The sequence below is a fragment of the Pseudorca crassidens genome, chromosome 1 (genome assembly GCF_039906515.1).
Source record: "Pseudorca crassidens isolate mPseCra1 chromosome 1, mPseCra1.hap1, whole genome shotgun sequence".
Classification (NCBI taxonomy): Eukaryota; Metazoa; Chordata; class Mammalia; order Artiodactyla; family Delphinidae; genus Pseudorca; species Pseudorca crassidens.
Genome location: NC_090296.1, coordinates 1,630,451 through 1,765,160, shown reverse-complemented (window position 1 = coordinate 1,765,160; position 134,710 = coordinate 1,630,451). Strand labels below are relative to the sequence as shown.

Genomic DNA, 134,710 nt, shown 5'->3' with positions numbered 1-134,710 from the left:
ATAAAAATAAAATAAATTAAAAACAAAAAAGATGTTAGCACTAAGCAACTTTTTTCCCATGAGTAGGTATACAGGAACAAAAATTTTGTTACAGCAATTCCAAAAATTACCTAGAGATACATTATCAAAAGTGACTTTCACGGTCAGCTGCTTGCAGAGTCATCTGCCGCCCGGCGCTGGTGTCACTCACGTGGACCAACCCGGACTTGGAGACCACCCCCCGCCGCCTCCCCCCATTTGGAAACTCCTTTCAGCGAAGACAAGAAATGTGACGCTCGTCTTGCCACCAGAGGGCGCGCCGGGCCCCAAACGGACCAGGACGGGTAGCAGAGGGCTCGAGTATGCCTGCATGGGGAGGGGTCTGGTGGCAGCTTTGGGTGGTCCTTGCAGTTGCCTGGGGTGAGGGAGGGGCGAGGCTTCAGCAGCAGGGAGCGCCATGTACCTGCCCTCCGTGTGCCTGCCCCGGGTGGAGTGGGCTGGAAGCCCTGAGCGCCGGTCCTGGCTCGGCCCCAGGCGCCCTGGTCTTCCCGTCTCCTGGCTGAGGGCTTGGCTGGAGCCCTGGCCAGCCCCCTCCTCTCACTGGCCGCACCCTGGGGCAGAGCAGCTGGGTCCAGTGGGACTGGTGACGTCACAGTGCCCTGGAGCTGTGGCTGGGTGTGGGGGTCCCCCGAGCAGGGTGGATCACCTCCCCCAGAAAGACCCCCAGGACCTCCTGCTGGAACAGGGACCATCTGAGGTGCTGGGAGGGGCAGGGGGCACGCAGCCCTCTCTGCAAAGCACCTGCCCCTGAGCTCCAGGGAGCGGGTCCTGTGCCGCTTCAGGGAATGACAGGGCTTCCCGGAGTGGGGGAGGGGGGCAGTCGCCTGGACGGAGCCCTGGCGTGGTCAGCTAGGAGCCGGGTGACCCCCCCCACGGTCGTGGCCTAGCCCCTGACCCGCCGTCTCAGGTCTGCATGTGGTAACAGCGGCTCAGTGTAGGGCGGAGTGCGCCCCCAGGCCTCCGCCGGGGCGTGTCCCCTCTGCCCCGCCCACCCGAGGCTGGCAGACGAGGCCTCCGCCAGGAAGCCCCGAAAGCGGAGGCCCGGCTAGGATCCTGAACCCCACGGGCCCCTCAGTTCAGGGCAGGGCGCCCCCGCCCCGAGGGCCCAAGGACCGGCCTGGCCCACGGACCGGCCTGGCCCACGGCCCTCACCCCCCCACCTTCTCCATCACAACCCAGCGCTGCCTGGGCCACGTCACCTCCCAGGCCTCAGTTTCCCCCTCTGCAGAGCAGGGGGTCGATGGCTTCTGCCTGGGGGGCAAACAGGTCGTGCGCTGAAGCGCCCTCTGCCGCCAGCATGTAGCAGGTGCTCGGGACATGGCTTTTCTCCTGCCTCCCCTCTTCCGGCCTGGGCCCAGCCAGGGGGGCGGTCAGCCCTGGGAGCACGGGGCCTCGCTTGGGGGCCTGGGGGGGGGGGCTCACCCTGGGACTTCCCCCAGGCCCTGAGCCTTTCTGTGCAAAGTGGGCGCAGGGTCCCTCCTTCCTGGCCGGTCGGGGGACTGGCCGGTTGAGAAGGGCTTCTGTCAGGGCTGCAGCCACTCCTTAGAAGGGAACCGGGTGGAAACCGGGCCTGACAGCTGACATGGGGTCAGGGGGTCTCTGGGCATTCCCAGGTGGGCAGGGCTGGTGTTAGCCTGAGGCCCAGGGACCAACCTGGGGCCTGGGATGGGTGACGAGGGCAGAGGTCACTCGGCCAGGAGGGATACGGACAGCATGCGGTCAGGAGAGATGAGCTCCCGCTCTGGGCATGTGGCAGAGCTGGGCAGACAGAGGGGCCACAGAGGGACGCTGCTGGGAGGGTCCTGCCCAGAGCCCCCAAGACCCGTTCCAGCCAGAGAGAAGCCTCCTTGCCCCAGCAGTTCCCAGGGCCCTGACTGTCGGCGTCCCTTGGGACTGGCGTCCAGTGGGGCCCTTGAGCACGCGTCCCTCCCGGGAGTCCCGGGGCCTGTCTGGGAGGTGGGTCCCCGCAGCCCCACGCCCGCCCTGCCCAGTGCGCTGGAAGCAGCTGGGGAACTCGGGACCCTGGAAGGGGCCAGCCCAGGCCTCGGGACTGGCAGGGGCTAGGGTCCCCCTCCCCGCTTCAGCGAGGAAAGTCCCAGAGGCCCGAGGGGAAGGGCCCGGCCGGCCAGGGCCAGGTCTGGGGGAGCAGATGATCGCCGCGCGGGCGGGTCCTCACTGAGTCCCCTCGGGTGAGCAGGGGCCCCCGTGGGCAGCCGAAGCCTGGCTTCCCGGCCGCCCCCTCCCAGCCTTGTCCTCCTGTCGGAAGACGGAGAAGAACGCAGGCTCGCAGGCTCGGGGAAGCTGGAGGCCGGCCTTACAGCGTCAGAGGTTCCAACACACTGACCCGCGTCACGTGTGGCTTCACACACATACACACGCCCCCACGTGTCCCCATGTTCTACCCACACGTCCGAGCGGGCTCGGGGCCCTGGTGAACGGTTTAGCCTCCCTGAAGTGGTGGAAGCCGCTGCTCGGCCCTGGAGCATGGAGAACGGGGCGGGGAGGGGGGCGGGGGGCGCGGGGGGGGTGGATACCGTGGTCCTGGGAGCTGAGCTCACAAGGGTGTCCATGCAGGCCTGGGGCAGCCAGGCTCCGCCGGGTCCCTCCTCTCAGGCCGCCTTGCTAGACGGCTCACCCTCCACTCCACATCCTGGGCCCCCATGGAGTGGCTCACCCTTGAGGGGGTCTGACCCCATGGGGCTGGCTCAGGTGACCTGGGGACCCAGGAGGAGGAGGGGCTGCCGGAAGCTCTCCACCTCCCCCGACAGAGGAGACCAGGGTGCTGGCCCGTCCTGTGTTGTGTTGTGTTGTCCTGTGTTGCCCTGTGTTGCGTTGCCCTGTGCTGTCCTGTCCCGTGTTGTGCCGTGTTGCCCCGTGTTGCCCTGTGTTGCGTTGCCCTGTGCTGTCCTGTCCCGTATTGTGCCGTGTTGCCCCGTGTTGCCCTGTGCTGTCCCGTGTTGCCCTGTGCTGTCCCGTGTTGCCCTGTGCTGTCCTGTCCCGTGTTGTGCCGTGTTGCCCCGTGTTGCCCCGTGTTGCCCTGTGTTGCGTTGCCCTGTGCTGTCCTGTCCCGTGTTGTGCCGTGTTGCCCCGTGTTGCTCCATGTTGCGTTGCCCTGTGCTGTCCTGTCCCGTGTTGTGCCGTGTTGCCCCGTGTTGCGTTGCCCTGTGCTGTCCTGTCCCGTGTTGTGCCGTGTTGCCCCGTGTTGCCCTGTGCTGTCCTGTCCCGTGTTGTGCCGTGTTGCCCCGCGTTGCCCTGTGCTGTCCTGTCCCGTGTTGTGCCGTGTTGCCCCGTGTTGCCCTGTGTTGCGTTGCCCTGTGCTGTCCTGTCCCGTGTTGTGCCGTGTTGCCCCGTGTTGCCCTGTGTTGCGTTGCCCTGTGCTGTCCTGTCCCGTGTTGTGCCGTGTTGCCCTGTGTTGCCCTGTGTTGTGTTGCCCTGCGCTGTCCTGTCCCGTGCCCATGTTGTCTCACGGTGCGCACAGGCGTCTGCGAAGGCCTCTGGTCTGTCCTCACAGCCCGTGGCTCTGCGGGTCCCTGCAGCTGAGGCAGGGCCTCTGCCCACACAGACCGCGGCTCCTTCGCCCGGATGGGCGTTTTCCAGGATTTCCTTAGTTCCTTAGATATTTTAAGGCCTTAGAGCCCCAGATCCTCCAAGTGGAAACTACCACATGGGCGATTTGCAGACACATGTGTCCTACAGACAGGAGACCCTGACAGCCCAGGGTCCTGGCACAGGCGTGGGCGTCCCATGACCTCAGACTGGGGCGCCCCTGGCAGGACATTCTGGCCTTTCACTGGGGGAGGGTGACCTGGAGGTGGACAGAGAGAGGGACAGTCAGTGCCCGGCCAGCTGAGACCGCAGAGCCGTCAGGGACAGCGGCTTGGGAGCCAGAGTCGGGGAGGGGAGCCGGGGACAAAGGACAGACGCCCAGGGGCTCGTGGCCTCTCGTCTGGTGCCCCCACCCCAGGTCCTGCTGATTGAGCTCAATTATCCTGGGAATATATAAAGGTCGCAGGCCCCAAACGTGTGGCTGGCGTGCGAGAAGGAGGTGGGCGGGGCACAGGGGCCCCGCCCCTCACGCCGGGCAGGGCCAGGGCGGCAGCTGCGTGGCCGCCTCTCTGCGGTGCGGCTGCACCTTGCAAGCATCTGTTGCTCGTATTTTCGGGTCTGGAGTCGGCCCTTCCTTCCTCCAAGAGGCCCTGGCTGCTCCAGTGGGAAAGGGTCTTTTAGGGCCACAGTCTGGGCACAGGGCTGCTCGCAGCCTCAGGTCAGCACTTCTCGGCCTGTGGACATCTGACAGCAAGAGAAGTAACTCTTCCCCACACGCGCAGAAGACTTCCGTCCCCGGAGGGCCGCCCAGCCACCTTGATATTCCTGATCCTCTTATAAACGTGTCTGTTCTGTCTGTCCTTCCACCTGGCATCTGCCTGCTACTTCATTAGGAGCTAAGGGCGCGCTTCACCGGGTGCCGGGTTGTTTGTTGCTAAAGGCTGCTGAGGCGCCCCTGATACCTTTGCAAAACTCCTGCGCTACGTGGCGCAAACAATTCGAGGGGTTCGGAGCAAGTGCTCACCTTGACATCTGCGTGAGGCTCGCAACCTTCCTCGTCTTTGGAAATCATCACTGATCACGTATAACGTATTTCTCGTCACTACTCCAGGCTCAGTCCCACCGGTAAACAGCTATCTGTGTCCGTTGTTGTTGTCTGACGTGTCTCTCAGTGGATTCTAACGAAGAGGCGGTGGGGACAGTATCCCTAAACTCTAGTGTGCTGATGGCAGTCTCTCAGCAGCCACTGTATGTGCAAGTTATTCGGCCAGACGCGAAAGCCCAGCTCCCTTGTGCCCCCTTTAGTGCATTGCTTTTGAAAAGTCGCAGACAATCTGATTTTCTTCCCCTGACAGACGACAGGCATTTTGTCTGGCTGTCCACAGGATTTTTTTCTTTAATATCCAATAATTTTACAAAAATGTGTCTCAGGGTTGGTCATTCTGGGTCAATCTCCCTCAGTATGGAATGTGTCCTTTCAATATATAAGTTTCAGATTTTTTCTTTTCTTTTCTTTTTTTTTTTGCGGCACGCGGGCCTCTCACTGCTGTGGCCTCTCCCGTTGCGGAGCACAGGCTCCGGACGTGCAGGCTCAGCAGCCATGGCTCACGGGCCCAGCCGCTCCGCGGCACGTGGGATCTTCCCGGACCGGGGCACGAACCCGCGTCCCCTGCATCGGCAGGCGGACTCCCAACCACTGCGCCACCAGGGAAGCCCAGTTTCAGATCTTTTTATGCTAGATGAATCATGCTTGATTTTAATTTTTAGTATCTGCTCTCTTCCAATGCTTTTGATTTTTGGTTTTGTTTTTCCAGGAATTCCTTGTACATGTACGCTGGCTCCTGTTCTTTCTTTTCTAAACACCTTGACTGAGATATAATTTACGTCATGAAATCCACCCATTTAAAATGTACAGTTCAGTGGTTTTTAGTCCATTTGCAAAGTTGTGCAACCAAACCATCACCATCATCTAATCTTAGGACATTTTTATCACCCAAAAAAGAAACGACATGCCTCGCAGCAGTCCCAGCCTCTGGAAAAATACTTTCTGTGTCTGTAGATCTCCCTTTGCTGACATTTTGTATAAACGAAATTATACAACCTGTGGCCTTCCGTGACTGGCCTCTTTCGTGCAGAATGGTTTTTAAGGTTCATCACGTTGTAGCAGCTGTCAGTACGTCATTCCTTCTTACAGCATGATAATATTCCTTTATATAAATGTACCATATTTCGTTTATCAATTGATGAGCATTTGGGCTGTTTCCACTTTGGGGCTACTATGAATAATGCTACTATGAACATTCACATACCAGTTTTTGTGTGGACATAGATTCCAGTCCTCTTTGGTGGATATCGAAGAGTAGAAACGCCGATCATAGGGAAACGCTAACATTCCAAGGACCCGCTGAGCTGTTTGCCCCGGGGGCTGCCCCCTTTCACATCCACACCAGCGACGGTGCGCGAGGGCTCCACCTTCCCCACATCCTCGCCGACACTTGCTGCTGCCTTTCTTGTCATCTTAACCGTCCTATTGGGTATGACGCAGTACCTCACTGCAGTTTTGACTTGCATTTCGCTATTGTTGAGCATGTTTTCATGTGCTTGATGGGGAAATTCATACAGTCTTTGTTGGAGAAATTTCTATTGGACCTTCTTTGCCTGTTTTCTGTATTTTCCATTTTCTTATGAATGCTTTTCATGGCTTTCTTCATTTCTTTTTACCTTTCTCAAAGTGTTTTCTTTTACGTTTGTCCACTCTTTTGTTCCCGCTGGTGTAATCTTAGTTTCCCAGAATAGTTTTCTTTTTATTGCTTATTCTTTTCTAAGTTTTTCTAATACTGATTTCTACTTTTTTCATATATTGTATCATTTTCTTACCATCTTTAAGTTTGTTTTGCAGTATTAGGTTTTTTCGTCCAAGATGGCTCGTTAATCCTCGGATCCCAGCATCCTTGCTCAGTGGAGTCCCTGCCCACGTTAAAATGAGGTGGACTCGTGTGATCAGTAACACCGGCGGACGTTACAGTGTTGACTCCTGGTCACAGGTACAAAGGGACTGCAGCCTCCCCCCGCTTGGTTTCTTGGTGCGCTCGTCCTGGGGGAGGCCAGCCGCCTTGCTGTGAGGACACTCGACCATGATGTGGAGGGGTCCGCGCAGTGAACCTGACTTGCCCCCAGTGAGCCAGTTGCCTTGGAAGGAGGTCTCGAGCCCCAGTCCAGCCTTCAGATGATGGCGACCCAGGCAAACATTGACCACACGGGGGACCCCAAGCCTGAGCTTCCCAAATGAGCCCCTAAGGGCCAGCCCACAGCAAGCATGACAGACGGTGGCTGGGTGTGTTGTCATGACCACCGTGTGGTGGGTGGTTCCTGTTGCAGCAAAGGAAACCCATGCAGTCGGCTGCGCGGGCGTCCTTCTCGTGTCTGTCCTTGTCTGCGGGGCTGCTGTGCTACGCCTGGCCCTCTCTGTTCCTGGAGTGTCTCTGTGCAGGTTTCTCGTGTCTGTTCTTGTCTGCGGGGCTGCTGTGCTACGCCTGGCCCTCTCTTTTCCTGGAGTGTCTCTGTGCAGGGTCGGGAGCTGACGACACGCCATTTCTGTTGCTCACTTTTATGTTAACCGGGTTCCCTGTGCTTTGGAGCGGGATGTGGTTCAGACGTATTTCCAGCTCACGACCCTCGAGCTCCCCCTGGTGCTGATGTTGGGAAGTGCTCCACCCGCGGCGGCAGCTCCGACGTTCCTGCCCTTCCTCGGCCTGGACTTCTTCCTACTTCCCTGTGCTTCCCAGTTTGGGTCTATTCCCAGCACTCTCTCCTCTGAGAGCTCATGGGCCGGCCCGACTCTGCTGGTCCCCTAACGAACGCACCCCACTGCTGTGTCAACCCCTCCCGGCATTCGGTGCTGCTTCCACGGTGGCTCCTGAGCATTTGAGGAAGTTCTCGCTGGGACTTTGGCTTCTCAGGCCCGCCGCATGCCCAGCTGCTTCCCCCGGCTTCCTCCTGCTCCAAGGCCACAGGTCTCCACTCTGCTGGCAGGGGTTTCCTGCCACCAACAGAGGGATGCCCTGACACCTGGCTTTTTGCAGATGGTGTCCGAGCACTTTGGTTTTGCTGTCCTGGTGGATTTGTGGGTTTGTGGGGTTTGGGGAGAGCTAAATCCTACGCCACTTCTAACACATCCTTCCCCAAGTCCAGGACGTTAGAATGTTTCAATGCCTTAGAGCAACAAGCATCACCTATGAGCCAGGAATCCAGGCTATAGTGGTAATGGACTGTTGTCTTGGAAAAAAAAAAAAATTAAGGAAATAAAATGCTTGTAAACCACATTGACGTCTTCTTTTTTTGGCTGCATTGGGTCCGTTGCTCCACGTGGGCTTTCCCTAGTTGCGGCGAGCGGGGGCTACTCTTCGTTGCGGTGTGTGGGATTCCCATTGCGGTGGCTTCTCTTGTTGCATGGGCTCTAGGCACGCGGGCTTCAGTAGTTGTGGCACGCGGGCTCAGTTGTGGTTCACGGTAGGCTCAGTAGTTGTGGCGCATGGGCTTAGTTGCTCCGCGGCACATGGGATCTTCCCGGAACAGGGCTCAAACCCGTGTCCCCTGCATTGGCAGGCGGATTCTTAACCACTGCACCACCAGAGAAATCCTTGACTTCTTATACTATGTGTATGTATAAAGTTGGTAGAAGTTAGAACTTTAAAAAAACAGCTGACTCTTGGATCTATGTAGGTGTGTAAATTTGATAAAAATGAAAACTTTAAAAAAATTAAAGAGAACTGCAAACATAAGCAAGGTACACGAGACTACCAAAAATTATCAGACAGATAATTCTCCCGGACCGGGGCACGAACCCGCGTCCCCTGCATCGGCAGGCGGACTCCCAACCACTGCGCCACCAGGGAAGCCCCGGGAAGCCCCTAGACAGGTTTTTTAAAAGACTCTTATAGACTTTCAACTTAGGCATCGCCACTGAAATCTGAAACTTGGTTGATCGGTTTAACAGCAGGTCTGATGTAGATGCAGAAGGAATGGTGAACCGGTGGGCAGTCCGAGAGGCCCCCAGGATCCAGCAGAGAGAGGAGGGGTCACAGAAGGGAGAACGCGAAGGCGCGGCGCTTCTGACTGCTTCTCCGAAAGGCAAACACATGCATGATGGGGAGAAGCAACAGGCAAGGGGCCGTGGCTGGGGACTTTCCAGAGCTGATGAACTATTGGAACCCAATAATCCTGAGCAGGATGAAGGTGCACTAACTCGATCCCTCATGACGAACCTGCAGGAGCCCCATTAGAAGGAGGGGCCGCGGACCAGGGTGGTGGCGGGAGCCGTGGTTGCGACGGAGATCTAGGGAGCAGACAAGCCCCTCCGCGTGTGAGGGTCAGGAGCGAGGCCTGGTTTGGAGCTCCCCCAAAGTGTTGGGGTGATTTATTGGGATGGAAAAGCCTGCAGGGGGAAGGGGACGGGGCGGAGAGAGGGTCACGGGCTCTCTTCTGGCCTCGGCAAGCTGTGCTTCCCCTCGGGCTTATACGGGGAGAGCGGAGGGAGGGTGGAGGCCTGGCAGAGCTCAGGAGAGGGACCCAGGGTGGAGGGACCCCTGGGGTCAGCAGCAGGCAGGCAGTCTTCACAGACGGGCAGGATGCAGCCACCCACATGTAAAGGGACAGAGAAAAGAGAAGCGGCCCAGGACCACGGCCCGGGCACTCGGGTCTTTGGAGGCGGGACAGGGACTGAGATGCTGCAGCCAGGGAATAAGAGGATGTTCTGGATGGAACTGTGTCCCCCCAAATCCACATGTTGGAGCCCTAGCCTCTAGTGTGACTCTATTTGGAGACAGTGTCTTTGGGAGGCCATAAAGGTTAAATGAGGTCGCGGGAGTTGGGCCCTAATCCAACAGGACAGTGACCTCACAAGAAGGGGAAGACACCAGGGGCACAGGTGCAGAGGCAAGACCTTGTGAGGACACTGAGGGAAGCAGAGGGGAGAAACCAAGCTGCCGGCACCTTGACCTTGGGCTTCCGGGCCTGCAAGGCGTTCATTTCTGCTGTGTGAGCCCCAGCCTCCGGGCCTGCAAGGCGTTCATTTCTGCTGTGTGAGCCCCAGCCTCCCGGCCTGTAAGGCGTTCATTTCTGCTGTGTGAACCCCAGCCTCCGGTATTCTGTTGTGGCCGCCCGAGCTGGGGACAGAGGGGAACCATGACCGTGTGGGCCAGCATCCACAAAGGCGGAAGAGGAACCGGTCTACAGCCTGCAGAAAACCCCCGAACGACTCCTCAAGGAATGGCCGGGGCAGGGAGGTGCAGCCTCAAATCCATATTTAGGAAAGAAGCATCTTCCTGGCTCACTCAGGAGCTGCTGAGAGGCGGACGTGCCGGGACAGCCTCCATCCCCACGGGGCAGGCTGCGTTCCCCAAAAGTGGCCGCACAGTGTCTCCCGCCCCATATGTCCTCCTAGCACCTGGTCCGGAAGGAGAGTCCCCTCCCCTTGAATCTGGGCAGGCCTTGGCAACAGCAGAAGTGATGCTGCGTGACGTGGAAGCCCCTCCCCGTGCTCCGCAGGGAAGGCCGCTCTTGGACCGGCAGACCCTTGCTCACGTGTGAGTGGACCACCAGAAGTGGATCCTCTAGCTGCCAGTAGAGCCACCCTGGCCGTTGCCATGTGGACAGAGATGAGGCGACCCTGCTCACTGCAGATCTGTGAATCAGAGAAGCGGTCACCGTTGTTTAAGTTTGAGGACAGTTTGTTCCGCAGTAACAGATGCACTTTGCCTGTGGGCGGGCAGCCCGCGGCAGGACTGGTTACTCTGCAGAGACCCAGGCACCCCTGGGTCCTGGTGCTGGCATCGGGATGCCCCGTTTCTCTGTCAACAGTATCCTGGTTCGGGGCTTCCCTGGTGGCGCACTGGTTGGGAGCCTGTCTGCCGATGCAGGGGACACGGGTTCGTGCCCCGATCCGGGAAGATCCCACATGCCGCGGAGCGGCTGGGCCCGTGAGCCATGGCCGCTGAGCCTGCGCGTCCGGAGCCTGTGCTCCGCAACGGGAGAGGCCACAACAGTGAGAGGCCCGCGTACCGCAAAAACAAACAAACAAAAAAAGTCTCTCAGCAAATTAGGAATAGAGGCAAAGGAAACATTCTCAACTTGGTAAGTTCACTGAAAACCCAGCACAGGGCATGTCTTAGGGCCTATTCTGTGCAGCACTGAATGGTGGATACAGGGCACTATGATTTGCACCATCCATAGAACTTTCCAGCAGGAGAGCAAACCTTAGTGTATGCAAATTTAAAGTCATTTAAGAGGTCTGGTGCCCTGGGATGGGATGCAGACAGTGACAAGAGAATTTAACCATTATTACAAATGTATGAAACAACCTCTTGGAAGCCCATGGAAGAGAAAGATGCTAACCTAAGTAACTTGGGGAATGAGCGGAAACCGGAAAACTAAAGCCTGTGAAACTTAAAGAAGTACATGAGCCGGTTGTTTCCCACGGGGGTACAATTCTGAAACCACTCGCCACGGACACTGGAGTGTAATGATGAAGTAAGTGGGAGGTGGGTGGGGCCAGTGTCTCACTGGTGGGTGGGAACTTTCAGGAGAGCAAGGGGAGGAGTTCAGAGCGACGGTGGATTTGAGGTGGAGACGCCTGTAGGAACTCACGTGTAGCTCAATAGGGATGCAGGTGGGCGCACATGGACACACGTGCAGACATGCGTTTATGTACACGGGTTAGTACACACACGTATTCCCTGGCTCTGTCAGCCGAGAGGGCCAAGCAGCAGCAACACCCCAGGAGCAACCAGCATGCCCAGGGCCCAGACCTTGCTTTCTAACAGGATTCTCCAGTAAGAGGAACCAGGGCTCCCTGGAGCAATGGCTGATCCTAGGGCTGGGCCAGAGAAAATTCCAGAGAACCTGCAGCTTCTTGTCGTGCCAGAAAGTGAGAAAGTATCAACAAATAAGCATGTCAAAGACACAGGAGCCACACAAAGGGCTCAGTGGCCAAGACCGGAACAATTTGAACAATAAAATAAATAGCACTGGCTCTAGGAGCACGGGCTTCAGTAGTTGTGGCACACAGGCTCAGTAGCTGTGGCTCGCGGGCTCTAGAGCGCAGGCTCAGTAGTTGTGGCGCATGGGCTTAGTTGCTCCGCAGCATGTGGGATCTTCCTGGACCAGGGCTCAAACCCGTGTCCCCTGCACTGGCAGGAGGATTCTTAACCACTGAGCCACCAAGGAAGCCCCTCTGCCTGCTTCTTGTTTGTAGAAAAACTTTAGCCTCCTGGGCCTTCCCCAAGTTCCAAAGAACAAATTTAATCAAAGAAATGAGAAAATACAGAAAAAAAAAGGAAACAAGACAAAATAATAATAGTTTAGCCATTAAGCAAAGTCAAGGACCTTTAGTTCCTCCTCAAGGGCAATAGGTACTATTCTGAGCCACGTCCTGTGAGCTGTTTTGCAGATACTGAAACCCCCACCAGGTGGAAGAAGTTAACTGTATGCTGCCCAAAAGCACGTAGACCCCTGGAACCAGAAGGACCAGGGGACCAGAGATTTAAGGCTCGGATAACGTTCCAATCACAACTGAGATGTGACAGCTGCTTAAAGCCACATAATGGAGACAAGCATCTCTAAAAATAGAAGATCACCCCCTCCCCAGCACGTAGCCCCTTCCTCTTTTCCCTGTATAATCTCCAAGCAAAACCCGGGGGCGGGGGGACTTGGTTCTTTGGGACGTGAGTCGACCTTCTCCCCAGGATTGCCAGCTTCCTCAGTAAATCTGCCTTTCCTTTTACCCAACACTTGTCTCTCAGTTTTGGATTCCTGAGCGACGAGCCGCTGACCCTGAGTTGGCTAACACCTGCAGAAGAATTCCAAATAGTTTATGCAGATGCTCAGGGAAGTGGAGGGTAACTCCCCAGCCCTCAGGTGTGGGCTGCAGGGTGACCTCCTTCCAGAGGACAGTGTGCTAAGTGGGGAAAGAGTCACTCAGCAGAGGAGACACCTGGCAAGCACACCTCAGCCAGGTGGTCAGGATCAATGTCCAGCATGACACGTCACGGTAACACCGAGTCCTCTTGGAAAGAAGTGATGGAAACAGCACATCCCCTCTGTGCTCTTCTTCCCCCAACCTGTGACGCCAGTGTAACCACGAGGAGAACATCAGACAAACCCCAGTCGAGGGACGTTCTACAGATACCTGCCCAGTTCTCCTCGAAACCACCCACAGCAAGGGCAAGTGTAAGAACCGTCTCCACGCAAAGAACCCTAAGACCACACGATGACCAGTGGAACGTGGGGTCTGCACGGGGTCCTGGATGGAAGAACACATTCGTATAAACTAAGGAAATCTGAATAAAGCAGACTTTAGTTGACAGTAACCCGTCGAGGACTTCCCTGGTGGCGCAGTGCTTAAGAATCCGCCTGCCAATGCAGGGGACACAGGATCGAGCCCTGGTCGGGGAAGATCCCACACGCCACGGAGCAACTAAGCCCGTGCGCCACAACTAGTGAGCCTGCGCTCTAGAGCCCGCGACCCACAACTGCTGAGCCCACGTGCCACAACTACTGAAGCCCGTGCGCCTAGAGCCTGTGCTCTGCAACAGGAGAAGCCGCCGCAATGAGAAGACCGCGCGCTGCAATGAAGAGGAGCCCCCGCTCACCACAACTAGAGAAAGTCCGCGTGCAGCAATGAAGACCCAGTCAATGCAGACAAAAATTAATTAATTAATTAATTAATTTTTTAAAAGTAACTCATGGATATTGGTTCAGTGGTCGTGACAAAGGTCTCCCTAACGTGAGGTGTGAACATTAGCGGCATTCGTACAGGGTAGAGAGGAATCCTGTACAATTTTTGCATGTTCTCTGTAAATCTAAAACTCTTCTAAAGTAAACAGGCTTTTTTTTTCCTTTTTTGGCCTTGCAGCGCAGCTTGTGGGACCTTAGTTCCCCGACCAGGGATCAAACCCATGCCCCCATCAGTGGAACTGCAGAGTCTTAACCACTGACCACCAGGGAAGTCCCAAACAGGCTATTTTTAAAGTACATTTAGTACAGAATCTTTTAGACCCATTCCCTCCAAAAGCCAGAACAAGAAACAAAGAAGGAAGTGGGGAGCCGGGCCCTTCCCCGCTGCCCTCAACCCCCATCTCCAACCAGGGCTCCCCCCTGGCTGAGCTGGTGAGAAGTTGGAGGGTCCTCAGTCCACAGACAGTCTTTCCAGCCAGGCTCCCAGGCCAAGGCCAAGGCCAGAGGCTGGAGTGGGCAGGACGAGGGCAGCCAGCCGCCCAGCCCTACTCAGCTAGTAGGTTATGCAGGACTTTCAGCTTAAGTTCGGAGGAGATGGACAGATTCTCTCTTCATACATTTACCTGGTTTTAGAGTCAAGGTTGATTCTAGCCTCATGACACAAGCTGGGCCACCTTGCTTGTGGTTCTTTTGTCTTCTCTTTTCTGAAACAATTTGTCCAGGAAAGGAATTAACTGACCCTTTAAAGTTCGGTAGAAACCCCTGTACAACCGCCTGGGCCCAGGTGTGTGTTTTGGCGGGGGCAGGGGGTGGGAGTCTGACTACGTTTCCATTTCCTTAGTACTTATTAGTATTTAAGCTCTCTATCTCCTCTCGTGCCAACTTTAGTGTTCCACATTTTTCAAGGAGTTTACCCACTTCCATCTAGGTTTTCAGATCTATCATCGGAGATGACGGTACTGCGCACAGCCTTCCTCTAATTTAGAACCTATTGTTTTTATAAGCTTCTTTCTGAGGACTGCACAGCTGGGCCTTGCAAATCTTGGCACTTGGTGCAAACATTATTTAATCCTAAGAATGTCCAATTTCCTGTTGGACCCAGCGGTCCTGAAGCAGCCGTAAGTGTGGTCGCGTGTGAGACATGGGATGTGCCATGACTCACCTATCCTCCCAGCAACTCTGTAAAGTTGGACCTTTATCGCCCCTGTTTTACAGATGGGGAAACTGAGGCATAGAGCAGTGCCGTGCCTTGCCAAGGCTGTGCAAGTGCATTAGCCGACCCCCGGTGGTGGGGGCGGGTGCTAGCCTTTTCCACAGCCCCTCTGGGGAAGCCTGCAGATTCCCTTCCCAGAACTCGATTTGTAAATACATAAAATAAAACACACAGAGTTGCAGAGGAAATCACTTACACGGAAATACGGTTGCCAAAATAACACAAAATGTAATTTCTTACACGGTAAGGAAGGAGCCTTCCCACTAAGGTATTAGGGGAGACCCAGAGGCCAGTCTCATGACCATCAGTGCTGAAACATCACCCTAAGTGCCGCTGAGCCCCTGCGGCGGCTGGACCGTGACAGGGCATTCGGTGCTTCCTCCGTCTTCACAGGCAGGCACGGCTTACGTGAGGGGTCCGTGAAAGTAAGGGTGGGACGCTTCCCGTCGGAGTTCACGGACGTCCCGAAGTCCGTCCCCAATGCATTCCAGCTCAGGCATTCGGTGTAGTTTACACCCGAGTGCTGTGAATACAGGGCTCCTTTTCCCTTAGTCCTGAATGTTCTCGGAGGACCTTAATCTGAACCGAGGCGCGGGATAATCCTCCTTCCCACATGCCTTGTGGGGGAGGAGGGACGTCCTCCCGGATTCCTTTCACTCCCCGCTGAGTACTTCCTCCAAAGAGGTTTTCCCTGCGGGCCTCTGTGGAGCAAACTTCCTGCGTCTTTGTGGCCTGAGAACATTTTCTTTCCCCCTCGAGTCTGGGTGTGGTTTGACTACAGGCTCGGGTCCAACTCTGCCAACACTGTTCCACTTCTCGCACCCAGAATTGCTGTTGAGACCCTGGGTAGCAGCCTGACTTGTGCTGTTTGGTGGGGAATCTTCTTCTCCTTTTTTTGGAAACATCTAGAATTTTCTTTTTGTCTCCAATATTTGGAAACAAAAACATGCCAGATGCCCTTACCTCTCCCGTCCACATCTGAGCCCGTGAATTCTCCCAGCACAGATTCTGAAAAGGTCTCCTCCTTATGTTTTCAAATGCTCCCTCCCACCTCCCACCCCAGCACTCCTGTGTCCCAGGACTGGCATCTCCACTTTGTCCCCTGCGTCCCTCAGCTTTTCTCGCATATTTTCAATCTCCTCTCGCCATGGTTTCCTGCTGCCCTCGGAGGCTGTCTTGGCCCTACAGCCCGCTCGTGGGTTCAGCTGTATCCATCCCGCTATTTGTCTTACCTGTCGTGCGACGTATTTCGACAATCGCGGTTGTCAAACCCAATATTTCCACTAAGTTCTTTCTTTCTCAATTCGCTGCTCGTTTCTTATCATTGCTCTCCTCCTTTATCCACGTAAGTAGATCTATCCCATCTGCTCCACTTTAATCTCATGCTTAAGTCACATTCCTGGTCCACCTGTTCCGATCATAGCGCCTGACACTGTGGGTGTTGTTGGGTAGCTGGCGTCCCTTCTGGGGTCGTGTTCCTGGTGAGAACTCACGTTCTGGTTCTGGTTCTGCAGGGCTGCACCTGCTGCTTTAGTCCCCAGAGCCCAAAGGAGGACGAGTGATGTGCCGCCCTGTGATGTTGTGATTTACAATGGAAATATATACATATTTAATCTTAATCCCCGTTTCTGGCATTTTTAGAGCTCCTAAAACCCTCGGCATTTCCTAAGTGAACAGGGTGGTCAAGGTGTCGTCTGTTGTATGGAGGTGGCTTTGGAAGCGCCTGAGGGTGGGCACTGGTTGCCAGGAGAACCAATCACGTGATGACAGGGGTGGAACTGTCAGTCCCCACCCACCCCACCCCCCATCCCTGATCTCCGGGGAGGGGAGAGGGGCTGGAGGTGGAATCAACCATCAGTGGCCAATGTTTTAATCAATGGCACCCATGCCCGAAGCCCCCACGAGACAAAAGGACAAGGTTCGGAGGGCTTCCTGGCTGGTGAACCTGTGGAGAATCGGGGAGAGTGGCTCATTCGGAGGGAGCCTGGAAGCTCCTTGCATTTCCCCACACCTCGCCCCAGGTGTCTCAGCACCTGGCTGTTCCTGAGTTATGTCCTTTTATAACAAACTGGTGATCTAGTGAGTAAACTGTTTCCCTGAGTTCTGTGAGCAGCTCTAGCAAATTAATGGAACCCAAGGAGGGGGTCGTGGGAACCTCTGGTGTAGCCACGCGGTCACAACCTGGACTCGAGACTGGGGTCTGAGGTGGAGGGAGGCGGCAGTCCTGTGGGGCTGAGCCTTTAACCTGTAGGATCCGACACTGTTTCCAGGTCCAGAATCGAGTTGAATTGTAGGACAACTGGGTGGTGTGGAGAAGTTGTTTGGTGTGGGGAAGAAACTCACATGGGAATTGATGTCAGAATCATACTCCCCCCGCACCTGTTCTTCCAGGAAGCCCTCCGTCGGCACCTGGCCTTCCCCCCCCACCCAAGTGCTCCCTCCCACCAGCATGTGTAGGTGCACCTGCCACGCGCACCCTGCAGCCTGGCCGTGGCTGCCCCCTACCGCGTCCACCCCATTGAAGACGACCTCGATCCCAGGGGTTTCCCTGGAGTCTTGCTGGGTTTTTACGGTTCCCTAGATCCATCATTGCCTGCCCTCTGTGGTTTCCCGGGGTGGACGGGGGAGGAGCCCATACTAACCATGAATCCAGACAGGATGGGGAAGACAGGCCCCTGGGGGGACCTGCATGGGGAAGACTGTGGACCCCCAAATCCACGAACCCCCTCCTGTGCTGTCTGAAGCTTCGCCAGGTAACGATGTCTTAGCCTCTGCAGAGCAGGCACCTGTGGCTGGTTAAAGGGAGACCTGCCCGGAAAGGATAGCGTGGATGAGGTCATCCCCCCCACCGTGGGGCAGGGCATGGGGAGAGAGAAAGGGGTCCGCTGAGGGGGTCTAATGCCCAGGGGGGCTGGGGCCACCCCGTCCCAACACACACGTGTGCACGGACACACACACACACACACACACACACACACTCACAACCTTCACACCGTCCTCGTGCTCCCGTCGCTGGGGGGCATTTTCCACAGTGTGATTAGCGGGGAGATCTGCGGGGGAATCCAGGGCAGGGAGGGGCCAAGGTACTCATTAGGCTCAATAAACAAATAGGAACCCAAGCGCTTAACAGAGGGCGCGTTCACTTCTCGGTGCGCCCAGAGCAGTAATCCTGCCGCGGGCAGGTGCGTTCGCTCTCAGGCCCGGTTCCGGGCTCCCCCCAGAATCAGGCCCCGCCTCCGAGGCCAGCACGGCTTGGGGGCTGTGCAGAAGAGCAGCCTGGGCTTGGAAGGACTGAGCCGGCAGAACTGCGGGGGTCGCGCCTGGCGACACCTGGGGGGGGAGGTGAGGAGCCCAGGACTCCGCCTGCAGGAACCACCCCCAGCAGGGCAGCGGAGCACGGCCACCCGCCCCGCGGGCCCTGGCCCGGTGCCCGAGTGTTGTGCCCCCCAACTTCACTGGTGAAGCTCCACGCCCAGTGTGACTGTATTTGGAGACGGGGTCTATGAGGTCGGAAGGGTGGGTCCCGATTCCACAGGGCTGGCGTCCTCCCTCATAAGAAGAGGAACAGACACCAAGCTCGAAATCTCTCCCCCGTGTGCACGGTGAGAAGGCAGCCGCCTGCCACCCAAGGAAGGAGGTCTTCCCAGAGAAATAAACGGCTGTGGACTAAGCCACGCAGTCTGTGAGGTTTTGGCAGACACGTCCCCGAGGCCAGCTGCAGCCCCCGGAACCCGGCACTGCGCTCCGCCCCCAGACTAAGCTCCTCTCCCCAGAGTCGGCCCACCCTGCCTGCCACAGGGCGTGCGGCAGGTTAGAGGCGCCGCCCGCCCGAAGCCGTGCAGCCCCGGCTGGGTCCAGGGAGCAGCTGACACTTGGCCGGCAGCTCAGAAGGAAGTGCCCCGCCCCCCCCACCCCAGGAATGCAGCGTTGCTCCTCTCCCGCCTCCACTGCAGGGCGGAAGACGCCTCTGGTACAAAGGTCTTCTGTCCCTCTGGCCAGGTGACCCCAAGCTGACACGGGAGCCGGGGGATGGGGGGGTAGCCTCGGGCCGGGCGGGCCCCTCCCGCTGCAGAGCCCCCCCCCCCCACCCGCTCCCCAGGCCAGGCCTCTTTCCCGCAGCCGCCCGCCCGGCCGCAGGGCCCGGAGGTGGGGAGGATGTGGACACGCCTCCCTGAGGACCGGCTGCAAACACAGCTCCTCTGATCCGTGTTTACCCACACAGTTCGTCTTAGGCCAGAAAGAAGCCCCGGGGTTTCAGAGGAGGTGGAAACATGCCTTGTTCCGGGTGAGGGTTACACGGGCTATTTATTTCTCAAAACTCATCAAACTGCACACTTTGGTCTACACATTCTACTGTGTGTAACTCACGCTTCAAAAACACAGAATCAAAAAATAGTCATTATTTAAAAACTCAGAAAACACAGACAACCAGAAGATACTAAACAACTGCGCCCTGAGTCCACGGCTGTGCGAGCAGGTGCGCGGGCCCCTCCCCCAACCCCGCGGCGACGTGCCCACGAAGGCTTCAGACCACACGCGGACTCGGACCCTGCACGCTTCTATCAACAGTAAAGCCCGAGCGTGTTTCCACTACATCTGCCACCATACTTTTAACGACTACACGACTTCACACTCTGCATAACCCAACATTTGTTTTCAACAAGTTACCAATTGTTCTACAGTTTTTCTTTCAACATTCGAAGTAGTACTGACGTAAACACCCTGGCTGCTTGATATCTGAGCACATTCGAAAGTCTTGCCTTGAGATGAAGTCCCAGGATTGGTATGCTGGGACAAAAGACACTCGCATTTTTTTTATATATTTATTTTATTGGGACTTCCCTGATGAAGCAATAGTTAAGAGTCCGCCTACCAATGCAGGGGACACGGGTTCAAGCCCTGGTCTGGAAAGATCCCACATGTCGTGGAGCAACTAAGCCAGTGCGCCACAACTACTGAGCCTGAGCTCTAGAGCCTGCGAACCACAACTACTGAGCCCGTGTGCTACAACTACTGAAGCTCGCACACCTAGAGCCCATGCTCCGCAACAGGAGAAGCCACCGCACTAAGTAGCCTGTGCACCTCAACGAAGAGTAGCCCCCGCTCGCAGCAACTAGAGAAAGCCCGTGCGCAGCAACGAAGACCCAATGCAGCCAAAAATAAATAAATAAAATCTATTAAAAATGTTTGTATTTATTTAGTTGCGCTGGGTCTTAGTTGAGGCAGGCGAGCTCCTCAGTTGCGGCATGCATGTGGGATCTAGTTCCCTGACCAGGGATCGAACCCGGGCCCCCGGCGCTGGGAGAACCACTGCGCCACCAGGGAAGCCCCGGCACCTGCATTTCAAAGGTTTCTTTTTTTGTTAAACACCAGCCGGGAAGCAGAGGCTTGGACAGGGTTTTTTGTGTTTTGTTGTGGTGGTTGTTGTTTCTGATCTCTCATTAGATCTTTACAATCCGAAGGAGGCTGAGCCTAGAGGGAGCATCGGGAACAATCCACTTTGGATTTGAGGCGAAATGACAGACAGGAAGCAGACCAGAACGGAGATAACAAGTGCAAAAATAATTACTGGACATCCACTTCTGAGGAGGAAAGGGTGGATCCCACACGGAAGGCAGTCCTGAAGACAGCCACTGAGAGCGGCCGGACACATTACAAAAATCCTGCTGCGGAGGTCAGAGAGCTGTGGCGCCCTGACGACTTAAGGAGCCGAAACTCTGGGGACGGGAGAGCTGTCCAGATGCGCAGATGGCTCACAGCCGTCTTGTCCCCTGGGGACACTTATCGGTCTGGGCGCCGGGCCGAGGACTGGGCCTGGCCCCAGAAGCTGCAGAGAAGAGGAATCAGCAAAAGTTTTGCACAGTCCCAGGAGCAAAAGTGTCCAAAGTAGAGAATTCAGGGGCCTTAAACACACCGCTGGCCTCCCACCCCCACTACAAAACGTTTGTAAGGTCGTGGTGCTGCATTCGGCAGGAGGCTGACCTGCAAGCTCTCAGGTGAATCTCTGAAGAGACCAGTCCCCAAACCAGACAAGCCCCTTCCTGCCCCAGGTCATTCTTGATCCGGCTGCGGGATCTGCCCTCCTCCAGCCCTGTAACTGCCTGAGGGTTTGCTCCCAGTAGCGGCCAGGTGGCTCCAACTGGACCAACTCTTGCACAGATAACAACTACAATTGCTGGACACAAAGACAACTGTCTGACAGCACCGGAGAGCAGCCAGGACCAGACAGAGGCTGTAGGGGATGGACACAGGGGAGAAGGGAACAGCTGGCGTTCCCGTGTTCCGAGGGCAGCCCCGTCTGGGCCGCACAGGGTAGCTAAAACCATGATGAAACATACGGTCTTACTGACGTGAAGAACCAGAGGACAGAGTTTGGGGTGACTAGAGCAGCTAGAAAGTGAGGGGAAATCCCAGAAAAGAGAGAGCCACAGGACTTCCCTGGTGGCGCAGTGGTTAAGAATCCGCCTGCCATTGCAGGGGACACGGGTTCGTGCCCTGGTCTGGGAAGATCCCACATGCCACGGAGCAATTAAGCCCGTGCGCCACAACTACTGAGCCTGTGCTCTAGAGCCCGCAAGCCACAACTACTGAAGCCCGTGTGCCTAGAGCCCGTGCTCCGCAGCAAGAGAAGCCACTGCAATGAGAAGCCCATGCACTGCAACAAAGAGTAGCCCCCACTCTCCCGCGCGCAGCAACGAAGACCCAACGCAGCCAAAAATAAATTAATTAATTTTTTTAAAAAAAGAGAGAGCGCCACAGACAGGAAGCCCCAAATACTCCACAATAAACTCATCTCAAACCTCTGGCTGGTCTGTGAGCTGTGCTCGCACAGGACGGATTCCAAACAGCTCTGCAAACAGAACAGAGACTTTACCCACCAACCACCACGGGGGCGACGGTGTGTATGGTTCGAGTTCAGTCGAGTTAACCACGGAATAAAACAAAGAAATTAATCTTAAAGAGAACACAGCAGAATCCAGAGTCCCTACAACAATGTGCAGGGGAGAAAACCATAAAACCAATGCGCATGCAAAGAAGCAGGACAGTGTGACTAGACTCAAGGAAAAGAACTGATGGAAGTCAGGAGACAAAGGAATATATCACTAAGGTGCTGAAAGGAAAGAAAACAGCCAACCTAAAATTCTGCACCCTTCAAAAATATCCTTCCAAGATGAAAATGAAATCAAGACTTCAGAGAAAGAGAGCTCCCTGGTGGCACAGTGGTTAAGACTCCGCGCTCCCAGTGCAGGGCTTCCGGGTCAATCCCTGGTCAGGGAACTAGATTCCACATGCTGCAACTAAGAGTCCACATGCTGCAACTAAGAGTTCACCTGCCACAACTAAGGAGCCCACGTGCCGCAACTAAGACCTGGCACAGCCAAATAAAAATAAATAAATAAATAAATATTTTTAAAAAAACAAACCTGAGAAAATTTAAAAAAATAAAAAGACCTCAGGGCTTCCCTGGTGGCGCAGTGGTTGAGAGTCTGCCTGTCGATGCAGGGGACACGAGTTCGTGCCCCGGTCCGGGAACATCCCACATGCCGCAGAGCGGCTGGGCCCGTGAGCCATGGCCGCTGAGCCTGCGCGTCCGGAGCCTGTGCTCCGCAACGGGAAAGGCCACAACAGTGAGAGGCCCGCGTACTGCAAAAGAAAAAAAAAAAAAAAAAAAAACTTCAGAGAAACAAAAACTAAAACTATTCATCTTTGCCAGATCTGCATTGAAAGGAATATTAAAGGAAATTTACTTAGGCAAAAGGAAAAGGATCCCAGAGGTAAACATGAAAATGTAGGAAAAAATAAACAATACCAAAAAGGATAAAATTTGTGGGTAAATTGAAATGAATATAGACTGCAAAACAATACTCATAATATCGTTTTCTTTTTTTTAATAAATTTGTTTATTTATTTATTTGGCTGTGTTGGGTTTTCATTGCTGCGTGCAGGCTTTTCTCCAGTTGCAGCAAGTGTCGTTGTGGTGCGCGGGCTTCTCATTGTGGTGGCTTCTCTTGTTGTGGAGCATGGGCTGTAGGCACGTGGGCTTCAGTAGTTGTGGCATGCGGTCTCAGTAGTTGTGGCTCATGGGCTCTAGAGTGCAGGCTTAGTAGTTGTGGGCCACGGGCTTAACTGCTCCGCGGCATGTGGGATCTTCCTGGACCAGGGCTCGAACCCACGTCCCCTGCATTGTCAGGCAGATTCTTAACCACTGTGCCACCAGGGAAGTCCCTCATAATATCTTATAGAATTTAAAAATATAAGTAAAGCTACATGCATAACAATAAAGGTGGGGGATATCTGCAATACACGTGCAGCAAACCACCAAAGACTTAATGTCCAGAACATATACATATATAAAGAACATCTACAAAGCAACAAGTAAAGGACAGACAACTCCATAGAAAAATGGGTGAAAAGACCTGAACGGACACTTCACAGAAGAGGAAAGTCAAGAGATCAGTAAACATACAAAAAGTGACCCAATATCATTAACTGTCATGGAAATGCAAATTAAAATCACAATGGAATATCCCAAACCCACAGAGTGGTCAAGGTGATATAGATGAAAACTTCCAATTACAGTAAGTCCCCTACATACAAACAAGTTCCTTTCTGAGAGCACATTCATAAGTCCAATTTGTTCGTAAGTCCAACCAAGTTAGCCTGGGTACCCAACTAACACAATCGGCTACATAGCACTGTACTGCAATAGGTTTATAATACTTTTCACACAAATAATACCTAAAAAACAAACACAAAATAACAAAAACATTTTTAATCTTACAGTAGAGTACCTTGAAAAGTACAGTAGTACAGCACAACAGCGGGCATACTGGGGCACGTTCGCATCTTTTAAAGTTCTCAACTTGAAGGCTCGTACGTAGGGGACTTACTGTATGGGCAAGGATGTGGAGTAAGAACTCATGATCACTGGTGACAGGAAAAGCCGGTGTGACCACTTAGGAAAACTGCACCTACACAGACACACACCTAAGATTTACCCAACAGAAAGGTCCAGACCAAAGACAGGTGCCTGAGTGTTCAGAGCGACAAAAGAAGCCAAAGCTGGAACCCCTGCAGTGTCCATCAGCCTTAAAACGAGACGGCGGGGGGGGGGGGGGGGGGGTGACAAATCCGGGGCCATGCACCGGGGAAACAGCATTCGGCAAGGAGGCCAAGAGCGACACCCCCACACCTGGTTCTGAGTCCAGTAAAGGGAAAGCAACCGAATCTGAAACTCATGGTCCTCCCTGGGTGGGGTGCCGATGGGAGGAGGGGTGAGGGGCGCTCTGAGGGGGGCTGGGATGGTCCCCTTGATCTGCATGTGGTTACGGGTGTGTTCAGGGTGTGTGAAAATGCATGGGGCCCTGCTTACGTCGGAGCACTTTCCTGTGCACCTATTACACGCGGAAGCAGAGGGAGGCGTGTGTGTGGCCAGAAGCCCGGAGGTGCCTCCCCTCCTGCTCCTGGGGGCTCAGTACCTCTGGATCGCTGTCCATTCCGTGGCTACATAAACATAAGGACGCCCAGATTTTAAAGCATGACTATGGAAACATGCAGATCTTTCAGGAACCCGTCTCCTTTGTTGTCATAAAATATATTTGCAATTCAGCAACCCCTTCTATTTAAATGCAAATACAGTCTGACATTTTAGAGTAAAGCGCTATAGTATTAGCCCAAGCCGCTCTGCCGCTATTTCCAACCCTCTTCCCTCTGTGTAATTGTGAAGCAAGATGTCTGGGTTAGGGTGGGGCAACTGAACGATGGTTACCTCTTAGTGCTGGGATGTCAACTGACTTTTGCAGACTTCCTTTTCCGTCATTTTTTGCATTAATAGATATTTTAATAATCAGCATTTTTCAAGATGATGAAACTGCTCTTTTGTGCCCCTGGTTTAGCCACTCCTAGCTGGGCAACCTTGAGGAGGTTCCTTAACCTCTCTGAGCCTCTCTGTTTACAACTTTAAAATGTAGATAATAATATTACCGAGTTCATAGATTTTTGTAAGAATTATATTAGATCATTTTCCAAAGCACCCATAGAGTGGGAGAGGCCCCGTACGGCGCCGCAGCAGCTGCTGCTGTTGCCAGGCGCGAACAGGGGATAAAACAACAAACGGACTCAGCCTTTGCTGCAAGGAGATTCTAGACCAGCAGCGCGAGATGGGGGCAAACACCCACGCCCAGCCCAGTCAACCCCCTGCTGCCTTGGGGGTGGCCAGCGAGCAGCTGTGAGGGGCAGAGAAACGGGGCCAGGAGGGAATGGAGAGGTGGGCCAGGGCCGGGGGTGTGAGGGGCGGCAGGCCTCCTGAGGGGCCCGAGACCACACAGAGACAGCATCCCACCCCAGGGGCACGGGGCACTCAGTGCTGGGCAGGGCCCCAAGACCAGAAAGTCAGGAATACCTGCACCCAGATTCTCCCAGCCTGAGAGCGAGGTGGGGGTCCTGGACTTCTCTTTACTGTAGCTGCAACACTCCTCAACGGTGATGCTATGCTTCTGCTCACCTGGTATAACCAGCACTAACCCTGTGCCCAGCACATGGCAGCCTTTTAATAAATGTTCGGGGGCTTCCCTGGTGGCGCAGTGGTTGAGAGTCCGCCTGCCGATGCGGGGGACACGGGTTCGTGCCCTGGTCCAGGAAGATCCCACATGCCGCGGAGCGGCTGGGCCCGTGAGCCATGGCCGCTGAGCCTGCGCGTCCGGGAGCCTGTGCTCCGCAACGGGAGAGGCGACGGCAGTGAGAGGCCCGCGTACCGCAAAAAAAATAAATTAAATAAAAAAATAAATAGAAAAAATGTTCGGTAGATGGTTGGATGGTGGGTGGATGGATGGATGAATAGACAGAAGAATAGATGGATGGATGGGTGTTGGGTTCTGTACAGGTTTTAACACTAACCAGCCGTAGGTATCTCGTGACAGAGCGAGGACAGGAGCAGAGGAAGCGCTTGCTGGTGGGAAGACCCCTAGCTCTCACACATCTCACTCTCTCTGGCACCGTCCTTTTCAGCTTCTGTATGTGTAAACGGGAAGGCTCTGTCGTGCCCCAGACAAGAGGAAGCCAGTGTGCCAGGGCATAGGCTGCGTGCTCCTGACATGGGGAGGCGGGTAACGTGACTTGCCGGCAGCCTTCAAAGCCCCGCTGAGATCCCTGACTTCCCAGCCTCGACCTTCACACAAAGGCGACCAGGACCAAGGAGCTGCTCCCAGACGGCCGACCACGCCCGTGGCCATGGCCAAGCCCGCCAATGTCACCCTGCAGCCCTGCAGAGGCCTCGTCAGCCCTGGTGTCCGGGAGGACACACCTCTCCCGCCTCGGGGTCGGGAGCCACGGGACCGAGTCTTTCCACCTGTCGGGAAGGACCCGTGCCAGGTGCATCTTGCTACCAGCTACGCCTCCCTCTTTTGGAGAGCTGCCCCCCATAAACCAGGCATTGAAGAAAAGGTCCCCCATTCACAGCACCTTGCCTCCCCTCCCCCAGGCCACCCCAGACTGCCCAAGGGTGGGGTGGGACCCAGGCTGTCCTGAGAGTCCATCCCCAGGGTTCTTCCTCCGAGGGCCCCAGGCAAGGAATAGCGGGCGGCAGCTACAGGAGGACGTGGCACCAGCCTGACTGGGGCACCAGTCGGGTGGGGGAGGACGACGCTGACGGGGCAAAGCTGAGCCAGGGGATGGAGGGGTCCTCCCGACCCACGCACCCCTGCCCTTGTGACTCCCGTCCGTCAACTCCTCTTTCTCTCCTCCACCAGGTTGGGGTTCTGACCCTGGCAACCAAAAGGCTCTTGACTACTTCCGCATCCCTGGACAGGGACCACGAACGGTCCCCGGCGCTGCCCCTCCCCAGGACTGGGCCCAGCCCAGCAGCGCCTCTCCCGGCCTCTGGGGTCGCGGACACCATTCCCATCTGGTGGCTTCCTGCTGACTCTGACCCGCCTCAGGTGCAGCAAGGACCATGATGAACGTCCTCTGCCCCGCCAGTCCCGTTTCAGACGGGAAACCTGAAGCTCAGAAAGGTGAATACATCTAGGAAGGGGCGCCCCACCCACGTCTGCTCGAGGGGGCGCACAGCGCAGGGCAGGCTGAAGCTCGGCTCTCAGGCGTCAGCATCTATATCAGCTCTCACCGGACAGAGGTCTCGCTGCTGAAATACGCCGAACGCTCCACACCTTAGAACCCCCTGATCCAGCCCAGCTCCTGTTTTTGCAGCCGCGGAGAGACCTGCAGTGAGACCAGGGGTCCAGGAGCCCCTTCCCCTCTCAGGCCTCAGCTGCCCCGTCTGCACATACCATGGCAAGGGGAATCTGTCATCATTTCAGGAGCCTAAGGGGGTGCCCCAGTCAGAAAGAGCATCCCTTCCACCCACCCAGCCCCACGGGGAGGGGCTGCCACAGAGGCCAGAGGAGGGGCTGCAGAGTCACCCCACTCATACCCAGCCCCCACCTGCAGAGCGGCCAGGGCGGTGGTCTCAGGGACGTGTTGAATGGGAGGCTTGGGGCTGCTCAAAGGCTCTGAGTCAAGGCTTCCCAGCCCGGGGGAGGGGGGACATCGGGTCAGGGGTGGGGGCAGGGCAGTTGGCACCCTGCACCGGGCTGGGCTCAGGAGAGCCCTGCAGGCTCTGGGGTCCCTGGTGAGGGAGTCCCCAAAAAGACCCTTCACGGGAGCGCCTGGCGTGGCCTGGGTTTGCTATGCTGAGCATCAGACACCCGTCCCTGTTGACTTGCGGGGTCCCTCTGGGGGCTGAGGCTGAGCTGCTTTGGGGAAGAGCCTCCGGGGACAGACAGGGAAGAAAGGTCCGAGGTGCGGCCCCTCCCCCTGCCCCTGCCCCCTGCCCTCTCCTCTCCGGGCCCCCGCATCTCCTCCTCCTCCTCCTCTTCCCGAGGAGCCAGATGGTGGTGGAAGCGGCCTCTCATTTTCCGGAGCATGACGCAGATGCAGCTGCCTTCTCAGCCCCACACGCCAGCCTGCAGCTTGCCCTCCCCCACCCCAGGCCCGGGGGCGGGGAAGGGCTGCGTGTCCCCCCAACCTGCGCTGGCCCTGCGGAGGCCTCCCCCGCCCCCTCACCCTCTGGCGCCAGCACCCTACGCCCAGGCAGTAGGGAGACGGGCATGTTCTGGGCCCCCCTAGGTGTGTGAGGCAGGGGGAGAGGCTTGGGGAGCGGGGCAGTGGAGGGGCCTGGACTGGCCCAGGTGCCTGGGCTGAGCTCCGGTACTCAGGGACACTGCCCTGGCCCGGCGGAGGGCTGAGGGGAGGGCCGCGGGGAGCCCCAAGCCAGGACTAGAGAAGCTCCAGACGCAGGAAGTCTGACCTGCAGGGGTCCACGCGGAAGCAGGCAGGCTGGCCTCCTCCCGGGAGAATGTGGGTCAGAGGGGAGCAGGCGCCACCCAGGAATCCCCTCGGGTCATTACCTGCTCTGAACGCAGGACAGCGTCCCCTCCCCCCACCAAGTCCTCTCCCTGGAAGCCCCCAAAGACACTCTCGGGTGGGAACCCGGAAACCTCTGGGCCACCACTGAGACCTCCGGCAGCTCAGGGCCCTTCCAGGGCAGGGCTGGGCCTCGTCTCATTTGCCCACCTGGCTGCCCCCTGCACGCTCTGGGGCCCTGGGTACTGGCCCACATCCATCAATGAGCTGAACCACGAAGCCAGGCCACACTGAGCCACCCAGAGAAAGCCAGAGAAAAACCCAGCTCCCAGGGTCCCGGGCCTGGTATGTTTCTGTCGCTCTGATGGCTTTAAGTCCAGGACCTGCCAAGGGCTGGGGGAGAGCCGGCCACCCCTGCAGGGGTTTCTGGCCTTTCTCTAGGCGGTCACGGGGTGAGCGGGGACTGAGGCCCCAGGGGAAGGCGGCACCCTAGTCTCTCCCAAGTATCCCCATCCTTTGTAAATTGCCCGCTGTCCCCAGAGTCCTCAGCTTACTTCAGCCTCAGTGAATACCAAGGGCCTGGCAGCCTCCACCGCTGGGCACCTGCGTCTGTTCCTCAGCCCCCCCCCCCGCCGGAAAACTGACCTCTCAACAGGCTCCCACACGTGCACTCACGTCTAACCCCACCAGGCCTGCCAGCACGGCCCCTGCGTCACAGCCTCGCCTGGCCCCGCCCCCCACCGTCTGTCCCTACGCCAAGGGCTCTTTCACACCATAAGTCAGGGTGCCCCACGCCCACCCCTGCTTAAACCCCTTTGCCTCCTTCCCCGATCTCAGAGTAAAACCTACTCTCCTCGCCCTGCGCCTGCCTGATATTCACACTGGTTCTTGCCCCTCCCTCCCCCTGGTGTGTCCAAAGGAACTTTCCCTGCCCCCAACAAAGTGGCCCAGCACCCCCACCCCTGGACTTCGGCCAGGTCACTGAAGGGCTGCTGGCAGCTCAGCCCCATCTCCCACCCACACCTCAGGACACTCAGCTCCACGTGGCTCAGAGGACCCCATTCAAGCCTCCGTAGCCCCAGCCGGGGGACCCCCAGCTCCAAGCAGCAGAAACAGGATCTGGGCCCAGGCTGTCTGGCTACAGGGTTCCTGGGCTGGACCATTGGGCCACACTGCCCACTGCCCACAGGGGTGTACCTGGCCTCCAGCAGGGTCCTCCCTACACAGGCCACGACAGGCTCTGAGCTCTGGAATTTGGCCTGTGGGCGGCGCACAGGGCCCTGCTGGGCAGTGGCGAGGCTGCACACATCCCCCAGGGCCTCTGCACGCCCCCAACCTAGGCGGAGCCTGCCCCTCCCCCAACTCGCCCCTCCCCCCTCAGCTGCTGTTCCAGGGGATGCAGGCCTGAGGCAGCGGCTTCAGAAGGGCGTGGCCACTTCTTTGCCAACACGAGGTGGCGGGGTGGGCGGGCGGGGGCTGAAGCGCCCAGGCTCTGTTAGCTGGGATCAGCAGGGACCCCTGGCCACGACTGAACCAACCACACCGTTGCCCCTTCCCAGAGCCCTGGAGGCCTCTCCCGGGGAAAACGTACACACACACAAGGCCCACCCTGGGCGGGAGGTGGGGCCGGCCCAGCGACAGCCCAGCCCGTGGAAGAGGAACCGGGGACAGTGAGGTGGGGTCTCCCGGGGAGGAGCTCTCTGGGCTCATCAGCCACATGCCCCCCAACCCATACCCAGCTATCACCCAGCGCCCTCCGAGCCAGGCCCCGTGCTGGGCACAGGAGCAAATGAGGAAACGGAGCTGTGCCTTGGGAGGTGCGAGGTGGGAGGGCAGCACGTGGGGGTGGGGGGATCCACAGACGCATCGCGGGAAGAAATAGCGCTGGGGTTAGGGCCGCCCGAAAGCTACAGCAGGCAGGGGGCATCTTGCTGCCTCTCCTCCGCCCCTTACCGGCTGGTGACTCTGGCTCTTAAGAATGTATTCAGTGTTCAATTAGGAAACTGATCCAATTTAAAATGCGAAAAAGAAAATCCCTTGAGAGCCATCAAGAGAAAGCTTGTCCCTCGCCTTCGTGGCACCAGATGCGGTGCTAGTTGCGCCCCAGCTGGGCTCGCGTGGCCTGGGGAGGGTCGGGTAGGACTCATTGTAGAGGGGCCCCGGCTTAGCACCCGGCACCCCGCGCGCCCCGACGTGCGCGCCCGCGGAGCCTCCCACCCCAGGGCGCGCAGGGAACAACCCGCGTCCCTAACCGCCTTGGAGTTACCGCCTGCTCGAGGTAGTGCTCAGTCCCCGCGCCGCTCCTCAAATTAGAACTTGATTTCTAGTTAATTTCAAGAAAAAAAAAATATGGCCAAGGTAATTAAGGAACTGATGGATGAAAGGAAACGGTGACGCCGCCCGGGACGGCCACAGAGGGCCTCCCTGGGGAGGGGAGGGGCGGGGTGCCGAGCCGCGGGAGGCTGGAGGACGCGCAGGGCACGGAGAGCCTGGCGGGGGCCTGAGCTGCACCGCGGAGTGCGGCCAGTCCGGGGCCCATTCTGAGGCACCCCGCAGAGACAGAGTGGGGGGAGCTGGGGGTGAGGTAGGGGCTGGAGCTCACTCGCACCTCCCACACCCCCACACACCGGACACTCCAGGGCCGCCTGCACCCTGACTCTCAGCCACAGCCCGCCTGGAACTCACAGTCCAATCAGGGACACGGATGACGGACGCCCACACGGGCCTGTGCAAGGAGAGCAGAGGTCAAAGTTTCCTGGGAGAGAGGGGAACACAGTGATTCCTCCTGGGGCTGGAAGGGCGTGGAGAGGTGGAGCGTCCCCGTGGAGGGGGTCCTTGCGCAGGGCCAGCGGAAGTTCCCGGGGAGTGGGGGTGGGGGACGAGGGCAGTGGGCGGCAGCCCGTGCAGAGCCCACGGCCTGTGCAGAGCCCACGGCCTGTGCAGAAGGACTGGAAAGATCGCGAGGTCTTGGGCTAGGAATCGGCAAGCCAGGCCGGTGTACGCGGAAGAACCATATTCGGGTTTTGGTTTGGGGGTTATTTTTAACCCTTAAACCTCCCCACTGGGCTGGAGGAGAAAAGGAGAGTTGTGATGGGGTCAGGAAGATGCTGAGGAGGAGACAGCGAGGGGGTGGGGGCGGGAGGGGGTGGGGTAGAGCCCTGTCCTGGGCGCTGAGGGAGTGGAGCCCCCTCCTCCATCCCCGCCTGAAATCTGTGAACTCTTCCTCCCCGGGAAAGCTCAGATGCCAGCGGGTTCTTTTCCACACAGGAGAAGAGGCTGGGAGCCTAATTCAAGGATGGCTGGGAGCCGAATGGAACCGGTTATCCTGGGAGGAGCAGGGGACTGCCGCGAGGGGCGGCCTGGAGGCCGGAGCCCGGAGGGGTGGGACACAGCGAGGCAGGTGCGCCAGGACAAAACCTCCAAGACCTGGGAGGCCCAGGCTTGGCGCTGCGCCTCTGAGAGACACAGCCCAGTGGCCAAAACCAGCATCAAGGATTCTGGCCTTGATTTCCACCTCTCAGCAAACACCAGGGGGGACCCGGTTCTTCAGCCTAAATGCCCTGTCCCCTCCCTTCCCCCCAAGTCACCTCTGCCCCTCAGCCCTCTGCCCAGAGCCCTGCCTCTCTAGAGGGGAGAGGGAAGACCCACCTTCTGAGTTTGCAGCCTCAAGGCCAAGGGCAAGGTGAGTCGAAAACTGCTACGTGGACGGAGACACTGGGTTTGGGGCAGGGTGGGTCTCAGGCACCTCCCCACCGTCGAAGCCCTAAGGAGGCCCCTGGGATTCCAGCGGGTGTGCCTGCCGGCAGCCACCCCTGCCCCCTGCAGCGCTCCCAGAGCCAGGGCTGCACGGCCCTGGTTTCTTGCCTCTTTTCCTGCAGAACCTTTATCTTGAGCTAAAGATGCTTCCCCACGCCCCATATAAAGAAGTCAACACTGAGCTGCTGTGTGCCCCCGTCACACTGGGTTATCTCTGCAGAACCAAGGAGAAAACCACAGTCCCAACTAGACCTTCGCTGGGTAACTGAGGCAACGAAGGGAGTCCAGGAGGCGAGGGACAGTCCAAGTCTTGGTGGGTCAGCGGAGGCCCCAGGCCAGCCCCTCTCTGCTCTGCAGGCTGCATCTCTGGGCATGGCCCCAGCACTCCCCAGGGATGGCCACCCACTGCCCTAGGGGACTGCAGGACTACTGGCCCAGCTGCTCAGAGAGGCACCAGAGGGGAGGTGGCCATGGACACAGAGAGCAGGAGCCCAGAGGTCGGCCCGCTCTGCCGACACCCCCGCCCCTCTGCCTCGTGGCTTCCTTGGCTGGACGGGCCCGCAGATGCGGGGAGGTCCACGCGGGAGCCCATGGGCCTCTTGCTGCGACGCGGGAGCCACACAACATCTCAGCCAGCCCCAGGGCGCAGCGGTTCTGGTCTATAGAGTCGCCACAAACACTGAATATTGGAGAACTGAGCCATTGCCCAAGGGGGAGCCCAGGGTCAGGGTCCCACCAGCCTCGGACCACATTCTTTCAGCCAGTTGATACGTAAGCTGCTTCTACATGTTCTTGTGTTCTTGTTTAAAGACACTGTATTTGTTACGACTGTGTTGTTCATGAGTGTTGAACCCGCGGCGGCTGCCCTGTAGCTCACGTGGACAGGATGCCCCTCAGACACAGGTGTTTTCTCTGTGAGGCACGTCCAACCTCCCTGTGCTAAGAGCCACTGGACACACTTCAGGGCTATGCTGGGGGCCACTTTAAACGGGGAAATCTCCTCCCGAAAAAGCACAAAAATGTGGAAAACTGAACACTAAATTGGCCGTGTTTGCAGCATGCGATTAAACGAGAAGGCACAGAGCATCGCCTCGTCCGACCTCAGCTGGGGACTCACAGAGTTTTTGCCGGTCTACACATGTCAGCAAAAGACTGCAAAACAAGTAGTGATTTTTAGGGTCACAAACAGATTTTAGCGAGTAGGCAAGTTCCCAAATACAGATCTGCAAATGATGAGATCTCCTGAGTGTGTGACTGCTACTCAGAGGAAGAGGCTGGAGGTTACTGACCCACCCGAGCCTCTGACTGACCGGCCCACCCACTGTCCCTTCTGAGAATCTGGTCCCGGGTCCCACCTCCCCTCTCCAGACCAGGGATGGGCCCTGACTGACGTCACCTCTGGCCACGAGGGGGTGTTGAGGCTACAGTGGCCAAAGCTGCTGGGCTACAGAGGAAAGGCGCTGAAGGAGAGACAGGGATGCTGAGAAGAGCGGGGCCCAGGGCCGGAGCCTGCAGCTTGGGCCGTACTACAGCCCACCTTTCTGGAGGTGACCAGCGTGGTCAGGTTCCTGTCAACAAGAGCAGAAGCAGAACGGTTGCCCGAGGTGCCGTAGCTGCTCTGTAGCAGAGCTAGGTACCCCAGGTCTTACTCACCAGATAGACCTAGTCCTGCAGTGGATGAGTGGATGGATGGATGAGTGAGTGAGTGGGTGCGTGGGTGCGTGCGTGGAAGGAAGGATGGGAAGATGGATGGGTGGATGGTGGGTGAGTGGATGGGTGGGTGGGTAGGTGGATGGGTGGGTAGGTGGATGGATGGGTGGTAGATGGGTAGGTGGACGGGTGAATAGGTAGATGGGTGGTTAGGTAGGTAGGTGGGTGGGTGGGTGAATGGATGGGGGGCACAGTTCTGCTGACTTCATTCTGTAGCAGTATCAGGGGTCACATCAGGGCACCCCAACAGGATAAAAAAGGAAAAACATTTCAAAAGGCAAATACTGAAAAGCATCCTGGGAGCTGAACTGACACAGGAAACGAAACCCAAGGCCAGGTGGCTGCTTGGGGTCCCGGGTGGGCCCCAGGCTCCCCTCTTGGCCCACGAGTGCCCGCCCACTACACTCAGGTCTGTCCTGGCATCAAACATGGGGCTGGAAGGCCTCTGTCTCTGAGAAATTCCCGTGCCTGCGGGGCTGCTCCCAGCGCTCACGCGTCAGCGGCCGAAGCCTGCGCTGCTCCCTCCTCCGGATCTGTTTTCTGCATCCCAGCGGGAGGCAGTGACAGGCTCTCCGCAGGCTCACTGTGGCCCAAGCACGGTGCCGTGGGTGCGCGCTCTCTGCGGGTCAGTCTCAGGCCTGCGCGAGGGCCACCGTGGGTGTATGCTGGAGGGGGCCGGGTGCGGTGAACGGACCGGACCCTCGGGTAAGGCCACGCAGGACACCCGCCAGACCAGGACAGCCGGGACTGTGCCCACCTGCCCCAGGCTGGAGCACAAGGCAGAAAGCCCTGGGCAGGAGCCAGCTCTGGGGGCGAGAGAGCTTCCCTCTTTTCCATCAGGGGAGGGGTCCTCATGCCTGAGTGTGCCACAGAAGGGCTGACCCAGTGGCCAAGCCATAGATCCCTGGCCAAAGCCAGGCCTCCCGCTTCAGCGACTTGGGGAGGCCCAGGGTTCTGCCTGCTCCCCGCCCCCGATGGTAAGGGCTGGGGGCACAGGGCACCGGAGGCCCCGCTCGACACTGCTCTCCCAGCTGGGTCACCCTCCCCAGCCCAGCCTGAAGGCTGGAAAGTCACTCCCCACCTTCCCCCCCTGCACTTCTCCATCCGCTGGATCCACAGACACACCCACTGACCACAGCCGGCTGCAGCCAGGAGCCAGGTTGGGGAAGCAGTGAGTCAGCGACTGGTGTCACCCCCAGAGGTGCCCACTGCTGGGATCCAGGAGGGCATGGAGGGGCCTGAAATCCAGCTCGGGGAGGATGGGAAGGCTTCCAGGAGGAAGCCACACCTGCTCCACGGGAGGGTCGAGGAGAGGGGCCGGGAGCCAGTAGGGGCGCTGGCCAGCCCTCCAGGCAGAGGCAGGCCCGGCCCTTAGAGAAAGGACGGGCGCATTCCAAGAACAGCAGAGTCCCGGCAGCGTCCCGTCAGGGAGCGGCCTCCACATTCACACGTCCCCTGGCTGGAGGGTGTCCGGGAGCCAGCGCACCCTCCTTGGCGGCTCACCTGGGCGTGCCCAGCCCTCAGGGGCCCCCGTTCCACACCGGCCCGTTGCCAGAAGCTGCTCCCTCACTGGGGCCGAGCCAAGGAGACTTCAGGCGCTGTACACGCTGCTCTTATCCCCAGCCGACAGGGGCAGGCTGGGGGCCGAGGGGTATGGTTGGCCCCAGGGAGAAGCGGGAGCAAGGTTGTGGAGCCGCCTGGACCTGGCGCTGCGCCCTCTGCCCTGAACGGCCCATCATGAGCCCTCTCCACCCACACTACCCCCACCATGGTCCAGACACTGCAGGTCTCGGGGGAGATTTGGCAGGACAAAACCACAGTGGAGACACTTCACCACGTGTGCTCATCTCACCTGGTAACCTTTAGGCGTAATTGTCAGTCTGTTTTACAAATGGGGGAGCAGTGGAGCCCAGGGAGGGGGCGGACAGTGAGGGCTGAGGTGGGGAGACCACTTCCAGATGTGTCCCAGGACGCCCCCACCCCTTCCCCGCTCTGTGTGTCTCACTCCCCAGCGGCACCCCGGCCCACGAACAGCGAAACTGGCAGGGCCGGGAACCTGTCGAGCCGCGGCGGAGGCGGCCCGGGTATTTATAGCCGCGGGGAGATTCCCTCTGCGCCCCGGCCCAACTGGCAAGAGCGGGCGGGGCCTCTCCTGGCGCCCCCCCCCCTGCAGACTCCGCCCCGGCCAACGCCCGCTCCCCACGTGGCCGCCGGCGGGCGGGGCTGGGCGGTGCCTCTTCTTCCTCCCGCGCGCCCAGCGGAGCCGGAGCCCTAGCTGTGCGGAGCCCCGCAGTGGGCCGGCAGTCCGCGGCTCCTGACTCGACGCGGACCGAGCACTGGCCTAATATACCCGCTCTCCGCCGCCGTCCCCTCCCGGTAAGTCGGCTACCTCTGGGCCGGCCAGGAGCCGCGGGGAAACTGAGTCCGGGCCATGGGGGCGCTTGGGGTCGGGGAGTGGGGTTGGGGGAGCGGCGTGTGCGCCCGGGGTGGCGCCCAGCAGCCCCGCGCCCAGGGCGGCGGGATCCCGGCTCCCAGGCGGGGACCCTGCGGCGCCCCGGCCCCGACGGTTCGCGCCCCACCCCGGACTGCCGGCCCCGGTGCGGAGACGCCGCCCGAGCGCGCGCTGCCCTCGAGTGGTGGGGCCGAGGGTCGGCCGGGCCTCTGCCCTGTCCGGTGCCGGCAGAATTTACCCGCCTCGCGGCTGCTACATCCTGACCATGAATCAGCCACAGTTGGGGAAATAAACTTCAACTTCAAGTGGCACCACAAGGCATGCGGCGGCCTGCGGCCCCGCCTGGGCTGCTGGGTCTGTAGCCGCCTGGATGCAGGTGGGCGCACACGGGGCCCTGGCACCCCCATAGGAAGGCCTCGGGGGAGCGAGCCCCCGTCACTACTCCGGGTTCCTCCAGAATGGGGCTGGTAGTCTGGCCCCGTGCTGCTCCGGTCCCACTCCTGGGCCCCTTTCCTGGGGAGGAACCCCGGAGGGACCGTAGTCTCAGGAGGGAATCCGCGCTTCCACCAACACTGGCTGCTCCTGGGGAGGCACGTAGGGAGACTTGCCTGTCTGGCCTCCTGAGCCTCTGTGACCCAGGCCCCAGGCTGCATGGTGGCCGGCCTCAGTTGTGACCGCAGCTTTAGTGCCCCACCCCAGCTGGACACACACACCAGGAGTCAGAGCACCTAAGGTGGCCATGACCCCGCCCCAGCTGGGAATCAGGAACGAGGCCAGAGGTCAGGCACACCCACGAAGGAGCTGGAGTTGCGAAGTCCCCTCCCCACCAGCCCCGCCCCCTTCTCCCTCTGGCAGTGGGAACCGACCAGGACTCTGGCCTTCTCTGGGCCTCAGTCTCCCCACCTGCACCCTGAAGGGTGGGGACAGTTGCTCAGGCGTGAACCTCCTCTGTCGCCCAGCGGTGAAGGAGTTGGGGACCCAGAACAAAGCCCCAGACCCCGACATGGTGCTTCCCAGGGTGGCGGGCTCTGGGTAGGGCACGCTGCAGCCCTCTTGTAGCAGCCGTGGGTGGGCGTCTGGTTCCAGGTCTGGAGCCTGAGACTTCACACTGTCCCCACTCCTCTCCAGGCCGGCATCAACCTTCTGCTCAAAGGGCCAGGTTGGTGCGGTAGACCCGTCCCGACCGCTGCCCAGGCCCACCCTCCCGTCTCTTCCACAAGAGTTCCTGGCCCCCAGCTCGGGGCTGATAGGTCATCGGGGCGGGTGGGCAGGCGGAGGGGGCACTGCCGGGGGGGCGTGAACCCAGGTGACCAGGTGGGGCTGCCCCTCCCGTGACCCATCCAGGCCGCAAGTCCTTTGAGGCTCCGCTCATCGGCGGCAAAGAGTTAACCGTCAGGTGGGGGCCCCCGCTTTGTGGAGGTGCTGACAGGCTGTCGGAGCTAATTGCACACACCTCACATTTGGGACCTGGAAGCTGTACCCTGAATAGATTCCATTTGCCTTTCGTCAAAGTGCAGTTGTTTTCCAGGTTGGAAAAGTTAGTGGTTTGTGGAACCGCAGGAGGGATGGATGGTAACTGGTTGATGATGGGCCGCCGCCCTGGGTGCAGGTGTGACCAGCTGGCCTGGCCTGGACCCTGGCGGGGGGCTTTCCCTGAAGTGAGCTCGAGCCCCTGGCTTGTGAGGGCACCCAGAGGAGGAACCCCGAGGCGAGGTCCCCCCACGGTCTGAGGGTCTGTGGGCTGAATGAAGGAAGGAGAGGAGGGCCGAGTGAACCAGCCTGCCGCGTTCCCACCGTGATCTCTGACCCTCACGCCGTCCTGGGTAAGGGTGGGTCTTGGGATTCTTGTCTGTTTCACGGGGAAGAGGAGACTGAGACACGGGGTGGTTCGGGGACAGAACCAGTGCTGTGCTCCTGGCAAGAGATGTCCGTGAAGCCCCCGCTGTGTGTGTCAGGCTCATGCTCCCCTCGCCGCTGTGGTGGCCGGAGCATGGCATCCACCACGCTGGGCGTGCGGGACGTGCTGCCCCGGGGGCCGGGGGAGAACTGGCCGGCCCCCGGGGAGCACTTGGAGGCCAGGGCTGTCCCCCTGCCCCTTATCACCGCCGCAGTTCCCACAGGAAGAGCAAGCACATGGGTGCAGCAGCCTCTGGGTTCCAGGCCTGATGCCCTAGGAGTTAGGAGAGTTTTGTCCTGGCCAAGCAGCGCCCCCTGCCCCTGGCCCCCAATGCGGGGAGGGGGTGCCGGCCCACCCTCAGGGCACCCACCTGTGTGAGTGCAGAGCAGAGCAGCCAACGCGGATGGACAGCTGCCCTGGAGCCCGGGAGCCGCTGGCCCATCAGGGCGGTGGACCCTCCTGGCAGTGGCCGGGGGCGGGAGGGGCGGAAGCAGTCGCAGGTGGGTGACTGACGAAAAGGCCCCTCTCCCTGGGCTGTCCGAAGCAGAAGGGCAAGGGCCAAGGCCGCTTTTTTCTTCCGCCTGCCCGGGCTGCCCGCCCCATCGTTCTTCTTCTGCCTGCCCGGCCTGCCCACCCCATCGTTCTTCTTCTGCCTGCCCGGCCGGCCCCGTCACAGCCCTCTGCCCCAATGCAGCTTTCCCAGCGGCACCTCCCGGGTGCCCTGGGCAGCGGCCGCTGCTCACAGGCTGCCAGAGCGTCCTCAGCCCCCCCATCCTGTGAGCTGGACCCAGTGGGAAGGGAGGGGGAGGGCAGGCTGGAGGACCACCGGCTCCCAGGAGGTTGTGCCCGGGCCCACCCGCTCGGGAAGGTGGAGGCCTCCCTGGTAAGGGGTGCAAGGCCAGCGCTGCTGGAGGCCGGCTGGCCGGGGCCATGGAGCGAAGCCCCGCATGGGTGGGAGGCGCACGCCTGGGGAGGTGGAGGCTGTTTCTGCTTCCTGTTTTGCAGGTGGCGCCGCCGAGGCCTAGCATCGAAGGGGAGCGCTGCGGCTAGAGGGTGCAGTGGGCCGGCTAGAGGGTGCAGTGGGCCGGCTAGAGGGTGCAGTGGGCCGGGGGCGAGGGGCGGGGCCGCGTCACAGCCCTGGGCGTGGCTTCCCTGCGTTTCCTCTGAGACCCCGCTCGGCTGTGAGCAGAGGCCGGCCCCAGCCCCCGCTGTGCCACACAGTGCTGGTTCCCCCACTCCACGCGCGTCACGCCGTCCCCGCAGACCCAGCGGGTGGGGCAGGGGCTTCTCCATCCCTGAGCTTGACCTTGGTCCTCGCCAGGTGCTGGTGGATGTGGGCGTGAGTGCCAGCATGGGCCCTGCCCAGCTGGGTGAGAGGGCCTCAGTCTCCCCGTCCGGCCTGGTCCCGGTCCTCTGGGGCCCTGGGATGTGGCCTCGGTGTGCAGCCTGCCTCTCCCACCATCCATGTCCCCGAGCCCGTGTCCCCATTTTTGCTCCAAGTATGTACAGCTCGGCACTGCCGCCTGCGCGCCGCAGCCAGGAAACCGACATCTGCTCTTCACCCAGCCCCGGGGTGGGGAGGGGGTGCTGCCCGTCCCCCTTCCCGGCCTGGCTCCGCCGCCCCACGTGCACAGGCGTGAGTGGCCTGAGAACGCCAGCCCCGTGTGCCCAGATCGGATGCTGCCCGCTTTGGGGACATCCATGGCCCCTGCCTGGTGTTTCCAGGCTATCGACGCAGGGGCCGGGCCAGGCCGTGCAGCTGGAGGCAGAGCCGTCGGTGCCGCCTGTGGCAGGGGGCAGAGCGATGGGAGGGACGGCCGGGATGAAGGCCCAGGGGTAGGACCTGGGAGGTCGCCTCCGAGAGGAGTAGGGGAGCCGCCTGGGAGGGGCCTTACTGGCCAGGCAGGCCCGGCGCCTGTGCAAACCGTACTGGCCCAGCCGACCCACGGTCCCTGGACAACATTCTGGCCATTTTGCAGACGAGAAAACCAAGTCCAGGATGGGCCTGGCCCCTCGGTGCCCGGCAGGGAACAGCACACAGCGTCTTGTGCCCGATGCCCAGGGTCCCACTTGCCCGGTAGGGCCAGGCTCCTGGCACGGGCTCTCGGGGGTGGGTGGCCCAGGGTCCCACTTGCCCGGTAGGGCCGGGCTCCTGGCACAGGCTCTCGGGGGTGGGTGGCCCAGGGTCCCACTTGCCCGGTAGGGCCGGGCTCCTGGCACGGGCTCTCGGGGGTGGGTGGCCCAGGGTCCCACTTGCCCGGTAGGGCCGGGCTCCTGGCACTGGCTCTCGGGGGTGGGTGGCCCAGGGTCCCACTTGCCCGGTAGGGCTGGGCTCCTGGCACGGGCTCTCGGGGGTGGGTGGCCCAGGGATGCTGAGCGGGACTGGAGAAGGGGCACGCGCCGTTCCAGCTCAGTGTCGGCCACGGCAGCCTGGCCGAGGTGACGTCACGCACAGTGGACTGGTAGGCAGCGGGGCACAGCACTTCCTGGCAGTTACGGGCCCGCTTTGCAGGTGGCATCCGTGGATCTGTCGGCAGACTGGGGTGGGGAGGTGGCACCAACATGCTCGTCCCTGTGTGAGGACAGAATCCAGGGCCCAGCAGGTCCTGTGTGTTGCCCAAGGGACACGGCCAGTCAGCAGCAGAGCCTGGTCTCAGCTAGAACTTGAGCTGTCCCCTGCCCCCAGGCCCTGGCTGCAGCCCGTGGCAGTGCCAGGCTGTGCAGGCTGGGCCCCTCCCTGCCAGTCTGCTGCTTTGTTCTCCCTACTCTGGGCAGGCAGCCTGGAATGGGGACGTAGGACAGGCGGGGGTGGGTGGGTGGGGGCCCCCTGGGGCAGGCAGTGGGTGGCCTTCATGTCCTACCCCAAGACCCTGAGGCCTAGACAAGCACAGGGCGATCAGGGCCTGAAGCTGGCCTACCCCTTCCCTTCCCTGGACACCAAGGGTCCTCCTCCCTGCTGGGAGAGGCCTTTCCTGAGGGCAGCAGGGGGCCGGGGGGAGGGACACGGGGCTTCCTGGAGGAGGCTGCTCTGAGCTCTGTCTGGTCTTGGGGGAGAGAACCCATGCAGAGGAGACGCTGGTGGCGAGCCTGAGGTCTGCGTGCGGCCCAGCGGAGCCCTGCAGGTGGAAGCTGTGGCCAGACGCCGCCTTGCCACCCGCGGGGCCACCAGGTTCCTCGCCCTCGCTCACTCCCTGACCGCAGGTCTGCACCCATCACTTCCCTCAAGTGTTCGTTGTCAGAGCTGACTCACCGCCAGAAGGCGGCAGTGGCCTCTGTCACCGTTGGCCCCTGAGCCGGTCCCCTCCCTCCCGGCCTGGGATCCCCCAGAACCTGGACCAGAGCCCTGAGACTGGCAGAGGTGGCCAGGCCCTCTGGGCGCTCCCTATTGGCTCTGCCTGTGTGCAGCTGGGGAGGCCGAGGCCCAGAGACCAGGTGACAGCAGGAGGCGAGGACAGACCCGGTTCCTGTGAGCCTTCAGGGCAGTTGGAAGCAAAAGCCTGGCTTCCTGGTGTGGGTACCTCCACCCTTCCTGTCCTCTCCCTGCATCCGAGCTGGCTCATCCCCAGGGAATAGGGCTCCCAGATCACCCCCAGCCCCTTACCAGAAGCCCAGACACCCACAAGGCCCAGCTCAGGGCTGCACTGCAGGGACCCTCCTCCCAGTGAGCCCAGGTAGGGCGGCACCACCTGCCCCAGCTCCGGCTGCTTTTCCTGTTCACCCGAGTCAGTTCCCTGCTCCAGGACCCTCCCTGTGTGGCTCCCACCAGCTTCTGCTCCTAACAAGGAGGGTGTGAGCCTGCCACGTCGGTCATGACTCCAACCTGGTCCAGATCCCTGGGCACGGTGGGCCACCCGGGCCCCCGGCCCTTCTGCACTAACTAACCGTACAGAAGACCCAGCTCCCAGGTCCATCCCTTCACCCCTGGTGACCCGAGCTGGGGGTGGGCCTGCTCGAAGCCCAGCTCCCTCTGTGAGATGCTGCTGGTCTCCTTCTGTCATTTTGCTTGCTCTGTCCCTTTCTAATCATGAAAATGACCATATTCACCGTGGATGCATCATCTCCTAGCGTTTGGCACGTGTCTCGTGCGACACGTCACATTTCACGTGGCTGGAATCCCACACAGTGCGCCTGGCACCCTGGTTGTCACCTCTGGGTTTTAATTTGGTGCTGCCGCGAATGTCTTGGCGCCCACCCACCTCCCAGCGGGCCCCTCTGTCCCGCTGCTGGATGCAGTGAGGGCTCCGGAGGCAGGGGCCTCACACCCCATCCTGGAGACGGCAGGTGGGGCGGGCAGGAGGGCTCCTTGGACGGGAGACGGGCCAGGGACCCGTGAGGACCCTGCGCACTCCACGCCCAGGTACGGGCAGGCGATGGGTGGACGTGCAGTTCCTTCCCGGGGGCCCACTGTGCACAGGACCCCCTACCGGGGATGAGCCCACGGGAGGTGACCCACACAGTTGAGTTGAGGCACCCTGAGGGCTCGGGGCCTGGTGAAGATGACACAGGAGCCGAGATTCTGGAAAGGAGGGGTAATGGGGTCACAGCAGGGCAGCCTCAGCTCCCCCTCCTACCCAGCAGGGCCCGGGCTGCCCCTGAGCTCCAGGAGCTGCCAGGAATGTAATCCAAGAGTTGCCAGGCAGTGGAAAAATTTGGGTTCTTGTAGGAGCTAAAAATACAGTGTGGCAGCCCCTGCCTTCCAGTTCCGGAACCCCCCTCCTGCCGTTTTACGCCCACCCCGGGGGAAGACGAGCTAACTCTTTGCACCCGCCCCCGCCCTCGCTGGCTCTGGGCCCAGAAGCACCCCAGCCCGTTCGCTGATGCTGGCAGGGCTACCCCAAAGCTGTCTCCCCAGCCTCAGGCAGCCAGTCCCCCTCACCGGCACCTTCCTTAGCCCTGGCCCCCGCTCCGGCCCCAGAGCCCCTCCTCCGCTAGCCCTTGCAGGGACTGAGGAACAGAAGGCCTCACCCACCTCCACAAGGTGCCAAGTGCTTACCCCGAGTCTGGGCTTCCCCACCCTACCATGCTGCTCAAAGTCCAGTGGATCCGTGCAGGGCCTCCCAGCAGCCGTGCCCAGGACACAGCTCAGCGCCCAGTGCCTGCCTGGACCAGCTCGCCCTCTCTGGCTCAGTTTCTCCATCTGCAGGGGCTGGTCTGGGAGGCCAGCTTTGACCCTGCCCCCGCCGTAGGCACGCACTCAGGTTGATGACCGCCAGGCAGGGGCGGTGGCTTCCCGAGAGTGCCCCGCTACCCAGGCATGAGGGTGCCCAGGTGGAGGTACCAGGCTGGCCGGGTGCAGGAGGAGGGCCAGACGGGCGTCTGACGAAGTGGCATCTGTGTGGGCTGGGCGAGTGCCCATGAGCAGGACACCCGGATCGGTGGGCTGACCCTGGGAAAGCTCAGAGGGAGACCCTACCTTCTGGAGTCCCCGTCCGAAGGGGAAGGCATGACCCGGTCCAAGTGGAAACTCCACGTTAATGGAAGGAAAAAGGTGAACGTTAAGGATCAGCCGGCAGCATCCCACTGACGTCAGCCTCAGGGTCTCTCTGCAAAGGGTCACTGCCCCTGTAGCTTCGGTGCAGGGGTGGGGCGGACTGCTTGGAGGACAGAGGGGGGTGCTTCAGTCGCCAAGGGACGGGGGCTGGCCTGAGCCACTTGAACTTGAACCCCTGGGAGCCCCAGGTGGTCGTGCTCTTCTTAAGCCTGCCGCGCTGGCTGCATAAAACGGTCTGCCCTTCCAAATTCCCGTGCTGGCCCTGCTCTGGGCAGGCTGGCCACACCCCTCATCTGGGGGGGACCCCCCCCGCAGAACTGGGAACACATTCCTGAGCTTGGGGCCCCGCCCTGACTAGACTACACTGGCTTGGTCCCCGTGGCCCCGCCAGGTCTCGGCGCCTGGACTGGCTGCGCGGTGGGCCAGGGCTGAGCGGGGCCCGGGGGCAGAGAGGCAGGCATCCACGGACAGGACGACAAGAGCCGGGAGAGCCTGCGCGCTCGCTCTGCCCACCGGGTGCAGCCCTCTGAGACACTTCACAGATGGAGAACAGAGGGGCAGAGTAACTTCCCTGGGCGCACAGCCGGTGAGCCCAGGAAGGAGGCAGCAGCCTTCCACCACGCTCCCTCCCACGCAGCATCCCGGGTGTTGTCAGGAAGGGCCGTCCCCACAGCCTGTGCTCCTGAGGGCAGTAAAGGTTGATTTCCTCCGGTGCTCGCTTTGGAAGCGCTCAGCCACCGCCCGGACGGGAACAGGCAAAGGCTGTTTATTCCAGGCTGCTGCGGCCAGGGAGTGGTCTGCTGGCTGGTTACTACAGACCTAGAATGTTCCATACACACATAGCTATCTACATGCGTGTTATATAATATATGTTAATACGTTAAAATATCTTCCGTGTACAGAAAGCTTCTTTACAGGAAAAAGGGGGCCTCGGTCGTGATGGGGGCTGCGGGACTGGGAAGCTGGACGGCCCATAAGACACGGGGCGTCCACATGATGGCTGGGGGCACGTCCGGTTTTCTCCGGTTGGTCCTCAGTCAGAAGCGAGAACAAAGACCATGGACGCCGTGGGTTACGGATCAAGTCCCGGCCGTGGGGGGTGTCACAGGGCGGCTGTAGGGCTTCCTGGGCTGTCGCTAGAGATGGAGGTCTGACTTCCTGCAGGTCTGGCGCGGAGGGAGCTGCTTCCTGGGCTGGTTCCTGTGATGGTGGCTGGGTGTCGCGGGCTGGTGGCTGCAGCTGTGGCTCAGAGTTCCGTGTTTATATATGGTCTGGTCGTGGTCCATTTATGTATTCAGTCTTTATCCTGAAAAGCAGTTGGAACATTTCTAGGAGGATGTCCTTGGCCCAGGGCCTGACAGCCCTGGACGATGTTGGGCACCCTGGTGGGCATCACAGAGGGAGAGAAGCCGCCCCACCTAAGCCTCTGGGTCACTAGCTGAGCTTGCTCTCCCAGCTGGATGCCCTGTGCTCACTGGGCCGTGGCCAGCCGAGCCCTGCGCACCGTCGCTGCCCCACGCGGCGCCTGGGGCAGAGCTCGGTGCCAGGGCACGTGGCGTAGGATCCTTCGTGGGCAGGTGGCGGGCAGGGCTGGTCCCCTGCCTTGCTTCCGCTCCCGCAGACCCAGGGCTCCCGTGGGGGGCGTCTTTCAGGACAGCAAGCCTGTGGGCCCGGGGATTGGGTGTGCACTGGGAGGACGGGGCAGCACCGGGAAGGGTGGCTCTGGTGACATGGGCTGCCTCTGCTTCCAGGGACCCCTGGGGCTCTTGGCTGGCGAGGACACTGGGAGGCCAGAGCGCTGGCCTGGGAGAGTTCGCGCTCTGTCCACTCAGCCTGTGCCAGGCAGCCAGGGACTCGGGCCAGTGGAGGCGGGGCGGGAAGGGAGGGTGGGTTCTGGGTCCTCCTTAAGCGGCAGCACCCGCGGCGGGTGGCAGTGTGTGCGGAGGTCTGTCTGCCGCGCTCTCCGTGTCCTGGTGGGAGCGGCCCCCTCCCCTCCACCGAGAGGCTGCCTGGGAGGGATCGGGGCCACAGCTGGTACCGGGCAGCTCCGTGGTCAGCAGTGATGAGAAGCCAGGAGAGTGTGAGGGGCAGCCGGTGGCAAGGCCCAGAATCGATGGGCCGAGGCAGCCGGAAGGTCCTGAGAATCTGGGTGAGTGCCTGGGGGTCTGAGGCGGCCGGGCCTGGGAGGGTGCAGTCACGGGGCGGGCCCCGGCTTTTCCAGCCGGCCTGGCCCAGCACAGGACCCAGGCCGTGGGGGCCCCTGGGGGAGGGCTGAGGGGCACCCCACAGGCCCCTCGCCTCCCACCCCTCAGGATGCTGCCAGCAGCCCGGCGCTGGTGCAGATGAGGGAACAGGCTCGGCCAGGGGCTGCTGGGAGCGTCAGAGCTAGGGGCACTTGGGGGTCAGCCCCCTCTCCCCCCGGCCAGGCTGCTTCCTGGAAGGACCCCGTGGGTCCCGCAGGGCAGGTGGGCAGGGGGAGGATGAAGGGTGGGGGGAGGGTGCTGGACTCCTGGTGCGGACCCCCTGCAGACAGAGGAGGGGCGAGGAGGCCCAAGACCCTCACCCAGGCGGAGGGGGAGCAGGACCTCCGAGAGAGACAGCAGCGAGCGCTGGGGCCGCGAGCCCCGCCGGGGACAGGCCCCTGGGCTCCTGGCCCCATTCAGCCTGTCTCCTGTGACCTCAGGTGGCCCCGCGGGTCTCCCCTCTAAGCTACCAGGGCCAGCAGCCCTTTGGGTGACGCTGCACTGGACATCCAGCATCTCGAGGGCCTCAGGCCGCCCTCCGGGGTCCAACCTCAGCTCTGCCATTTCCATCTCTGGGGCCGTGGGCACGTGATCTGGTTCCCCTGGGTGCCGCCTCCGTGTCCGCTCCTGTGAAGTGGGGGCGTACTGTGCCCGCCTGCCGGGTGGTGGAGGCCAAGGGTCGGGGTGGGCAGTGCTGGCACCAGGCCCTGGGCATGAGGCACAGTGGTGTTGCCGTGCCCTGCCCCTGAGGCCTCCCTCCACGCTGCCCTTCTCACACGCTAAATATAAGACCCAAGCCATACATGGTCGCAGAAGAGCCTGGACTGCCCCTGATCTCTGGGGGCCAGCCCCAGGGTCTGTGGTTGGGGACAGCGTCACAGCCCAGGGCCCCAGGGAGGGGCCTCGGTGGCTGTGGTGACCTGTCCCGCTGTTCCGTTTGGGGAAGGGCACGTCTGGGGGTCGTTCTGGGCTGGGCCACCCCTCGGCCGCCGGGGGATGTTCTCTGGGCTGCGATCATACCTCCTGCAGTTGCATCCGGGTCAGTCTCCGAGAGCCACAGGCCTGGGGGACGCCGGTCTTCCACTGCACGCAGACTGACAGAGTGAGGCCCACAGAAACTGGGGCCTGGCAGGGCTGCTCCCCACAGGGCCCTGGCCTTGCCCCGAATTGGGTGGGCGGTGGACATGACCCTCGAGTCAGCCCCCCTCCCCAGGCACATTCCCGATGCTGTGGGCAGGCTAGAAATGACCAGGGTCTGGAATTGTCCCCGCCCACCCTATTGTCCGCATCTGATTCTGTCCACTGGGCAGGGGAAGCACCCTGGGGGCCAGATAAGGGAGCCCCGGAGACCCCATTTTTGCTGCCTGATCACCGCTGGGTCAGTGGTATTCCTGCCAGTGTAGCCTTCTGGGGTCCTGGTGCCTTCAGTGAGGACAGCGGTGCTGCCTCCTTGGTTGCCGTGATGATCGAGACCGGGATGGGTGTAAGCAGAGCCTGGCACAGGGGAAGCCCGTGGGCAGTGGCAGCCCTGGTGGGATGAGGGTTTGCCAGTAGTGTGTCCCCCGGGCAGGCCTGGGCATCAGCAAGGAACGCAATGAGTCCCAGTTGGCAGGTAGAGGCCTGGAGCAGGGGACGTTGCCTCCACTGACCAGCCAGGGGCCAAGCTGGGCTGTGGCTCTCCTCCGGGCCTGGGGCCGCGCTCCGGGCTGACACCCCTCTCCTCTGGCCCCGCAGTTCAGCAAGATGTCGGTGAAGGAGGGCGCGCAGCGCAAGTGGGCAGCGCTGAAGGAGAAGCTGGGGCCTCAGGACTCGGACCCCACGGAGGCCAACCTGGAGAGCGCTGAGCCCGAGCTGTGCATCCGGCTGCTGCAGGTGCCCTCCGTGGTCAACTACTCGGGGCTGCGCAAGCGGCTGGAGAGCAGCGACGGGGGCTGGATGGTGCAGTTCCTGGAGCAGAGCGGCCTGGACCTCCTGCTCGAGGCCCTGGCGCGCCTGTCGGGCCGCGGTGTGGCCCGCATCGCCGACGCCCTGCTGCAGCTCACCTGCATCAGCTGCGTGCGCGCCGTCATGAACTCCCAGGAGGGCATCCAGTACATCCTCAGCAACCAGGCCTACGTGCGCCAGCTCTCCCAAGGTGAGGCTTCGGGCTGGGGAAGCCAGTGGGAGGGCTGGGGCACAGGAAGAAAGAGCTTGGCCCGGCAGCCAGGGAGGACTTCCTGGAGGAGGAACCAGTTTCCCATCTTCCCAAGTCTGAAGCCTCCAGGTCACCTTGGAGCCGTGATCCTCTACCAGCTGTACCTAGTTGCCCCCTCTGTTCTGTGCCTTTGCCCTGCTTTTCCACCTAGCCCTGTGCTAGTTTGGGCCCTGCCCCCTCCCCGGTCTCTGGCCTCCGGGCCCCTGTCCACACTGTGGCAGCTGGAGTCACCTGGGTCAGAAACACACGTCCACCTGAGGGGCCCGCTTCCACTCTGCCGGGCTCCGAGCTCCTCGGCCTCAGCCCTTCAGGTCTGCGGCCCCTGCCAACGGCGTTGTCCTCCACCGCCACCCCCCTCCCCGCCCCCATCCCTGCTCTGGCCACCTGGGGCTTCTCCTTCCCCAGCCGCCGGTCTCCCCGTCTCCACCCCCTGCTCAGGCTGCTGTGCCCTCGTGTGCCTGCCAAGTCCTGCCCGCCCTTCAAGTTCTGGCTCACTGTCACCTCTTTCAGGAAGTCTCCCCGGACTGCAGCCAACTCAGTCCTTGGGAGAGACCGCAAGTGGCCCTTGGTGGACAGTGGTCACTGCGTGCTCTTTGTCTACCAGGCTGTGCTGCTCCCACGATGCTCGGGGCTCCGGGCCGGGCAGGGCCTGTGTGGGCGAGCGAACCAGAGACCACCCGGCCCAGGCCCGGCTGTTGCTGTCTATAGAGTCCTTTGTGCCTCAGTCTCAGCAGGGCCAGCCGAGAGACACCCCCAAAACTTTCCCAGCTCCGGGAATGCAGTGGGAGGCAGGGGTACATGGGGACAAGCAGGCATCGCAGGCTGTGTCTGCTGTAAACACAGTTGGTCTAAGTTCGGAGAAAACACGGGCTCAGCCCTGGGAGGGCTGCCAATGTTGGCCTTGGGCCCAGAGCCCACAGGGGCCCCCTTAGACCTGAGGGCCAGCGGGAGTCGACCCCGGGTGACTGGGGCCGTGCCTGCCTCCACACCCCTCCCCGTGGTCCCGGGGACGGTCAGTGCGTCTGCAGAGGCCAGCGCCTGCTGTGGGCGGTGGGCTGATACAGGGCACCCCGGCCTCCGCCAGCCAGGCACTTGGCAGCTAAAGTGTGGGAGCCCAGGATGGGCAGTGGGCACAGGTGGGGGCAGGGCGGGAGGAGGAGAAGCCCGGGCTGGGGTCGGTGGGCACAGGTGGGGGCAGGGCGGGAGGAGGGAAGCCCGGGCTGGGGTCGGTGGGCACGGGTGGGGGCAGGGCGGGAGGAGGGAAGCCCGGGCTGGGGTCGGTGGGCACGGGTGGGGGCAGGGCGGGAGGAGGGAAGCCCGGGCTGGGGTTCGTGGGCCCCTCTGAGAGGCCCCCTGCCTTTGGCAGCTCTGGACACGTCCAACGTGATGGTCAAGAAGCAGGTGCTGGAGCTGCTGGCGGCCCTGTGCGTCTACTCGCCCGAGGGCCACGCCCTGACCCTGGACGCCCTGGACCATTACAAGGTGAGCGGTGGGTGGCTGGCGCCTGGGTGGGGCCTGGGGGCACGCTGACCCCGTCCACCCTGCAGACGGTGTGCAGTCAGCAGTACCGCTTCAGCGTCATCATGAACGAGCTCTCGGACAGCGACAACGTGCCCTACGTGGCCACCCTGCTCAGCGTGGTCAACGCCATCATCCTGGGCCCCGAGGACGTCCGTGCCCGCGCCCAGCTGCGCAGCGAGTTCATCGGTAGCCCTGCCCGGACCCCCGCCACTGGGGCCCTGGCCGCCCAGCCCGCGCTGCCCCTTCTGGGGAGACGCCCTGTGCCCTCCACTCCAGGGCCCCAGAGGCAGGCTCTGCGTGGGCCCGGGAATCCTCCTGCCCCCACCTGCTCCCTTCGGTGGACCGAGGGCCCCGGGACCCCTGGACATTAGCCCTGGAGGGCTCTCTGTGCAAGGCTGCCGGGCAGTGGAGGGAGGCGGGTCCTCTGACGTCCAGTTCCAGCCCTGCTGGCTGTGCCAGGGACCGTTTACTGGGGACCACTGTGTGTCCAGTGTGGTCTCCCCCGAGAGCCCCATATCCCCAGTGTCCCGAGGGAATGGGCGGGGTGCTTTGGCTGGTAGGAGTGAGCCCAGGGAAAGGGTGGAGATGCAGGTGTCAAAGATGCGGGTGACCCAAGGGTGGGCTGCCCGAGCAGCAGCCTCTGAGACTTACCGCACCCGTCCGTTCCCAGGGCTGCAGCTGCTGGACGTTCTGATGCGGCTGCGGTGAGTCCCCACTCTGCTCCCCAGAACCAGGCCCCCCTTCCCCCTGGGTCCCAAGCAGCGCGTCCAGATGGGCAGGGAGGGGGCTTCCTGGAGTGGCCCCAGCAGGCCCACCGCTCCTGGGGCCAGGTCCCAGGGAGAACCCAGCTGGCCATTCCTAGCGCTGCTGGACAGGCCATTAAGCAGAACTTCCCACCCACGGGCTTGGGAGCTGCCCCGAGAGACTAAGTTACCAGGTACGGTACAGGACGCCCAGTTAAATTGGATCGTAGGTAGACAACAGATCGCTCTGTTAGTATAAGTACGTCCCACATGTCGCACGGATATACTTGTGCTAAATATCGTTCAGTATTTACTTAAAATTCAAATTTAAATGGACATCTAGAAACCCGTGTAGCTGAGAAGCCCATCCCAGGCCTTGCCAGGACCACGCTCCAGGGTGGGGCCTCCACCCCCAGGGAGGTGGGCAGGGGGCCACCCCAGCAGTAGGAGCCCCAGCTGGTGCGACTGGGGCTACGCCGGCCTCCGCCAGAGGTCTGCCGGGCGCTGAGGGGGCGGCTCGTTGCCCAGGCTGAGGACGGGCCTGTGCTGGGCTCGGTGAACGCACAGCACCCCGCTCAGGCCAGAGCCCCACGCCTGCTCGCAGAGGCCGGGGGGACGCCTCGGGGGCAGCCTTGGTGCCGCCCTCCAGCACCCAGAGGAGGGCCTGCCCCCCCTTCCGTGCCCCCCGCGGCACGGCCCCTCCGTCTGTCCCTGCGAGTGTGAGAACTCGCGCTTCCTGTCCCGAGGGGCGCGGAGCTGACCGGGAGGCCGGCTGCCCCTGGCTACGGCGGCCACCTGCAGGCCTCGGGCCCTGCTCAGGGCTGTGTGCGCGCCTGTCGGGGGCAGGGAGGCTGGGGGAGCAGCCGCTGAGCCCGCCCGCCCCCCTCCCACCCTCCCGCCGCAGAGACCTGGAGGACGAGGACCTGCTCATCCAGCTGGAGGCCTTCAGGGAGGCCAAGGCCGAGGACGAAGAGGAGCTGCTGCGGGTCTTCGGGGGCGTCGACGTCAGCAGCCACCAGGAGGTCTTCGCCTCCCTCTTCCACAAGGTGGGCCGGGCGGGCAGCCCCTCCCAGGACTGTCTGGGGGAGGGGCCGGTGGGCCCAGGGCTGGAAGGGGCCTCCTGTCCTGCGCTGGCCATACCCTGCCCTGCTGGGGCCGGCGGGAGCCACATCCAGAGCTGAGAGGCCTGGGGGGCTGGAGAGAGGCAGAGGCTGGAGTCCACTGCCTGGGGCCGGGTCTGGGCTGTCTCCGGCCAGAGCCAGGGCCACAGGACCCAGGAGGACAGGCTGGCTGCGCTGTCCTGGGCCCAGCCCACCGGCCACCGTGAGGGGTACCGAGGGGACTTCGGGACCAGCGAGTCGGGGCGCTGGGTTCTGGTCCAGCTCAGCCGCTCCCTTCACGGAACCCAGCAGCTCTCAGCCAGGGGCCAGCGTCCCCGGGGGCATCCAGAAACATCTGGAGACATCTGGGGTTGTTGTCACAACTGAGCACGAGTGCGACTGGCTTCGAGTGGGGGGAGACCAGGATGCTGCACATCCCGCAGGGCACAGACCGCCCCCCCACGCTGACCTTACCCCAGGTGTCACCGGCGTGCCCGTCAGGGAGCCCTGACTCAGGCACATCGCCAGGGCCCCCGTGGGGCCTAGAGGGGTGACAGGGTGGACGCTCCTGGGGAGGCGATGGCTGTGACCCGTACTCCTTGCCCACCCCGTCCAGGTGAGCTGCTCCCCGGTGTCCGCCCACCTGCTGTCTGTGCTGCAGGGCCTCCTGCATCTGGAGCCCACCCTCCGCTCCAGCCAGCTGCTCTGGGAGGCCCTGGAGAGCCTGGTGAACCGGGCCGTGCTCCTGGCCAGTGACAGTGAGTGGGTGGGATGGGGTGTGGGCAGGGGCCCCGTGCCTGTAGCCCCCGCCCGCGTCCCCCTCCCTGACCCCAGCCTGGCGGGCACACTGGGCTCTTAGCCCGTGGGGGGGGGGCCAGCCTCGGTCCCTAACCCGCCTCTGCCCGGGGGGGGGGGCCTGCACCTTTCCGGATGCCCCCCACCCTGACCTGGATGTTCCCACCCCAGCCCAGGAGTGCACCCTGGAGGAGATGGTCGAGCGGCTCCTGTCCATCAAGGGGCGGCCCCGCCCTCACTCCCTGGACAAGGCCCACAAGGGTGTCCAGGTCAACCTCAGCCAGAGTCGAAGGGGCAGCTCCCCCGAAAACACCGGTGCCCCGACAGTGGGTGTCGGGGGCCAGCAGCCAGCGGCAGCCCTCGCCGGCCTGCACGTTGCCAGCGTCCAGGGCGAGAGTGGCAGGACGGCGCCACAGCCCACAGCCCCGGAGCAGCTGGAGCCCACCCCGCCCCCAGCTGCACCCCCCCTCCCTGGCACCGCAACCTGTCCCCCGCCCCCGCCCCCCCCACCTCCTCCACCCCCGCCCCTGCCGAGCCTGGGGGCCGCGTTTCCTTCACCCCCACCTCCCCCACTGCCTGGCCCTAGTGGGACCATACCCCCCCCGCCTCCACCCCCAGGCCTGGGGTGCCCACCCCCGCCCCCGCCCCTGCCGGGCACCTCCGGGCCCCCTGCAGCGGGCGGCATGGAGGAGATCACCGTGGCGCACAGCCTGGGCTCCGCCTGGGTCCCCAGCCACCGGCGGGTGCAGCCCCCCACCCTGCGCATGAAGAAGCTGAATTGGCAGAAGCTGCCGTCCAGCGTGGCCCGAGGTGAGTCCACGCCCCCAGGGGGCTCCCCTCTGAGGGCAGGGGCTCGGCCACCATGGGGGGCAGCCGGGGCAGGGGCAGGTCAGGGGTCCCAGCGTGGCCCGAGGTGAGTCCACGCCCCCAGGCGGCTCCCCTCTGAGGGCAGGGGCTCGGCCGCCATGGGGGGCAGCCGGGGCAGGGGCAGGTCAGGGGTCACCTCTGAGGCCCCTCTCCTCGCACAGCTGCAGGCCAGTATGTGTCTCTGATGCCGCCCAGGGGCTGAGTGCTGATGGCTCAGAGGAGGTCAAGGCCGAGGCTGGCTAGAGGCCAGGCCACCTGCCAGCCTGGACGCAACCCCCCCCCCCCAGTGCAGCCACACCCGCATGTGGCGTGGCAGCCGCTGGAGGGCTTCCTTTGCCAGCCACTTATCAAGTGCCCGCTGTATGCTTGCCCTGGGCTGGGCCCCAGGCGGGGCATCCCTGCCAGCCCTCCAAGGCCCGGGCCACCTGCACCCCAGACTCCCGGGGTAGGTGTGAGCCTGACTGGCGGCCCCTTGCCCACAGAGCGCAGCTCTATGTGGGCGTCACTGAGCAGCCCGGACACTGAGATGGTGGAGCCTGACTTCTTCACCATCGAGCGGCTCTTCTCCTTCCCCGTGGCCAAGCCCAAGGAACAAGCAGTGGCCCCAGCCAGGAAGGAGCCCAAGGAGGTAGGGAGGGGCCAGGGCTTAGACAGGGCTCCGTGCCTGCCCTCCAGGTACTGATGGGTCAGGGATGTTTTTCAGATCACTTTTCTGGACTCCAAGAAGAGCCTGAACCTCAACATCTTCCTGAAGCAGTTTAGATGGTGAGCTGCGAGGATCTGAGAGCAGCTGGTGTCGCGGAGCCGGCCCCTCCCGCCAAGCCCCAGTCAGACTCCCAGGCCCCGCCTGACCCGGCCCCGCATCTTGGGCTCAGCAGTGCCCTCTGCAGGCCACCCTGGGAAGTTCACATGCCATCCCTGGGGCTAGAGACAGCGCGGGTAATAGCCACAGAGGACCCCAGCTGGGGGCTCTGAAGACCACTAGGCCAGACTCCCTGGGGAAAATGAGACCCAGAGAGTGGTGGGGACCCTTTAAGCCACAGACAGGCGGTGGCCAAGCCAGGCCGAGGACGTGGCCCAGCCTCCCAACCCTTGAGTCCTTCCCTGCAGCAGGTGTTCCGCCTGGGAGCTCACTGGGTACCGCTGAGCCAGCCCACCTGTGTCCTGAGCAGCCCCCTGGATGGAGGAGGAAGAGGGCGCTCTGGCAGATGGGGAGTGTTCCATTCAGCCGCCAGCGTCATTACTGTGTGACCCCGGGCAGGTGGCTTGCCTTCTCTGTGCCCCGCAGCCCTGGCCCCTGCGACCTCCTAGGTGTGGGAGGCAACCTGGGCATGACCAGCAGAGGTGTCGTGGGCCAAGGGCCGTCCCAGGCTGGCAGGGTCCCGAGGAGGCCAAGAGGGGTGCCTCGTGTGACCACCCCCGTCCTCTCACCCCTCCAGCTCCAACGAGGAGGTCACCGCTATGATCCGGGCTGGGGACACCACCAAGTTTGACGTGGAGGTTCTCAAGCAGCTCCGCAAGCTCCTTCCCGAGAAGCACGAGGTGAGTGGACCCAAGAGGTGTGTGTCGGGGGGGCCCAAGGGGCCTGCAGGTCCACCCAGAGCTGTGCCCGGTGAGCGGGCACCTCAGCGAGCCGCCGCAGGTCTCCTGGGTGAGCACGCGGGGGCCTCCTGTTGCAGGTTGAACACCTGCGCTCCTTCACAGAGGATCGAGCCAGGCTGGCCAGCGCCGACCAGTTCTATCTACTCCTGCTGGACATCCCCTGGTGAGCTCGGCGGCCCTGCACCCGAGGGCCTGCCCACGGGTGGGAGCTGGGCCCAGACCCAGAGGACAGAGCAGGGCTGTGTAGACGCGTCCCAGGGTTCCACGAAGAGCAGTCCCTAGCCGCGGGGCCCTCCAAGGGGACCCTGTGGGCCGGGGCCTCCCGGCCGGCGACGGCATTGGGAGTGGGCAGCGGGCAGGGCTGTGTGGCCTCCAGCAGGCAGGCCCAGGCCCCCCCGTGTGACCCCCGGGAAGGCCCCTGTTCTAGGAGCGAGGGGTGCCCCGCGGGGGAGCGCCTGCCCTTATCTTCGGCAGCCTGGGGCTTGTCCAGATCGCCCTTCCCGGGCCCGCGCCAGGCCCGGGAAGCTGCATGCTGAACAGGGCCAGGCCGTGGGACCACCCCCCACCAGCGCTGCCGAGAGGACCCTGCGGGCCCAGGGCGGGTGGGTGGAGGCCCCCAGGCCCTGAGCTCCCGCCCTGCCGCCCCAGCTACCAGCTCCGGGTCGAGTGCATGCTGCTGTGCGAGGGCACGGCCGTCGTGCTGGACATGGTGCGGCCCAAGGCCCAGCTACTGCTCGCCGCCTGCGAGGGTGAGTGGGGCACCCGGCTGGGGGCGGGCAGGCCCTGGGGGTGCCAACCTTCCCCTCCCTGTAGACCACCGCCCCGTCTTGAAGCCTGAGCCGTGCACGCACTCACGCATGCCCACGCCGACACACGTACACGCACACACACGCACACCGCTTTCCTTGAGCGAGGAGTCCCCAGCCAGCGGGCAGGGACACGGACGGGCCTGACCACCGAGGCATGGCTCGGTTCCGCTGGGGTTGCACGCCGGGTGGGGATGTCCCCTGTCGTCTTGGCCACAGACTGAGAGCCAGGGTGGCTGCAGGTGGCAGAGGTTCCCCTCTGTCCTCGCCCCCAGAACGGGCAGTGGTCACCTGCCCCCGGGGGCGTGAGGCTCAGTGAGCGCCCATGTCGCTCCTGCTTCCGGAGCCTCCAGGCTTGCTTTCAGTCACGTTTCCGCTGCCCTGCCCGCTCCCTCGTGCCCTGGAGCCTAGCGGGGAGGTGGGGTGCGTGGGGTGCGGGGAGGCAGTGAAGGGACGCCATCCTGCAGGCCTGCTCGCCAGCCACCGGCTGCCCGTCTTCTGCCTGCTGATCCTGAAAATCGGGAACTTCCTCAACTACGTGAGTGGGCAGCACGCAGCCCGCCCTTGCTCCCTGATCCCCACCTGGCCCCGGGCCCAGGCCGAGAGGCTCACTTCCCGCCCTCGCAGGGCAGCCACACCGGGGACGCGGACGGCTTCAAGATGAGCGCGCTGCTGAAACTCACAGAGACCAAGGCCCAGCAGGGCCGCGTCACGCTGCTGCACCATGTGCTGGAGGTGTCCGCGGCCTGGGGGGCCTTCGGGATGGCGCCCACGCCCCGCTCTGCCCGCAGCCCCTCGGGGCTCCCATCTGAGCCCCCGGTCTCCCCTTCACACCACTGCACCCCCCGCAGTCCTCACCCACTCCAACTGGCCACCGTCCCTCCCCAGACCCCAAGGAAAGCAAAACCGGCAGAATCCGGCCAGGCCCGAGGGAAGGCCTTGGAGGCCCAGGGTGCCGAGGGCTTCCGAGGGCCGTGAACCACAGCTGCTGAGGGTGGGGAGTTGCAGGGTGGCCTCAGCGGGTCTCACCGGACACGTCGTGTTGCAGGAGGTGGAGGAGAGCCACCCAGACCTCCTGCAGCTGCCCCAGGACCTGGAGCCACCCTCCCGAGCGGCAGGGTAGGTACCTCCTGCCCTGCCCCCCACTGCCCGCTCCCCAGCCAGTGGGGCGGCTGGACTAGGCTGGGTCGCACGTTGCGGCACCACCCCGGCCCCCCAGGATCTGCTGCCTGATAGACACTCTCACCCTGGGCAAGACCTCGCGTCCGCCGTGGCCTGTGCCCGTGTGACCTAGAGGAAGAAACCGAGGCCTAGGATGTTGGGGAGCGACCTGACTACGGTCACGCCAGGGGCTGGTCTAACATGACCTCTTCACAAGGTTAACCTTCAAGATGAGGCCATGCCACCCCACTGTACAAGGAGGGAAACTGAGGCCTGGGGAAGCAGGGCCGGGTCCATGGGGTCACATAGCCCAGGTGCAGCTCTGGGAGGGCAGCCCAGGCCATCCACCTGCAGGGTCCACACTCCCACACAGGCCCTGCCCGGCACCGTGCCACCGTGGAAGGTCCTCTTGTCGCGGGGCTGCTGCGCCTTGTGGAGGGTCAGGCGAGGACAGGCTGATCCGTGGGGGTTACTGTCCTGACGCCACAGACGCAGCACCTTGTAGGCTGGGCGCTTCATCCCAACCCTCTTAGGCCATCTGAAGGCTCTGACGTGTTTCTGGCGGCCAGTGGCTGTGCAATCTGGGGTCCCACTGTCCCAGTGAATGTGCAGTCCGAGGGTCCCACTGTCCCTGAGGCTGTGCAGTCTGGGGTCCCTGCTGTCCCTGAGGCTGTGCAGTCCGGGGGTCCCCACTGTCCCTGAGGCTGTGCAGTCCGGGGGTCCCCACTGTCCCTGAGGCTGTGCAGTCCGGGGGTCCCCGCTGTCCCTGAGGCTGTGCAGTTGGGGGTCCCCGCTGTCCCTGAGGGTGTGCAGTCGGGGGTCCCTGCTGTCCCTGAGGGTGTGCAGTCGGGGGGTCCCCCCTGTCCCTGAGGGTGAGCAGTCCAGGGGTCCCCCGCTGTCCCAGCAAGCCTGGACACCAGCCGTCCCCTGACTTTAACGGCCCTCTGGCTCCTTCAGGATAAACCTTGAGATCATCCAGTCGGAGTGCAGCAGTAACCTGAAGAAGCTTCTGGAGATGGAACGGAAGGTGTCTTCCTCCATCCCGGAGGTTCAGGAGCAGTACTCCCAACGCCTCCAGGCAGGTGCTGGGTGGGTGGGGCCCTGGGCGGGGGGCAGGTGAGCGTGGGGAGGAGAGAGCCAGAGTGAGAGACCCCCCTCCGGGAGGGCGGCCCCCTATTCCTGGTCCCTGATCCTGCGGCCGCAGTGCTCAGACCCTCGGTCCTGCTCAGAGACCACAACGCCGGCAGGGCCTGTGCCGGTGGCCATCCTCCTGCGGCCATGGGCCCCACCGCGCCCTCCCTGGGGCTCCAGCCTGGGCATCTCCCTATGACAGCAGGTGGTGCCCTGCGTGGGCCCCCTCAGGGCCATGACCCTGCCCCTGTGCCCCCAGGCCGGCATCACAGCCTCCCAGGAGGTGGAGGAGGTGTTCCAGGCCATCAGGCAGAAGCAGCTGGAGCTGGCCACCTACCTGTGTGAGGATGCCCAGCAGCTGTCCCTGGAGGACACGCTCAGCACCATGAAGGCCTTCCGGGACCTCTTCATCCGCGCCCTGAAGGTGGGCCCCCGCCATTGCCGGGTAGGGCGGGCGGAATGGGGGTGATGGGGGGCCGGGCTCACGGGCCGCATCTGTCCCGCAGGAGAACAGGGACCGGAAGGAGCGGGCGGCCAGGGCTGAGAGGAGGAAGCAGCTGGCAGAGGAAGACGAGGCCCGCGGGCTGCGGGGTGAGGGCGGGAAGCCTGGTGAGGCTGTGCCAAAGGCAGCGGGGGGGGGCGGGCCTGGGCCATGGCCACTCCTCCTTCCTTGGAAGTCTTGCAGCACTACATCCCCTCCTCTGGGGCGATTCCGCGGGTGGGCTCCAGGGACCCTCTGAGCCGCGTCTCTGGGCTTCTCAGTCAGGCAGGGAGGCGGGAAGCAGGAGGAGGTGTGTGTCATCGACGCCTTGCTGGCTGACATCAGGAAGGGCTTCCAGCTGCGCAAGACGGCCCGTGGCCGAGGGGACACGGCCGCAGACCCCCCGAGGAACAAGGCACCTGGTGAGACCCTCCCCCGCCTCCCTGTCACCACTTGCTTCCCGCCACCCCCGCGCTATGCCATCCTTGCAGCCCGGGGCCTCCCTTCCTCCAAGAAGCCCTCCTTGATTTCACAGGAGAGCCCACTCCTCTCCCCTGCTGCCCTGAGATAAGGGCCAGCTCACCCTCACAATGCTTCCGCGTGTGTCTGCTGCAAGAGGGCTCCCCGGCTGGTGTGACGGCCACCCGTCCAGCCCCCAGGCCGGCAGAGGAGTCAGGCCAATGGGCCCTCTGACAGATGCCCTGGGGCTCAGAGGGGCTCTGTGGTGGTGGAGGAGGCAGGCATGAGGCCCTGGGGTGGGACTCTCCACTCCTGAGAAGGCTGCCTTGGGCTCCTTGGGGACTCTGGGGGCAGGGGTGGCGACGTGCCATCGTCTCGGGGCCCAGCGTCCCCCCCCCGACCGTGGACAGACCATGGACATCAAGGCCTGGGCCTGCCCTGTGGGAACCCGCACTCGGCCACCAGGAAAAGCTTCCCGGGGGGGGGCTTTGCAGGGTGGGTGGTATTCGACTTGGGCAGGCTCTAGGGATGGGGATCACTGAGGGGCCCCTGCCCTCCACTGATGGGTACTCCATCCACAGCGGCCACCAGGGATCCTGTGGGAGGCACCAGCCTCCCCACGTCGGAGCCTGGTCTCGACGCCGCAGTGGCCAAGGAGCCCCGCGGCTGGGGTCTCGCTGATGCCGCCCCCAGCAGCCCCCAGCCCGCTGGAGACTCATCAGAGAAGGGTGGTCCTGGGCCCCTGGAGAGGCGTTCTTCCTGGTACATGGATGCCAGTGATGTCCTGGCCACCGACGACCCTCTGGGCCCCCAGCCCTCATTGGTGCTGGGAGGCACTCAGGCCCTGAAGCCGCTCAACTTCTCCAGTGACAAGCCCTCCAAGGCAACGGGTTTGAGCCAAGACACGGAGGAACCCACGGCCCCTCCGGGCGCCCGCCAGGCCGAGGCTGACACCACAGGCGAGGGCGCAGAGGATGCAGCTGCCCACGGCCGCGGTGCTGGCCTCCCTGCCGCAGGCCGTGGCGGGGACGGAGACGAAGATGATGAGCACACAGCCCCGGACTCCGCCCTGGACACCTCCCTGGACAGGTCCTTCTCCGAGGAGGCTGTGACTGACTCATCAGGGTCTGGCGCCCTCCCCAGGGCCCAGGGCCGGACGTCAAAGGGCACAGGCAAGCGAAGGAAGAAGCGCCCCTCCAGGAGCCAGGAAGGTAACTTGGGGCCCCCCTCCCTCCTTGTACCCCGAGCAGGAGTACCAGGCAGGCGAGTCGGCAGGGCTCCGGGCATTGGCGCGTGATTGGAGCTCATTCGTCACACGCCAGGGCCCTGGAGCTCCCCTTGCGGCCGGCCGCTGCCACCCCTTCCCCCCCGCCCGAGTGTGGGCGATTCCCGGGGCATCTCTGTGTCCTGCCAGAGAGGAGGTGGCAGCGCCTCTGCTCCGGGAAGGGGCAGCCTTGGGGGGCACCGTCCAGCCAGCACACCTCTAACCCGCTGACGCCTGCCTTACGTGGGCCACCTCCAGCAGGGCGCGGCGAGGGGCCTGGGGTGCGACTGTGTTCCGGCTCAGCGTCCACGCTCTGAGCTCAGGGTCGCTCGTGAGGGGCGAGCTGTTGAGCGCGTTTCTTTTATTTGGAAGCAGAGGTTGCCCTTGACCCTGACGATAATAAAACAAAAAGACTCTGTGTGATCCAGTAAGGTACGTACCAGCCTGGCGCTCAGCACTAACGGTGGCAGCAGAGGCAGGGCCCGCGCCCGGCCCTCCTGGACACTAACCCAGCTCCCCCAGCCCTCCAGCCAGCGTCCCCCGGGCCGCGGAGCCCGGCTTCCCCTCCCTCTCGGAGAAGGGCGGGAGCTGTGCCTCGCCTAGTTGGGGGAGGTGCGGCCTCAGAGCCTCCGCCGGGCCGACGGGGTGGACAGGGCCAGCCAGGATGCCCTTGGGGAGCAGGGCTCCAGGGCCCGGAGGGTGGGGACGGCGTGGCCCTCGGCCCGGCCACCAGGCTGAGGTCGCCCTGCCGGAGCCTCGTGCTAACTCCCGGCCGCCAGGCTTCGCTTCCCCCAAGTCTATCCACAGGGCACCCGGCCCTCCTCTGGCCCTGGCTCCAGCCACACGTGTCCCCAGGGAGACCGTTGAGGGACAGGGAAGACCCTGGAGGCCGCTGCCAGGGACAGGCAGGCCACCGGCCCCTGTGGGGATGCACAGGCGTCCTCTCCCTGGAGGCAGCGAGTGGGTCTGTGGGCACCTCCTGAGACTCCCGCGATGGGGTGGGACAGTCAGGGTCTTTGCCGAGGCTCACAGCTGCAACCGGAGTGACGGGCCTGGGTCCCCATGGCGTCCCGGCCTGTGCTGTGGGCCGTGATCTGGTGCAGGGCCCCGGAGCCCCGCCTGGGTGGGAGCTCTGTGGGGGGGGGGGCGCCCTCTGTTCCTCACACACCTGCTGCCCGATGTGCCCGGGGCTTGGCCAGGGCATCGAGGTGAGGTCGGGCTGGTGCCGGAGCCCAGGGCAGGGGTGTGGTCCAGTGCAGCTGTGACCTAGTTCAGCCTTGCTGCGGGGCTCAGCCTTCACCCTGCGCTGCGGGGGGTTGCCCCCCGGGGGGTGCTGAGCTGGGCTGTCTGCTTTCACGAGGGCACCCGCCTGTCCCTCGGGGCCAGGATTTGTCCTTGCAGCCCCAGCTGCTGGCCCTAGGTGTGGGGGACATTGGAGTGTGCAGTCCATGCGTTCGGGGACAGCAACCATGTGTGGCCACTGTCTGGTGAAAGACCGCTGTGCCCGGTGCAGGGTCTGCGCTCCCCCAGTCCCCCCCCACCCCCGGCCAGGCCTGGGGCTCCCAGTCTGCAGGCTCGTGGGCCCTGTCATCCCAGTGTTAGGACGGGAGGAAGAACCCCTACCCTCCTTGTCTCCCCAACTTCTTATTTGGAGAAAAACTTCAACTCGACAGGAAATTTGTGAGGAGGTGCCAATGAACAGCACCTACCCTTTACCCTGAAATTACGAAAATGTGGAAAACATAGGAGAATTGCTGACGTCTGCTGCATTGCTCCCCCACCCCCACAGCTTTACGGACCGACGTGAGGGTTGCTTATAGCCATCAGGATACTTTGTGCCGGGGTTTGTCCCCGGGGCCCCCAGGTCAGGGCCATTCTCCCGCGCACCCAGACACCGAGCTGTTTTTACCTGCAGCCCCGGCCGGGGTGACCCCTGGTCCCAGTCTACCTGTCATAGTCGTTGCTTTGCTTTTCTGGAAACAAAGTCCTGCCCAGGACCACACGTCCAGCCCCTTTTGTCTTGCATAACACCGCAGACACGAAGTCACTTTGGAGGTGTCCTGTTTGTCCCCCACCTGGGTCCAGGTTGCATTTAAGGCAGGAATCCTACACCCGTGACGTGAGTCCTCCCCAGAGCATCGCGGGAGGGGCTCAGGGGCCTGTCTGTCCCGGCGTCGGTGGCATTGACGCCGACCCAGACGTGTTACGGTGGTGGTTGTGGCAGAGCCCCGCTGCACAAGGAGTGTTTTCACTCTGATTAGTAAGCAGCAGGTGGGTGATGCCCGGAGTGACGGCCCCCAGTTTGCACCAGCATTTCTGTTCTGTCGTGCCATCTTTCAATCGTGCAAGTGTCGAGCGTGGGTGGTGTGTTCCGTCCTCTGCTGCAGTGCTCGCGTGGCCACGGCAAGAGTGGGAGGAGTGGTGTCAGGGCGCCTCCGCCCGCTCCTCTGGTCCTTTCCTGGGTGCAGCCCCGCCCCCGCTCCCTCTGCCCGCCCCGGCCCGGCCCAGGCCCACCTGACTGTCCCTCCTGGGCCTGCAGCCACAGTGTGGGGGACTCTGATCCTCTACTCCTGCCCCATCTCTTTTGAGCTCTGGTCCCCGAGCCCCACGCTGCTGCCTGGCTCCGGGGTGCCGTGGGCGCAGGGCATCTGGGGGCAACAGCCAGGCGAGGGCCCCGGGACTAGAGAGCATGGAGGGCACTGGGTGGGCGCAGGGCCGGCCTGGGGCAGGAGCCACAGGTGTAGGGCCCGGTGCCCTGAGGACGGAGCTGCAGAAAGACACGGCAGGAGGCATCCACATGAGGGGCCGGTGGGGAAGTGACTGGGGCCTCCAGGGAGAGCTGGTGACAGTGGGGACCCGTGAGTACAGACGGAGTGAGACCTGGGGAGACCCCGCCCGCCTGGTGATGAAACGTGCTTTGTGAAACCCGGTCTGGACAGGTGGACGGGGGCAGCAGTCACCTGCTTCCTGTGTGAGCCTCGCTGCTCCAGAGAAAGGGCCTGCCGTCCGAGTGGACCTGGGGACACGCGGTGCAGCCCACTGGGCAGGGGGCAGCAGGGGGCAGCAGGAGCCTGGGGACCTGGTGCGGGCCCCCTGCCACCGCCCACAGCAAGGCTGCTCCTGACCGAGTTCTTTCCTCTCCCTCCCCGCAGGCCTCAGGCCCCGGCCCAGAACCAAGTGAGAGGACCCACAGCAGGACCGCTGGACGTGCTGCCGAGCGGGGCTCCTCCGGGGCCAGGCTGGGACCGGCCCCCGGGAAACCGAAACCCTGTGCCTTACCCAGCCAGTGCCGCGGTCTCCCGGAGCCCTGGCAGGGGCTTGTGGCTGGGACCCCAACGGGCACTGGGGCCCGGCCTGCCTGGCGCCTTCCTGGCCTGCCTGAATGCCCCCAGCCCCTCGCGGTTTGCTTTCTAAACGCCGATGCCCAGCCCCGACCCCACACCGCATGCACCACGGCGCCCGCCCGCAGCCTGCAGGGGGCAGGGTCCGGTGGCTGCGGGTCCAGCACCACTGAGCTTGTCACCCGGCACCCAGCTGCTTCTGGGGACAGGCCCTCACAGACCCCCTCCCCCTGCAGCTGCGGTTAGCCGGGGCGGGTGGGGGCGCTGGAGCCCCGGCGCCACAGCTCAGCCCCTCAGCCCACTCAGTTGGTCTGAAGCAGTCGTGTTTCACTGAAATGGGATTATGCGTTTCCACAGTTCTGTGGTGGCCCAGTCGGGGATAGGTAGGTGGGTGAGAGGACCCCAGGGTCTTTGGGTAGAGGCAGGCTGTCTGACAGTGCATGGGAGGGCCAGCGTCCCTCTACTCAGAAGGGGGGGGGAACCCCATGGAGTTGACACGCTTCCTAGCATCTCCAGCCCTGAGGCAGGAAGGGGTCTGCCCTTGTGGCCACAGCCAGGACCTGGTCCCCTCATGGACAGCACAACCCGCCCTGCGAGCTGCTGCTCCCACCTCCAGACCCGGCTGGGCTGAGGGGAGGCCGGGATCCAGGCCTAGGGGACCGGACGGATCTAGCCAGAGGGGCTCCCGTCTCTGACCCCGTGGGGCCCCTGCCCACACTGCGCTCGCCCACCCCCCATCCTCCCCATCCCCCGCTGTGTGCTGCTGAGACTGGAGGAACTTTGGCCAATAAAGAGCAAAGCTTGCCCAGCACGTGCCCGTGTTGTATTCAGAAGCCGTGGGTGGGTGTGGTTTGATCACAGTGGCTGTGACGATGCGGGTGGGTGGATGGATGGATGGATGATGGACAGACAGGTGGATGGACAGACGGGTAGATGGAGGAAGGGAAGGACAGACGGGGGGGGAGTGAGAGGGTGGGTAAATGGGTAGAGGGGGGTATGGCTACATTAGCACATAGGTGGCTGTGTGCATGGGTGGACAGGTGGATGGATCAGGGGAGGGCGGGACAGCGGGAGGGGTGGGCCTGAGGGGCCCTGCCTGCTCCCACAGAGCCCCTAGAATCGGGGCAAGGTCTAGGACAGTGGTGAGATGAGCACAGCTCTCCGGGGCCGTAATTTACAGACACAAACCTCACCTGTTGTAAGTGTCTGTAATTCCAGCAGGTTTACAAGATACTGCAGTCATCACCGTGACCCACTTTTAGTATATTTCCATCGTGCCCCCAAAGTTCCCGCATCCCCGATGTGGCAGCCGCTCCCCGTTCCCCCTCCCCCAACCCCAGCAACCACTGAAGTGCCTCCTGTCGCTACGGACTGGCTTCCCGTGGACATTTCATGGAAGCGGGATCAGACAATAAGTGGCCTTCTGTGCCGGTTTAGCATGTTTTTGAGATTTAGCCGGGCTGTAGTGTGTCAGGACTCCGTTCTTTCGTGTGGCTGAAGAATGTTCTGTTCTGTGGCCAGACCACACGTTGTTCATCCGCTCACCTGTGGACGCTCCGGTGGTCTCCACGTGAGGCAGCGCTGCCGTGAGCACGTGTGTGCTGCCTGTGTGCTTTCGTTTCTCAGGGTTCGATTCCTGAAACGAGAATGGCTGGGTCATACGGCAAGTTTATGTTCAGCTTCTTAAGAATTTGCCAAGCTGTTCTCCAAAGCGGCCGCGCCCGTTCCCGCTCCTGCCGGTGCACTGCTTCGAGTTCCAGGGGCACCTGTGTCCTGGGGCACCACGTGAGGTGGTGGGAACCCTGGGCAGCCGAGCGTGAGGTGGGAACCCTGGGCAGCCGAGCCTGTGCGCTTCTGCAGGGGGCTGTTCTAATTTGGGCTGGGCCATGTGACTGGCAGGGCCCCAGCTGCTGGGCCTGGACAGGGCTGTTTATAGAAAAGCCCGACTCCCCCCAGGCCTACTGGCTATTTATAGACCCGGGCTTGGGGGAGTTGGTGCCCCGGCCAGCGTCTGGCCCTGCAGAGCCCATCCGAACCCCCACGGTGCCCCCTGGGCCCCCCTGAGCCTCCATCTCACACCCGCTGGCCCAGAGCCCCGGTCTCCCGCAGGAAGGGCTCGGAGCCAGCAGTCCCCGCCTGGGGCCTTCAGCGCCACCCAGTGGTGGACAGAAGCATCGCCACCGCCCCCCTCTGATGTGACCTCTCCAGGGCTCCTGGGGGCCATCCCAAAGCTCAACTCCTGCATCCAGAGACAACAAAGAAATCTCCCAGAACGCTTTTGGTCCCTCCCGCTACAATCCCGCCCCCTCCTAGTTGACACAGCCAGCCTCCCACGCCCTCACTCCCTGAAACACTCCGCCCCCCGCCACAGCCCGCCCTGGCCAGCCCACGGTTCGCCCCATCCTCAGCCTCCTCAGCCCGCGGTGGCTTCAGAGCCTGGCACCCGGCCCTCCTGACCCTGCTGCAGCCGATTCCCGGGGCTGGTGGCCCACAGAAGGGCGGGGGGGGGGTGCTGCCCACCCGCGCTCCATCACTGTCATCCAAGGAGGCCTCACACCCTGCTTGTAAGCCCTGGTGTCCCCACGTGAGAGAAGAGGGACTGGGGCACGGAGGGGCCAAGAGCCCTGCCTAGGGTCGGCGCCAGGGCTCTGGCCAGGAGCCCAGGGGGCTGGAGGGTGCAGGGGTGGGGGGAGGGGGGCGGAAGAGCAGGTGCAGCGGTGCTGGGGCGTGAAGCACTGACTCTCCAGGAGTCCGTGACAAGCCCAGGGTCCACTCCCTTGCTCCTGGGGAGTATCTGGTCCCCTGCCTCTGGCTTGGAAGCCCAGGGAGCTCAGTGGCTCTCTGAGCCCTGGGCAGAGGCCAGTGGACAGGCTCCAGGCCCCTCTGCACTGAGAGTCCCCCCAGGAAAGGAACCAGGGGCACTGGCTCCCAGCTCTGGGGCAGGGGCCTAATAGGACACTCCTACCCCCAGGGGCCCATCCCTCGCCCCTTCTCCGATCCGTAGGGCCAGTCGTGTACAAGCCCAAGTCCACTTAGGGTGTGTATGTGGCAGGGTAGAGCGGGCGTTCACTCCGCTGGGAACACAGGAGCCCAGCAGCCCATGGTGCACCCTCTCTGGGCACCCAGTCCCTGCACAGGCTGGGGCAGGGAGGAGGTCTGGTGGGGCCTCTTAGACACCCCGGCCCAGTGCGGCTGGAGTGCATCACTGGCCGCTCCAGTGCCCAACCAGGTGACCTGACGGCACCGTCCCTTCTCCCTGGACTCAGGGCCCTGAGACCCGAGGGCAGCCGGGCTCCTGGATTTAGCCCGCCTGTGATACCAGGGTGCCCAGTGCCAAACGCCGGGGCCCCTGCCCATATGGGAGGGCGAGGGGAGGGGGGACGTTGGTGGGGGAGACACTCTGTCCTCTCTCTGCGCCCACCAGAGGGCGCCCGCGCCAATCTGGAGAACCCGGGTTCACCGCGGGGCAGGTGCGCACCCCGTACACCCCGAGTGGGGCGCAAAGACGCAGCTCCCCTTTGGCAAACCGCACTCCCGCCCTGGAGGGGACCCCCGCGGTTTCTGGAACGCCGAGGTCCTGGACCTAGCGTGGCCGGCGGGCTGGGTCGCGGCGTCCAGGCCTCGCCTCGGGGAAGGCGAGCGCGATAGCCCCCAAGAGCATTCCCGGGGCTCCCCCGGCCTGGCCGCGTGGAGGGACCCCGTAGCGCGCCGTCGGGCCTTGCGCCCCCACCAACCCTGGCCCGGCCCGCGGCCCCACCCGGTTCCGGGTGGTTGCGGGGGCGGGACCCGGCAGCCTGGAGGTCACGGCGGCGCGTCACGGCGCCCGAGAGCCCGCCCCCGGCCCCGCCCCCCGCCCCCGGCCGGTTCCTTTTAATGGCGCGGCGCCCTGGTGCGGCGGGCTCTCGGGCGGCCCAGCGCAGCGGAAGAGTTGAGCCAGCATGTCGGGGACCCGAGCCTCCAACGACCGGCCCCCCGCCGCAGGCGGCGTCAAGCGGGGGCGGCTGCAGCACGAGGCGGCGACCACCGGCTCCCGGGTGACCGTGGTGCTGGGCGCGCAGTGGGGGGACGAGGGCAAAGGCAAGGTGGTGGACCTGCTGGCCACGGACGCCGACATCATCAGCCGCTTCCAGGTGCGGGCCGGGCGCCGGGTCCCTCCCCCACCCGCCCAGCGAGCCCCCCTCCCCTCCCCTCGGACCCAGACGGACCCTGTCCTCCCTGCCCTCCAGCCCTCCTGGGACACGCCTCTTGGACGCCTCCCCTCCCAGGACACCCTTCCCAGCCGCCACCCCCGCCCCCTCACACGCACACACCACCCGCTCACAGCCCCCTGCCACTCGTGGGAGCACACGCTTCCCTCCCCCACTGCCTCCCCCAGGGACCCCGCCTTCCCCACCAGCCCCACCCCCCAGGGCAGTGGGCCAGGGGCAGAGCTATAAATACAAGTCGCTGAGTTGGGGACACCGGATCCTCAGGGGGTGGGGTGTGCCGTGGGTGTGACACTGGGCCCTGCAGTGGGGGGGGCAGGGACCCCAGCTTCCCAGTGGTTTGAGGGCCACGGAGACACCCTCCCTTCCTGGTTCTGTCTGGGTCTGGGACAGGGCTGGCTGACCACAAGGGGTCAGTGCATGCCGAGGAGGCTGAGTGCCCAGAGCCCAGGGTGGGAGCCAGCAAGGCCCCTCTGAGAGGGGTGGCCCTGGAGGGTCAGCCAAGCAGAGGCAGAGGCCAGGGCAGGACAGCGGGCCAGGTCCTGACGGCAGGCAGAGCAGGGACAAGGAAGAGAGGGGGGAGCCTCGGACTTACGGCCGGGGCGACCCCGTGGCTGGCAGTGCCAGCCAGGAGGCCAGACACAAGCTCCGTCCCCTGAGGGCCCAGGGCGGGGCCTCTGCCGGCTGCGGGCTGCTCTCTGCACCCCGTCTGTCCTGACTGCCACCGGGCAGTCCCTTGGGGCCCCGTGCCATGCTTGCTGCCATGGGCTGACCTACAGCTCGGGGTGCAGAGGGGTCAGCTTTGGGGTGCGTGCATTGGCGCTGCCAGGGTTTGCAGCCACGGGCGGGAACGCTGCCAAAAGTGAGGAAGGGGCGCCCTCTGAGCTCCTCCTCCCTGGCTCTGTGGCCTCATTCCTGAGCTCCCGCCAGGCGGCCTGGGGCTCTGGCGCCCCAGGGGAGACCAACGTGCCGGGCCTGGGGAAGACGCTGCCATCCGGACCACTCCTGCCTGACGCAGACAGTGGGTTCCTGGAAGGTGCTTCCTGGGGTGGCGAGAAGTCTCCCACCCTCTCTCTGCCCTAAGCCACGGCGAGCAAGTCCGCTCCTCTCCCCTGGACCCTGCAGCCGGGCGCGTGGTCCATGTCCACTCTCCTCCCTCCCCAGCTCAGGGCATCCCCTCCTGGGGCCTGTCTGCTCCAGCAATGATGCCCAGGGCCCTCCGTGTGACCTGCCAGCTCTGGTCAGCCTCGCCCACCCGCCTGTGGCCGTCTCCCCTCCTCGAAGTGACCTCGGGGCTTTGCAGGTACCCGTGAGAGCCCTCATCTTGAAGCCACCGGGATGTCCTGGCTGTGGAGATGGTTCTGGAATGAGGCCCTCCCTGCTCTACCACCTGGGTCAGCAGGCCAGGCCCTGCCCTCTTCCATCGCTGGACAGGACCAGCCAAGGGCAGAGCAGGCTGGACCCCCCAACCGCCTGGGGGGCCCCCTAGTCACCCTCTCCCCCACCCATATTCTCCAACTGACATCAACTGACATCAACTGACATCATTTCCACCTGCAGGTCTCTGCTCTGCAACATGTGGGAATAATTCCCAGCTGTCCTGGGAGCCCGCTGGGGTTTCTCCTCTCCAGCCTCCAAACAAGCTGGTGAGGCGGGGCCTCAGAGGAGTTGAGCAGTTGGAATAAGTAGCGCTTATGGGCCCTCACGTGTGCCACACCCGCATGGCAACAGCGCTGGGCGTCGGGCTGGCACGGGGAGGGTCCAGCCCCTGCCCCGGGAAGGCTGCTTTTACTTAGAGCGTGTATGCGTGAAGCCCAGGGTCTTCGCCGTCACACTGCACCTTGACCCCAGGAGCTGGTCCGAGCTCGGGAGCGAGGGGCCAGGGAAGCTGTCGGTGGGGTCGCGTGCAGGGGGTGGGCTGGGCTGGGCTGGGGCCCGTCTGGGTGGCTGCCTAGAAGGGCTAAAGCCAGCCGGCCCCAGTGGCCGGAAGGGTCCCCTGGCCTGTCACCTGGGCCTGGGGCCATCCTGAGTGGCAGCTGCTACCCCCGTGGCTGCCCTGGTCCCCGGCTCTGGTCTTGCCTCTGCTCACCCTCTGCCACCAGCAGGCCTGTCTTCCGTCTTGGCTCTGGTACAAGTGGGAAGCCCTTTGGTGGCCTTTGTCCACCTGGCTCACCTGGACTCACTCCTCCTGCCCAGAGGCGGCCTGGGGCCAGAGCCACCCATGCCCCCAGCGGCCATCCTCGTTTCTTCCCATCTCAGTGGTTTGGGGCCTGTGGTCAGCAAGCACCCCAAGACCCCCAAGACCTTCCTTATGGTCCAGAGACTCAGGCCTTAGGCTCCTCCTGCTGTTTTCTTTGACTCTAGGCCCCCTTTCCTGGCAGCCTCCCCTCTCCCCGAATGGAGGGTGCGCAGCCCTGCCCTTCACCAGCAGCAACCCTTCTGCAGCCTGGGCCCCCGGTCTGCCCCAGGGCTGGCTCCCTTCTCTCCTCATTCGCAGCCCAGCCCCCTGGGCTCAGGGATGGCCGCGCAGCCTCCCGCTTTCCTCTCTCTGGTTCAGCTCCTGCTGCAGCGCTGCGGCAGAGACCCCAGCGCCCATCCGTCAGCGGCCTCCCCGCGCTGGCGCCTCATACCCCCTCTGCTCTTTGCATGGACGTCCAAGGGCTCCGCTCACTCCCTGGGAGTCCCCGCCCTTCCCCTGGGCTCCGGCTTTCCATGTCTGCTGAGCATCCTTCCTGCTGTTTGCCATCCCCCTCCGCCCGCCCCCCGCCTCCGCCTCCGTGGTCCAGATAGGAGCCTAAGAGCTCACACACCTGGCCTGGCCGTCAGGCCTCGGTGCCAGCCCTCCTTCCATTCCCAGAGTTGCCTTCGTCAGGCTTTGGGCCCCCGCCCAGGACCCCGAGGCCTTCGCACGCACTGGGCAGGGTTTCAGATGCCCCTCCTTCCAAGGGCAGTAAGACAGCTCGGCTTGGCACAAGGGCGCGGGCGGGTTTCCCCGGGGGAGCGCCGCCGTCAGTCCCCAGGGAGCTGTGGCGATGGGCACGGTAGTCTCACTCGTTGGGGGCCGCGTCCTGCGGCTTGTTGGTGCACTGGGTCCCCTCTTCCTGGGAGGGCGACTGGGAAATGCCTCACCTGGAGCCCCAGGCTAGTCCAGGAGCCTCCGAGGGGGAGGGAGAGTGGGGAGAATACGTGGTGTTGTTCCAGAAGCAGCCCCCTTCCACATGCACGCCCTCCGATGACACCGGCCCCCAGCAGTGCTCCAGGGGGAGGGCCTCCGCAGGGTCGCCCAGTCCCCCGCGCCCTCCTCCCTCCAGGCCTCACCCCAGTGCCTCATGGGGCAGAGTAGCTCAGTTTGGGATGAGTGAATGAGGGGGTGAACGAATGAACAGCAGGAGCCCGCCAGCAGAGCAGACACACAGGGAGCTGAGGGCGGCCTGGGTGCGTGCACTCCATGGTTTCACCCCGACCCTGCTGGGGGTGGGGGCAGTTCACAAGGAGCTCCAGCTGGAGGGAGAGCCGGCCCCTCGCTGATAACACCCGCAGCTCCTGCCGCTGCCCAGAGGCCTCCTCGCCGCCCGTGGCCACACCCTGCGGCATGGGAGCAGCTTCAGGGCCTCGGAGACAGTCGCCCCGCACTCAACCTCTGCCCCCAGAGAGGGTGGGCTGGAAGGACACCTGCAGAGGCAGGTGGGGTCAGGGCTGGTCAGATACCCCAGTGGGTTGGCCTTGGCCCCGTTCCTGTGTCCCTGAGCGAGAGCCCCCCTTTCTTAGAGTTCCTGTGTCCCTGAGCGAGAGCCCCCCTTTCTTAGATCCCTGCGGCCAGGGAAGCAACCGGCAGGAGCGCCCACCGGGGAGTTTGAGTAACCGGCCAGGCCACAGGGGTGGCTTCAGCTCCCTGGGCGCTCAGAGCTGCGCCTGACCCAAAGCTGCGTCACGAGGGGAGAACCTGGAGGCTGGCAGAACCTGGAGGCTGGGAGAACCTGGAGGCTGGCAGAACCTGGAGGCTGGCAGAGCCCTGAGCGTCCCCCGGGACACGGAAGAGGGGTGAGGCCAGCTCCAGCTCACGCTTGCGGGGCCCCGGGCACGGAGCTTCCAGAACCTGCCCACCCAGGAACGAAGGCCCTGCAGAGGCCGCCGGACTGGGCCTGCAGGGCTGGGGCCTTAGGAGGGCAGGTGGGGTGTCCCTGCCCCGACCTCACCCCTGACTGTGCGGCCAGGAGAGGGCAGACGGGGGCCTCTCTGGGCGGTCACCTGGACCTCTGCAGAGCTGCTGGGAGGTGCGCCCTGCGGGGCAGCAGACCCCGGGCTCAGCGTCCAGGGCTGGCTCACGGCCCTGCGAGTGGACTGTGACCTGACGCCTGGGCCCCGCGGCCGGCAGGGCCACCTGCCTCCCACAGGCCCACAGTGGCCTGCGCCTGTTCCTAGGCGCTGGTGTTTACCCCAAACAAATGTGGTGTGTGCTCAGGCCAGCTGGCGTTGGCACTGGGCACTCGAGAGCAGGGGAGGGAGGCGGGCCGTCTGGACCCCCACCAAGGCAGGCAGGATGCGGCTGGGGGGGGATGTCTGGCATACGGGGAGAGCATCTGCAAGCTGCCATCTGGTCTAGCTTGGGCTCTGCTGCAAACTCCTTTCTTGGGACCTCAGTTTACCCATCTGTCAAAGGAGGCCACGCACCGTGGGCTGACCCACCTACGGTGGGAAACCTGACCCTGGGTGTGAACTCCGCGGAGACCCTCACGTGAGGGAACTCACTGCACGTGTACTGAGGCAAGGGCAGAGCAAGGACAGAGGTCTCGGGGGGGCACAGTTGACCCCCAAGCCCGGGGCCCAGCAGTCACGGTGACTCAGATGGTCAAGGCTGAGCCCACTGCCCTACTCCCCCGCCCCCCACCTCGTCAGCATCAGCTCCCTTCCCTGTCTCCCTCCGTGGCGGCCCCCCCAGTTCACCCCCCAGCACAGTCTGCATCCGAGCCCCCCATGGCCTGACACCGCCTGCCCGCCCTTGCTCACAGGGCACCCCCTCCTTGGCCCCCAGCCCCCCGTCGTGCCCTTTGTCCTTCTGCTTTCCGCGTCATTTGTTCAGAGCCTGCGCTCAGTTCCCGCAGCCAACCACTTGGCTCGGGGCACCTGGGGAGGCGGCAGTCTGGCCTCCAGCCGTTGTCGGCCTTCGGGGGGCGGCTGAGCCGTGGGACCCAGCACCGTCGTGCAGCGGGGCCTCAGGGATGCACGGCAGCATCGCAGCGACCCCAGGAGTCAATTAGAGGCAAACCCACCCCAGTTCCCCAACCCCCGTGTCAGGCCAGACAGGCCTCCCCGCGTGCGTTTGACAAGTGGAACGCTAGGGTGTCTAGGGACCCCCGTGGAAGGGGCTGCTAGCCGGGCCGTGGTGGGGCCGTCTGGCACAGATCGCGGCCGAGCCCCAGGGCGAAAGGGGTATTGTGGGTGACGTTGGGCTCTGGCCCCGCTTCTTAAATTACCCGGGGGTGCGGTGAGGTCCAGGGGGAAGAGGCCCTGGCCGGGTCTCCTGGCGCCTGCGCCCCCAGCCTGGGCCATCTCGGTGGGGGGGGGGGGCGGGAGATGTGTAAGTTTCATCCATCCCCAGCCTGAGGAGTAGGTGCTCCTGGCGGGAGGGGGCCGCCCTCATTCAGCCCTGCCTGCACCGGGCGAGGAGAGGCCTCGTATCGGGGGAGCCCCACCCTGCCGGGCCCTGCGGAGGCGGGGCTGAAGCCCTCACAGCCAGCAGCCACGGCCGCCTCCACAAGGCTGGGGGACAGCGGGGCGTGGAGGACGGAGGCCCAGCCGTGGAGAGCCTCCGCAGACAGGCGTGTGCTTCTGCAGGAGATTCAGCCGAGAAGGTGGAGCCGGGCTGGGCTCCGAGGCTCTGGGGACAGAGAGGGCCCCACAGAGCAGGCCCACGGCCTCTGGCACCAGCCGGAATGTGCCCCTCCCTGGGCCCTGCTCACTGGCTCTGGGGACCCACGTGCTGGGGCCCACGCTGTCCGCTAGTGGCCGGAACTGGGACTGGAGGCCGGTGCCCCTCAAGGGCAGGGCCTTCCCCTGGCTCCCCCGACTCAGCCCCGACAGCCGCAGAGTGGTTTTTCCCTCTTTATTCTTAGATGGGAGACACAGGCCCCAGGGAGAGTCCCTGCTGAGAGGGTGAGGGGCCCTGGCCCTGCTGGCCCATGCCAGCACCCAGTCCCCTCACCCGGCCCCAGAAGGGCTGTGCTGCCTGGCCTGCCCTCTGCTTCCCCGGAGCTCGGGCTGTGTGGCAGCAAGGGCCATGGGGGCCTGGGTTTGCTTCCCGGGATGGTTGGGCCCCTCATTCCTGCATCAGAGGACGAACCCCCAGAGGGACTCATGGGCAGGGCAGGCAGGGCTCTGAGTGTGTCCGCAGCTTCGGGGCTGCACTAGCCAGCCTTCCTGGAGCAGTGGCACGTGACGGTCCTGGGTGTGGGCCAGCCCCTCTCTTGGACCCGGTCCCCTGGCCAGGCCCCTTCACTCCATCGCAGGAGCAGGGCCCTAAGCCAGCACCCCAGACGTGCGCCAGAGCCGACCACTGGACCAAACTCCCCGAGTCCAAGCATGGACAGCACCTCACACTCGTTGGGGGACAGGACACCACCCCGGGCAGCCCAGAGGGGACTCCTGAGCACCTGCATTTAGAGCTGCCTGCAGCGAGGCCGGTTGCCGGGCAGGCCTGCCCAGGGTGGGTCCAGGCCCCTGGGCTCCTGGGTGCCGAGCCAGTTTGTTTTCTGTTCCCAGGGGGGCAACAATGCGGGCCACACCGTGGTGGTGGACGGCAAGGAGTACGACTTCCATCTGCTGCCCAGCGGCATCATCAACACCAAGGCCATGTCCTTCATCGGTGAGTGCCCGCCCCGCCCCACCCCAGCCTGGGATCCTGAGTGTGTGAGCAGGAGAGACCTGGGACGTCATGCAGCCCAAGGGCCCGGTGTGAGGCCTGGATGCAGCCGGAGAGCTGGGCTGGACCCCCGTCCCCCCTGCCCTGCCCAGCGTGAGGACCAGGTGCTCCTGGCCAGGAGGGAATAACCTCAGCGGGGCCTCGGCCCTGGGCCGGGAGGTTCAAGGTCCAAGGTCCCCGCCTCAAGCGGGAGCCCTCGCAGAGGCCTCTGACCCGGGATCTGTCCTCAGAGCCCCTCCCAGAGCCCAGGACCCCACCCAGCCTGGTCCAGAGGGAGGGAGAGTGCGGGAGGCTCCTCTGAGCGCCCAGACTCCCGCAGTGTGTGTGTACAGGCCCGTGTGCCTGTCTGTGAGCGAGCGCACGTGCGAGCGTGCATGTGTATGAGTCTGCGTGCGAAGGTGCGTGAGTGTGAGCGTGTGCGTGCAGGTACTGTGTGTGCGTGCTCCTGTGCGTGTCCTCAAGTGAGCGTGCGAGCGGGCTCGGGTCTGGCTCCCCGCCGCGTCGCTGGAGACGGGTCTGTGCAGGGAAGCTGTCCCTGGCCTGCTCGGGCCCCTCTGTGGCGCCTCCCCTCGGCCCCTTCCTGTTGCCTTCTGCTGCCCACCCCCCACGGGACACGCTCTGGCAGCTCCTGGTACTTTTCCTTCTGGCTCTTTCCACGCCTGGGCAGGCCCACACTCGTGACTTATCTGCCCCGCCCCCTCGCTGGCTGGGAAGCTGGGGAGCCGGGGTGGCGCGGCAGGTGTGTGCCCGGCGGTTGGTAGGGGGTCTGCCCTGCACGTGGGCCCAGGGACACGGCGGCAGAGGGGCCGCAGGGCAGTGGGAAGTCAGGCTGAGCAGGAGGAAAGGGTCTCCCAGAGCCTCCGCCGTGGGTGAGGACAGGGAGCGAGGACGCCAGCTCACCCGGGACCCCACGCCCAGGGGCTGGGGCTTTGCTGCAGGAAGCTGCTCAGCGCCAGCCTCGGTTGCTGGGCCCCAGGCCCCTCCGGGAGGGAAACGAGGCCAAGGAGGCACCGCTCGACCAGGGGCGCTCTGCCCGGTCTCCAAGGAGCTGGGGGTGGGGGGGGCCAGCAGTCACCGGGGAGCATGGGCAAGGGCTCAGCTTGGCGGTCAGCACGGCCAGACGGCGATGGCAGCGGGAAGCCCCTTAGCAAGGGCAGAACGAGCTGGCACTCACACGGCTGCCCCTCCAGCCCGGGTCACGGCCGTTTCAGGACTCGTGGCATTTAGGTGACCTTTTGTGCTCGGTCTGAGTCACTCCCGTCTGGACCCATGTCCCGTCTCCCTCGGCCAATCCGGGTGCTCAGGGGACGGGCTCCTCCCAGGAAGGCAGCGGGGGCCCTGCCCAGCTGGTTTTGGTCTTAGAGGAAGGGGCCAGCGTTGGCTTTAGCCTGGGCCCACGGTGACCTCGTGACCTTGGTGAGCGCCTTCCTTCCCTGGCCTCAGCCTCCGCCCTCTGTAGACCCTACTTCAGTTTTACGTGGATGGGGAAGCGTGGCTCCCCCGAGGCCCTGCTTGGGTCCGAGGAACGGCTGGAGGCTGCATTTCTCCGCACCTCCTGCTTTCCCATTTCTATGCCACTTAAATAAAACGTAACAGCTTTATTGAGGTATAACGTACGTACCATGAAGTTCACCCCTGTGAGGGTACGACCGTACCTCCATCGCGATTCAGTTCTAGAACATTTTCCTCCCCCTGAGGAGTTTCTCCTCCCCCCTCCCCCCCACCCCCGACAACCACTGATCTGCTGTCTCCGTAAATGCTTCATGATGGTTTTTGTTTTGTTTTGACCGTTTTCTTTGTTGTGATAAAAGGTACATAATATAAACTGACCATCTTAGCCATTTTTAATTGTGCAGTTCGGCAGCGTTAAGTACGTTCACGTTGTGCAGCCTTCACCACCATCTGTCTGCAGAACTGTGTCATCTCCCTAAACAGAAACTCTGTCCCCATTAAATACTCACTCCCCCTTTCCCTCTCCAGCCCCTGCCCCCGTCTCCATGAGTCTGACTTCTCTATGGACCTCATACACGTGGATCACACAGAATGTGTCCTTGAGCGTCTGGCTTATTTCACTTTATATAGTGTCCTCGAAGTTCATCCATGTTACCACCTGTGTCAGAATTACCTTCCTTTCTAAGGCTGGATAATATCCTATCATGTGGATGAACCCCATCCGCCTGTTGATGGACGCCTGGGTTGCTTCCCCATCTTAGCTATTTTGAACGATGCTGCAATGAACGTGGGAGCGCGAATTTCATGCTGTTTTTGTTTTTATTTATTTATTTTAAAAATAGGCCATTTTATTTTATTTTTAAAATTAATTTATTTTTGGCTGTGTTGGGTCTTCATTGCTGTGCGCAGGCTTCCTCTAGTTGCGGCGAGCGGGGGCTACTCTTCGTTGCGGTGCGCGGGCTTCTCATTGCGGTGGCTTCTCTTGTTGTGGAGCGAGGGCTCTAGGCGCGCGGGCTTCAGTAGTTGTGGCACATGGGCTCAGTAGTTGTGGTTCGCGGGCTCTAGAGCGCAGGCTCAGTAGCTGTGGCGCACGGGCTTAGCTGCTCCACGGCATGTGGGGTCTTCCCGGGCCAGGGCTCGAACCCGTGTCCCTGCGTTGGCAGGCGGACTCCTAACCGCTGCGCCGCCAGGGAGGGCCTGTTTTGGTTTTAGATTTTTGATGTGGGCCACTTTTAAAGTCTTCATTGAATTTGTTAACAGCATGGCTTCTGCTTTATGTTTTGGGTTTTTGGTTATGAGGCATGTGGGATCTCAGCTCCCCGACCAGGGATCGAACCCGCACCCCCTGCATTGGAAGGCGAAGTCTTAACCGCTGGACCGCCAGGGAAGTCCCTGTGCTGTTTTAAACGTAAGGCCCCCGCGTCCGTGATGCGATTCAGTCTTGTGTCTGTGTTGCAGGCAACGGAGTGGTTGTCCACTTACCAGGCTTGTTCGAAGAAGCAGAAAAGAATGAGAAGAAAGGTAGGCCCGTGTCCCCGCAGACCCGCCCCGCCCAGGACACGTGCATGTTCCCAGCGGCCAAGTTGCCGGGTGGCTCGCCATGTGGTTTCTCCTGAGGGCGGCGGCAGGTGGGCAGGTGGGGCGGCTTCCACGGCTGGCCCCCTGCCTGGGCCTGCTGGCTCTGTCTGTGCAGGAAGCTGGGAGCGGGCAGTCCAGCGGCCCCAAACTCTGGCTCCAGGCCACAGCCTCAGTGTCGCAGGGGAGCTTTCGTGACACTGGGGACAGGTGGCACTGGGAGATAAAGACCAGGCTGTCCAGGAAGGAGCCCTGGAACCTGGAATATGTCCCTGATGTCTGGCTGAGACTGGGGACCATTGGACCGACCACGCAAGCAGGGAAGAATGTGGTCTCTGGGGGCTGTTCAGGGGCAGGAGGCTGGCAGGCAGTGACCGAGGCCACCAGCCAGGCATCTGGGCAAGTGGGACCCCAGTGACTGTTTAGAGGCAAGATGATGACACAGCAGCCCTGAGATGCCGTGGAGGAGGCATAGCCTCGGCCTCAGGGCTCAGCGCAGGCATGAAGAGAGCGAGTGGGGCCCTGGCCCTGGGACGTGGGCACCAGGAGGTGCCGGGACGGAGACCCCACGGGGAGACAGGCTCGCCGTGGGCACGTGGGTGGACGTCCCTGGGGGGAGGGCCCAGGACCCCCCCCCAGAGAGGCCACCATGGGGAGGGCCCGCCGCTGACTGGAGGTGACTCTGTGGCCCGTGGCCAACCACGTGCCGTGTCCGCAGGCCTGAAGGACTGGGAGAAGAGGCTTATCCTCTCTGACCGGGCCCACCTCGGTGAGTCTCAGGCCCTCCCTGCCCGCCTGTGAATGACGCCCCCTCCCCACCATGGCCTGGGGCTCCCCCAGGCCTTCTCCAAGGGCTTCCGGGGGTGCCAGGTCGGGATCACTGCCCCCACTGGCAGATGGGGAGATTGAGGCCCGGGGGACCCCAGTGCATCCCCGGAGGCCCTGTAACCGTCTGTCTCTCCCGCTCGTGGTGCCCCCGCCGGCCCGGCCGGCAGTGTTCGATTTTCACCAGGCGGTGGATGGGCTCCAGGAGGTGCAGAGGCAGGCCCAGGAGGGCAAGAAGTGAGTAGCGCGTGCGCTCAGCTCGTGGCCCTCGAGTCCGTGGATGGAGCGCTGGGGGCGTGCGGGGTGGGGAGCGTGCGTCCACCCGAAGCCCCCGAGGACGGTGCCCGTCGGTTCACCCCAGGCCTCGCTGGCCCCGAAGCCCAAGTGAGCCGCCTCTCCCCGGGGCCGCGCCGTCCTCCCCGGCCTCCACCCCGCGGAGTGCCCGTGCTGTCTGTCGCCTGCTGCGCCCCCCACCCCTGCTGGGGTCGCAAGCCAGCCTTGACCATAGCTCCGTCACGGCGCCCGTCCTGCCCACCAGCTCTCGGTGGCCGTTCACTGGTTCTCCAGAGATACTTGTTAGAAGGGGCCGGGGACGGTCCTCAAAGCCGGGACAGGCATGCAGCAGACCGGAGTACTGCCTCTCACACACACGCGCACGCGCCTGCACTGCCCACATTCACACTGTGCACACGCTCGTCCACGAGCGCACACGTACATACGCACACCGGTGCACGCACGTCTGCACACAAACGTGCACGCACCACATGCACTCACACGGCACACACGTATGTGCGCGCGTGTATGCACTGCACACATCTCACACGCTGCACGTGCTCATACACAGGTGCACACCCGCTCCCATGGAGCATATGCACGCACAAACATGCACGCACACGCACAGGGCTTGGCCACGTGCAGGTGGCAATGCTGAGCCTGGCTGGGCTGTGGCGGGCAGAGCGTAGAGGATGGGCACAGCTGGGTTCCAGTCCCGGAGCAGCAGCCTCCGTGCCAGGCAAGAGGGAAGCCAGGGCAGAAGGCAGACAGGCCGGGGAGGGCACCACTGGGCACTGGGCCTCAGAGGGGGGGTAGGGGAGGGTCAGGGCTGGGACTCAGACCCGCGTGCCACCACCGCAGCCCCGGGTCCCTGGAAGCTGGCCCCGTGAGATGTCCCGTGGTTCTCATGGCCGTCCCAGACCCCCGGGTGCTGCTGCCGGGAGGGACCCTCAGAATGCCACCCAGCTCGACCTTGATTTCTGGGGCTGGAAACCGAGGCCTGAGGGGCTGGCCGGGGAACCTGTGTTCCCAGGCTCCTCCCCCAGGCCCCGGGCAGGCTGGCCTGGGCGACCCGAGTTCACAGCCTGTGGCCTGTCTTTTAGCATCGGCACCACCAGGAAGGGGATTGGACCGGCCTACTCATCCAAAGCGGCCCGCACGGGCCTCCGTATCTGTGACCTCCTGTCAGACTTTGACGAATTCTCCACCCGGTACCTGACCTGTCCGTGACCCCAGGGGAGCCTGGCCAGGGAGGTGGGCGCAGGGCTCCAGGGGGCCGGGGGTCTCAGTTGTTGTCGCTTCTGCAGGTTCAAGAACCTGGCCCATCAGCACCAGTCCATGTTCCCCACTTTGGAAATAGACGTTGAAGGTCAACTCAAAAGGCTCAAGGTACAGCCGGGCACCTCGGCATCAGGGCCGAGCCCGCCGAGGGTCCGCGTCCCACCGACCGTCCGTGCACATCCGTGCAGTGCACCTGTCGCGTTATCACAGGTCGCCTGGGCTTGGGGGCTGCGGGCCTCCCGTGGGCGCCTCCTGGCCAGCCGTGCTCATGGTGCCGTTCTCAGCAGGCCAGGGGCTCACCTGCTGGCCTGGGCCCTCGCCTCCTCTCTGAGGAAACTGCCCCAGATGTGCTGGGGGACGGAGGCCGACCCTGTATGTCTGGGGCAGGGGCAGGCGGGAGAAAGGAGGATGTCAGCGCAGAGCCCTTCTGGAAGTTTCCAGGGCTGGGACACCAGCTCTTCCACCCTCGTCTGGGGCTGTAAATGTGACAGGGCGGGACGAGCGGGGACACCTGCAGACCGAGCCCCTCGCTGGGCAGGAATTTGCTGGAAAAGAGAGGCTGTGGGGAGGAGGCCAGAGCTGGGTGGACACCCTAGTTCCTGCATCTTCCCCCTTCCCCCAGGGCTTCGCTGAGCGGATCCGACCCATGGTCCGAGATGGCGTTTACTTCATGTACGAGGCACTCCACGGCGCCCCCAAGAAAATCCTCGTGGAAGGCGCCAACGCAGCCCTCCTCGACATTGACTTCGGTACATCCACGGCCACTTCCCCACAAACCCCGCCTTTCAGAGACAGGCGTGGTGCGGCCTGCCTCCATGGCCGCGCTGCCGTCCGTGCCCAGGAAACGTACCGCCCTCGTTTCCCTAACTTCAGCCGAGAGAGGAGAAGGGAGAAGCTGGGCTGGAGGGGAGGGAGGGAGGGCGAGAGAGACCGGCGGGGCCCAACTGCCCCACGTGGGCCTCTGTCCACCCTGTCCCTGACCCAGGGACACACCAGCACCGAGGCCGCAAGGCGCAGGCCGGGGAGGCACGCACCGTCCAACCCCTCCCCCCAGCTCACACCCACCGTGCCCCGTGCCGGCCACTCCCCCGGGATGGTCCCCCTGGAGACCCTGCCAAGGGGGACCCCTGGGCCCAGGTGATCTGCGGGGTGGGGGCCTGACCGGCTGTCTCACAGGGACCTACCCCTTTGTGACGTCATCCAACTGCACGGTGGGCGGCGTATGCACCGGCCTGGGCATCCCCCCGCAGAACATAGGCGAGGTCTACGGCGTGGTGAAGGCCTACACCACACGCGTGGGCATCGGCGCCTTCCCCACCGAGCAGATCAACGTGAGTGCCCAGCCCCGCGGGACGGCGTGGGCACCTGGTGGAGGGGCCTGGGGAGGCTATGAGGTGCAGGACGCTGCCGCGCCGTGGCCGTACACAGCGGAGCCCCTCGGCTCGGGAAGGGCACCGGGAGCTGTGTCTCTGCTCCGTTCTCAGGGACACAGGCCACCTTCGTCCTTGAGGGCCTGAGTCCGCCTGGGTTTGGTCTCAGGCAAGCTAGAGCAGGGCCAGAAGCAACCCCCCACCCCGCCCGGCAAGCTGCTCTCCAGCCTCGTGGGTGTTTCTGGAAGCTCAGGACACCGCCGGCCTTCCTCTCACCTGGCCTTGTGCCCTCATGGCCGGCGAGCACCCGAGACTCTTGTCCTGGGCAGGTGTCTGAGAGCCAGAGTGGGAAGGGGCTTGAATGAGGCGCAGGGACAGGGATGGGACTCCTGAGAAATAAACACACGCCTGCCCAATGCTCAGCTGCAGGGCCGGGTCCATCCACCCGCACCTGCCCACGAGGCCCAGGAAGTAGGTGCTGGTCAGTGCGGCCCTACCTGTGGGGCCTCAGCTGGGGCAGGTGTGCCGGGGACCAGGGAAGCAGGCGTGAGGGGGGTTATCGTCAGGGGCTGCAGGGGGGTCGGAGGGGAGGGCAGGGGAGGCACTGTGAGCGCCAGGCAGCCGGGCGCATGCTCCCTTTCCCGTGGCACCGGGCCCTCTCTGTCCCCACGCAGGAGATCGGTGACCTGCTGCAGAGCCGCGGCCACGAGTGGGGCGTGACCACGGGCAGGAAGAGGCGCTGTGGCTGGCTGGACCTGATGACCCTCAGATACGCCCACATGGTCAACGGATTCACCGCGTAAGTGGTACTTGCGGCACATCTGCTACTGAGCCCACCGGGTGCCCGTCCAGCCCGGGGTGGTCCGACCCTGAGTCCCCAGACATGATGGGAGCAGGGGAGCTGGGCCTCGGGGCTCAGGGCCACCGTCTCCCCACGTAGGGTGATGTCACCCGAGGGAGACTCTTCTCCACGGCATGGCCACAGTGGGGTGACGTGGAGGCCCACGCGGGGCACCGTGGAGCTGGCCCTGCGTCCAGCCCTGCATCTCCTCCTGAGCACAGACAGGGCTGGGGCTCCCCCACGAGCTGTGCCAGCGGCAAACGCCGTCACTTCACTTCCCCCAAACCCCCAGGGTGACACTGGGCTCCTAAGAAGGGGGCAGAACAAACCCCCGGCAGGAGAGGCGACGCTTGAAGCTTGCGAGACCCCGCAGAGAGGCGGCCGTGAGGACGCAGCCTGCGCTGGTCCTGGAGAGCGGCCAGCTGGGTTTACAGCCCCTCGGGGGCCTCCGCAGGTCCCCCCGGCTCTGGGGCCCCGGTCTGTGAGGCTGTGGACAGGAAGATGACCCCGAGGGGGCCGGGAGCAGGAGCCCCCCTCCTCCGAAGCAGTACCCCCAGGGGGCAGGGCGGGCCCCCCACAGTGCCCCCGAGACCAGCCAGGCAGCCGGGCTGCTCTTGGTGATGGTTGTGGTTCCGGCGGCTCAGACCTTGCCCGGGGAAATGAGGGGCTTCATGCGAACGGAGGACTTCCTGCTTCCTCCCCAGAAAGACGGGCCAGGGTGCGAGGTGCACGCTTGTCACAGCGCACGGCCCACGAGTTAACCACAGCCGCGCTCGGTGTGTGTGGGCCGTCCGTCCGCGGGAGGCACAGGGACGAAGTGGCCGAGGACACGGGGTCGGAGGCCCCCGGCCCGCAGTCCTTGTGTGCAAAACGGGGAGATGCAGCCTCCCGGGGCCCCGAGGGTAACAGCCCAGCCCGGGTCAGGGCAGTGGCGCTGCGCACGGTGGCCCACGTGGGCTCGGGAAGCCCAGGGACACCCACCCAGAGGCCCTTGAGGCCTGGCCGTGCAGAGATGAGGAAAGGAAAGGGAGAAACTTGCATGAAGCCTGGGCTCCCTGGCCCTGGGCGGACGGTGCGGGAGACCCTCAGGGGTGGACGACGTCATGGGCACCGGTGGTCTCGGCCCGGGCTCGGGGTCTCCCGGGTCAGAGGGGCATGGACGGGCACAAGGCTCACATGCCCAGACCCTCAACGCGGCCGTGAGAAGGGCAGAAAGGACAAGGCCACCAGATCGGGGTCCCCACGGGGTGCTCAGGGCCAGGTGGGCCAGGTGGCTGGAGCTGGGTTCCAGCCTGGCCATGGGCGGCCTTTTCCATCCTCCTCTCGATTCCTGGCAAGTAGAGGAGAAGCGAGGGGTGGAGCCCGACAGGAGAAATGACGGCGTAGCTGAGCGCCGCTCGGCTTCTCGCTGTGGTTCTGGACAGGCTGGCCTTAACGAAGCTGGACATCCTGGACGTCCTGGACGAGATTAAAGTCGGCGTTGCGTACAAGCTCAGCGGGAAGCGGATCCCCTACTTCCCAGGTACGAGCACGGCGGCTTGCCTGTCCTTGGCCTGTCTCGCGGGACCTGGGAACAGACGTGACCCGTGGTTTCTGGGGCGAGGGGACAGGGTGTACGTGTTGAACACGCGGGGTCAGTGCGTGTCTGGGAGACTCATCCCGATTCTGTCTGTGGCAGGTTCTCACCCCGATGGGAGGCCTGGCCGGGCCTTGGGGCAGTTGCCAGGCATCCATGGTCTGGGAAGGGCTCAGAGGGACCGGCCTGACCCCGGGACCCTGGGGGACCCTCAGGAGCCTGGGGTCAAGGCCCACCTCCCGGGAGCTGGGGACTCACCTGAAATAGCCGATGTCAGGTCTGGACGCTCAAAGCTCTGGGCAAATAGGAAGACGACTTTGACCTAAGAAAACATACATTTTTGGTTAGACTCCTTAAGGTTCTAACTGGAGTTTCTGTGACCAAGGAAGCATCCTTTCTTTTAAAAAGCATAAAGGCAGTGCTGTTTTCCTGGGGTCACAGTTACTTGTGCATCTGCACCGGGGACACGTGACCCCACCCTCACCAGTGGCCATGGGCGAGCTGACCCCCGCTGCCCCACCCCCAGCACGTGTGTACACCCGCCAGCACCGGCGGCTGTGGGAGCCCCGTGCGTCCTCTCGGCCAGTGTGCCCCAGCCCTACTGACCCTGAGCTTCAAGAGGGCTCAGGGGAGCATTCGAACTTGGAGTGCATCCAGGGCCCTTGCAGTGGACGGCCCCTTGCAGCATCTTCTGACGATAAGGGGTGGTTGGTGTCTGCTGTAGCCCTGGAGGCCCCGCCAAGTGGGGTCCCTGCGCTGAGGAGGGGGACATGGATCCTTTAGGACCTCTTGACACTTCAGGACCCTAGATCCCCTTAGAATTTCCAAGCGGGGGCCTCAGAGTTCCTCTGATGATCGCTGTGGACGTTGCAGCAGAGCGCGTAGTGAATCCGTGTCCAGGGTGGCATGTCCCCTGGGCTGGAAGGGGTACAGCCAGTGTCCGAGAACCACCCCAACCCCCTGAGTAAACCAAGCAGGGCGGCTTGCCTTTCCCGCCTCTGAGCCCCGGGGCAAGCGGACCCCAGGCTGGGGGTCCCGGCCCCGTGGCCGAGCTACTGTCCACAGCACGTGGTTCACCCCCGCCCTGTGTGTCCCCAGCCAACCAGGAGATTCTGCAGAAGGTGGAGGTGGAGTATGAGACGCTGCCTGGGTGGAAGGCGGACACTACGGGCGCCAGGAAGTGGGAGGATCTGCCCCCACAGGCCCAGAACTATATCCGGTTTGTGGAGAACCACGTTGGAGTGGCAGGTGGGTGCCCTGAGCCCTGGCTGCCCCCTCTCCCCGCCGTGCTCTGGGCTGAACCTCCCCTTTCCCTTTCAGTGAAATGGGTTGGCGTTGGCAAATCCAGAGATTCGATGATCCAGCTGTTTTAGACAAAGACAGAGCTGATCCCGGCAGGCCACGTCCACGCCAGCAGCCACAGTAGTGTTCTTTCCCCAGCCAGCAAAACCAACGCCGTAAACAAAGAGATTTGAAAACTATTTTCTGTACTTTTATATTTCTCTTTAAGCCTTCAGCTCCACCCACTGATTTCTACAACTTGAAACATCTGAAAACCAGTGTTGGGTACATGTTAAAATCTGCTATTTCAATGAGCCGAAGCGCTCAAAACAGAGACCTTTTATGGCACGTGAATTGTCACATGGTTGTATGCCCGGTTGGAGCCGTTTAGTAATAAACAAATCCGACTTCCGCTGACCGGTAGCGAGCAGTGCCTGTTTTGTTCTGCCTCTGTCGTCGTCATTTTGACTTTTAAACGCTGGAAGGCGCCACTTTGCCACATCAGCAGTCTGGGTGACACACATTTTCTTTTGTTTTTTAATAGATGTATTTATTTATTTATTTATTTTTGGCTGCGTTGGGTCTTCGTTGCTGTGCGCGGGCTTCCTCTAGTTGTGGCGAGTGGGAGCTACTCTTCGTTGCGGTGCGTGGGCCCGTCATCGCGGTGGCTTCTCTTGATGCGGAGCGCAGGCGCACGGGCTCAGTAGCTGTGGCGCACGGGCTTAGTTGCTCCGCGGCATGTGGGATCTTCCCAGACCAGGGCTCGAACCCGTGTCCCCTGCATTGGCAGGCGGATTCTTAACCACTGCGCCACCAGGGAAGCCCTAAATCCTAGCTTTTTAGAGCTGAGGATGCCAGCTGGGTTCACTGACATTGGGCCGCTGCCAACCCGGCTTGCTTCCCATGGGCCCTGCCGGCCCCGGGCGGTTCCGCAGGGTCCGGTGTCACCGGCTTGCACCACGGAGTCCCAAACTCATGTGAGAGCATGTTGGGTGAAAGGGCCACAGATCGGGTGTGTGGCTGCACACCTGCCAGCGAACTTTTCCAAGCAGCGCCGAGAACAGCCTTCAGTGGTTTAAACGGTGTCAGGGGCACGCGTGCGGACCAGCTTCCTCGGGCAGCAGGGCTGCAGGTGAGACGCGCCCGCAGAAGCTCATCTTGGCGTTTCCCAAGAATTATTTCCCTCCTCGACAGAGCAAGAGGGGCGAAGGGAGAGGCCGAAGGCAGGGTGAGTTCTTAAGGAAAGAGGAGGTGGGCCCCAGCTCTTCTCCCTGCCCCCGGGGATACTGTGCTTCTCCTGACCAGATGCCCATCCTGCTACGGCAGAGGGATGCGCGCTTCGGGCCATCAACCAGAGCAGGCGTTTTCCAAAGAAATCATTTCATTCCGCATGGAAAGCTGCACCCCTGGCTCGGCAAGCTCACCCCGCATAAATGACGAGCTGCACAAAGCCGCTGCGTTACGTGGTAGCTGCTGAATTCTCCACCCGAATACGCGGTGTTCTTTCCTTTGATCTCGGGACAAAATCTTGGGGAGGCAGCCCCAGGCGATGTCTTTGAGTGTCTGCAGGTGTTACACAAGGTGAAAAGACACCAGTTTGGAGGGGAAATCATTCTTCCCCGGCACCAGCTTCCTCACTCCCGTGTGGCCCAGGGATGGGAGGCTCTGTCCTCTGGGTTGGGTTAGGACGCACAGCCCCCCTTTTTCTCAGTATCAGATGTTGTGAGGGTCTGAGTAATTATAATAAGGTGCCCTTTCTTCTTTGCACCAATAACACAGCCCCATTGTACACGAGCTCACAGTGGTCTCAGGTCAATACATGGATAAAAGACAAGTAAGTGATTTGATAACGTTGTTTGATAAAACGTGTTTTTCCAGGGACTTCCCTGGCGGTCCAGTGGTTAAGACTCTGCGCTTCCACTGCAGGCGGCAAGGGTTCGACCCCTGGTCGGGGAACTAAGATCCCATATGCCGCGGGGCGCGGCCAAAATGTAAAAAAAACAAAAACAAAAAAGTGTTTTCCCAAACACTTTGGAAAGCTGCTGGTTTGCTCAGAAGTTTAACATTCATCTACCCTACCATCAGATAGCCATTCCACTCCTAGGCACTGACCCACAACAAATGACCACGAATGTACAGAAAAAGCCTTAGACGAGAACGTTCAGAGCGGCTGCCCTCATCAGAGCCAAAACCTGGCACAGCCCAGGTGTCAGTCGACAGGTGAACAAACTGTGGTCCATCCACACACGGAATACACTCAGCAACGAAAGGAATGGACCACTGAGGAGTGCAGGACGGTGGCCGGTCTCGGAGCGAACTGACGGAAAAAGCAGACACAAAGGTGCACGTGCAGAAGAAGACCGAGCCTGTGAGGTTCTAGGACGGCAGCGTCCCTGTAGGGATGAAAACAGAGCAATGGTCACTTCTGCCCGGGGCGGGGGAGGGGCGACGGGGTCATCGTAACTGGCAGAATTGTATACCTTTGCCATCTGGGCATTCCACTGGGTGTAAATACACACAACCACACTGTAAGTAAATTATACCCCAATCTAAAAGTTACTCAAAGTAACCATACAACCATCTTACATAACTGAGATGATCATTACAATTTTAGGACCCCGAGGCAACTTTGATGAAACACATTAATGAATACGTTTCCTGCCAGCCTTACCCACTCTGCATTTGTTGGAGGGGAAGTTTGCTGCACTTCTCGTGGGAAAACAGAAAGCCTGTTCCTTCCTCATCTGACACATATTCACTTCCAGAATGTCCAACTTTCTAAGGTCAAATTATGCCATTCCGCAAATGCTTTGCATGAGTTCGGTTTTCCTGGGATATCGCCCCGCCCCGGGCAAGGCAGTTCTCCTTACTGTGCTTCCACAGCTCCCGTCCTTCCCCTTTTGTGACATTTGTCCCACCAGAGGGCAGGGACCCCGCTGGCTCTGCTCCACACCACCCCTAAGGGCCTTAGCACAGAGCACGGTATCTATTAAGGGCTGAATTGTGTTCCCCTAAACTTCACATGTTGATGCCTCAACTCCCAGTACCTCTGAATGGGACTGTATTTGGAGGTAGGGACTTTGAAGAGGTCATTTTTTCCGAAGCTTTATTGAGGTATAACTGACATATATTTAGATATAATTGATATAGAACATATAATTGACATATAATGTACACCTTAATTGTACACTGTTGACTAAAACAATAAAAGAGACCATCAAAATGGGTTTATTTGGGAAGGGCAAAAAATTGCAATTTGGGACGTGTAATCTATGGCTAACCACAGGCAAGTCTGGAGAACAAAGGAGGGAAAACTCTTGAGAAGGAGGAGATGGAAGGGGCTAGTCTGAGCAAAGAACCCATTGGTGGAAACTGGGAGTTGGACATGTAAGTGGTCTTTCATTGGCTGAGTTGTGACAGACTCTTATTGGCTGGGCTGTTGTCGGGCAAGGAGAAATTCTTCCTCCTGCTGGGTAGTAAAGTAGTAACCTTCTTTGTAGATGCAAGGTACTCTTTTTCTATCGGGTCTGCAATTAATGTAGTTCAGTAGGGCATGCTTGCTCCCTCTTCTGGCCTCCTGACTCTTTTTTTTTGGCCACACCACGCGGCTCGCAGGATCTTAGTTCCCCGACCAGGGATTGAACCCAAGCCCTCTGCAGTGAAAGTGCGAAGCCCTAACTACTGGACCGCCAGGGAATTCCCACTGACTCCATTTTAAATGAGGTTTCTCTTTCTTAATTTTTACAACATTAAGGTGTACAGTGTGATGATTTCATACACATACATATTGCAAGCCATAATAAGGTTAGATAATACATCCTTCACCTCATATAATCACCATTTTGTTGTCGTTGTTGTTGTTATGGTGAGAACAGTTAAGATCTACTCTTAGCAACCTGCACATACACAATACTTGCTAACTATAGTCACTGAGCTGTACATTAGATCCCTGGAACTTATCTACCATATAACTGGAAGTTTGTACCCTTTGACCAACAGCTCCCCATTTCCCCCAAGCCCAGCCCCTGGCAACCACCATTCTACTCTCTTCCTATGAGTTTGATGATTTTTTTTTTTTGTTAGTATTTATTTATTTACTTACTTACTTACTTACTTAGGCTGCGCTGGGTCTTAGTTGTGGCGTGCGAGATCTTCGTTGCCACATGCGGACTTCTTAGTTGCGGCATGCACGCGGGATCTAGTTCCCCGACAAGGGATTAAACCCGGGCCCGCTGCATTGGGAGCACAGAGTCTTATGCACTGGACCACCAGGGAAGTCCCAGGTTTGATGATTTTGGATTCCACATATAAGTGATATCATACAGTACTGTATTTCTCTTTCTCTGACTTATTTCAGTTAGCAAAATGTCCTCCAGATTCATTCACGTTATTGCAACTGGCAGAATGGCCTTCTTTTTTATGGCTGAATAATATTTCATTATATGTATATTCCAAATATCACATTTTCTTTATCCACTCATCCATTGATGAACACTTAGGTTGTTTCCATGTCTTGGCTATTGTAAAAATGCTGCAGGGAACATGGTGCAGATAGCGCTTCAAGATAATGATTTCAATTCCTTTGTATACACAGAAGCGGCATTGCTGGATCAACTGCAGTTCTATTTTCAACTTTTTGAGGAACCAGGAGGTAATTAAGTTTTAAAGAGGTCATATGGGTTGGCCTTAATCCAGTCTGACTGGCGTCCTTATCAGAAGAGGAGATGAGGACACAGAGGGACCACCACGTGAGCACAGGGAGAAGACGGCTGTCTGCAGGCCAAGGAGAAACCAGCTCTGCACACACCTTGATCTTGGACTTCCAACTTCCAGAACTGTAAGAGAATAAATGTCTATTGTTTAAGCCCTCAGTCTGAGTGCTTTGTTACGGCACCTCTAGAAAACTAATCCAGCACTGACTGGGCCTTCAACAAATATTTCTTAAATTAAAATTAGGTTGAAATAGAAGAGCTAACAAGATTCTCTTTTAATCACAATGTTTTGCATCTATCTACTGTGTCTTAAACGATCCTAAGGCAGTTTCAAATCTGAAAGCAAAGAAGTCTTTTAAAATTCCCAAGGCCTGTAAGATTAAAAACAATACTACTGGGAATTTCATCTATTTCTGGGCTAAAACCAGTCAAGCGTCTTTTTGTCACAGTGACCGCAGACCGCTAACGGGTATAGTACCAGATCATGCGGTCACGCAACAGGAAAAACGCTGGCCGAAGCCCCACTTTCGGCCCGGTCTCCCTAGACCCTCCATGCCTGGCGGGCCCCATCCCTGCGGGTGTCCTGGGCTGTGATGTGCATCACGTGGGGTGGTGTCACGTGAGGGGTGTGTCGCGTGGGGCGTGGCCTGTAAGACGGAGGCCCTCGGCTTGTCAGCGGAAATCCAGGCGACAGGAACGAGCTGGACGACCTCGGGGGCAGCGGACAGGACGAGGGTCGGGCGGGTAGGCGGCCGGCAGAGGCCGAGGTGGGGCCGGAGCCGCACGGCTCTGTCAGAGCCCGACATTACGTCAGGCCTGCCCCGCATGACGCAGCAGGGCCCGAAACCCGGCCCGTGACGTGTATCCAGTGCGTTCATGCGGCACTCTCCACTTGTGAGGGCGGGGCAGTCCTCCAAATTAAGAATTACAGAAAAGTGAATCAGCCGCGAACTTTTGGTGATTTAAACGGAGAAGTATAACCAGTTTCGAGAGTTGTTTGGGGAGCAAAATTTAAAACAGCCGAGGGCTTCCCTGGTGGCGCAGTGGTTGAGAGTCCGCCTGCCGATGCAGGGGACACGGGTTCGTGCCCTGGTCCGGGAAGATCCCACATGCCGCAGAGCGGCTGGGCCCGTGAGCCATGGCCGCTGAGCCTGCGCGTCCGGAGCCTGTGCTCCGCAACGGGAGAGGCCACAACAGTGAGAGGCCCGCGTACCGCAAAAAGAAAAAAAAATAAAACAGCTGAGACGCCCTTCCCTTCCGCATCCTCGTACGAGTCCCTCCCACATGTCGCCTCCGACCTATCACGAGCCACCCCTCACACGAGTCCCGCCCCCGATGTCGCCCCCACCCCATCCTGCGGCGCGTGCGCACCACACCGCCTTCCCGCTTCCACGCCCCCGGGGCGCCCACTCCGACCCTCGCCCTTTCCCGGACTTTCCCGCGTCTCCGAGTCCCGCCTCCCGGCGCACGAGCCCCGCCCCCTCCCCGGGCCTATCCGGCGCCGCGCCGTGCAGCAGCCCCGCCCCCCCGCCCTCTTCCCGGGCCTATCCCGCGTCGCGCCGCGCACTAGCCCCGCCCCCGCCCCGCGCAGGGGTTGGCGCACGGCTGTGACGTCACGGGCAGGCGAGGCGCGGCCGCGGAGCTGCGCCGCTGCGGGCCGCGGCCATGCCCAAGCGGGGCTGCCCCTTCGCGGACGCGGCCCCGCTGCAGCTCAAGGTGCGTGTGGGCCGGAGGGAGCTGAGTCGCGGCGTGTGCGCCGAGCGCCTCACGCGGGAGATCTTCGGTGAGTGAGGGGTAGCGGGGTCGGGCAGGCGGTTTCCGCAGGCCGCGCCCCCTGGAGCCGGGGGCCGGGGCCAGTCGCCCGGCCGGGTTTGGGAGCAGCAATTTGGGCGCTGTGAATGCGCCCGCGTCCACGACCTGTCCCCGCCCTCCACCTTCCCGAAACAGGCGGCCTCCGCGTGGGGCCGAGACGTGGCTCTGTCCTTTGGGAATGCTGGACTCGCGCAGGAGCCAGCCCTGGTCTGACCAGCCCAGCGAGAGGCCGGGGAGTGGGATGTCCCGGTGGAATAAGCCGGTAGAAGCACCCGTTCTGACCCGAGAGGCGTTTGTGGAGCGCGCCTTCCTTGCCAGGCGCTGCGGCTGCGGGAGACCCTGCCTTGCTGTCTACTGGGGGGCCAGCCAGAGAAGGACTCTCCAGAGGTCATCAGGGCAGGCATGGGTCGCTGCAGGACCACCTGCAGGTTGTTAGAGGTCTCGTGGAGGAACAGGGTCGAAGGCGAATCCTTCAGGATTAGGCAGGCAGAGAGGGAGAGGAAGGGAATTCCAGGCAGAGGGAACAGCCTATGCAAAAGCCGGGAAGCCGGAGAGTGCTGTCCGGTTCATTGTGGCTGGAGTGTCCAGTTCCAGAGATGTAAGGACACTGACCTAGGAAGCCTTCTCTGGCTGCTTCATGCAGGTTTTTGGGCGCATTGATATTATTGATCATCGCTTTGGGGGGCTTAATACCCTGGGGTAACTACAGAGTGGAATTTACCTTAACTAGTGGTTGGAGGCACGAGGTTTGTGCGTGTGGAACAGTCAGATGGTTACCTGGGTGTCTGACTGAGTGGTGCTGCCGTGTACTAGGGATGTGGGGAAGCGCCTAACCTGGGGAGACCCTGCTTCTCTTTGTCCTGCTGCTCCCCACCCCACTGCCCCCATCAGCAGCTGCTGTGCCCTTTCTTTTCTTGCACATGCAGGGTTGCAAATGCAAATGCCTTTCGAGGCCGTGCAGGTGATAAAAATGAGTGAAGCTGTGAGTACTATGGCCAGACTGCAAGTGTTATCCTCTCAGGACCTTCAAAAAATGTAAACACTGCAGACAGAGAGAAGAATTAAAAATAAACGCGGGCTAAGTCAGTCTAGCTCTTGACCACGATGTTCTGGAGCATTTGCAGGGGCTTGTCCTTCGCAGGGCCCCGTCACAGAGGGAGTGCGAGGCTCCCTGGACATCTAAGAAGGGCAGGACATAGGCCAGCGTGAACTCGTGTTTAATGAATTCCAAGCCTGAACCCTGGTCTCTTTATCTTGAACAGACCACAGGCCCTTGAAGACAAGTCTTAGCCTCACCACATGACCTCCCTGCAGTCCCACCCTATTATAAGTGGGGATGGGGGGGATTGGAGGAAGAGGAACTGGGTGTGACGGGGCTGTCATCAGCCACTCCATTTGAGTTACCCAACTGTGTGTTTCTGTCGGTTTCACTTAGCACCAACAGCTTCTAAGGTCTCCACCCTGGCTCTGTTGGGACAGGGCAGAACACCACAAACAAAGCATTTCTGGGGCTGGCGCCTGGCATTTGACCTTGTGAAAGCCCCCAGTGCCCTGATGGAAAGCCACTGCTCTGGTTGCTGAGAAACCACCTCAGCTCTGGGGTCGGGGGGGATGTCCAGGGCCCACAGAGGTCTGGAAAGTTCTGGGGCACCTTGTTCCGAGCTGGTTGCTGCCACGCCTTCTGCCAGCAGCTCCGTGGTCAGTGAAGGGGTGCGTGCTGGCTGGGGTGTGGGCTCAGCCCTGAGTCTCTCGGCTGTGCATTAGTTAGCACTCCACAGCGCAGTGCTTCGTCTGCTGGATGAAGCCGGCTTGTGGGTGCTGGGAAGGAGATGAACGGCAAGGAGGTGAGGCCACCCGTGTGGAAAATGAGCAGAGTGATAGCACAGGGAGCCCAGGTGGGGCTGCAGCGTCCGGAACCTTCCTGGAGGAGGTGGCCGCTGAGCCCAGGCAGGAGGTCAGGGTGGGACCCAGCTCGCCAGGGAGCAGCGTGCTCTGGGGTGGCTGGGTAACCAGAGGCCCGGCCACGCGCAGCTCGAGGGACAAGGTGGCCATGCAGGTGCTTCCGTGCTGCAGCAATATAAGCGGGGAAATGGTTGCCTCCGCAGAAAAGACCACGCAGCTCCTCTTCCGCGGGGCCCAGGCCTGCATGGACCCCGCGTGGGAGGAAGCCTGCGCCATCGTCCATACCCCGGAGTCCCCGAAGCCTGGCCCCACAGAAGCCCCTCGGGCCGCACGCGGGCAGATGCTGATCGGGCCCGACGGCCGACTGACCAGGAGTCGAGCCCAGGCCTCCGAAGCTGGTGAGTGAGGCCCACGGCAGGCGCTTCCCAGCTGTGTGCTAAGGATGGGGTGTGGCAGGGGCTTTTCCTACCTGGGCTGGAGGGGGCTGGGCCCGAGTCTGACGATACGAACAGGGCGAGGGCCTGCAGGCTCCTGACATTAGGAGGCTCTGCTGTCACCAACATCCACGTCTGGTAGCTGCAAACAGCTTCTAACTGTTGGATCAGAAAGGAACAGAGACCCCTCTGGGTGACCCTTCTGGGTGTCCTGCCTGCTTTCCACCTGAAGCTCTCCCACGGAGTCCCACCTGGCTGGGTGGGAAAAGCCTGTTCGGGTCCCTGTGCAGTGTGGTGTGCGTCTCAGACTGTCACCTGTGTCGCTGGTTAAAAACTCTCCCGCCCCCGGGTCTGGGTGGGGCAAAGGGACCCCTGTGTTAACCCGTGATGCAGGGACCACGCTTTGAGACGCAGCTGGGAGACACACAAGGGACGAAGGCCTAGCGACTTCTGATGCAGGTGGTCAGGAGAAGGGCTGACCCTTAGGTACCGACATTTGGGTGGTGGGAATTGTCGGTGGGAGTCACGGAAGCCAGCTGGGATCTCTCCTTGGTGAACGGGTCTGGGTGCTGTGCTTATGCACAGGTTGTCGTCTCAGGACCTAGTGGTCAGTCAGGCGCAGGAAGGAGGGTGGCCCCCAGCCCCAGCGCTCCAGGTCCCCTTTGGGCTGATGGGTGTTTCTTCCCCACAGACCCAGCCATGGCGGCATCGGGAGCCTGCTCGTCGTGCGTGCGGGCTGTGGACGGGAAGGCGGCGTGCGGCCAGTGCGAGCGGGCCCTGTGCGGGCGCTGCGTGCGCACCTGCTGCGGCTGTGGGGCAGTGGCCTGCGCCCTGTGTGCCCTCGTGGAGTGAGTGCGGGCCCTGTCGGGGAGTGGGGGCGGCAGGCCCATCCCACATTGCCCGGTGGGACGATGTGATGCCAGTAAATGCTTTGCTCAGCTTGAGTTTTTCCAAGACCTTGAGATCCTTTCTGGAGGAAGTCCAGACCTTGTAGGTCAGCTCTGCGCTGTCTGTGGTCTGTCCCAGACCATTTGTGCTCTAGTCCTTTGAGCCCTGGCATCAGGAAGCCTCGCATGGCCTTCCTGTGTCGCGCGCTCATTAGCGGAGGACACCTGACAGGTGAGGGCAGGAAGTAAGTGTTTTGTCTGTGGCTTGGGTGAGCGCGTCCGCCACAGCCGGTGGGCCCCATCCCTGCCCAGGAGGTTTCGGGCGCTGTCCTCGTCCCAGTGGCCACTCCCGGCTGATGGGTGGGGATGGGCAGTGCCCCGTAAGAAAAGTTCTGCAGATCTCAAACCAGTTTAGTCCCAATGGCCTTTAAAAGCAACTCACCCCCCCACCGCCAAAAAAAAAAAACCAACCCCAACTGTGGAAAGTTAAAAACACGCCTCCTGAGAGGTGGGTTGCTCCACGGTTGGGACGCGCTGGACAGAAGGACGGAGGCCAGGCGTGGGCCTCCCGTGCTGGCCGGTTCAGGGGTCAGGTGCTGGGCGAGTCATGGGTGTGGAATACTCTTTCTATTGACTTTGCCAACTCAGTTTTCTTTTCTTCCTATTTATATGTAAGCTGAGACGGGCAGGGCCTTGCCAGTGGCTTTTCCCTGGAGGGGGAGCTGAGCACAGCACAAGGGCCAGCTGAGGGGCCAGGTGGGCGCCCCACCTACTGGCAGCTGCTTCCCTCCCCGGGGCCGTCCGCATCCTCAGGGACTCCCGTGGCAGCCTCCCCCGCCCCTGCTCTCTGCTGCCTGGCCCCCAGGCACCCGCAGAGCCTGCCGTGCACCTGCCTGTTTCTCGGGCCCCGGCGGGCGGGGCTCTCTGACCCGGGTGAGAAACAGACGACACGTTCGGGGTCCCCTCTGGAGGCCACGCCTCAGGCCTCCGAGCTTCAGCGCCACCCTGGAAGCGGGCATCCTGCCCGCACCTGGTGGCTGCCTCGTCCCCAGGGTCAGGCACGGCCGCGGGTGGGGCATCGCCGCCAGGAGCTGGAGCCAAGCTCCTAGCCCTGGACGTGGACCCTTTGCCGCTGCACCTCAGGCGTGCTGCCGTCTCCTTTCAGCATGTCTCCCGAAGCGTGTCCCCTGCTATTCGCTGAGTTGCCATGTCCCTACCCTACCTGAGCTGCTGCCCCTGTGAGCCATCCGGGGCCAGTCACCCCTGCTGCACACCTGGCCGCTGTGAGACCTGGGCTGAGCCCCGGGGGCTCCTTAGCTGTCAGTCCGTGAGGGCGGCTCCGGCAAGCACCCCAGACGTTTCCCCTCGTGCTCGAGGCAGATGCCTGTCGGGGGGGCTGCTCCTGGAGTCCCGCCCTCTGCGGGTTCCGTGCTCCGGCCTCTCCCCGGGCCCTCGAACCGCCCCCCTCTGCGAGTGTCCTTCTCCAAGGACCCGGCCCTGTGGGCCCGGCCCCCTGCGGCAGTGGGGCCTCTTCTTAACTGGTTCTGTCTGGGCCAACAGCCCCGCCTCCAGATAAAGTCGAGGGACCAGGTGGGGTCGGCAGCTCCCGTGGAACTCAGCCCTAATGCCAGCTCCTCTCCCCCAACCTCGCGGTGTCGCAGCTGCAGTGACCTCCACGAGAAAGTGCTGTGCGCCAGCTGCGCCATGTTCGAGGCCTGAGGCCAGGAGAGGACGGCAGCCCTGCCTGGACGACCTCGCCGCCGTCCACGCTGAGGGACTGGGGGGAGGGGCGGGAAGGGACAGCCTTTCTATTTTGTATTTTGTTCTCCTGACCACAGAAGAGAATAAACCCTTTATATTTGGACAAGAGGACTCACTCGTCAGCGCCCCTGGGGCCCGTGGTCTGCCCGGCTCCCACCTGGCAGCGCCCTGAGCTCCATGCCAGGTGCCGCCAATCGCCCCGTTGACAGGTGGGGACACTGAAGTCCAGAGCGTGTGAGCCCAGGTGGGGCTCCAGTGCCCCTCGGGGGTGGGGCCGCGTCCCAGGCTGTCCCTGAAATGCCACTGTCATGCGCCGCTGTCTGGGTGGCTGGGCCCCGGGTGACCTGCCTGCCAGTTCCGTCTGGGTGGTGCGGCCCGTGTGGCCCGAGGGAGGGCAGTGGACGAGAGGGGGAAGGGAGGGGCGCAGCCCTGCACGGGGCCTCCTCACCTGGGTCTCGGGCCCGGTTCCCACGCGCGGGGTCCTTGCGGCGCCATGGGCCCAGGCCCTCAGGGTGAGTCCATGGGTAGTCAGTCCCAGCCCCTCCAAGAAACCCTGGAGGGGAAGAGAGGTTCTTTGGGGTGGGCAGCGGGGGCACCCACTGTTGGAGGGTCAAGTGACTGACTCTTGGAGGGGGCTGGGCCAGGGTGGGGTTTGCCCCCAAGTGCACAGCCTAGGACCCCTGAAGCAGGAGCGGGGGCGGGCCACAGGGAGGCATGAGGTCTTGGGGGCGGCTGCAAGTGACCCCATGGGTCTCCCTGAGCTGAGAACATTCAGAGGCCTCCCCAGCTCGGCCGCGTGAGTGCAGCACGAGCCCTCATCGTGGGGTCACCTCCTCTCACCTGGCTTCCTGTAGAGGCCCTGGGCCTCCGTCCCAGTGCCCACCTGCAGACCACGACCCCAGCGAGCACGTGAAGAGATGCTCAGCGTCGCTCAGCATTAGGGAAACACAGCTCAGTAACAGGAGATGCTGCCTCACCCCCGGCAGGGGGCTGCTGTCCAACAGAGAACAAGGGCCGGCGGGGCCGTGCGGACCCGGGAGCCCGTGCGCTGCTGTGGGGATGCAAGGGGACGGGCCTCTGTGGAGCAGAATGGCAAATACGCAGCAGGGATTCGAGCAGGTGTCTGTACGCCTGTGTGCATCGCAGTAGCGTCCACAAGAGTAAAAATGTGGAAACAAACCACGTGTCCACGAAGGGATGAATGGCTAAGCAAATCGTGGTCCATCCATACGATGGAATATGATTTGGCCTTAAAAAGGAAGGAGGTCCTGACGCAGACTGCAGCACGGATGGACCTGGAGGACGTCAGGCCGGGTGAAGTAGCCAGTCACAAAGGAAGGTCCTGTGTGATTCCACTCCTGTGAGGTCCTTAGAGCCGTGGGGTTCACGGAGACAGACGGGAAGGGTGGGGCCGGGGAGGGGCAGTGAGTGTTGAACGGGAGCAGAGTTTTAGTTTGTGAAGATGAAAAGTTCTAGAGACGGTGGTGGTGCTGGTGCCACAGCCACGTGAATGCATTTAATGCCACTGAACTGGCCACTTAAAAATGGTTAAAGCGGTAAGTTTTACATATATTTTACCAAGTAAGAATATTTAAAATGTTAAAAAGACAATTGTTGAAGGCAAAACTAATAATGTGTGTTGGGGAGTTTGAACATGTGGAAACAAAAGTGTCCACAGCACGGAGACGGCAAGTGGAGGTGTGTGTTCTGAGGACCGTGCGTGTGAAGGGCTGAATTTCACTCCAAGGCAGGCTGCTGAGTGAGTTATGGACTGACATCCGACAGGCCGTGGCTACAGTCGTTCCTTCGGGAGAGATTTGTTCTAAATTCCACATAGGATCCTGGGTTGGATCCTGGAACAGAAAAGGAGCATCAGTGAGAGAGTTGGTAAAGTCGAAATAAGCCAGTAAAAGAGCGAAAATGGGGGACTTCCCTGGTCGTCCAGGGGTGAGGAATCCGCCTTCCAATACAGGAGACGTGGGTTCGATCCCTGGTCAGGGAACTAAGATCCCACATGCTGAGGAGGAACTAAGCCTGCGCGCCACAACTCCGGCGCTCGCGCGCCTCAACAAGAGAGCCCACGTGCTGCAACCTACAGGGCCCACGCGCCCTGGAGCCCGAGTGCCACAACCGGAGAGAGAAAACCCACATGCCACAACTGGAGAGAAGCCCACGTGCCGCAACTAAGACCTGACGTGGCCAAAAAAATGAAATTTTTTTTTAAAAAGATAAAATGGGTTGTTAAAAAATAGTTATTTAATCCAAAATGAGGGTGAAAAAGAGGAAGGAAGGCACAAAGATCTAAAGGGACGCACAGAGGAACAGCAAGGTGACGTTTAAGCTCAGCCACGTCTAGATCCCACTCCTGTACGTGACGTAAGCACCCCCGAGGGGTGGAGACCCACAGATCGTCAAAACAACAGTTGAGACCCAGCCAGCTCTGTTGTCTGCAACAAATTCACCTTGAGTATGAAGACAAGCAAATTCAAAGGGACAGGGTAGACTCCCTGTTGAATGATGACCCGTCTTTGAGCAGACATCCCCCGAGTGGCGTTTACTGGGAGGCAGACCCCGCCCCCATGCCGTCCCGACACCCCAGCCTGGCTGGCTCCTTGCTGGGAGCTGCTGACCTACCCGCAGCCCCCAGGGCCTCGGCTACAGCACGCAGCCATGCCTGCTGAAACGTGGGCACTACAGGTGCTAAAGGCACCTCTGTTCCTGTCTTGCTGTCCCTCCGGAGGCCCGGCCTGCTGCTTGGAAGGGCTGGGTGCGACATGGGAGGGCGTTCGGCCCCCGTGCAGGCCGGGCCGTGGGACCTCCACCCTGCTGGTCCTCACTGCCCCAGGCTGCTGTTCACCAGGCCCCTCCGGCTCTGCTCTGGCCCTGCGGCCGGGACCGGATAGCGCCCAGGAGTTTCCTCCCCGAAGTGCCGGTCTCCCTGCACCCCTACCACTCCACCCCGAGGTGCCTGCGCAGCCCCACCTCCGCGAAGGCTGGGAGGCCCTGGGGTCTCCGGCCTCGGCTCTTTCCTTCTCGGCCCCACCCACCCGGATGGGACACACCATCAGGGTAAGTTTGTGCTCATGTCCATGCCCATGACCTTGAAGCCTGTCCCAGGCCAAGGAACGTCCCTAAGGCCATCACCCGCATCCCCGTTATCCCCCAACCATCCCCCCATCATCACCCAAGGAGGCCCCACGAGAAAGCGCAGCTCGTGCCCCTCCGCCTGGCCAGCTGGCCGCCACCCCCCAACATGCCCCAGCTCCAGCTTCAGAGGCACCTCCCGGTTTTCCACACCACATCTGACGCTTTGGGGTACCATTTGCTCGAAGTTCGAGGATAATGGAAAGGTACTGCTGTAGGTTCTGGTGTCTACAATATACATTTTTTTTCCTTTTTTTATGTGTTAAAATACACACCTCTTCAAGACCCTGCCTTCAGCTCTTTGGGGTATATGTGTACCCAGGAGTGGAATTGCTGGGTCACATGGTAGCTGTTTTTATTTTTTTGAGGAACTTCCATACTGTTTTCCGGAGGCTGAGCCATTTTACATTCCTACCCACAGTGCACAGGCTTCCAATTTGAAGGACGTTTTTACGTATCTGAAATCTGGATCCAAAGCATCCTTTAGCAGGTAACATTTGGTGTGTTTGTGGTTTCCAAAAAAGCTGTGGGAGTGAAATAGTTCAGAGCCTATCAACACTGAGCAATCGGGCACCGCCCAGAGAGGCACCCGCAGGCCTGACTGACCCCACCCACCTCATGCCCCGCGCAGGCGCCCCTTCCAGCGGAAGGGGCAGCCACCCCGCCCCAAGGAATGTCTTGTCAGGGTCACGGGCCCCGGAGCCTGGAGAAGCAGGCTGCTCTGCCCCCTCCCCCGGGCCCAGGCGCCAGGCCCAGTGAAAGGTCCGGCCCTGTCCCGGCCACGCCTGCGGGGTTGAGTCCCCGTGAGAGAGGAGGAGCTGAGGCTCCGCCCACCCCTCTCTGGGCAGGCGCCTGGAGGCCGACGCGCGGGCCAGCGCCGGCAGCCGGCTCCTCTCCGCACCCACCAGGTGGCGCCCGCGGCACGTCCCGCTGGGCTGCTCGGGCGCCCCGGACCCACTCCCGCCTGTCCCGCCTGACCCAGGCTTGCGGTGTGACCGCCGGCAGGCCGCTCTCTCGGTCCTCCTCGGGCCCTAGGGCCTGGCAGTGACCCGAGTCTCGGCCTTGGCCAGCTCGGGGCCCTGCAGGATGGCTGGTCCTTCCTGGTGGTCGGGGTCTGCGGCATTGCATGGACAGAGCTGGTAGGCAGACGGCTGTGCAGTCTGGGTGGCTTCCTTGGGGCATGGGGCTGGGGTGAAGCCAGGTGGAGACAGGGACGGCCAGGGCATCCCGCGCTCCGGTGAGTCCCGCCGGAGTGGGGTGGGGGGACATCGTCCCTCAAAGGTCATCCCTGGGGCCTCTGGGCACGAAGGACAGGGCGCTCCCCTCAAGCGGACCGGCCACATGCTCCTTCACCTGCCACGCAGCAAAACAAGCCACAGAGTTGAAAAGCAATTTTTATTGAAGAATTTGGAGGGAAAGTCTCCTAATAGTAAAAATACTAAAGTTGAGTATAAAAAACGCCACGGTGCAGCGCAGCGTCCAGCCGGGAGACACGGAGGGCGCAGCGACGGCCCCTCCGAAGGGTGTCAGGTGGGGCAGGGCAACAGCAGGAGAGTGAAGCTTCTATAAGGACAGGTGCTACCAGGGGAAGCCATCGGGTGACACGGTCCCAATGGGGAAGGGGGCGGAGTGAGGGCCCTCTCCTGAGATTAGAAACCCCAGTATGCACGTGAACAGCATAATACTCGGCAACAGATGTCACCTGGCTCTTCTATCTTGCCGGCGAACCCCGGCCCAACCCCACTGCAGGGGCCACCCTCCTCCAGCCTCAGTGCTGGGGCTGCTGCGTGCCCCACCCAGAGCGAGAGGGGGCCAGGCCAGCGCACCACGGCAAGGTGGCTTCTGGGGCCCCCGGGCCGGGCTGGGCCGAGGCAGGGGCAGCCAGGGACAGCCGGCGAGAGGGACGGAGGGGCCGCGGGCAGGGCCCACCCAGGCCCGATTGCACTTGGCTGCAGAAGTCCTCAACGTTTTCCTACGTGAATCTAATTGTTCCGAAGGCCGCGGCCTTCGCCGCGGAGAACTGGATGAATAAATTAAGAAAAACCGCAGGATGTCTTCCTCCCGACCTGGCTGGCCGAGAGGACACCGCCCCCAAGGCGGGCAGCCCTGCCCACAGCACGAGGCATCTTCCCATCCGTGTTGGAGGACAGCAATGGTTCCGCCCAAACGCATCCGGAAATAAGAAACACTAAATACAGATCATCCGTGCGAGGCTTCCTCCCGAGTCTTCCAAGCCCTCGTCCGGAGCACGTGGCTGCCCACGGCTGCGTCCCAAGCACGCCGGCTGGCCCCTCAGGCCGTGCCGCTGGCCGAGTAGGAGAACTGGGGGAAGTGAGGCCTCCGCTCGCTGTCCACGCCCTCCATGCTGTCGTCTGCGGGCGGGAGGAGCGGTTCAGCTCCGGGCACTGGGCAAGTGAGGCCGGCCGGCCCCAGGGCTCGCCTCCCAGACTCCGCGTCCAGCCTCAGCGAGCCCCCATCCCACGATCCCGGGGCCGGGGGCCGCGGCCCTCCCGCCCTGACGGCCACCCGTGAGGGAGCCTTCCCAGTAAAATGCTGAGCACGGAGTTCTGTTGCCCGGAGAGGAGGAAGGCGTCGGCAGGGAGGCCCCCTCACCTCGGTCGGGCGGCGTGATGGTGATAATCTGGGCTGTGAACTCTTCGTCAAAATACCTGGTGTCCGTCTCGGACGTGACCTGAGGCTTGAAGGGTGGGCTGAGCTGCAGGAAGGGGGCTGCGTTACAGGTCTCACCCTGTACTGCCCGGCGCACCTGGACCTGGACCCAACTCAGGACCCACCCAGGAGCCAAGGCTGGGGCCAGGCCTTCCTCTGCCCACGTCCCCTCTGGGGCCTCGCCCTTCAGGGATCCACCTGCGGGGCCACCGGCCTCACTCGCGGCCCCCGCATGGCAGAGTGGCCCGGCAGCGTCAGGCCACAGAGAGGACTCACCACAACGCAGGACGCAAGGGCAACTGCAGAGGGACAGGCTGGCGGGAGGAAGGACCCCCACTCCCCCGACCCCGGGCCCAGGTGCAGGGCTGCCTGGGAACTAGCAGCAACTAGCAGGGGGTCTCTCGGGTCGGGGCTGGGACTAGAGCGCTTGGAGGGCAGGCCCAGGAGGCGGCAGGACCCTGGCTGGAGCAGAGCAGGGTGGAGAGCCCTGTCTGACAGGGACAAAGGCCCAGCCGGCCATGTGTGGCCTGCAGGGGAGGGGTGAGCTGGAAACGGGGTGGAAGCATGCTTGGAGACAGGCACCCAGCAAGCCTAGGGGCAACCGTCCTGAGCCTGCTGGCCACCCCACCAGCACGGGCCAGGGCCTGGGGCTCCCAGGTCCCTCCGAGGGCAAAGTGCAGAGGCACACGTGCAGGAAGCAGCTGCCTCGCTCCTCGGAGGCCTCCTCACGTGTGCTTGTGGGGTGTGTAAGCAGGTATGTGTGTGAGCAGGTGGGTGTGAGCGGGCGTGTGCGGGGGGAGGGGTGTACACAGGCCCCACGCACCTTCTTCTCATACACATCCTGCCACACGATGCTGGCGAAGAAGCGGTGCTGCATGATCTCCTTGGCGTCCTCGGAGCCCCCACCGAGCCTGCGGGGAGACGGAGGCCACGGTGACGGGGTCGCCACCTGCGGGGCCCAAGGTTCGGACCCCTCCTCCCACAGGCTGAGGTCGGCCGCCAGGCAGCAGCCCGGGCAGCTGCAGCGTGCTGGGTGGGCAGGAGCTGCCGGCAGGGCCGGCTCTTCCCGAGCAGGTGTGAGCAGGCCCTCTGCCCGGGCCAGCCCAAGCCGAGGACATCACACATGGCCGCCAGCACGGTCGTTCCCTGGGGGTTTCGGGGGACAGCCCAGGGCAGGGCTCACCGCTGCTTGGGGTCCTTCTTGAGCAGCCCTGAGAGCAGGGACTTGGCCTCAGGGCTGAGCGTGCGTGGGAAGCGGATCTCCTCCATGAGGATGAGCTCGAAAAGCTTCTCGTGGTCCTGGTTGTAGAAGGGCAGGCGGCCGCACATCATCTCGTACATGACCACGCCCAGCCCCCACCAGTCCACCGCCCGGCCGTAGTCGTTGTCCTCCAGCACCTGGGGTTGCAGGGCACGGGCTCAGAGGGCACCTGAGACACGGGGACTCGGGGGTCGGGAGGGGGGAGGGGGGACTCGGGGCGCGGCAGACGCGCACCTCGGGGGCCAGGTACTCGGGCGTCCCGCAGAAGGTCTTCATGGTGGCGCCATCCTTGATGCCCTCCTTGCACAGCCCGAAGTCCGTGATCTTGATGTGCCCGTCCTTGTCCAGCATGAGGTTCTCCAGCTGCAGGAGGCGGCCTCCGGGTCAGCCCGCCTCCACACCCCGCCCCCAGCCCCGCCCCAGATCCCCGGCCCCGCCCACCTTGAGGTCCCGGTACACCACGTTCTTCTCCGAGTGCAGGTAGTCCAGGGCAGACACGATCTCGGCGCCGTAGAACCGGGCCCGGTCCTCGGGGAACACCCGCTCCCGGGACAGGTGGAAGAAGAGCTGCGGGACGGGGAGCCTGAGCGGGGCCGGCGACCTGGGCCAGGGTCACAGGGCGGAGACCCTAACCAGGCGGGGAGCGGGGAGGGCAGCCACCCAGACACCCGAGGCTCAGAAAGGGCCGCCCCGGGACCGGGCCCTACCTCGCCTCCGTTGGCGTACTCCATGACGAAGCACAGGCGGTCGTGAGTCTGGAAGGAGTACTTCAGGGCCTGTGAGGGAAGCAGAGCTGGAACCCGGCCCTCAAGCTGGGCAGGAGCTTCGCCCTGTTCAGGGCGGGGGATACCCCGCTGCCCCACCGGCCGCGCCCGAGGACGAGTGGCTGCACGTCCAGGGACCGAGAGGCGGCGCCCCTTTAGGGCCGCCTTGCTGCCCTCACACCTCAAACCACAGGCGGCCTCGCTTTAAAAGAAAGGCCCGCTGATGACCGCTTGCTCACAGAAACACGGACGGGAGATCCTCCCCGGCTCTGGGCTCCCGCACGGCCAGGCCGGCCGCACCGACCAAGGAATCTGCGGAACGCGATGTTAGCGTCCCGTACGGGGATCCACTGGAGGGTGGAGGGCACGACAGAGCCTGGCCTTTTCCTCACAATCCTCCAGCCAGACAGAGGGAAAAAGGGCAAAATGAAGCAGACGAGGCAAAGCCACGGTGACGAGTAACGTCTGGACGAGCAAACACGATGTCTGCTCTTGAAGTCATGTTTCTCATAAGAAAACGTCTCAGGAAAAACATCGCTGCAAGCCTGACCACTGCTCTGCCCCTGCTTCGGATCAGGCCGTCCCCTGGAGCGAGGACACCTGTGCTGAGCGGAGGGGACAGGCCCACAGTGGTCCCGGGCACAAGACCTCGGAGGCCGGCGCCGGGTCGCCCAAGGCCTGAGTCCTGAGCCCTGTCCGCCTGACTGCTGACCTTCTGGGGGCGGAGCTGGCTGGGCCTGGCAGCCTAATTCCGGGCACTTCCCTGTTGCTTCAGAAGGCCAGGGGTTTTCCATACACCCCTCCTGGCCCAGGTTCCCCTGGGACAGGGACCTCCCGGAGGGAGCCTCAAAGGGGAAGCAGTGCAAGACCGTGCAGAAGGGTGGGCATGGGGGGCGTGGCCCCCCAGGGTCTCAGCAGGCCAGAGGGCAGGCCAGGCCTCCTGCCCGCTCTGTGCACCAGCGACCCCGCACCACGCACCTCCACCCGCCCCTCCTGGAGGCCCGCCCGCCGTCCACGGGGCCCTGAGCCCGCCAGATTCACAGGGGAGGAGGGGTTGGTGCGAGTGACCGCGCGACCCCAGCACCTGGTGCCCGAGCCGTCCCCCCGGGGTCCAGAGGGGACTCACCGTCAGGAAGGGGTGCCGGGAGTTCTGGAGGACGCGGTTCTCCGTGAGCGTGTGGGCCACCTCGTCCTGGAAAACAGAGCCCACTGAGCCGCCCGCCCCGCCTGGCCCGGCGCCGGCCCCGGCCCCCAGTCCCGGCCCCCAGCCCCGGCCCTGGCCCCTACCTTGGCCACAATGACCTCCTTCTTCAGGATCTTCATGGCATAGTAGCGGCCCGTGGCCTTCTCCTTCACCAGGATCACCTTCCCGAAGGTGCCTTTGCCCAGCAGCTTCAGGTACTCAAACTCATTCATGGTCTGAGGGTAGCGGGCAGGCACCAGGGTCAGGGGGCAGCATGGTGAGTGCTGGAGGCCCAACAGTGGTGAGGGGTGCCAGAGGCCGGGGCCACCGCGGCCAGCCTCGGGGCCGAGCACAGGTGGGGCCCGAGGGGTCCAGGGCTCGTGGGAGATCACGGGGTTGTGCGCCCCGACTTGGAGCCCTGGGGTTCGGGGGGACGGTGGGAGCAACGGCACCCGGGCCTTCCCGAACCTGGCGTCCCTCCCTCACTCCTGTGCAAGGAGCTGGGCGGGGCAGGGCCCCAAGGGCAGGGCCGGGCCTCACCACGCGGTGCTTGGGCTTGGCCAGCGCCACCTCCATCTCCTCGGCCCCTGAGTTCTCGCCAGGCGAGCCCGACCGGAAGTCCATCATCTCCTCCTCCTGCCTCTTGAGCCCGTCGGCCACCGTCTGGATGGCGGTTGTCCACTCCTCCCTGCAGGGCAGTCAGTCGGCTGAGGCCCCAGCCCCGCCCAGGCCTGGGGCCTCCCCCTCCGAGGCCCCTGGGCTTGGGGCACCAGGACTCGTCTCCAGCGCGTACCGCTCCTCGGGGGTCTCTACGTGGAACGTGCGCTCGATGACCGTGGTCCACTGCAGACAGCGGATGATGAAGGTGTTGGGCCGCGGCCGCTCCGTCTTCATCAGCTGGCATTCTGGGGGCAGGCGAGCATCTGTCTGCACTGAGCCCCGGCCCACCCGCCACAGCCCAGCCCTGTAAAAGGGGGCCAGGACCCCCACTCCAGCTGGGACCCTGCTCAGAGAGCTCAGCGGCGCCCCTCAGGGGGTGTCTGGGGGCCGGTCAACCCTCCGTGGTCCTTCCTTGGGTCTCCAAGCCCCCCTGCCAGCCAGGACACGGCCTTCAACCAGCCGGAGGGTGAGGGGTTTGGGAGGGCAGCTCGCCCTCCCCGAGCAGAACCATCCCACCACTTTCCCAGCCTCACGATGACCAGCGCTCTGCCTGCCCCCTCTCGGCGCAGGGCCAGTCCCAGAACAGAGGGGGATAGTGACTCACCCTCCGGAGAAGCTGCCTGTCCACCCCCGAGGCCACTTGGGCTGCACCCTCCCCACACTGCTGCCCATGCCCCCAGGTGCACACGGGAGTGAAAACAGGCACATGCACACCTGGAACACGCACACCTGCAGCCGAGGAACCGTGGAGGTGCCCCAGGCCCGGAGAGGGGCTGGATTCCAGCCCAGCCTGTATGAGGCGGGAGGGGCCGCGGGGCCAGCGCAGGGGTCTCCGACATTCCAGCATCTAGGCCCTGGCAACCGCGAGGGGCCCCGGCCGGGCTCAGCCAAGCGCAAGGGAGCGAGGAATGGTCTGCCAGGCCGCGGGGCCAGGAGGGGGCTGGGGCCCAGCCTTACGCGGAGGGAGGCCTGTGTCTACACGGGGCAGGGAGAGAGGAAAACCTGTGCGGCCAGCCTTCTGGGTCCCCATATGCCCCCTCCCACTCGCTCAGCCCATCGGAGACCACCAGGAGCCCCCAGGGCTCAGGCGCCTGACACCCACCCAGGGCCTGACTTCTCATCTCTCCACCCTGGAACCCATCCCCAAGGAAGAGCCCCTGGCACAGAGGCCCCCGCAGAGCCGCTCCCCACTCCCGCACGCCTCTGCTCCTGCGCCTGAAGCCCCTGCTGGCCTAATGCCCGGGTCAGGGCCCCAGTCCCACCCACTGCTCAGGAAGCCCCTCTGGGCGGTGCCCACCTCCCATGCGCCTCCTGAGAGCCCCCCCCCGTGCTCCCCTGCATTCAGCCTGGGGAACACTCCCGAGGGGCCTCAGCCCCCCCAGCAAGGTAGCATCCCTCTGGCCGAGGATCCTTCCCAAGCCCGGAAGCCCCCAGGCTGACCCAGGAGGCCCTGCGGGGAGCCAGACACACTGCAGTGAGGCTCCCACGCGGCCACAAGGCTGCGGGGACGGGGGTCTGCCTCCTTGGCCTCCCCTCACCCCCAGGCCCCCGTTCTACCTGCTGCTTTGCTGAGACTTGAGGAGCCCGGGAGGGGGTTCAGGGCTCACAGGAACCAGGCCCTGCTAAAGCACCCCCAAGGGAGCCTCCCTTGTGGCGCAGGGCCTCTGCTCCTCCCACTAGAAGCCCTGCAGCACGGGGCCAGGCACACCAGGGGGTGGGCAGGACGGCCCCCATCTCAGAATATCTGCAGGCGCGGAGGCTGGGAATCCTTCCCCGTCAGCCGAGGACGGGCCCCCTGTGCTATGCCCCCTCCTGAGACCCTGGACCAGAACCTGCGGTCTGGCGGCAGGGGGTGTGCGTGCACCCAGAGGACCCCGAGCTCCCAGGCACGTGGCAGGGAGGGCAGAGCCAGCCGGAGGGTGGGGGTTGAATGAAGGAGCCTGGGGTGGAGCCAGGACTGTGCTCTGCACCCCAGACAGCAGCCCAGGCGGACCCCGGGGTGTGCTGGTCGACAAGCCCATCACTAACTCACCCATCAGGCCCGTGTCCCGGGCCAGCCCGGGCAGAGCACCGGGAACAGGGACCAGGCCGGAAGGCCCGCCCGGCCCAGCATCCCACCCACCCACCCGTCCCCATGCCTGGGTGCCCCCCACCATGGGTAGGGTCACACCTGCCGTCCCCCTGCAGGTACGTAACGAGCCCACAGTAGCACTTGGTTTAGAAAACGTGCAAGTTTGTTCAGCGTCCTGAGACGCCCCAGGCCAGCAGTGCTGCACCCACCCACCTGGCACCCCAGCTGAGGGTGGGAACAAACGCACTGCCACAGTGGACTGGGGTCTCTGAAAACCTGTGGTGGGCACTCGTGCTGGGGCGACGGAGGCCCCGGGAAGCTGGCTGCCCCCCACCCCCACCCCCTCTTCCTGCCTCTGCCGGGGGCTTTGGGGAAAGAGGCCTTGGTGGGCTCGCCTGGCCCCACTGGAGGAGGCCCAGGTCGGCCAGCTGCCCCAGGCCAGGCCCTCCGGTCTCCAGAAGTCCACCCGGAACAGCGTTGGGCTCGGCTCGGAGATCCCTGGCAGCCGGAGCCGACCACTGAGCGGTCCCTGAGGTGACACAGGGCCTCAGGCCCAGCCTGGTCCCCGGAGGGCTGCTGGCCCCAGACACAGCGGCCGGGGGGACCCCACGTGGGGCCGCTGGGCCCAGAGGGCTCTCTCCACCCCGCCCACCGGCCCAGCGCCCTCATCCCGACCCAGGGCGGCCGCCGGCACACTTACGCGCCACGGAGAAGTTGTTCAGGGGCGACTCGCGCTGCTCCACGTCCTGCGGCCGCTCCTTGTAGCCGATGAAGGTGCCGTCGTTCTTCAGGAGGAAGTACCGGGGCCGCCAGGTCTTGATGTACTCACCTGAGGACAGGCGGGCGGGCAGCACTGAGGGGCTGCAGCCGCCGGACCACGCTCCCCCTACACAGCCCGCTCCCCGGGGTAAGTCACAGCTGGTTGTGCCGGGACAGATGCGCCCAGGATGCCCCAACTCCGGGCACTGACCCCGATTCCCCTGGGGCAGGCAGAGGGTGGGTGGGAAGACGGGTTTCACTGTATGAAAGCACCGCCTCTGACCAAGTGCGAACCCTGAACCTGTGATTGAAAGGGGGCCAGGCCGGCACCTGGGCCTGGGGGAAGCGGTACGACTGACAGGAGGCCGGCTCGATCCAGAGGGCCTTCCTGGAGGAGGTGGTGCCAAACCAGCCGGTCTCCAACCAGAGCGCGGGGACCAGCTACAGCCACCCGCCAGGGGCTTCAGGGCCAAAAGGCCTCCCCACCCACCCTGGGTGCCGCCAGGGGGTGGACGCGGCAGCTACTGTGATGACCGTGGCGACTGGGCTGCCCACCGCAACTGGCCCCCGCCAAGAGGATGGAGCCTAGCTAGCATCCAGCAGTGAGGGGCCAGCATCACACTCAGAGTGCGATCACGGGGGCTTGCCTGGCAGACACGAGCCCACCTGCAGCACGTCCCCAGGATGGGCACTCGGGACAGAGCCCCCTCTGCCCGCGTGACAACACTTGCTGTCCAGGGGCCCTGAGCGCTGTTGTGAAGCCAGACCCAGAGGCGGCTGTGTGGTCCTCGGGCTGGGACCTGCCGTCCTGGGCCCCCGCACCCACCCACGGGTCACCCAGGTGCCCAGGAACGCTCTCCCCGAAGCTCTGCAGCGTCAGCCGTGAGCAGGCGCTCGCGCTCAGGAAGCAGAGCAGATGTCCTCTGCGACGCGCCGGCAGTGCCATTTTTCATATTGACACCCGGAAAAAACGCCTCATTTACATTTTGCCGAGCCAGGAGTTTGAACACCGCCGAGGAACTTACTGATTAGGCGCCCGCTTCAGCAGAGGGCCACCGGGCAGCAGGAGGGGAGGGGGCCGGACTTCCCTACGAGCTGAGCCCCGCACGCAGCCACCTGGAGGGCGAGCAAAGGCCCAGCGCCCCGCGCCTCGGTCCGCTCTGCCCCTCCCCCCGCCTCACCGCCCAGCTCCCACCCTGCACAACCCAGGGCCTCTGGGGGCTGCTGGGCAGTCGGGGCCTCCAGCCACTCCCTTCCTTCCCCAGGGAGCCCAGGCAGGGGTCCCCACCGGGCCAGACACCACTGGGCCAGGGAGGACCCAGGCGTCGGCCGGTAACCTGCCTTCACCCCGACAGCATTTAGCGGCGTCTCCACCCAGGTCTGAGCCCCCCAGACCCCTGGGGACGTGGGCTGGGAAGGTGGTGAGGCCACCCTTGAATGCTGCCTCCCGTCCCGGGCCCGGGGACCGCCCCCTGGCCACTGGTCCCAGCCAGCCTCCCCGCCCGGCGCAGGGTGGAGCAGAGCTGGTTCCGGGGGCTGAAGGCGGCCCACCCCGCTCCATCCCGGGCGCCCGCTGCTCACTCCCACCCGCCTGCGCTCGTCTGGAGCTGTCGGCCCCTGATGGAGTGCCTCCCATCCCGCCAGCTGCCGCTCCCCGGGACGCTAAGTGCGCGGGGAGAGTGATGAGTGCCTCATCCGTGCAGCCCCGAGAATCCATCTTGATCACCAACTGCTGGCGGCCCCCACCGTGCCCAGCATGGCGGCCCCCCAGCGCCGCACCCCACGCGGGCAGTCGGCGCGTGTGTGCCCACAGAGGCGTCCGCGCTCGGCAGGACCCGCACGCCCCGGCCTGGGCCTCGGACCCCACTGTGGCTGAGGCCCTGGGAGGGGGACCCGCCCCCAGCCACGTGACCCTGCACCCGCCCTCCAGCTTTCACCCCACAAGCCCACCCAGGGCGCTGAAGGGGGGCCAGGTGACGGGAGCTGGGCAACACACGGGTGGAAGCGACAGGCGGGGAGGCAGCCCCACTCAGGCCCTGGCCCTCAGCAGCCAGCATCCGGACCCCCGGAGGAGAAGCCAGGACCGCGGCGGGGGCGGGGGGAACGGGACCCCCGGAGGAGAAACCAGGACCGCGGCGGGGGCGGGGGGAACGGGCGGGGGGACGGGCGGGGGAGGCCGGGGCGGCCAGGGCCACGGCGCTGAGACCCACAGACCCCTTTCTTCAGCCTCTGGGGCACTCCCGCCTGCAGACATCCAGCCAGGCCCCCAAGTGACCGCCAGCCGCAACCTGGGCCGTGGCCTGCATCTGAACGAGTTCAGTGCGGACAGGACGCCGGTGGGTGGCCGGTCCAGGGACGGGGGGGACACAGGAGGGGCGAGGGGAGGAGGTGGCCGCCCTGTGCCTGGCCACGGCTGTGCTCTGTCCTCTCGGCTGTAACACCTGTGGGCCAGCGAGGGGGATGAGGCAGCACAGACACAAACGGCTCCTGCTGGGAACAGGCGAGAAGGCCCAAGTCTGCTCTTCAGATGCCGCGCCGTAAACTGGCGGGTGGGGGGGGGCCCTGGTCTCTGGGGCCAGATGACCGCCCACCACCGGGTGGCCTCCCAGCAGCGGCCACACCAGGGGTCAGCAGGGACTGGCCTGGACCTGGGCCCAGGTCGGGTCCCCTCGTCCCTGCCATTCCCGCCCAAGCCCAGGACTCCCACCCACCCCATCCCACCTGAGCGAATGCTTCAGACCGGGGCCCTGGAGCCCCACGTCACAGCTGGCCCAGCTCCCCTCCGCGCAGGGCAGGACAGCACCCCGGTCGGGAGACCGGAGCTGGGGGTGGGCACTTGGAGGCACGCGTGGTCTGGTGCCCACCCCCACCTGGAGGGTCCATCCTCAGCCCCCCCCCCCGAGGTGGGGGGCTCTTTCAGAAGCCCAGCCCTGGGCCAGGGCAGGGGAGGGGCCCTACAGCACCACACCCACCCCTCCCAGACACTGGCGCCCCACCCGGCCACCAGCGAAGGGGACTCACGCCCCCTGAACCCCGAATGCCCAGGCCTGGCCACCTGCCTCCCAGGCTCCAGATGAGGAGGCAACTGCCCTGGGTGGGGTGGGCGTTGGGGGGTGCCCAGGTCAGCCGGGCTCCTGTGCCCAGGGCAGGGCTTCCCTCCTCCTCCTGCCCCCCTGGGACTCCCAGCCCCCAGCCCCGGCCCCCTCAGCGTCCCCGTGTGTCGTCCACCGGGAGGGCCCTTCCACCATCCCAGCTCATCCCCAGGAAGGGGCTGCAGGACCCTCAAGGAAGGGGGATTCCTCGCCAGCATCACGTGCCTCCCACAGCCCAAGTCACCCTGACGGGGCCACACAGCCAGGATCAGGGACAGGAAGGGTGCCGGCTGACAGCCTGCGCCTCTACACCTCCCAGCCCGGGTCCCAGGCCGCGCTGTGGGTCAGGGCACCCCCGGCAGGAGACGCGGAGGCCAGGACCCGAGCCGCTGGGGGCCCCAGGGGCGCAGCGCGCAGGCTCCCCGCACCCCAGGCCTGCCACCCGCGAGTCCTCCCCTGCCTGGCACCTCAGCCCCTCTAAGCCCCCAGCGCAGGCCGCCGGCTGCCACACCCTGAGCTCCATGGACGGTCTGAGTCCCCAGCTCCCGGGGAAACTGCTGGATACACGCTTTGCCGCAGCGGTGGCAGGCGGCGCTGAGCTGTTTCTCCACAGCGAAGGGAGCCCCAGCAGGCCGGGGGAGCGGGTGCCAGCTGACGGCGGCCACCACGCGGTCCCCCGCCACCGCCACATCCGTCGCTCATGGACAGCTGCCGCACGCCATCACCCCCCTCCCCGGCGCCGCGGGGCGGGCGCGGGCCTGGCTCATCGCATGTCCCCACGTCCCTGTGCCCCCGTCCCACCGGCAGGACACCAGACCACGGACAGTCAGCGAAAGCCTGAGAACCGGTGCCAGGGAGGGGGCACGCCCCACTCAGGCGGAGCCCAGGCCGGGCGGGTGAGCCACGCCGCCTGCTCCTGGGGACGCTTTCCCAGGGCAGCTCTCTCGGGGTCCTCACGGGGGCACGAACGGCCAGTGTGGACAAAGGAGAGGAGAGGTGGCCACTCCCGGCCCAGCAGCGGGGGGACAGGTGGAGGACGGGGGTTCCCCCGGCACAGCCCCCCGAGCCCAGCTGGGCCGCCCCCAAGCTGCCTGGCAAGCCGAGAAGGTGGGATCATTATGACCAGTCACTCCCGGGGGAAAACGAGGCCCAAGGGAGAGGGCTCTCAAGGTCACGGAAAGGCAGATGGTGGCCAGAGTCCCAGGTCCGGCTGCCCAGGCGGGGCTCACTCCTCGACACAAACCGAGAACTCTTCGCAGGTCATTGGTTCTGCCATCGGGCAGGCAGGGGCCCAAGGCCTCAGCCCAAGGCACACAGACTCAAGAGGAACGTGGGGAGGCGGGGTGGGAGGGAGGGATGCAGTCAGGGAGCAGCGCTGTGCCCCGCCCCCCACCGTCACGGTGCAGCAGACAGCTCTGGGGTCTCCCCGCCCCTTCCTGCTGCCCCAGGACGGCGCCAGCTTTCAGGCCTCTCACCAGCGACGACCAACAGCCCCTCTCGCTGCAGCTGCCCGCATGTCACCTGGGCCTGGACGTCCCACCCTCCTGGCTGTCCTCGGAAACCCTCCTCCTCGGGCACCACACATCACCTGCTGCACAGGCCAGAAAAAGGGGCCACCCCGACCCCAGCCTCCCCCGCACTCTCTGCCTGATGTGACCTGGCCTCACCACTGCAGGGTTCAGGGGGGCTGCGTGGAAAGAGCTGGGCTGGGTCCAGGGCTCAGGGCAGCCACAGCCATACCTCTGCCTGCAGGGGCACCTGAGGCCTACACTTTCCAGGCCGGGTGGGCCTGGGAGGCAGGGCAGGCAGCCCCCAGGCCTGTCAGTCCACCAGCTTCCCCCCATCTGCTGGCCCCTTGGGTCACAGGCCCTGGCAGAGGGGACTCTGGCCACCACCGGTCCTGGCCCAGGCCCTCAGGCAGCGTCTGCCCAAAGCCACACGGCACTTAAGTTCTAGGTTTCCAGAATGTTTCCCTAGGGACATGCCTCTCACTCCTGTGCTGAGAGCCCAGGATAAACCCAATGAAACCAAGGGAGGTGTCGGGGCTCCCCGGGCAAGGCAGAGGCAAGGAGGAGAGGGGGGTGGTGAGAGTGAACAGACGGGCAGCACGGGCTCCCGGGAGAGCAGGTGGGGTGGCAGCAGAGCCCTCCCTGCAGACACAGCTGCAGGAAAGGAGAGCCCCGTGGGCACCGGCCCTGCCCAGACCCCCCTCCCTGCAGACCCTCAGAAGAGGCAGAGCAAGACCCTGGCGTCTAAGTGACCCCCAGCCTCCGTGAGCCAGGGCCCTCTCCGGGGCACGAGGGGCTCCAAGCACCAACTCCACCTCCCCCAGGAAAAAGCACCACCTACACAGGGGAGGGGGCAAGGGAATGAGGGACAGGTCGGGGGGACCCTCCAGAGAAAGGGCCTTCCACCTCCCAGCCGCCCAGCTCTTATTTACTTATTCCCTAACTGGGAGCCACGTCGTGGTGCGACAGCCGTGAGGACAGCAAGACCTGGCTAGGGACGTGGTGGGGACATGGGGACATGGTGGCAGGCTGCATCCTCCCAGCTGCCAGCCCTGTCACCTCATGCTCCCGGCCACACCAACCCTGGCCCCAGCCCCGATCGAGCTCATCACAGCCCCCAAACTCCAGCTCACAGCATACCCCGCCCCCCAGCCCGGGGTGGAGCGCCAGCATGGGGCCCCCACCCCTGCCAGGAACAGCCGGCTGAGGCCTCTGGGCCGGCGAAACCAGCCGGGAGGAGGCTGGGGGCCGGGGGTCTGTGGTCCTGGGCCTGCTCTGGGATCTGTGCGCCCAAACCAAGTGCCCAGGGGGACCGCACCCCAAGGCCCCCAGGGGTGGCAGAAGAGGCACCAAACAACCCCCCATCAATGCCAACATTCCTGAAACACGAGCGTTATTTCGGACGGTTAAGGAGCCCCGCGTGACGCAGGAAGAAAGGCAGCAGGGGCGTGGCCGGGTGGGCGTGGCCGGGGGAGCGCACGAAGCCCTCTGCCAAGCTGCTGGGGGCCAGGTCGGGGCCGGGCTGGGGGCCTACCCGTGGGGGTGAGTGGGCGGGGGCCCGGGGCACCCACCGCTACGGGTGCAGAGGCGGCAGGCGGCCGCCGGCTCCAGTTACGGGAGGGCCCGCGGGGAGGGCGCTGGCAGCGAGCCTGGCCGGGTGCGCCCGGGCAGAGGGGATGCCAGCCGCGCCGGCGCCCCCGCCCCCACCCTCCCAGGGCACTTCTAGGAACTGGCCTGACGCGACCCGGCCCAGGCCCCTCCTGAGGGCTGGCAGTGGGCAGGGCCCGGACCCAGGGCCCCCTCCCCTCCACGCACAGGGCGCACACTCAGCTCCCTGGGGCGGCTGGGCGGCCGGTAGAGGCCCCCTCCTCGCCACCACAGGACCAGGAAGCAGACAGGAACACGGCCCGCTCAGGGCCCCTCAGGCCCGGGGCAGCGGTGACCCCTCATCCCCCAGCGCAAGGACGCCCGAGCTTCCTCTTTCGTTGTTTGTTTTGAAGGGAAAACTCAACCGGCTCACAAAACAGGAAACTTGGTCCCACACAGGCCGGCAGGCCTCGGCCTCAGCCTCGTGCCACCGCCCGCGGGCTCAGGGGCACCCCTCCAGGAACGTGCCCCCCTCCCAGGCACCGTCCTACGGAGCAGAGGCCCCCGCACCTGCCCCCACCCTTGGGCCGGCCGCCTGCACGCACCTGCCTCAGTGGACCAAGGGGACCCCCTGGACCAAAGCCACGGCCGCTGCAGCGAGACATGGAGGGGACCTGGGCATCCCTCGCCTGAGCCAGGGACGCTGAGGTGCAGGGGGAGGAGGGCCCAGGACAGCTCCAACCTCCAGCCTGGGGCACCGGGCGAAGGGAGCAGCCTGCCTCCCCTGACGGTCCCGTGAGCCCCTTGCCCGGCAGAGTGGCCCGGGGCCGTGCACACAGATGATTCCCAACGACGGGCCCCCAGGCAGGTGTGCTCAGAAGTGGGTTCAACAGGCCCCTGCAGGCCTTGGCCCCTGCTGTCGGCTCAGCAGAGCCGCGCCCCCTCCACGGCCCCGCCCCATGGGAAGCCCAGGACTGGGGATGGGGGGAGTCTGTGTCAGCAGCTTAGAGCCACCTGGGGGGCAGGTGAAGCCCAGGGCCGCAGCCAGAAGCAGGACCTGGCCAGGACCAAGGGAGGGTAGGGGGGAGGAGCCACCGCAGTCCGGAAGCCCGCCCCCCACCAGGATGCCTGGGACCCACACAGCAGGATGGTAAGGGCCTGGAACCGGGGGAGGGTCTGGGCCAGAAATGGGCTGCGGGGGGGGGGCGGGGGCAGCCAGGCCTGAGACGTGCCAGGGACCAGCCCCACCGAGCCCCGTGAACACACGGCGCCACCAGGCCCGCCGCTCCTGGGGTGGGGGGAGTTAAGCTGACGCACAGACGCTAGCCTCCCACGTGTGCGCGCACCGGGCAGACCTCGCTTGGGGTCACGTCCAGGGAGGGTCCTGGACGGGGGACCCCGTGCCCACAGGCCCGCTCTCCTGCACCCCGCCCCTCAGCCCCCACCTGCCGGGCTGCGGCGTGGTGGCTGCCCTAACGGGCCCTCCTGGCCAGGCCAGCAGCTGGCCCACGTGAGCCCAGGGGTCCCCGAGGCCGGTGCCCCACCCCCACCCAGACCCTCAGCCCCTTCCTTCACCCCGTGGACAGCTTCTCGCTGCCGTCCTCCCTTCTCCCAGCCCGTGTGGCCCAGCTGGCGCGTCCATGGGCTGGAGACGACTAGGACGCCCACAGACCCTGCGCCCTCCACGGGCTCCAAGGGTGGGACCCGCAGGTGGGGCTCTGCTGGGGCAGCTCTCCGTGGGGCTGGGCTGCAGCCGAGGTGGTGCACGGCCCGGCGGGCACCAGGGCAAGTGGGCAGGGACGACGGGGCCCTGGGGACACGTCCCAGAGCAGCTGCACGGACTCAGGCCCGTGGCCTCGCGCACCGCACACAGCCTAAAGACAAAACTGGAGGCCGCAGGCCAAGTCCAGCCAGACCTGTATCCTGAAGGAGGACACAGTTTTTAAACTGTCAACCTTCAGACATCAGGAGAGTGCACATAATAGACCAAACCTTTGGAAAGGCGACTTTCTGAGCCACACCGAGCCCACCGGCCCCCAGCACCAGCGGCTGGAGCTGCACGGCAGCTGCCCACCGCTCGGGCTGTCCACCCACAGCCTGGGGGGTCTGCCCGTCACTCGGGATGCCTGCCTGTCACTCAGAACATCCCGCTTTATCAGGAAGGCTGCCCACCTCTGGGGACACCCACCCATAGCTCGGGCTGTCCACCCGTCTCGCAGGACATCTGCACACGGTCCCTGCGGCCCCACCCGGCTCAGCCCTCCTCACCACCTTCTGAGCCTTGGGCAGCTGGACCCCTCTCTCCTGGGGACAGCCGGGGACACCGAGGCCCAGAGGGCCTGCTGGGTGCCGCAGGGCAGCACAGCGCTGGGACTCGAGCTGCGGCGTCAGCCGCCAGCCCGGGCTCTCCTCTGCCCCTCGGCGGCTCTGGCCCAGAGTACACGCATCAGGACACCAGGGCCGCAGCCCCGGGCCCTCCCCAGAGATGGGAGGGAGGGAGCCCATGTCCCTGAGGGGCGGGAGAAGGAGCTGGGGGCCAGGGGTCTGTCCTGCCCCGACCCTGGCCAACGGGCCGTTGGGTCAGCTCTCAACACCCACTCAGCCCCGAAGGTTCCTTCGCCCCTCACGTGCAGGCCCTGGGCTGGACGCAGGGCAGACACAGCACGGTGGGCAAGGCAGGCCCTCATCCCACAACAGCCCCCCAACCTACGTAACAAGAAGCAACAGCGTGGGGGGCCTCGGGTCTGCGAGGAGCTGGAGGACAGCCGGAGCTCCCCAAACCCCCCTGGGGATCAGACCCCCGGCGGGGGAAGGGGGCAGGGCGGCGGTGGCACCTCACACCACTGCTGCAGGAGCCCTCCGCCCGCTCCCAGCCCAGGGACCCCCCAGCTCTACCCAGAGCCACCCCACAGGAGGCCTGGCTCCCTCTTCCAGCCAGTCCTGAGAGGCGGGGGGCAGGGCCGGGGGTGGGCGTGACGCTGCAGGTGAGGGAGGGTTCTGGGAGCGGAGCACGCACACAGAAGCATCTTCAAACCGTCCACCCTCCTGCCCGTGACGCGGGGTTCGGCCTGCACGTCCGCCCGCCCACGACCAAGGCCAGGACGCTATCCACACCCAGGAAGGGTACGCGAGCCCCCCCACCCCAGTCTCAGGAAACGGCACCGCTGCGTACCTCCAGCCCCAAATCGGGGTCCTCCTCGATCCCCCAACGTCTAACCCAAGCCCACCCATTTCCCACCCCTCGGCCACATGACCCCTGTTCCTTTCACCCAGTCACCCCAAAGTCCAGCACACAGGAAGAGCCCACGTTTGTGGGAAAGCACAGATTCGTAAAAGACGGACAAGAGGACAGAGAGAACGAGACAGCAGTGGGGGCAGTGGAATGAGCCTGCAACACACAGAGGTTCCCACGGGGTCACTGGGAACGGGGAGCGGAGGGCAGGCAGTGGAGGTGGGACACGGCACAGCCCCTCCCGGGCTACAAGAGGGCCAGGGCCACATCGCCGCCCCACACACCGCCTGGGCTGGCACGTGGGCTGGAGAAAGAAGAGTGGAGGCACGTGGGCACGTAGGGCCCTCTGTCCCGGCCCAAGTCTGGCTGCACTCTGCCCCAGGGCAGACCCCACCACGCCCTTGCCCACCACCACACCCACTGCACCCGTAGGGAAACCAAGGCCCACGGAGTCAACAGACTTGCCCTTGGAGAAGGACACAGGGATGGGGCAGCCGAGTCAGGTCAAAGCCCAGCTCCCTGGATGCCCCGCTGGGCCCGACACCCCGAGCCCCCGGCGCACAACCCAGGGCGGCAGTCTAAACGTCACCCAGCGTGAGAGGGGCACTCCCACCCGAGCCTGGCTGGCCAGTGGATGCCCCAGTAACTGGGACAGGAGCCCTGGCAGCCCTGAGGCCTAGGTATCTCCTAGGTCAGTCCTTAATCGAACAGTCAGTTAACAGTAGCCAAGGATTAAGGGGTACCGGTCCCCGTGTGCTCTTGTGCTGCCACCAGGCACACAGGGGAGGACGGAGACCAGGGTCAGAGAGGGCATCCTTGCCACCAAAGAGGGCTGAGGTGAGGCAGACAGAGTAGGACCCGATGGGGAGCAGGGGTGGGAGGCTCCAGGCACAAGAAGTGGTACTCCTGGGGGTCAGGAAGGGGTAAACATTGGGGGAGGGGATCCAGAAGGCCGCTGGGTGCAGGAAACCTTGGAGGGGCTCGCCACGGACCACAGGCCCCTGCGGCCACCTCACCTCCGTCTTGAGGCCCAGTGCACTGTCCTCCCTGCAGCCGCCTAAGTGAGCTCTAAAAACACACAGCAGACCACATCCTTGATCCCCTGCTTCGCACCCTCTGCAGCCCCTTGAGGTCTCAGCTCCACCCCTCCTGTGCTGCCCACCGCAGCTCCTGCAGCTTCCCAGCCTGCTCTGCCAGGAGGCGCCTATGCATCCCACAAAACCCAGTCTCGTGACACCCACTTTTGCCGTGCCTCCCTGTGTGCTCCACCTATGTCTGAGGCTCCCCCTCCCAACAGCCCGTGGGATCCCGAGGTGGGGACGGGGACACCCTCACCAGAGGGTGTGCATGAAGAGTGGCGTGGCTAGTGGCTAGCTAGCATGGGATCGCCAGAGCTTTGGGAGGGAACAGGTCTGGAGGAAGAGCAAGTTGGGGGAGCAGGTGGTGACTGGCCAATCCCCGCCCTGGAGCAGGAGGGAGTGACTTACTCAGGCACCTGGACAGGAGGCCTGTCCAGCCCCCAACCACCGGCCGCTAAGCAACAGAGGGCCGTGGGGCAGGCAGGGCCAGAAGGTGAGGGGCCCAGGCCCAAGCTCCCGTCCCAGCAGCTCCTCACTGAGCCCCTCCCTGGGCACAGGGCCATATGAGTGAGCACAGGGGAGGCTGAGGGGGCTCCAGGCCAGCTGGCTCAGCAGCTCCAGCGTAAACCCGCCCCGAGCTGGGCCACTGGGTGGCACGGAGCCCCCTCCCGCCTACAGCCAGGCCAAGCAGCCCTGCCCTGCCCTCAGGAGCCCTCGGGCAGCGCCCCGGGCCACTAATGCGCCAGGCCTTGGACCGGCCCCAGCGTCCTCACTGCCTTCCAGGAAAGCGGGTGGCTCTTCCCGCCCACGGCCCCAGCCAGGCAGCCACTCACGGGCTGCACGCCGGCCCAGGGCACACGTCCCCGCCCGGGAGGTCCCACGAGGCCATGCCCTCCCGGCCGTGGGGACACTGGGCCCCAAAGCGCACCCGGGCCGGTCCAGGAGGGTCCAGGAGCCCAGGGAGGCCTCGCTCGCCCGGCAGCCACGGCCCAGGCCGCCCCCAGCCACTGAGGAGCCGCAGGCCCACTTGGGACCCTCACCCCCGGCCGGCCCCGCGGGCACTGACCTCGTTTGTGCAGCCAGCCTTCCTTCACGATGGCCACGTCGTTCATGGTGCCGGGGCTCCCGCAGGCCTGCGTGGCCCAGACCTCGCTCACACGCCTCTAGCAGGGTCCTCCCAGAGCCCAGCGGGCTGTCAACAGCCTCTGGAAGAAGAAGAGGGAAGTGTGAGGCTGTGTTGCGCTTGGGGACACTCCTCGGACCTCGAGGTGAGCCCAGGAGGCCCGTAGCGCCTGGGGACTCAGCCTGGGTGTGCCTTCCCACACGACCTGTGCCCGCTTAGCATCCAGAGCCCCCGCTGGCCCCCGCTCTGCCTTCCCGCCACGGCACCTGATACAAAGTCACTCACACTGCTCCCTGGGCCCAGGCCTCCCCTCCCCCTGGGCTTCAAGCCCCTGCCACCACCCCTCCTGGAACCCCAAGCCCTCAGAGCTCACTGCCCCCCTTACCAACCCATTCCCACCTCCCCTGACCTTTGTACAAATCACTCCTGTCCCCAAAAGGCCCTCCTGGTATATCCCAGCCTCCCTAACCTGCCGGCCCAGCGGAGGCCACCTCTTCCAGGCAGCCCCTCTGACTGCTTCAGCCCACACCACTCAGCCTCCCCAATCCCCTGGTGAGGGTGCCCAGTTCTCCCTGTCCATGGTGTTCCTGCCCAGAGGCTGGGGTTCCCAGGCAGAGTCCAGAGCTCCTCTTCCCTGCCCCAGACTGGGAAAGGAGAGAAATTCAAGCGTGACGTCTCAAGAAGGCAGGGGCAGGAGTGCAGGTAATTGGTACAAAGAAGAGCCCAGAGCCCTCCAGGGTGACATGAAAACCCCCTACACACACCCATCCCACAGAAACGCCGAACCCCTCCTAAACCACAGCGCCCCCGCCGGTCTGAATCTGGTTCATTCATTCGGCCAATATGTGCCGGGCATCTCTGGTTTTGCCAGGCTCAGCGCTGGGCACTGGGGACAAAGAGAGGTTCCGACGAGTCCCGTCTGTAAGGAGTACCCAGTCCAGGGTGGTTACAGACCCGTAATTACAGCTTCCAGGAGGCAACAAATGGGGAGGACTGTGCAAACTCAGAGGCACTGGCACCCGCCCTTTGGAGGCCCACCAGCAGCCTTCTCTTGAGCAGACACTTTGGCCATTGATCCTTTGTGGCCCACCCCATTGCTCCCCTGCTGGATGAACTCCTAGGCATCCCTCAAAACCCCGTTCTCACATCACCGGTTCCGAGCATCCTGGGAAAGAGCACTCTCCCCATGAGCAGTCCTCTGCTACCCTTCCAGTTGGGCACTCATGAGGGCAGGCCAGGAAAGACTCCTCTCGGGGACACCCAGGCCGGGCAGAGGCCCTGAGTACCTCCAACATGGGTCTTCCTACAGCCACCTAGACACTCTCCCGCAGCCCCCTTTACTGGCCTCCTGAGGCATGGGCTAAGCACCAAGAGAAGGCCGCTGTGCACTGACTGTCTTGGGCTAAATTTGGAAGGACAGGAAGACCCACTCACTGCCTTGTGTCTGGGACAGGGAAGACGCTCCTTGCCCAACACACTCAGCAAGCCCACAGGCAGGGATGGCAAGTAAGACTGGAAGAGGTACCACCAAGGACAGGGCTCTGAGCCCCACCTGGCAGGCACAGGGGGCTCTGGTGACGCTTGAGTAGGCGTGGCCTGGAGGCAGAGGGCTGGACTCAAAGACCTCTGGATGTGCCCCTACCCCCACCAGGGCCTGAGCAGGGCCGGGTGCTGACAGAGTCAGACAGCTGCCGACGGCCCCGTGTGTAAAAATATATCTGCACATACACAGGGTGGTGTGCATGTGCACAGAAACACACACACCGAGCCAAGGCCTGGGCTGCTCTGGGCACAGGGTGGGCGGCACGGATGGGACCTCTGCTTCCCGCCGCTTCTGTCCTGTGAGTGACTTCACCACAAAGGTGAATTACTGCTATTATTAAGTCACAACCTTAAAAAAATAATAATAATTTGTGCTCTGAAGGGCCCCCTCCCCCTGCGTCCAGAACACTGGTTTATGAACCGGATGCTCAGCTGGGGGGCAGGGAACCAAGCCCCACAAGTGTACCCCACCCTTCAGCTGGACCAGAGCTCACAGCAGTTAGGGGTGGCCTGAGCAAGGTGGGAGAGGGCCAGGAGTGAATGTCGGGGGCCCTCTGGCCACAGAGCACAGGCCCAGGGCCCCAACTCTGTCCACCGCGACAATACTCGGGAACCAATCCCACCCACCAAGTTCATCAGCTGCCCCGGGCCTCTGGGTTGGGTGGGCAGCACCTCCAGAACCCACCCAGCTCAGGAACAAGTCTCAGGGCCCAGGAGGGCTGCAGTCCTTTGTGGGAGGGCCTGGGCATCCAGCCACCATGGACAACTTTTTGTCTATGGGAAAATGAGGTCCCTTCCAAGGGCCCACCCACAAACTTCAACAAGGGCCGGGGCGAGCCTTTTCCTCGGCCCCCTGAGCACCTACTGTGCGCCGGGGCCCCCCTGGCCGGGCGCCCGGGCAGCTCCCGGCCGCAACGGTGCCCCGGCCCCCCGCGCGCGACCGCACCCCTCCGCTCCGGCCCGGGCCTCGCCCGGCGGAGCCGCTTCCCCAAGGTCATGCGGGAGGCCGGGGCCGGAGGCACGCACCCCCAGCGCCGGCGCGGCCCGCGCCCTCCCCGCCCAGGCCGCGCTCGGCCACTTCCTGCTCCCGCTCCTCCATTCCAGCCGCGCGCGGCCCTGGCCCCGGCCCCGGCGGCCGCGAACAAAGCGGTCGGGCCGCAGGGAGGAAATCCGGGCCCCGGCGGCGGGCGGCGGGCGGGCGGGGACTCACCGGGCGCCGCGTCCGGCGCGAGCGCGGGCCTAGCCGGGCCGCGGCCTCCGGCGCCCGCCGCTCCGCATCCCCGCGGGCCGGCCGGCCGGGGCCGGGCTGGAGGCCGCGGCGGGCGCTGCTCGGGCGGGCCTCGCGCGCCGCCGGACCCGGAGCTCGTGCGCGGCCGCCGGCTGGCTCCTCCGGGCTGCGCTGGCTGCGCTGCTGCGCTGGGCCGGCCGCCCGCCCGCCGCGCTCGGTCCCGCCGGCCCGCCCTCTCCCCGCCCCGCGCCCGCCCCGCCCGGCCGCCCGCCCACATCCGCCTCCGCCGCTCGGGGCGGCCCCACCGTGGGCCGAGCGAGGGCGCGGCGCCGGGAGCGGGAGCGCGCAGCGGGCGGCCCTCGGGGACGGGGACCGCTGCGCTCCTCCGCGGGGCCTGTCCCCAGGCCACGTCCTCTCTGGCCTTGGTTTCCCAGTTTGTCCGGTGAGCCCGCACTTCTCGGCCCAGTACTGCCCCGACTCTGTTAAAAGGGCCGGTCTGGGACGAATCCTGGGCTTCTGCCTCCGTCGGGCGGGGGTGGGGTTGGGGTGTAGGTTAGTGTGCCTTTTAGAATGGGCCCCAAGTGGGTAGTTGAAGCTCGGGGGCTGAGGGCTGCAGGGGCCGGGATGGTCCTAAAAGACCCAATCCAAGGACCCTAACTAGTGCAGGTCCCCTGGGGGTCGTGCAGGGGGCTGGCTGGAAGGTGGGCGATCGGTCATCTGTCTGTGTGCCGAAGGCCTACTGTGGGTCTCGCCCTGGAGTGACCGGCAGTGCGAGGCCTGCTCCCTGGTTGGGGTCTGCCAGGAGCTCGCCTTCCCCGAAAGGAAAATACTGACACCTGGCAGCTACGAAAGTGGACGGGGACTTCATGTGGTGACAGAGGGAGAAGAGGGCCACAGGGGCCAGTGGAGGGGCGTCCAACTGGCACCGCTTCATCCAGCACCCCTGGCTGGAGTGGCCGCCCCGAGTCGGGCACAGACACCCAGACGGGCTGCTGGAGGGGGCAGACTCCAGAGAAGAGCGGTCACGGCTGAGGCAGCCCAGGATCCTCCCTGATGTCTGGTTGGGCCCCAGGCACTCACGGTCCACTGGGGGACAGCTAAGGGGCCAGCAGGACACTGCAGACAACTCCCCACCCTGACCCCTCCCTGGGCCCTGTTGATCGCAAGTTTCTCCAACAGCTGCCCCTCCCCCCAACCCTGAGGCCTCCAAGTTGATGGTAAGCCTTTTGTAAAAGGAAGACTTGTGGGCTACCTTTCTGGGGTTGGTATGTATTTGGGGGGAGGAGGACATTTTTGTTCCTCGTCCAGGGTCAGAGTTCAGCCTGGGGGGTATAGACACTTCATCTGGGTCAGAGGTAGGAGCAGCTGAGCACCCAGAACAGCGTCCGCAGCCGGCACTGGGGCTCCGCCGTCCCTTCCTCTTGGGGCTGACCGAGAGAAGGCCGCTCCTGAGGGAAGGACTGCCTCCCCTGCTCGGGGGGACACTCGCTCCTCCGGGGGAGGACACCCAGTTCTGGGCCTCTCCCCTTGGCACCCCGCCCTCCCACCCCAGCCAGCTGCGTGGGCTCTGAATGTGCACCCCCAGGCCCCGCCTCCAGGGGCCAGAGGAGAGGCCCGACTGGCGCGTGCTGCTGGGGCACCTGGCCGTCGCTCACCCCCTTCTGGGGCCATCCCACCCACCCACCGTTCTCCCAGGAGGGGTTTCCGCACCCACCACCCATCCTGCGCTGGCAACGCTGAGGAGAAGGCAGAGGAGGCCCGGTGGCCTCGAGGGCCACTGGGGGCCCCGGGAGGGCGCCCTCTCGTGGATAACGTGGCGACTCCCCAGGCTGTCCTCGGGCCTGCTGGCCATTTGAAGACAGCATCTTGGCCGGAGGTGTCATCATGGTGGTGCAAAACCTCCAGGCTTCCTCACCGCTGGCCCATCTCCAGGAGGCCTCCCTGCCTGGTGCGCCCACCAAGGGCCCGTGACCTGCGGTGAGCCCCACACCCCATTCCGTGCAGCGCCTACATGAACCTGCCCTGTGGCTGGGGCATCTCTTTGGGCAGGGCCAGCGCCCTCCTCTGGCCTCCGGAGGTAAAGCAGAGTCCCTCTCTAGAACACCTCCTGCCTGCCCCCCAGACAGAATGTCAAGGAGAGGACCCAGACCCACCGGCCACCCTGGCTGAGGCTCAGGCCGCGGAGGAGCCCCTTAGACAGATGTTTGCAACAAAAACTGCTGCACCGGCCCCTGGGGAGGAAGGCCACCTGCCCCCTCCTAGAGCACAGGGTCCTCCGGCCCTGTCACCTTCCGCAGCTGCCGGCCATCGGGCAGGACTCAGGGGCCGGAGCCCCGGGCTGCCTAGTCTCAGCAGCAGCTGCAGGGCGGGGCCTCCAGGCAGCTCCCGGGCCAGATGGCCGCCTGGCTGGCTGCGTTCAGGGAAGCTGTGCCCGCACCACTGCGACAGCCTCCTGTCATCCTGGTACCCGAGACCGTACCAGGCCAAAGAGGGGATCTGGGAGCCGGGGGCTGCTCGCTGCCGAGTGCCATCTCGGGGCTGCCTGGGACGGCCCCTCCTGGGCCTTAAGGAAGACTTAACTCCAGGAAGACTTAAGACCCTCCGACCAGAAAAAGGCAGGGGCCTCTCTCCCCCATCCCCTCCTCCCAGTGAGGTTTCTCCTCCTTTAGCCATCCCTACCCAGCACAACCCCAGCTTCTTGCTGGCAGCGTCCCCTGCTGCTGCTGCTGCGATCCCTGTCCATGCCCCACAACCTCTGTCAGGGCCCCAAGGAGCCCTCTGTCCCACCAGCCAAGCAGGGCAGGCCAGGACACCCTGCCCGCCCCAGGGCCTCACTCCTCGCCTGGCTGGGGAGGTGGGCACGACGGAGCAGCCGGGATTAGGTTGGCAGCACCCGTGGACATCCCGCACAGATGCCTCTGCCCCGCTTTCACTCAAGAGACACAACGGCACCCGCACTTTGTGCCACGCCAACTTCTTAGCAGCAAGGATACAGCGGGGAGTGGGGGGTGCCAAGGTCACATTGACATGGGGAGCACTCTGGAGAAGGCTAAGGCCACAGAGGAGATTGTGGGTTTGGGGGGACCTGAGCGGGGGTGATCAGGAAGGACCACTCCCAGGGGGTGATGCTGGTGCAGAGACAGGACTGGGGAGGAGCCGGGAAGGGCTCTCCGGGGAGAAAAGTGTGGAACCTGAGGACTGGCCGTGAAAGGGCCTGGAGTCTTGCTGTGTGCCAGGCCCCGCAGTTAATCTACCCATTCTGCAGGTGAGAATATTAAGGTTTGAAGAGGTTAAGGGTCATGCCCAAGGCTGGGAGGGGGCAGGGGCAGGGCTCTGATGCAGGCAAGACCCCAGGAGGCAGTCCCCTCCAGGTTCACTCTGAGCTGACTTGAAATCAGCTCCCCCCGCTGGGGTGGGGGGCGTGGGTGTGGGGGAGGAGGTTGGCCCTCCTCAGGAAGGGACCCCCAGAGCGCCTGGGCCGTGGGAGCCAGGGCAGTCTCTGTGGCTCTGAGCGCAGTGTGAGTCCAGGGTTCCAAGCTGAGACTGCCGAGCCTAGGAAATAAAAATGCAAGCTGTCCGGTCAAGTTTGAATTTCAGGTAGACAAGAAACAGTATTTTAGTATAAGAACGTGGCTTTCCTTCCCTCAGACTTTTGGTCCTAACTGCGGTGGGCCCTGGGGCCTCTGGCCACGCCTCAGGCCCCCAGCCCACCAGGGTTTGAATAGGATCCCTGGGGGCTCCCACCCCACCTCACAGCCGGGAACCCCCTCCTCCCAGGGGTCCCAGCCTTGCAGGAGCGTGGCTGGAGGGCTCCCCACACCTCTTGCCGCTTCCTCTGCCCTGGCATACCTGGCCAGTGGGGTCCCGGCCTTTGTAATCCAGCCCCTCCCCCAACACCACGCCCACTTCTGGTCAAGGCCCCCTTTCTACTCCTCCCCGGCTGCTGGGCTGTGCAGGTGAGAATTGAGGACACTGCCAGCTCTGAATCCTGGTTCAACAACTCACTGCCTGCTGCGTGGCCCTGGGCACCTTAGCGAACCTCCACCTAAACAGGTGTCATAATCAGAGTACCTGACTAGCAGGATTGCTGTGAAGAGCTGAGCAATGGTCCGCAGTGCCTCAGTCCTGCTCTGCGCAGGGTGGCTGGGAAAAGACCCCCACCAACAGCACACCCCGTCCCAGGGGCCCCAACCTCTCCAAAGTCACTTCTATTTTTCTCGGGCTCTTTCCTTCACGCAGCAGATCTGGGTGTCCCCTCACACCTTCACGGTGCCCTTGCGCCTGAATCGCCAAGCCCCGGGGGGCGCCAACCCAGCCCCTCCAAGGCGTCTCCTCTCCCTGAACGCTTTCCCGCTGGCTCTGGGGTCGGGGTGCACATTCCTCTGTCTCCATCACCGCGATGGTTCCCTCACCCCCATCACTTCTTCTGGGACGTGCCCAGCCCCCAATGCTTTCCCAGTACACCACTCAGCGCCTGGCTCCCAGCAGACGCTTTGGTGGGTGGGCTGACAAGATGAGAGTTCTCTGTTCAAGACTCCAAGGTCGAGAACCCGGCTGTTTGGAAGAGGGTCCCAGCTAAATTAACCTGAATTCAAAACGAGGCTTTCAACGAAAAGGGGGTGTCAGCTTTTCCATATTTACGACCCCCCACTCCTCCCTGCTCCATCCCAGGGCAGGCGCCCCGCGAGGTGGCAGGAGGCCGTGTCCCGTCTGTGCCTTCGGGTGATTTGCTTCAGCGCTGGCCGGGAGAGGAGCCGGTCCTCGGAAGGGGTCCCTTAACAGACGGGCGCAGTTGGGACCCCATGCGGGGGGGGGGGGGTACCCTGAGGACGAGACGGCAAGTATCGCGAGAGAGCCCCCTCCCGCCCCCCCGCGCCGCGCCCCGCGTCCCCTCCCACCCCAGCGCCCCAGATGGCGGCGCGCGGGGCCCGGCCGGGCGGGGCGGACAGGGAAGGGGTGGCGTGGGTGACCTCAGCGGTTCCGCCGCTCCGGGAAGTCGCCTCGGCCCGCCCCCTCCAGCCCCCGCCCCGAGTTTCGCTCTCTCCGGGGCGGGGCGAGCGGCGGGTGCTTCCCGGCCAGCCAAGTTGGAGCGCGCCCCGCCCGGCGCCCTCCCCGTCCCCGCGCCCTCCCCGCCGGGGCGCGCTGCCCGCAGCTCCGCGCGCGCCGGGGCGGCACCGGGGAGGGCGTGCGGCGCGGGCAGCGGCCGGAGAGAAGCTCGGGGCGGCGGAGGTGAGCGCGGGGGGCGGGCGCCCGGCTCTGCCCGCCCCGCCCGCCGGCCCGCTCCCCGCGGCCGCGCTGCCATAAATGGGGCCCACGGCGGCGGCGGCTGCATCTGGCGGGCCGGGCAGCAGCTGGAGGCGGCGCGGGGGCGCGGGCCGGGGGTGGCGGTGGCGCGGCGACTTTGGCGTCGGGGGACGCGGCAGGCGGCCGCCCGGGAGTGAAGTTCAGAGGCGCCCTGGCGGGGAGGGGCACTCCTGGCGGGGACGCGCGCAGGTTCGCGCGACTCCGGCCCCCTCCGCCCGCGTCCCGGGACCCGCCCCCGCGGCGGAGCGGCTCCTGTTTACTTTCGATCGAGTTTTTCCTGCTCCGGGCAGGTGCCCAGGGCGGCTCCAGGCGGGCAGGTGCGCGCGGAGCCCCGCGCCCCTCTCCCCGCGCTGCCCGCACCCGGGAAGGGCTGGGGGCTGGTCGGGCGACTGGGGGTGAGCGGCGGCCGCGGCGTCTCCAGGCGCGCTCACGGGAGTCCCGTTTGTGCCCAGGTGATGACCGCGGCGGCATGGAGTTCCCGGAGCACGGCGGGCGGCTGCTGGGCCGCCTGAGGCAGCAGCGTGAGCTGGGCTTCCTGTGCGACTGCACCGTGCTGGTGGGCGACGCGCGCTTCCCGGCCCACCGCGCCGTGCTGGCCGCGTGCAGCGTCTACTTCCATCTCTTCTACAGGGACCGGCCCGCGGGCAGCCGCGACACGGTGCGGCTCAACGGCGACATCGTCACGGCGCCCGCCTTCGGCCGTCTGCTGGACTTCATGTACGAGGGCCGCCTGGACCTGCGCAGCCTGCCCGTCGAGGACGTCCTGGCTGCGGCCAGCTACCTGCACATGTACGACATCGTCAAGGTCTGCAAGAACAGGCTCCGGGAGAAGGAGCGCGCACTGCCCCTGGAGACGCCTGCCCCTGGGGCAGAGCTGCCTGGCCAGCCCCCAGGCCCCTTGTCTGCCTGGTCCCCTGCACTCTGTCCAGCCGCCCGGAAGGCCAGGCTCCCTCCCGCTGGGGTCAAGGCCACGCGCCCTCCACTGGCACGGGGACCTCCCCCCTGGCAGGCTCCTGGAGAGTCAGACCGGGCCCTGGACCTGTCGCTGAAGCCTGGCCCGAGGCGGGAGCCAATCCACCCACCCTGCGTCCTCCAGACACCCCCTTGCAGCCAGATGCAGCCAGGGGCCCAGCCGATCGTGAAGGACGAGTCAGACTCACTGTCCGAGCAAGGGGACAGCAGAAGCCCTCGGTGCCCCCACAGCCCCCTGCAGCCGCCCTGTGTTCCTGCAGCCCCGCGCCTGGCCGGAGGCTTGGAGCCGCTGCCGGTCAGCGAAGTGGGCAGTGGGGAACTGGAGCTGGAGGCAGAGCGGGGGGCGATAGAGGATGTGCTGCGGCCGGCCGGGCGCCTCTGCCTCTGCCCGCTGTGTGGCAAGCTGTTCCCCAGCGCCCACGTGCTGCAGCTGCACCTCAGCGCCCACTTCCGCGAGCGGGACGGCGGCCGCGCCCGGCTCTCGCCCGACGGCGCAGCGCCCACCTGCCCGCTCTGCAGGAAGACCTTCTCCTGCACTTACACGCTGAAGAGGCACGAGCGCACGCACTCGGGCGAGAAGCCCTACACGTGTGTGCAGTGTGGCAAGAGCTTCCAGTACTCGCATAACCTGAGCCGCCACGCCGTGGTGCACACGCGCGAGAAACCCCACGCCTGCCGCTGGTGCGAGCGCCGCTTCACGCAGTCGGGGGACCTCTACCGCCACGTCCGCAAGTTCCACTGTGGCCTGGTCAAGTCCCTGCTGGTGTGACCTTCGCTGCAGGCGTGAGGATGGAGTGTGAGGGGCCGGAGCTCAGCAGGTGAAGCCCCTGAGGCTGGGCCCGCCAGGGGTAAAGAACCCTGCTTCCCTGGGAGCGCGGCCTCAGACTTGGGCCGACTGGGAGCCCCACGGACAGCCCTTCTCCAGCCTTGTGCCTCCGCCAACTCACTTCTGCTCCCGGCCGTGCCCTGACCAGACACCGTCCTCCTCTCCGTCCCCTCAGCCAGTCCCGAGGAGTGTCCCCAGCTCGAGCAGGCCCGTTGGCCCTCCACCCGGGCCTTTCCTGACCAGCTCCCCAGCAGGCTCAGGGGTACCCTGCGAGCCTGGCACCACGCTCGGTGACGGATGCACACTCACAGCTGCTGCCAGTGGGAGGCCCCGACAGGGAGCTCTGATGGAACCGGCTACTCCTGGTGGGTGGCAGTGGAAGCCCCTGTGAGGGAGGCCCGGGGCACAGTGAGAGCCAGCCGGGCGCAGCTGGCGTGACGGGGGTGCAGGCCCCAGCAGGGTCCCCAGGGCAGCAGAAGCTGCGCGTTACCGGCGCTGGGGTGGCAGGTCGGCCCTCCAGAGCTTTCGGCCCTGACCGCAGCGTGTCACAGGGCAGAGAAAGTGGGGACTTGGAAACGATTCTCTCTAGATGCAGAAGGAGCCCCGGAGGTTGCCAGATGTCTGCCCGTGGGTGATGGGCCATGCCGCTCCCCTGCCTGAGCACAGGATCCAGGGCGCCTCTGAGTCTCCCCAGGGCGGGACTGAGGGGGCTGGGAACGCAGCTGCCCGCCTTGAGTACTGCAGGTCAGCGGTAGGCCTGACCTCGAAGGTCACTTCGCCTGCTCAGGGTCTCCCTGGAGCTGCTGGTCATTTCCAGAGCACTGAGCAGGGGGGCCAAAGGCTGCTGTCTTTACCAGGAGCCGTGTTTGCAGCGATTCCCTTCCCTACGGCGGGGCCTGGGCGAGAGCAGCCGTCTCGCGAGGAGGGGCGGCGGGGGGCCTCTGGGCTGAAGCTCCTAAAACGCAAAAGGCCACCACATTCATGCTCGGGGCGGAGCACCCCGCCGTGCCTGCCTGCTCACCCAGCAGGGCTCGCTGCTGGAACCCGAGGGGGTGGGCAGGGGTGGGGCTGCCCCAGCTTCTGGGGGTCCCGCAGGTGGCAGAGCCACCTGGGCTCCTGGTTTCCCCAGACTGCATGGGCTCTTTCTGCTGTGACTGGAAGTGGCGCTGAGGTCAGAGTTCAAGTTTAAGTGATCTTCTCGGCCCCTGACAACACTTGATGTCGTATTTATTCGTTTGCCTGGTCTGGAGTGAGAAGACCATTGGCCTTTGCAGCAGGTGGACAGGCGGGGACCGTCTCCCTGCAAGCCCTCGGCTCTCCCGGTGTGTGGGCAACTGGCCTGCGGACCAGAGAGAGAGCTGGGGGAAGGGGACCTCCGCTTCTGACTGTCCTGCCCCCCCCCCACCTCTGGAAGGGCTGGTGGGACCTCACACTTGGCGTGATGTGCTTCATGATCGGATTTCCGTGCGTGTGTGTGTGAGTGTGAGTCTGCCTGTGTGGGCACCTGTGTCCAGCAAAGGCGGGGCCTGAGCCGGACCAGCAGCCGCGCACCCACCCCAGCAGGCAGCGGGGAGGTGAGCGTCGGGCCTGGTTTTCCCCAAGGAGTTTCCACCGGGGAAGAAATTTATTTTCCTGGGGCAGGAAGCCTGCCCTGAGTTATCAACACTGGATTCATTGTCTTTTGCAAACAGTTACTGTGAAGTTAACGTACAGAGAAGTGGTCAGTTTTACATTTAATAGCTGCCGCGGTTCAGGTAAAATAGATGTACACACACACACAAGTATATTTAAGACGCTAATCGTGTGCCATCGTGTAGCACAGACGTGTGTAAATGCACTTCGGGTGGAGCCTGCCGTGTGGGGTCCTCCTGGGCGGCCCAGCCTCCCGCCCCTCGGTCGCTGCTGTCCTGCCCCTGGGGGGTGGCTCTGGGTGCCCAGAGGACAGTTGTTGATGCTTAGCGTTCCGCGGGAGGTTTTGTGTGCACATGCCCGCCTGCTGTGAAGGTCTGGAAATCAGTGCTGTCTTCCCATGTTCTCATCGTCGTCTCAGTGACAGTGGTAATAAAGCCCACCCCAGGTGGAGATGCCCGTGATTATTCCTGGGGACAGGAGTGCGTGTGGGAATTGGGGGCACTGCCGGTCTTGCGGGGGACCCAGGTGGGGGTGGTGGGCAGTCTGGGCGCCCCGTCCCAGATGCTACCTGCTGTGTCTCATGGGTGGAGTGGACTGGGGCGGGGCGTGGACAGGTGACAGACATTCTCTCCCCAGATTTGTACCCCGTTAACCCTGAATTGGGGGAGGGGAGTCCCGGGGAGCAGGGTGCGGCTTGGGACCTGGTGAGAGGCCTCGTGGCTTCTCGCTTGGGGTGACTTCTGAGCACCCGCAGGCCCTGGGACTCAGATCTGAGGCTCCCAGTCCTGTGGTTCTGGGTCTTCCTGTCCCCCTGCATTCAGAGGCAGCCCCAGCTCCCCTACCCTCTCCCCTCCCTCCCCTCCCCAAGCCCACCCTGTGCCCTCTCCCCCCCCAGCCCACCCTGTGTCCTCTCCCCTCCCCCTCCCCAAGCCCACCCTGTGCCCTCTCCCCCCCTCCCCTCCCCAAGCCCACCCTGTGCCCTCTCCCACCCCCCTCCCCAAGCCCACCCTGTGCCCTCTCCCCCCCCCAAGCCCACCCTGTGCCCTCTCCCCCCCCCCCTCCCCAAGCCCACCCTGTGCCCTCTCCCCCCCCAGCCCACCCTGTGCCCTCTCCCCTCCCCCTCCCCAAGCCCACCCTGTGCCCTCTCCCCCCCTCCCCAAGCCCACCCTGTGCCCTCTCCCACCCCCCTCCCCCCCCAAGCCCACCCTGTGCCCTCCCCCCTCTCCCCTCACCAAGCCCACCCTGTGCCCTCCCCCCTCTCCCCTCCCCAAGCCCACCCTGTGCCCTCTCCCACCCCCCTCCCCTCCCCAAGCCCACCCTGTGCCCTCCCCCCTCCCTCCCCTCCCCAAGCCCACCCTGTGCCCTCCCCCACCCCCCTCCCCTCCCCAAGCCCACCCTGTGCCCTCTCCCCCCCTCCCCTCCCCAAGCCCACCCTGTGCCCTCTCCCACCCCCTCCCCTCCCCAAGCCCACCCTGTGCCCTCCCCCACCCCCCTCCCCTCCCCAAGCCCACCCTGTGCCCTCTCCCCCCCTCCCCTCCCCAAGCCCACCCTGTGCCCTCTCCCCCCTCCCCCCTCCCCCCCCTCCCCTCCCTCCACACCTCATTTGTGCCTCTCCCTCCCTCTGGGCGGGATGGGTCCTCACGAGAGGTGGGCAGGCCTGGGAGGGGGCTGTGTGCCTGCTGCCCCCCATCCCCACCCCGTGGAGCCCAGCTTGATGTCGAGAGGGCCGGGGGGTCAGGCTGGCTGGGTGGCTGGGCGGGCCTGGCCCCTTGGTGGTTCCAGCATCCCCGAGCCAGCCCAGCTGGTGCCCGGGCTGATGGGCAGGTGTGTACGGGTGTTCCAGGGCCCCCCACCCCCCACCCCGCGGCTTCACGGAGGGGCGTGAAGTTGGTGCTTCCCTGAGCCTCCTGGGAGCCGTGCCTCCCTCACCAGGCCCGGGACAGATGGCAGATGGCCTTACGTGTGTCCCAGGCCTAGTCCTGGCCAAACACCCTCCAGGAAGAGCTGAGACAGACCCCAAGGGCAGGGCGGGGGGACCTTGCTTGCCTAGAGGTCCCCAGAGGTTGCCCCGATCTGAGCTGGTGCCAGAAGTGCTGCTGGTTCTTGGGCCAAGCTTCGAGGGCTCCCCAGTCCTGACCCCAAGTGCAAGGCCTTGCTTCTGGGAGGCTGTACCTGGCACCTTCCCTCCCTGGCCCAGCCTGGCTCCTAGGAGTCTCCCTCCTGGACCTAAGCCACTGTCCTGCAGGGAGGCCCTGTCATGTTCCCAGTTGGGCCCATGACTCAGCCCAGGCCTTCTCAGAGTCCCGCGCCAGCCGCGTTCGCACTCTGCGCACTGACACGCCCACCCCCGAAGCTGTTGCCCTGCTCCTGGGGTGGGGGGAGGGCATCCAGCCTGGCCCCTGGGAGGCTCGTGGAGGGGCCCGCTGGCCCGCAGTCCCGAAGCCAGGCCCTCTTTGCACAAACTTCGGGAACACCGGCGGTGCTGGATGCGGCCCCCGGTACGGAGGAGCCCACGGAGAGTGCAGAGGGTCGGACTCCGGGGCAAGAGGGGCTCCCCAAGGCCCCCTGGCAGGGTGAGCGCTCAGGACGCTCCAGGTGGACGCGGAGATGGGTGCTCCAGGCCGAGGGCCGCCGCTGCAGGGGCGTCGGAGCGAGGGGTCGTGTGCGAGCGGGCGCAGGGCTGTGACGGCCGGGGCGCTCCGGGGAAGCCACCGGCTTTGAGGCAGGGAGAGGCCAGGGCAGCTCGGGCCAGCCTCAGGCCTCCCTCCCCAGTTTCCTCCATCCCGCGCAGGGGGCTCAGCCAGCTGCCCGCTCCCCCACACCTGGTCTCGCCCCTGCCTGGGTTCATCCCCGCTGCTGAGGGAGGTTCATCCTCAGACAGCCGAGGACAGACGCACAGGCTTCGGACACGGCTCCAGCCCTGCTTCCCAGCTTCCGCTGGGCCCCTGGCACTCCTCTTCCCACCTCAGCCGCGTGGTTCATTTCTCAACGCCCGACCCTGCACGGCCATTGTCATTGTCAGGGTCACTATACCTCCCCTCCCGCTCCTCCCCTACGTCCACCG

At 63.7% G+C, this 134,710-nt stretch overlaps 5 protein-coding genes and 1 long non-coding RNA gene across 20 annotated transcripts; 5 read left to right on the top strand and 1 right to left on the bottom strand.

Annotated features, from left to right (window-relative positions):
- The first annotated feature begins 30,397 nt into the window (after positions 1 to 30,397).
- Positions 30,398 to 32,470, top strand: LOC137221845 (uncharacterized). Its single transcript, XR_010942186.1, has 3 exons — positions 30,398 to 30,633; positions 31,157 to 31,571; positions 31,866 to 32,470. It is a non-coding gene; the product is annotated as an uncharacterized lncRNA (long non-coding RNA).
- Positions 32,471 to 35,575: 3,105 nt separating this feature from the next.
- On the top strand, positions 35,576 to 62,987 carry INF2 (inverted formin 2). 9 transcript variants are annotated; one of them, XM_067713835.1, is made up of 23 exons: positions 35,576 to 35,731; positions 47,173 to 47,572; positions 48,999 to 49,114; positions 49,180 to 49,339; positions 49,824 to 49,857; positions 50,801 to 50,942; positions 51,613 to 51,754; positions 51,963 to 52,601; positions 53,141 to 53,286; positions 53,362 to 53,423; positions 54,098 to 54,200; positions 54,338 to 54,423; positions 54,909 to 55,009; positions 55,534 to 55,604; positions 55,694 to 55,801; positions 56,115 to 56,185; positions 57,185 to 57,305; positions 57,618 to 57,782; positions 57,865 to 57,967; positions 58,121 to 58,261; positions 58,880 to 59,509; positions 59,938 to 59,994; positions 62,715 to 62,987. In XM_067713835.1, the coding sequence occupies exons 2-22, from the start codon at positions 47,182 to 47,184 to the stop codon at positions 59,991 to 59,993; spliced, it is 3,588 nt and encodes a 1,195-aa protein (XP_067569936.1). In that variant the 5' UTR covers positions 35,576 to 35,731; positions 47,173 to 47,181; the 3' UTR covers position 59,994; positions 62,715 to 62,987. The 9 variants fall into 9 exon arrangements, with proteins under 9 accessions (XP_067569936.1, XP_067570193.1, XP_067570271.1 ...); XM_067713679.1 differs by lacking the exon at positions 35,576 to 35,731 and adding an exon at positions 45,111 to 45,344 and having other exon boundaries at positions 57,865 to 57,949; XM_067713606.1 differs by lacking the exon at positions 35,576 to 35,731 and adding an exon at positions 45,111 to 45,344.
- Positions 62,988 to 66,758: 3,771 nt separating this feature from the next.
- Positions 66,759 to 84,918, top strand: ADSS1 (adenylosuccinate synthase 1). Its single transcript, XM_067713506.1, has 13 exons — positions 66,759 to 67,033; positions 73,868 to 73,970; positions 76,938 to 77,000; positions 77,773 to 77,823; positions 78,050 to 78,116; positions 79,256 to 79,363; positions 79,460 to 79,541; positions 80,056 to 80,182; positions 80,610 to 80,764; positions 81,478 to 81,602; positions 83,069 to 83,166; positions 84,319 to 84,468; positions 84,541 to 84,918. Exons 1-13 carry the CDS (start codon positions 66,842 to 66,844, stop codon positions 84,591 to 84,593), a joined length of 1,374 nt encoding a protein of 457 aa, XP_067569607.1. The 5' UTR covers positions 66,759 to 66,841; the 3' UTR covers positions 84,594 to 84,918.
- Positions 84,919 to 90,817: 5,899 nt separating this feature from the next.
- Positions 90,818 to 96,115, top strand: SIVA1 (SIVA1 apoptosis inducing factor). 2 transcript variants are annotated; one of them, XM_067713387.1, is made up of 4 exons: positions 90,818 to 90,996; positions 93,131 to 93,325; positions 94,053 to 94,209; positions 95,809 to 95,950. In XM_067713387.1, exons 1-4 carry the CDS (start codon positions 90,879 to 90,881, stop codon positions 95,822 to 95,824), a joined length of 486 nt encoding a protein of 161 aa, XP_067569488.1. In that variant the 5' UTR covers positions 90,818 to 90,878; the 3' UTR covers positions 95,825 to 95,950. The 2 variants fall into 2 exon arrangements, with proteins under 2 accessions (XP_067569488.1, XP_067569432.1); XM_067713331.1 differs by having other exon boundaries at positions 90,820 to 90,996; positions 95,910 to 96,115.
- A 4,419-nt stretch (positions 96,116 to 100,534) lies between these two features.
- Positions 100,535 to 123,050, bottom strand: AKT1 (AKT serine/threonine kinase 1). 3 transcript variants are annotated; one of them, XM_067713100.1, is made up of 14 exons: positions 122,895 to 123,050; positions 120,086 to 120,224; positions 108,463 to 108,591; positions 105,825 to 105,936; positions 105,572 to 105,719; positions 105,136 to 105,267; positions 104,975 to 105,040; positions 103,792 to 103,860; positions 103,526 to 103,651; positions 103,319 to 103,447; positions 103,007 to 103,221; positions 102,647 to 102,734; positions 101,767 to 101,869; positions 100,535 to 101,525 (listed from the first exon to the last, which is right to left on the bottom strand). In XM_067713100.1, exons 2-14 carry the CDS (start codon positions 120,129 to 120,131, stop codon positions 101,446 to 101,448), a joined length of 1,443 nt encoding a protein of 480 aa, XP_067569201.1. In that variant the 5' UTR covers positions 120,132 to 120,224; positions 122,895 to 123,050; the 3' UTR covers positions 100,535 to 101,445. The 3 variants fall into 3 exon arrangements, with proteins under 3 accessions (XP_067569201.1, XP_067569312.1, XP_067569276.1); XM_067713211.1 differs by having other exon boundaries at positions 103,007 to 103,122; XM_067713175.1 differs by lacking the exons at positions 120,086 to 120,224; positions 122,895 to 123,050 and adding an exon at positions 106,406 to 106,666 and having other exon boundaries at positions 108,463 to 108,590.
- Positions 123,051 to 128,007: 4,957 nt separating this feature from the next.
- ZBTB42 (zinc finger and BTB domain containing 42) lies at positions 128,008 to 132,096 on the top strand. Of its 4 annotated transcripts, none has more exons than XM_067712850.1 (2): positions 128,008 to 128,141; positions 128,669 to 132,096. In XM_067712850.1, exon 2 carries the CDS (start codon positions 128,686 to 128,688, stop codon positions 129,955 to 129,957), a length of 1,272 nt encoding a protein of 423 aa, XP_067568951.1. In that variant the 5' UTR covers positions 128,008 to 128,141; positions 128,669 to 128,685; the 3' UTR covers positions 129,958 to 132,096. The 4 variants fall into 4 exon arrangements, with proteins under 4 accessions (XP_067568951.1, XP_067568973.1, XP_067569100.1 ...); XM_067712872.1 differs by lacking the exon at positions 128,008 to 128,141 and adding an exon at positions 128,234 to 128,533; XM_067712999.1 differs by lacking the exon at positions 128,008 to 128,141 and adding an exon at positions 128,248 to 128,668 and having other exon boundaries at positions 128,847 to 132,096.
- The last annotated feature ends 2,614 nt before the right edge of the window (positions 132,097 to 134,710 follow it).

What these genes read in the sequence shown, in the direction of transcription:
- INF2 (XM_067713606.1), top strand. Translation starts at nt 45,258, where the DNA reads ATGAGAAGCCAGGAGAGTGTGAGGGGCAGCCGGTGGCAAGGCCCAGAA. An exon ending in GGAAGGTCCTGAGAATCTGG is followed by an intron (nt 45,345 to 47,172) that starts GTGAGTGCCTGG and finishes CTGGCCCCGCAG; the next exon opens with TTCAGCAAGATGTCGGTGAA. An exon ending in CTCCTGCTGGACATCCCCTG is followed by an intron (nt 54,424 to 54,908) that starts GTGAGCTCGGCG and finishes CTGCCGCCCCAG; the next exon opens with CTACCAGCTCCGGGTCGAGT.
- ADSS1 (XM_067713506.1), top strand. Translation starts at nt 66,842, where the DNA reads ATGTCGGGGACCCGAGCCTCCAACGACCGGCCCCCCGCCGCAGGCGGC. An exon ending in TTTGACGAATTCTCCACCCG is followed by an intron (nt 79,364 to 79,459) that starts GTACCTGACCTG and finishes TCGCTTCTGCAG; the next exon opens with GTTCAAGAACCTGGCCCATC. An exon ending in GTCAACTCAAAAGGCTCAAG is followed by an intron (nt 79,542 to 80,055) that starts GTACAGCCGGGC and finishes CCCTTCCCCCAG; the next exon opens with GGCTTCGCTGAGCGGATCCG.
- SIVA1 (XM_067713331.1), top strand. Translation starts at nt 90,879, where the DNA reads ATGCCCAAGCGGGGCTGCCCCTTCGCGGACGCGGCCCCGCTGCAGCTC. An exon ending in CCTCACGCGGGAGATCTTCG is followed by an intron (nt 90,997 to 93,130) that starts GTGAGTGAGGGG and finishes TTGCCTCCGCAG; the next exon opens with AAAAGACCACGCAGCTCCTC. An exon ending in AGCCCAGGCCTCCGAAGCTG is followed by an intron (nt 93,326 to 94,052) that starts GTGAGTGAGGCC and finishes TCTTCCCCACAG; the next exon opens with ACCCAGCCATGGCGGCATCG.
- AKT1 (XM_067713100.1), bottom strand. Translation starts at nt 120,131, where the DNA reads ATGAACGACGTGGCCATCGTGAAGGAAGGCTGGCTGCACAAACGAG. An exon ending in CCCGGCACCCCTTCCTGACG is followed by an intron (nt 103,861 to 104,974) that starts GTGAGTCCCCTC and finishes CTTCCCTCACAG; the next exon opens with GCCCTGAAGTACTCCTTCCA. An exon ending in CCGAGTACCTGGCCCCCGAG is followed by an intron (nt 103,222 to 103,318) that starts GTGCGCGTCTGC and finishes CTGCAACCCCAG; the next exon opens with GTGCTGGAGGACAACGACTA.
- ZBTB42 (XM_067712850.1), top strand. Translation starts at nt 128,686, where the DNA reads ATGGAGTTCCCGGAGCACGGCGGGCGGCTGCTGGGCCGCCTGAGGCAG.